This window comes from Eriocheir sinensis, chromosome 21, assembly GCF_024679095.1.
Source record: "Eriocheir sinensis breed Jianghai 21 chromosome 21, ASM2467909v1, whole genome shotgun sequence".
In the NCBI taxonomy this organism is placed as follows: Eukaryota; Metazoa; Arthropoda; class Malacostraca; order Decapoda; family Varunidae; genus Eriocheir; species Eriocheir sinensis.
Window position 1 is genome coordinate 18,808,382 of NC_066529.1, and position 144,179 is coordinate 18,952,560.

Consider the following 144,179-nt stretch of genomic DNA (forward strand, 5'->3'; position numbering starts at 1 on the left):
GGCATCTATTTATATAGACAGATAGATAGATATAGTTCTAGATTTTAGGCTTACGAGGTCAAGGTCAAGGAATGGGTTTCCCCTTGATATTTAGCCCAGAACATTTATCTAAAGTTACATGACATTTGCTGACTCCTCAGCCAGCCACTGTAGAACATGGAATCACTAGTGTTAATGATGACTAATTGCTTTCTCAGACTATTGCTTTTGTTCCTTCTAAATTGAGCAGAGATGGGGGAAAAGGAGTGAGGCACCACAGATTTGACAAGGCTTTCATAGGAGTTGTGGGCATTTCCAGGGATAGTTTTTGACCATATAGGTAGTATGACTTTTTCTGTACCATTTACTTGATGTACCACTCATTAGAACCCGACTGATCTCCTTTTCGGCCTTTAAAAATAGATAATGTCAGAGGCGGAGGTGTCTGATTTTCTTTATTTTTTATTTTTAAGGTGCTGCCTATAGTGCAGGTAGGCTGTCGAGCCCCTCAAGACCCTAGCCCATTAGTGACGCAGGTGAATTTGATTTAACAGTCTTTATATGGAGGCAGCTCAAAGGCAAAATGGAGGAAAATAAACCTGCAATGCTTGTTAGTCCTCTCCTGATTGGCTGGATTCACACACACACTATCCTAAATTTCAATCCAAAGCTGGATGTTGCGCCCACGTGCGCAACATCACTTGCTCTCGTGCCCACGACCTTGACTCTTCTGAATTTTCCACCATCTGGCTAAGACTTCATTGTAATTCTATTACTAAATACATCTGTGCTGTTTATCTCTCACCTAACTACTAACTATGTAAAATTCTTTGACTATTTGAACTCTAAAGTGGAGCACATCTTGACTCACTCTCCCTTCACTGAAATCTCCATCTTGGGAGATTTCAATGTTCACCACCAGCTTTGGCTTTCATCCTCTTTCACTGACCAGCCTGGTGAACAAGCCTACAACTTTGCTCTCCTCAACGATCTAGAGCAGTTGGTTTAGCACCCTACACATATTCCCGACTGTCTTGGAGACAGGCCCAACATTCTAGACCTCTTCCTTACCTCTAATCCTTCTGCTTACTCTGTCAAACTGTTCTCTCCGTTGGGCTCCTCTGATCACAACCTTATTTCTGTATCCTGTCCTATCGCTCCTGTTCATCCTCTGGACCCACCGAAGAGGCGATGCTTCTGGCATTTTGCCTCAGCTCGGTGGGATGACCTGAGGATGTACTTTTCTGATTTCCCGTGGAATGGTTACTGCTTCCAGGAGAGAGACCCCTCTGTGTGTGCCCAGCGCATCACAGAGGTGATTGTCTTTGGAATGGAGGCATACATTCCGCGTTCTTTCTCTACTCCTCATGCTAAAAAGTCTTGGTTTAATCATGCTTATTCTCGTGCTATTAAAGATAGAGAGGCAGCTCACAAAAGGTGCCAGAGCCTTCGCACTCCTACTAATCATGAACTTTACATTTCAGCCCAGAATCGTGCCAAATCTATTCTCCGACTTACCAAAATCTCTTTCATCAACAGAAAATGTCAACACCTTGCTTTTTCTAATTCTTCCCATGACTTCTGGCACCTAGCCAAAAATATCTCCACCACTTCCTCTTTCCCTCCTCTCCTTAACCTTGATGGTAGCACTGCTGTCTCATCTATCTCTAAGGCTGAACTTTTCGCTCAAACTTTCTGTAAGAACTCCACCCTGTACGATTCTGGGCATATTCCTCTTACTCATCCCCCCTCTGACTCCTTTATGCCTGTTATTAAGATTCTTCATAATGATTCTTTGGCCTCAACTCTTAAAAGGTTTATGGACCTGATGGAGTGCCTCCTATTGTCCTTAAAAACTGTGCTTCTGTGCTGACACCCTGCCTGGTCAAACTCTTTCGTCTCTGCCTATCAACATCTACCTTTCCTTCCTGCTGGAAGTATGCCTTTGTACAGCCTGTGCCTTAGAAGGGTGACCGCTCCAATCCCTCAAACTACCGCCCCATAGCTTTACTTTCCTGTCTATCGAAAGCTTTTGAATCAATCCTTAACCGGAAGATTTGAAAGCACCTTTTCACTTCTAACCTTCTATCTGATCGCCAGTATCGGTTCCGCAAGGGGCGTTCTACTGGCGATCTTCTTGCTCTCTTAACTGACTCTTGGTCATTCTCTCTTAGCCGTTTCGGTGAAACTTTCTCAGTTGCGCTAGACATATCGAAAGCCTTCGATAGAGTCTGGCACAAGTCTTTGCTTTCTAAACTGCCCTCTTTCGGATTCTATCCCTCTCTCTGTTCCTTTATCTCCAGTTTCCTTTCCGGCCGTTCAATCTCTGCGGTGGTAGACTGTCACTGTTCTTCCCCTAAACCTATCAACAGTGGTGTTCCACAGGGCTCTGTCCTATCACCCACTCTCTTCCTGTTATTCATCAATGATCTTCTTTCCATAACAAACTGTCCTGTCCACTCATACGCCGATGACTCCACTTTGCATTATTCAACTTCTTTCAATAGAAGGCCATCCCAACAGGAAGTACATGACTCCAGACTGGAGGCTGCAGAACGCTTAACCTCAGACCTTGCTAGTATTTCCGATTGGGGTAGAAGGAACCTTGTGTCCTTCAATGCCTCAAAAACTCAATTTTTCTACCTATCAACTCGACACAATCTTCCAAACACTTATCCCCTATTCTTCGACAACACTCAGCTGTCACCTTCTTCAACACTAGATATCCTTGGTCTATCCTTAACTCAAAATCTCAACTGGAAACTTCATATCTCCTCTCTCGCTAAATCAGCTTCCTCGAGGTTGGGCGTTCTGTATCGTCTCCGCCAGTTCTTCTCCCCCTCACAGTTACTATCCATATACAGGGGCCTTGTTTGCCCTCGTGTGGAGTATGCATCTTACGTGTGGGGGGGCTCCACTCACACAGCTCTTCTGGACAGAGTGGAGTCTAAGGCCCGTACCAAGAGTCATGAAGGTCGAGCCGCGTACCTTCCCTTCGACAATGTAGGCACGGCCTCAGACCCGTGCCTTCAATCCTTACCACAAGTCGTTCGGGAAGGTAAATGCACATACACACACTGCAGCCTACTTTTCACCGACCAGATCTAATGCACGCACACACATACAAACACACCGTGCTATTCATGGAGGTATAATACCTCCATGGTGCTATTACAGCCATAATATTGTCCGTTTCATTTCGTCTGTCCACTCGTGAACGAAGATGTGGCACCTGCGCATTGTGAGTTTGTGATTGCGTGAAGATCATGTGAATGTTTGTGTATTCAAAAAATCCTCAAACCATCGTATATGAACCGCAAACAGAAGATTTGCATCGATAATATACCATACAAGGACACAAAGAAACAACTTTGTATATCAAACAGTATAGTTTGATCATATTCGAATGATCTATAGCCTTTCAGATACTCATATTTCATCTCATTAAGGAATATAAAGTGACATACGACTCTGCAAGTGTCTATACATAAGGAATTTTGATGTTGCATGTATAAATAACATGGGTAGCCTAATATATTCAAAATAGCCTGGCTAGCATCACATTCAACAGTTATTATTTATTATTTCATGGGGTTTTTTCCATTATTAATCGTTATTTGCATGCAGTAAATTATTAAGATGCCCTTTGTTTGCACTTGCAGAGCCAGATGTCTTAACTGAAATGAGAAAGAATTTGAAAACCCATAGATCATTGGAGAATGTGAGCCACGAAGGTTCCCGCCTGGATGGTACCTCTGTGCTTTGAAGGCGCGTGCTGTTGTTGTAAACAAGACAAACATATTCGCTGCAACTATAATATACGACTTTCCAATTAGGGAAAATATTTTCTCAGGTTGTTTTAACTGAACTGCAACTATTTGTCACGCCAAATTTGGAAAATAAACATTTTTCCTTGAAGGTCTGAGGGAAGACACGGGTTGGACCTTGCCTTCCCTTCGTCTCTCCCGCAGACCTTCGTTCCAAAAATGCTTGTGACTATAGGTACGCACCATCCTTCCCTTCGATCTTCGTCGCTAAACCTTCGTGACTCTTGGTACGGGCCTAAGGCTCTTCATCTCATCAGCTCTCCTCCTCCTACTGATATTCTACCTCTTAAATTCCATCGCGATGTTACCTCTCTTTCTATCTTCTATCGCTATTTTCATGCTGATTGTTCTTTTGAACTTGCTAACTGCATGCCTTCCCCCCTCCCGCGGCCCCGCTGCATATGACTTTCTACTCATCCTCATCCCTATACTGTCCAAACCCCTTATGCAAGAGTTAACCAGCATCTTCACTCTTTCATCCCTCACGCTGGTAAACTCTGGAATAGCCTTCCTTCATCTGTATTTCCTCCTGCCTATGACTTGAACTCTTTCAAGAGGAGGGTATCAGGACACCTCCTCCCAAAATTGACCTCTCTTTCGGCCACCTCTTTTGATTCTTTTTTAGGAGCAGCAAGTAGCGGGCTTTTTTTTATTATTGTTTCCTTTTTTTTGTGCCCTTGAGCTTTCTCTGTTGTAAAAATAAAAAATAAAAACCACACACACACTCGCAGACCTCCGCTGGGTGTAGACGTGGGAACATTGGGCTCCCGAAGGATTTTATTAATTTTGCCTAGCAACTGTGACAAACAGTGGAGGGGCATTGCTGGCGCTGTTCCCAGTTGGAAGTTGGGATAAGGGGTGCGGAATACTGGAGAAAAGAGTATTAGTGGATTAAGGAAGGCGAAAATGGAGAACCATACCGAGAATGAGACGGGTGAGGCGCGGTGTTTGTTTATGCCACCATCATGACAACGGGAGCATGTGGCGGATTTTTCTGTTACTGTTACCATTACTGTTGATGAGGTTTCAGGCCCTGCTCCGCCGCTGATGCAACGCTCTCAAGTCTCAAGGGCCGTCAACAATTATTGCAATGTTAGCCTCAACAATAATCTTCGATGCCCTTATTCTCAAACATCATAGTGAGGGAGTGAGTGTCTTAATTGCTTTCACAAATAATATTGCAAATATCCATTTGTTCTGTTTTCATGTCTGATATTATCATTATAGTATCACAATTAAATATCCAATGATTATTTCCAACACACTGAACATTCATCACACATAATTTATCTTTGAGTACAGACATATAATTAATAGCCATGATCGGTCATGTTACGAATTCTCTCAATTTCAGTCTGGAGAACTACACAACGCTGGTCATTCGCTGAGTGGTTGATTTCGGACTTCTTGTACCTCACACAATTTATGCATTTCTTCTCAGCCATGGAGTAGTCCTTCGATTTATGATCGCCAGAGCATTTGAAACATTTTTGAGCTTACCCATTTCTCTTAGCAGTGCAGTTGGCCTCAAGATGGCTATATCTCTAACAGTGATAACATATAATTGCATGGTATCTATCTCTCACTGTGTATATTCCCCATCATAATTTTAACTTGTCATGATTCTTGTGAATCAGCTCTCTCACAGTTGGGTCACACCTCAATATGTAGTGCATCGTGCCGCCAGCTGCAGGCTTACTAAAAATCAGCTCAATCTTATTCTCAACACCCTCAATTGTGTGTAAGAACTCATTGCAGTCTAAGATGGTCTTTATTTTTTCCTTGGTCTCCTCTTTATGCACATTGCATCTTTGGTTTCATCTTACCAACACTCTTGGTACTAATTTGCTAACAGACTCCAATTTTTGGGCTGCCTCATTCCTCATGTTCTCATCATCAAAGTTCATTATAATATTACCTCCATTAGTGAATCTTGAATCAGTAATCTGAATGCCTTGTAATGCCTGGGAGACTTCACTTTTTAACTCAGTAGCCTTTTTATCTTGCTCAGAGGCCTTAACAACAAGTAGATTCTTCTTAATTTTTCTCCTGCATTTGGTGACATTAGCCCAGCTTGCGCCCGCTGACTCTGCATAATCAGCGCTCTGCAACACCTCGGCAACCTCCCCAAGCCCTTCTTTCACACTCACAGCCTGAGACTCAACTTCTTCCTTTACCCCTGATATTTTCTAAGATAATTCTTGCTTGAATTCATCCACTTTCTCCACAATTTTGGTAGCCAGAGAAGTTTTATGAAGGCATGGGCTGCAAACCCAATTAATTTTAGTTATATTCTTCTCAATTCCAGACATATGGGCACATTTCACATGACACCATCTAGGACACAAACAGCAGCCAATCCACTTCCTGCCTGTGAAATCCTCACAAACGTAACACAAATCCTGCTTAGAAGTATTAGATACTATTAATATAGAAACAGGGATCATTAGGAAGTACATTATAGAATTAAATGTTAGGAAAGCAAGTGGTCCTGATGAGATACATGCTAGGGTGCTAGGGAGGGTGTAGATAGTGTTACTGAAGCACTTAGTTTAATTTTTAATAGATCACTGAGGTACGTAGAGATACCTCAGAACTGGAAGTTAGCTAATGTTACACCAATTTTTAAGAAAGGTAGGAGAGAGGATGTTAGTAATTATAGGCCAGTCAGTTTGACTGTTATAGTGTGTAAGATTCTGGAGAAAATTATTAAGGGCAGTATTTGGGAGCATTTAGATCAATATATGTAGACTAATTAGGGACTCTCAGCATGGGTTTAGATCAAGTAGTTTGTGTCTTACAAATTTACTAGAGTTCTTAGAATACATTACAAAGCAGTTAGATGAGGGAAACAGTATACATGTAATTTATCTAGATTTTAGTAAAGCTTTTGATAAGGTACCACATAGGAGGCTGCATGAGATAGATTTTAGCAAAGCTTTTGATAAGGTACCACATAGGAGGTTGCATGAGATAGGGGGTACAGTAGTGGAGTGGATAGGTGAATGGCTCAGGGGTAGAAAACAGAGAGTAGTATTAAATGGGGCCAAGTCTGACTGGAGGGAAGTGGTTAGTGGGGTACTTCAGGGATCAGTGCTAGTGCCACTTTTGTTCTTAGTATATGTTAATGATTTAGATATAGGGATTAGTTGTAAAATATCAAAGTTTGCAGATGATACCAAGATAGCTAGTACAGTAGGCTACAGGGGGCTCAGGATAATTATAGGATGCAAAGGGACTTGGATATGATGGTAGCATGGGCAGATAGGTGGCAGATGGAGTTTAACTCCCAGAAGTGTAAGGTTATGCATATAGATAAAGATAATAGGAATTTTAGCTGTGAGATGGAAGGAGTTTGGTTAAAGGCAGTTGAGAATTAAAAGGATTTAGGTGTAATGATAGATAAGACTATGAAATTCTCAAAGCAGTGTTAACAAGCTAGAAATAGGGCAAATAGGATCCTAGGGTTTATAAATAGAAATATTAGTTATAAAAGCAAGGAGGTACATAATACGTAGTTTATATAATGCATATATTAGACCTCATTTAGAGTATTGTATACAAGCTTGGTCACCACACTTTAGGCAGGATGTAAATTTGTTAGAAGCAGTTCAGAGAAGAGCAACAGTTATTAGGATGATACCAGCAATGAGGTGCCTGGAGTATAGGAAGAGGTTAAGAGCTAAATATGTTTTCATTTGAGAGATGTCTAAGGGGAGATATGATAGAGGTACATAAAATGTTTTCAGATTGCGATTACTTAGTTGTGGATAGTTTCTTTACACTAAAGGAGGGAAACAGGACTAGGGGACATGATAGGAAAATTAGGAAACAAGGGTGTAGGTTGGATTTGCAAAAATATTTCTTTAGCCATAGGGTGGTAGATTTCTGGAATGCATTGCCAGGGGAGGTAGTATACAGCAGTAGTTTAAATGTGTTCAAAAAGAGGTTAGATAAGTATATGCATGAAAAGATTTGGTAGGAAGTAGTAGGTGGGATACAGGGTAGATGATGAGTGGAATGGGCTGGGTGGCCGTGTGGTAGCTGGATGGGGCAGGATTACTGCATTCAGGAGATTAGATGGGCTTGGGGAGGCAGATGATAGGAGCTGCACTGCCACTTGTGGTAGGTGGACAGGGGCTGCCAAGTATAGGTCAGTGGGCTTCTTGCAGACCCCTTGCATTCATATGTTCATATGTACAAATCCCTCACACCCCTGGCTCTAGTGGCTGCAGCCATGCTGACACAGCACTCCCAGCATGGAGCCAGACAAGACATGTCCGCTCAGCTCCACAACTATGCTTCGAGCATAACAACAGTGAGCTGCAGGATAGATTATTGCAGAGAAGAGTGAAAGGGTTGGAGTGGTGATGAAGATGGTGAGTGAATTGAGAAGGGAGAGAAAGGAGGACAAGAGAAAGATAAGTGATTTAGAAGCGAGCGTAGGGGAGCTCAGGGATCAGCTGATTAAGTGCACTGAGGGGGTGAAGGTGAGTGTGGATTGGGTGGAAAAGTTAAACAAAGAGCAGAGTAAGTGGGAGGAGAAGTGAAATGATGAAAAAGTGGAAGTGGAGCAAAGAGTTAAGAAGTTGGAACAGAAAGTTGACAGTGGTATAGAGATGATGTAAGGGGGGAGTGTGCACTGTGCAGACCTTTAAGGGGGTGTTGTAAAATTTCAAATCCCATGTTAAATGCCTTATGTTCTAAGTGTAGCCTATCTCCTCCCTTATTTATGGGCCGATTTCTTTAATTTAAAAAGCATTTTAATCGGGAAGGATAGGAAATTAAAGGCTACTCTCTTGGTTTTACACAATAATAAATAAAAAAAATTTAAGTTCGATGAAATAATACAAAATTTTTTTGACATATTTCTCAAAAATCAAAATCAACTTTAAACAATAGTTTCGATAGTAGCCCCTGTTCCTTACACATACTTTCATAAGCTGCAGTAGAAAATATGTGTATAACAAGAAGTGCAAAGGAGGAGATATTTTTTAAAGTGCAAAATCGTGGTTTTGAGAAATCAAGCGATGAAGATTAAATATATATATATATATATATATATATATATATATATATATATATATATATATATATATATATATATATATATATATATATATATATATATATATATATATATATTTCTTTTATGTCGCGGCCTATTGCGCCGGTAGGCTTCTTCCCGGTGGGGCCTGATGGTCGGCCCAAGGCTTCTTCCTGGTGGGGCCAGATGGTCGGCCCAGCCCGTTCTGACGCAAGCGAGTGTTTATAATGGCGCCATCTTGTGTTGGCTCATGCTGCCCCCCGGAACTCATCTTTGAGCCTCTCTTTAATTGGAGAGGTTATCTAGAGCCCAGGTTGATGGGTGGTCTTCAGGCCAGCATGTAGGTAGTCTTAGGCCACTCGGCGGTGACTGAAAAACCTCAGCTGTGCGGCGGCCAGGATTCGAACCCGCGTACGTCCCTCCTGGAGCTCCTGAACGCGGGGCCGTTACGCTAACCACTCAGCCACCGCCTCCCGTAATTTTACCTATTCCACCTAGGGACTTGATATCCACAGGATATATACATTAGGATATGAAGAAAAAAGCAATGGTTTCCCTTACTTAATTTCATTGATTGTGTAAACAGGTTTTGTTTACCCAAGGTTAGCCTACATCATTTTTACAGGGTCATAAATCCATGTACTCAAATTTTACCATATTTTGCCATATTTCAAAGTAAAAACCAGTGTTCTGTGTAAAATCAATAAAATATAATGAAAAAAGACATCTGAGGCAGATACATAAAGTATTTTGTTGGATTTATGAAAAAAAATATTAATGTGGATAAATATAAAAATATAACAGTAAGTGCTAAAATTTTACATTTTTTTTTTTTTTTTTTAGCCAGTGATGAGAGAGAACCTAAGAGTTTCATGACAGGCCAAGTAAAAAAATCCTATAATTAAAAATGGGAGAGAACATGGATTGTAGCCCATAGCGCCGCGTGGAAACTCATTGCAACACGTTGCATTGCATGTTGCATACTACTGTATTATTTTTTCATCAGATTCATTCATATACCAAAAGAAAGATAAAAATTCACAGAATTTTATAAGCCAAAAATAACAAAAATGATTTTTATCAGCCCGACCATTTACAATGTACCCCACCTTAAGGAAATTATGGAGAAGCAGCTGGAAGAGAAGATGGCTGAGAAGGTGATGAAAGTGATCAAAGAAAATGAGGCGCTGGTAAGAGACACGGTTGACAAGAAGAAGAGCGCCACTCTGTTCGGAGTTAAGGAGGAGAAGACCCCTAGTAAAGCGGTGAGGGAGAACAACTTGAGAGATGCAGTGAAGATGGTTGTGCAAAGGGTACAAGAAGAGGGAAGTGACCTAGTGAAAAAAAAATAAACGACTGTCATAGGACTGGAAAATTCAATGGAGAAAGAGAAAGACCAATTAGAATATGATTTAAGCACAGAGTGAAGCAGAAGAGGCCCTGGCAGGAGCTTGGAAGCTGGCGGGAGAAGAAGACACCAAAATGATGTTGCTGAGAAAAGATCTGAATGAACAAGAGAGTTAATTTGAATGAACTTAGAGGTGATGTTCGTGATTTAAATGAAAAGAAATTGGAAGAAGAGAAGAGGGAGTTTTTTTGGAGAGTAATGGATATGAAAGTGAGAAAGTGGTTCATAGGGATGAGAGGAAGGAGGGAAAGAATCTAAAAGAAAAGGAGAAAGGGTGGAAAGTGACATACACAAACATTAATGGAATAGTTTCATCATGGCTAGAGTTTAACGACTATTTGAGAGACAAAGAACCTGATATTGTGGGCTGATGGAAACTAAGTTGTGTGACCCAATTGAGGTGGTGGGGATTGGAGAAGATGCATACAACATATGGAGAAGAGACAGAAAGAGAAAACAGGAAGGAGGTGTGATATTGATGGTCAAAAAAGGCATTAGGATGGAGGAGGTGATTGAGGGTGAAGGCTTGGCAGAGGTGTTGAAAGTGAAAATTGTGGGAGCTGAAGGAAGAAGGAGGCATTATGTAGTAGGGTATGTGCCACCAAGAACAAGTGCATGGGAGTTGCTAGAATATGAAAAAATGATACAAGATACAGTGAGTAGCCTGGATGGAATGTTGAAGGAGTGTGAGAGAATAATTATAATGGGTGATTTCAACTGCAAAGACATGGAATGGGAGGATTGGAAGATGCAGGGAGCAAACGAGTCATGATGAGGAAGACTCATGCAACTGGCAATGGAACATGTGCTGACTCGGTGAATTAAGGAACATACCAGATTCGGGAATGAAGGAGAGGCATCAAGACTAGACCTGGTATTTAGTAAGGAGCCGGAAATAATAGAAAATCTTTAAATAGATTGTCCAATAGTGAAAAGTGACCATGCGGTTGTGGGATATGAAGTATCAGAAAAGAGAACAATTGACTGAAAAGAGGATCACAAAATTGGGAGAAGCAACTACTGTAAGGCAGACTTTGTTAGCATGAGAACTTTTTTTGAAAATGCAGATTGGAGTGGGCTGTACAAAGCCAAGAGAACACAGGATAAGTGGGAGGAGGTTTTGAAGCTATACAAGGAAGCCGAAAATAGATATGTCCCCAAGGTAATCAAAAGGGATGTTGATAAAAAGGAGTGGTTTAACAAAAGATGCGAGGCAGCTAGAAAGAGAAAAGAGGAAGCTTGGAAAGGATGGACTCGTGGAACGATTTCAAACAAGCAAGGAATGAATAAACAAAGATTAGAAGAAAAGAAAAAAGGAAATATGAAAAAGATATAACTGACAAGTGCAAAGACCAACCCAAACTATTCTATAGACATGTGAACAACAAATTAATGAATAGAGAAACAATCGATAAACTGAAAATGGATGAAACTACATATGAGGACCCAGCAGAGATGGCAGAGGTGATGAATAACAGCTTCCATAGAGTTTTCACAAAAGAAGGAGATTTTGTACAACCCCTGGGCCAGGAAAGAGGAAGTGTTATGCAGGAGGTCAAGGAAAGTTTGAACAAGCTGGATGTAAGAAAGGCAACGGGGCCGGATGGAGTATCAGGGTGGATCTTGAAAGAATGTAGAGAGCAACTTGCAGAGAAACTGTACTCCATAATGAGCACCTCCCTGAGTGAAGGAAAGGAACCACAAGATTGTAAGAGAGCAAACATAGTACTGATTTTTAAGGGAGGCAAGAGAGAGGACCCATTAAAATACAGACCGGTATCACTCACTAGTGAGGTTGTGAAGATATGTGAGAGAATGGTTAAAAACAGGTGGTCTGATTTCTTAGAAAGTGAGAAAATTATCTTGGATTGCCAGTTCGGATTCACGAGAGGGAGATCTTGTGTCACCAACTTGTTGTGTTACTACTCAAGGGTGACAGATTTAATACAAGAGAGAGAAGCCTGGGTGGATGGAGTGTACCTGGATTTGAAAAAGGCATTTGACAAAGTTCTGCACAGAAGACTAATTTGTAAAATAAAAAATAGGGGTGGAGTGGGTGATGGACTGATTAAGTGGCTGGAGGACTTCCTAACTAACATGGAAATGAGGACAATAATCAGGGACAGGGTTTCCAACTGGTGCCCTGTGATGAGTGGAATCCCGCAAGGTTCGGTGTTGGCACCAATAATGTTTGCTGTTTATATAAATGATATGGTGGATGGAGTGTCCAGCTATGTGAGTTTGTTTGCAGATGATGCAAAGCTATTGAGACGAGTGAAAAATGTGAAGAACTATGAGGCATTGCAAAGAGACCTGGATAGAATATGGGAGTGGACTGGTACATGGCAGATGGAGTTCAACCTTGGGAAATGTAAAAAAATGGAGTTTGGTAGGAGTGGTAGAAGATGTGAATATGATTATAGGATGGGAAGTGAGATAATGTTTTCTGTTTTGGTATGTTATCTACCTTCAAGTTGAGTAGTTTAAAATGAATTTATTCGTCAAATTAAAAAAGTGATTGAAGTAAAAACACCCGAATAGTTCAAGTAGAGTAGTTTAAAAAGAATTTATTCGTCAAATTAAAAAAAGTGATTGAAGTAAAAACACCCGAATAGTTCAAGTAGAGTAGTTTAAAATGAATATAGTCGTCAAATTAAAAAGTAAAAATGGAGAATGAAGTAAAAACAGCTGAATAGTACAACATGAGGAAATTCACAGCCACTCATTGAAAGACAGTCCTTATATCATGCAGAAATGCCACAAAAAGGTCATCAGCATCATGACGGAGTATTCGCCAGGAGCACTCGTCCAAATGCGCCTGTAGTACTAGGTGTCTCAGGGTGCCACGCATGGTTTTCATAATTTTGGTCTTCATGTCGAGCCACAGTCTTTCAAGGTATAGAAGATATCCACAAGATATCCACCTGACTGACACCAACGCAAAAAAAAAAAAAAAAAAAAAAAAAAAACTCGCCACATTTTAATTACTCGTCTCGTGATGGACCACAAATACTCTTAGGGATGCGCCCACCACATTTGCATTACTCGGCGGCTCCCGTGATGGAAAAGGGAACACGTGCCCCGCCCCCTCAGATCCGCTTTATAGGATGAGCAAAGCAAACACCTTGTATAGGATGGACAATGCAAACACGTGCCCCGCCCCCTCAGATCCGCTTTATAGGATGAGCAAAGCAAACACCTTGTATAGGATGGACAATGCAAACACGTGTCCCGCTCCCTCAGATCCGCTTTATAGGATGAGCAATGCAAACACCTTGTATAGGATGGACAATGCAAACACGTGCCCTGCCCCCTCAGATCCGCTTTATAGGATTGGCAATGCAAACACCTTGTATAGGATGGACAATGCAAACACCTTGTATAGGATGGACAATGCAAACACCTTGTATAGGATGGACAATGCAAACACGTGCCCTGCCCCCTCAGATCCGCTTTATAGGATGGGCAATGCAAACACCTTGTTTAGGATGGACAATGCAAACTCGTGCCCTGCCCCCTCAGATCCGCTTTATAGGATGGGCAATGCAAACACCTTGTTTAGGATGGACAATGCAAACTCGTGCCCTGCCCCCTCAGATCCGCTTTATAGGATGGGCAATGCGAACACCTTATATATAGGATGGGCAATGCGAACACCTTATATATAGGATGGGCAATGCGAACACCTTATATATAGGATGGGCAATGCGAACACCTTATATATAGGATGGACAATGCGAACACCTTATATGTAGGATGGACAATGCAAACACCTTATATATAGTACGGACAATGTGAACACCTTATTTATAGGATGGGCAATGCGAACACCTTGTATATAGGATGGGCAATGCGAACACCTTATATATAGGATGGGCAATGCGAACACCTTATATATAGGATGGGCAATGCGAACACCTTATATGTAGGATGGGCAATGCGAACACCTTATATGTAGGATGGGCAATGCGAACACCTTATATATAGGATGGGCAATGCGAACACCTTATATGTAGGATGGGCAATGCAACACGTCCCCCGGCCGCCCCCTCAGACCCGCTTATAGGATGGGCAATGCAAACACCTCCCATGCAGTTATAGGAAGGGCAATGCAAACACGTACGTGCCCCACCCCCTCAGATCCGCTTTATAGGATGGTCAATATGCGAACACTTTATAAGAAGGGCAATGCAAACGTGCCCTGCCCCCTCAGATCCGCTTTATAGGATGGTCAATATGCGAACACTTTATAAGAAGGGCAATGCAAACACGTGCCCTGCCCCCTCAGATCCGCTTTATAGGATTGTCAATATCCGAACACTTTATAAGATTGGCAATGCAAACACGTGCCCTGCCCCATCAGATCCGCTTTATAGGATGGGTAATGCAAACACCTTATAAGATGGGCAATTAATGCAGACACGTGCCCTGCCCCCTCAGATCCGCTTTATAGGATGGGCAAAACAAACACGTGCCCGTGTCCCGCCCCCTCAGATTATGGGGTGGGGAATGTGATCGAACACCTTATAGGATGGGCAATGCAAACACGTCCCCCACCCCCTCAGATCCGCTTTATAGGATGGTCAATGCGAACATTTTATGGGATGGGCTATGCAAACACGTTAATTCCGACCCCGCCCCCTTGATCAGATCCGCTGCAGTGTAAAGGATGGGCAATGCAAACACCATGTAGGATATGGGCAAGGCAACACGTGCCCCGCCCCCTCAAATCCGCTCTATAGGTTGGGCAATGCAAACACCATGTAGGATATGGGCAAGGCAACACGTGCCCCACCCCCTTAAATCCGCTTTCTATAGGATGGGCAATGCGAACACCTCGTAGGATGGGCAAGGCAACGCGTGCCCCGCCCCCTCAAATCCGCTTTCTATAGGATGGGCAATGCGAACACGTACCTCGTAGGATGGGCAAGGCAACACGTGCCCCACCCCCTCAAATCCGCTCTATAGGATGGGCAATGCGAACACCTCGTAGGATGGGCAGGGCAACACGTGCCCCACCCCCTCAAATCCGCTTTCTATAGGATGGGCAATGCGAACACCTCGTAGGATATGGGCAGGGCAACACGTGCCCCGCCCCCTCAAATCTTTCAGTGATACTTCTCCTTTGTTGTTTTACTTGCAACAATAAACTATCAATCAATCAATCGTATAACGCTCGAGTGCCATAACATATCAGAGCCGATCGTTCAGTAGTACTCATCATTTTATTTTGTTATAAACATGTGCATGAGTTACACAATCACTGCTAAGTCCAATATGGAGCCCATCATATAATTGTCCATATATTTGTCCCCTATACCATTGTATCTTTTTAGTTTCCTGGTGCTACTTCCACATGTATCCTTAGTTGTATAATCACACTCTGTACTGCCTGGGGGTTGGGATGGCATGCTCCTCCCTTCTCCTTTGTTGTTTACTTGCAACAATAAACTATCAATCAATCAATCAATCAATCATATATTTTGTATAAGAGGTGGTACGTGATTTCTTGGGTGAATGACACACATACACACACACACATACACACATGATATTAATTAAGAGAGCTAGTACGGTAGACAACTAGACATGATAAAAGAAAGTTTGAAAAGCGGCGATCGCCCAGCCCAAGGCCAAGAGTGGCTGTCAACAAAACACACCACGTCAATGGGGGAGGAGCAGCACTATTCCTAGCCGCCGCCACTCACTGCACGGGTACACAATGGAAGCACACCACCTCGGGCAAGATTTCATAAAGACAGACCAAATCACTGATCTCTGGTCATTCCTACAGACGGTGAGTTCCAGACAAACGTTTGTATGACAGTTTGAGTGTGTTGAGTGTGAGGCTGTTGGGCGGGACTGTAGTCGGGAAATTATACAGTTACCGGCGTGTGTCTCCACCCCCTGATGTCCCGGGTGTGTGCTGGGGCATACGGTCATTTCGCCCACAAGACTTTTCGCCCACATGTAAGAGTCAGTTCGCCCACATGTAAGGGTCAATTCGCCAACATGTAATAGTCAGTTCGCCCACATGTAAGGGTCAATTCGCCTGCACGTTCTATGCCACGTCCACATTGTTGGGGTAGTCATATACTATGTAAGTGGTGTGTAGTTCGAGAGGCCACCACCAATTTACGATAACTGAATATATGGTAATTTTAGGGGTGAGTATTCTAGTTGGAAGAGTGTAGCAAGTGGAGTTCCACAGGGCAGTGTGCAGGGACCAGTCCTTTTCGTCCTGTTCATCAACGACTTGCCTACGAACATCAAGTCAAGTATTTTCTTATTTGCTGATGACACCAAGGTTTTTAGAAGGATTGACTCACAGCAGGACCAGTCAGCACTGCAAGAGGACCTCGGAAATCTTTTGATGTGGTCTGAGGAAAATCTGCTTCCATTTCATCCTGACAAGTGTAGTCACCTCAAGATACACAGCAGTCACCGAGCACCAGAGGAGACAGTATACTACATTCTTGAAGAGGGATCAGATAGAACAGAAATAAGAAGGTTACAAGAGAGAAAGATCTGTGAATTTTGACTGATGGGCTTTTGACATTCGAAGCACACATATTTGAAAAAGTTAATAAGGCCAACCAAATAATGGGTATGATACGTTGTACATTTACTACTCTTGATGTACATACATTTAGATGTCTCTTCAAGACCATGGTAAGACCTCATCTTGAGTATGTTCAGTCAGTATGGTCCCCCTACCAGAAGAAGGATATAAGGATTGTGGAAAATGTCCTGAGAAGAGCATCCAAGAGGATTCAAGAACCTCACATATCCAGAACGACTGAAACAATTGGAGATACCAACAATGGCTTACAGAAGGCTAAGGGGAGACATGATTGAGGTATATAAAATCCTCAAAGGTAAATAGGATGAGGATGTGAACATCCATCTTGAGAGACATACAGGGCTCACACGTGGACACAAATTGAAGCTATGGAAAATGAGGTCTAGGACGCAAAAGAGGCAGATGTTCTTCAATTCAAGAGTCGTTGATGCCTGGAATAGCCTTCCCAAGGATGTAGTAGAGGCGGTGAGCGTGATATCATTTGAGAAACGTTTAGATAAGTTTTGGTCAAACCAACAAATTAAATATAATTTTGAAGAAAAATTGGTAACCACCCCGGCACACCACCTGAGTATCAGCTCTGACAGCGACAATGATCTGGACATAGAGGCCTAGCTTTGGCCTGCGTCCAGTAACACCATAAGGTTCCGTAAGGTAAGGTTACGATAACTGAAGGAATAGTTCAGGGGATAATTAACCCATAAACTGCACAATTAAGATTTGGGAATAGCTCCTGGGTGCGCAATAAATGGCAAAACAATAACCTGGTGGAAAACAATTTTTAGTATTACAACACCCAAGGGAGACATGTTGAGCACCAAATAGTGCAAAAAAAATAATAATAATTCTCTTAATGTGGCAATAATGGCGGGATAAAGGTTGCAGATATGAGGCGACCTTGGGAGCGCTGGTAGTGACGGGGTAGATAGGACGGTGGCAGAGGGAAGATGACACACGGCACAGTCACGTCTGAACATTCTCTTGCCACTAATCATTCATTCCAGTTACAACAAACAAAATATATCACAGGAAACACCACTTTGTCAATTTCGATAATCAACCTCTTGCGCATCATTATCAAGAGGCCAGTCATTTATCACACCAGCAATATTCTTGTCTAAGTTATGAATGTCTGGCACAAAATCTGATCCATCAGACCAGACGAATAGAGTACGCATTGTCTCGCGTCTCTGAGGCTCCTGTTCTCCCACTGCCTCCACCTCCTCTCCCACACCACCTGACACCCCTCCCTCACTCAGTTCATTAGCTGAGTCTTCTCTTATACCCCCACTGTCGTTTCCCTCATCTTTCTGCCACTCTGAATCATCAGACAGTGATGATGGTGTCTGTCAGGGAGGACGCCTGCCAATCCCGGCTCGCGCCACCAAGCAGCCGCCGAGCCAAAAGTATTCAAAAAACTAACCCAAATCACCTGACACATATCAACCCGGACCACCACCTATCAATCAAGGATCAGAAAATGAGCTGGCAGCATGAGCCAGAGCATGATGCAGATGAGCTACAATACTAAACTAACCAGCGGCTTGGCCTGGCCGACGCATCCACCGCCAGGAATGACCGAATGAAGCCTTGGACACCATCAGGAAGGGAAGAAGAAAGACACCCGCTAACAGGCAGCAAAAAAAAAAAAGTGAGTGACTAGGCTAGCTAGTAACTTTCCGCACTGTTGGAGAGGCAGCGTGTCTGTGACCTTGAGCGTCAGAAGCATGCTCACGGTTGCCACGCTTCCTCAGACCAGCTGAATCTGATGGTTGAATGTAATCTGAATCACTTTCTCTTTCAAATTTGTCTACTACAATCTTTCTCTTTACCAATACTTTCTTTTTACCCCCTCCTATGCCTCCCCCTCGGTCACGATCGCAGGAGCTATATGAGACTGGTTGGCATCAGTAGATGACATAATTCTACTCTCCATGGCTGCTAAAGAGCAACTAATATGATGATGGTGACTACATGGTGCGAAAGAGGGATGATGTTGCCACACGAGGTTCATTGGAATATACTTTGGCAACGCGGGAAATCTAAATATTCACCTTGGAACATGTGTCATCTTAAGATGTCTGGCGCAGTCTAACTCATAGCATCTTGAGATGTCTGGTGCAGTTTACGGGTTAACGAAACCTTGGCCACCTCTGGCAAAGTTAAGGTAAAATTCTAGTGTTTGCCCATACTTTCCCCTCACCCCCAAAACAAGCTTGGGGACCTGTGGGAATGCGGGGTTTCGGATGGGGAACACTAAATCCGTCACAATTGCGTATTTTTTAGTGGGGGGGGGGGGGGTAAAAATTCCCTAGATCTAGCGAAATTCCCTACATTTAGGGATTTTTCCTCCCACCGCCACTATAATGAGTGTTTGCGACGAGTTTAGTGTCCCCCATACGGAAACCATGCATTCTCACTGGATCCCCAAGCTTGTTTTGGGAGAGAAGTGTAGTAAACCCACCAAACGATGCTCACCTCACCGTCTGGTGTGGCGCCGGAGGCTATTTGCGCCCACATAAACCGCCTACACCACACTGATGTCCTCTCTCTAGCACTGGTGTCAGTAGGTTGTCACCTCATCGCAAGGCTTCTGTCCTGCTAGTAGAGTCCGTGGCACTAAACAAAGTGTATCTTCATTGTTTATCACTGACACAAGCAGAACCTCCGGCTAGCCGTGATCCGTCCAGCGCCACGCCTTAACCCTCTTGCATACCGTAAGTTTCCAATAAGTTTCTGTTCCACTCACCATGAATTTCTCAGGCCCAATCAGCCTTTTTTTTGCTGCTGCGATACTCTACATTTCCGGACGCATTTTATCCTCACAGATATGTCGTACCCCAATAAATTTGGTATCAGTGGCTTCATAAAGACTTGTACTAGAACATGCGCAAATAAGAATAGAGGAAAATAAACAATACAAACTTGTTTCAAGTCTCCGTATAGAGTACTGGAGACAATAAATCCTAAGTACCAACTCTTCCCCACTCGCTAGCTTGAAATTTTGTGGGCCAACTTTTTAGCCAAATATATGTTTCAAAGCGGAATTTAGTGAAGATTCTTATGGTATCCTCAAAATCCTCATACGCCTATTAGTTCCCGAGTTACACCAAGAAAACTGTATTTTTTTCCTCTCCCGTCAGAGTAGAGTAACTACTAAAAATCACTCCACGCTCATCTTCGCTCCTCAGAAAGGTTGCCAAGTGTTACCATTAAGAAACTTATCCTAACAAATGATGCTCCCAAATTTGATGCACTTTCACCGAAAACTTAATTTTTAATAAATTTTTAAAACTTTTAAGACGTGTTTCGCGTCATCGTGCGCCAGGACCTTTTTACCCTTGATGACGCGAAACGCGTCATCGTGCGCGAGAGGGTTAAACAGTACTGCGGGTTTTAGAGCAAGTGCAGGCTCTCGAACCTCCTGCCCGAGCTGTTCGAACACGTGAATCATGACTGACCGCATTTTGAATCTGCTTCACGGGTTCGTGTTCTCAGTATACAAGTGATTGTGGATATTGACTCCGCGCCTCCAGAATACGATAATACGCCTCCATATATCACAGTTAAAAAACAAAATACATGTCCCTCAACCATAATATGAAGGAAGCGCCAGTAGGGGATCCAGATCCAGCCCCTTCCCCCGATGTTCTTGGGGAACCTGCGGGAAGTCGGGGTATTTGGGTGGGGGAGCATATTTAAACTGTTCCAGCCGAACTTTACGACCTGCTAACAGGGGGCTTTGCCCCCCTTGACCCCCCTGCGCCCCATAACTCAAAAACTATGCATTTGCGACGCATTTAATTTTTACCACCGCATTTCCCGAAGTCTCAGTGGCCCTCTTGCCAATTTTGGTTGCGAGGGGTGAGTATGGGCAAACACTAGAATAATACCAAAGGTAATACTTATATAATTCATGGATTTCTTTTTGGTCCCTGAATGCAGTGCAATAACATGTGACTTCCGGAAAGGAGAAAGAATCCAATTCAGGGATTATTTATTGTTGAAAATAGGGGATAATAATACTCGAAAGCGTTGCCTCCTCTGGCGGCGGCCGCGGCGACGGTCAAATTTCTCTACGCACGCTTTTCCCTGCAATAAATCGATCTTATTCCTAATACTTCTACTGTTTGTATAGTACACATTCTGACCTACCCCCTGCTTTACCCTGCAGCTGCTATCATTATTATTACATTTTATGTTCCCACTAGGTATTGCCATCTTAGGGCCCCTCTCTGTTTATGTCCAATCAGTCGGAGGTCAGCGTCAATGATGAGTACTATGTTATGGTCACTAACTCCTGGAACAACCTGAGTGTTTGTTGTGTTAAGAATGTTGTTGGTGAGAAAAAGGTGTCAAGTGTGTGTGCTGTGGTCAAAGGGCCACCGTGGCCAGCGGGGCGTGTTACAGTATGTGTTCATGTTGGCTTGGGTACTGGTTGTGAGTGAAAATGTATATATGATGTCAATGAATGTGTCGTGTAGTTGGCGTCTGTTTGTGTGGGGAATAATGGGGTTTGGGGTGTCAGCATCGGGAGGGTCAAATGGGGATATTGCAGTTCAGTCAATGTCAGGGAGGTCGAAATCACCTGTGATCCAGATGTGTTTGTCTGCCTGTATGCGTGAAAGAGAAATTTGAAGATTGTGTAAATAGTCTGTATTAGTAGAAGGCAGTCTGTAGAAAGCAGCAAGAAGAAGAGATTTACAGTTGAAGGTGATTTCCCAGTCTGTGTCAAGGTCACAGGCCTCTGCTTAACACAGAGACCTGGCCTGGTGGCTATGATAACACCGCCACCTTTGCCGAGGTCTGTCGGTCGGTTCTTATGAAAAACTGTCATACTAAAGGGGGGAGGGAAAAGCTCACTACTGTCAACTAGGGTTTGTTTCCCGGGATCCCGGGATCGGTTTAATAATCCGGGATATTATGAAAAATCATGAAATTAAGTATAAAAAAAAAAAAAAAAAAAAGACAAATTTGACTGCAGGATAGTTGTGAACTTGTGAACTTGTGCTTCTATTTATATGTATATACAGGGTTATAGGTTAAAGCCCTAAAATCTGAAATGAGGAAACCAGTTTAGTTTTTATGAAGGAGGAATGCAAATATTTCCTTAATTAATTTTGCTAAATTTTGTCAGTTATTATTCTCATTTATGGAAAACTTCTGTATACATTTTTTCCTTCATTTATTTGACCGGAAGAGTTGGATTTTTTTTTTTTCGCCTGAAATAAATTATGAAAACAAGAAACCAGTTTAGCTTATGTGAAGGAAAAATGTAAATACTTTCAAGACCGGAAGGGCTTTTTTTCTTTTTTTTCTTTAGGGATTGAATAGCTAATCAGGGTTATAGGTTAAAGCCCTAAAATCTGAAATCAGGAAACCAGTTTAGTTTATATGAAGGAGGAATGCAAATATTTCATCAATTCATTTTGTTAAATTATGTCAATTATTATTTTCATGTATGGAAAATTTCAGTATACATTTTCTTTTCCTTATATATCTGACAATTTTTTTGTCATTTACATTTAATCATTACTGTTTAGATTGAAAACATATTGTGTGTTGAATTTGTGTTTAAATTTTTTTTTGAAATCCATAGATGCTATATGAATGCAGAATATAATTTTCCTTTTGATTAATTCATTTAATTTAATTTTATGTCATTAATTATTGTTTTATTTTATGGAAAATTGTTGTTATTTATGATCTTATTATCAAAATTGATTGCTTATTAATCATTTTAGTTTACAGAGTATTGCTGTACATTTATGTTTTATTTTTTATTCATTCATTTGATTAAACTTACTGTCATTTATTGCTTTCATTTTATGGAAATTTGCTTGTGTTAAATAAGATCTTATTCTATGAGATACTTCTTAATCATTTAGTTCATATTATAAATAAAGAATGCATACGTTTAATTTTCTTCATTTATTTTCATTAAATTTTCTGTCATAAACAAATGTTTTTTCATATACTAGCTCTTATTCTTATTCCTGAAACAAAGAATTAAATATTAAGTGGAATTAATAAGAGGTCAATCTAGTAAAATTTTTTTGCATATCTATAATGTTAAGCACATCAAAATCTGGCGATGAAACTAGGTATAATGTGCAATTTAGACAATCAATCCCTACTGTCAACGGAGGGGTCAACCAAGTCTCAGTCATCATTATTGTCAGGATTGTGTGGTAATTAAGTGGTGCAATTGGGCTACTATTTTATTTTTTATGCTACGAAAGTTTATTGTTAGTAACACTGGGCAACAAAATTCAACTTTTTTCTTGTTACAGACACGTGAAATACTGATTCCTACTAAACTGATGATGCTGATTTTATATCTGGTATCTAAATTTATCTCACGTCCAGATTTTCTGTAACCGAAAAACACTATTTCTCATTTGTTTTCTCGTCCGCTTATATTACGAAAGCAGTCTAGGCTACTTTTCCGTGCGAAGCTTTATTTAGGCATAATTATATGAATAGTTATGTTAACTTGGGTGTCTTTCCTAGCTTTGTTAGAGTCAATGAACAGCCTCCATTCTGGATCATAACGAAAGCCAATCTCTTGCATCATACCATTGACATCATGGCAGAAATGAATGTTGTCTTCCTGTGAGTAAAACGTTGAAAACTGCAGATGGCGATGGCGAAAATTGGAAATTTTGGTGTTTGGCTGGAGAATATTCTATTCCTGAAATCTGGAACCAAGCAACTTTGCTTTTTCTTTTGGTAATTCCAAATCATGCACTAAGTCATTTGGCTCCTCTTGACTTAGCAGATATGAGGAACTATCTGCATCTGGAACATATATGTCATCTTTCTCTGTTTCCATATCACTTATAGAGTCTTCAGAAGAACTGCTGTCTGTTACCGTTGCTGGTGGAACTGGTGGTGGATTTGCTTCATCATGTGGGACTGGTATCATTGCTGATTCACAGTTTGGGTACATGATCTTTGATTTATTTTTCTTTGAGAAACTAGCAATCTTTGTCAAGCAAAAATAACAATCATTGATGTGATTTATTGGCTCACGCCAAACCATGGGGACTGAGAACGGCATAGCTTTTCTTTTGCCATCCAACCAAGCTATTAACATTGTATTGCATGGTGCACAACAAATATGTGGTGCCCAGTCCTTGTCTTGGTCTCCTAACTTACAGTCAAAATAATACTTATAGGCAATCTTAATCTTTGTTGTTATGTTTCTCTGTTGTTGCTTAGGTGTATATCGTCCACAGACATAGCAGAAGTTGTCTGGGTGATTTATACAGGCACGTCTACTTGATGCCATTTGAATTACCATACACTATCTGAAAGAAAGAAAAAAGCGTTTGGCTGTGGAAAATAAGAAAGAAATAATTCCAGTTGATTACTTGCTTAACAACAGAGAGCTTCTACGTATACACCTCATACTTGACTGTCAGGTAGCGACTAGCGACTACTGAAAGTCGTTATGATCATTGGTATGTTAGTACGAGCTCGACTCAATGTTGCCAACTAGAGATAAATTTTATATATGAAAATCATTACATGTGGATGATGATGAGGAGGATACTAAAGGTGGGATGTTAGTTTAAGTTAGGTTTTGAAGAGCATGAGCTGAAGGTCAATTTACTAAGTGACTACACAAAATCTAGACATGGTAAAACAAATTGAAATTTAGATTTGAATTCAGCACACCAAAATTAGCAAGAAACAACTATTTGCTCCTCTGTAACAAAATCTTTGTTGCCTAGTGTAATTGGAGGGAAGTGTGGTTATGACGTGGTGGAGGTGGAAGTGAAGGGAGAGGTAAGGATGGTGAAGATAAAGAAGAAACGGGAGGGGGTGAAGAAGTAGAGGAGGGAGGTGATGAACAAAGGGAAGAAAAGGAAATAGGGACTGGGGAAAGTGAAAGGGTAGGATCGGGGGAGAGTGATTGGGCAGACCTGGTTGTGTTAGTAGCTGTGGTGAGAGGTGAGTGATGGGTCGAGTCTGGGGTATGGAGGGAACGCACCTGTCTGTGGGTGTTGATGGGACTAGGTGTGAAAAATGGAGCTGGGTTATGAGTAGTGAGAGGTGTTGAATGTTTGGGGTTCAAGAGAGGAAGGTGTTGTGTGCCAGGGTTGGCCATAGTGCCTGTGTCACCACATAAAAGCAGCAAGAGAAGGATGATGTGTCATTTGTGTACCTTTGTATTGTAACGTCTTTTTTTTTCAAGGCAACGCTACATTCCTCCTGACGGCCACTGATTAGATGGTAAAGTGGTAGCGGGGTAGTCGTCTGGCTATTTCTGAGTGGTTGTCAATAATGTTGAGACAAGCCTCAGGACAAGTGAACACTCGTTCTGGGTTGTGATGGTTATCTTTAGTGCGGTAATGATGGAAGGTGGGTGGATTCCCGTGTGAACCACTCTGAGACAATGTTTAGTTAAGGGGGAAGTGGTGATAGTTCACTAATGTGCGTGTGTGGGTGTGTGTTCAGTAATGCCCAAATGGCAGGTTGACAGGCTTGAAATTATAACACTTACAGTAACTTAATAACTTTTCTTGTGTATGATTATAGTTACAGCCCCTAGGCGGTTAGTGGAGTGACAATTTTAAATGAATACATGCATAACTGAATATTATTGAACCTAACTAACTCTATCAGGGAGACTGGGGAACATTTGAATGCTTATCTGTGTTGAAGACCCTTGAAGTGCTGACTGGTGCAGGATGGAGGAGGGCACTGGGGCGATTGAGGCGCCGGCGAGGGGTAGACTGCCAGGGCCGGTAACTGTAGCAGCGTTGTTGACGAGGCATGGTTGTGTTGTTTAAGATCTGAGGCGTGGTTGAAGAGGCTGTGGTTGTGTTGTTTAAGATCTGAGGCGTGGTTGAAGAGGCTGTGGTTGTGTTGTTTACGAGCTGAGGCGTGGTTGAAGAAGCCGTGGAGGTGGTTATGACGGCAAGGCTGGTTAAGGCGTTGTTGAAGAGGCTGCTTCTGCCGGCCTTTGTTTCGCCTTGCCTTGCTGTGCTCTGCTGTGCCTTGCCTCGCCTCTGCCGTGCTTGTGGTGGTGTTCACAGGGCTGTGATGGACGGTCACGCCAACTTCTCAACGTGCGTCCTCACCGCTCGTTGGTCTCGCTCTCTGCCTCTCACTGTCTGCCTGTATCTCAGGGTTTCTGTCTCCTCCCTGGCTGCCCTCCTTGCTTCCTGCTGCTCGTCTCCTGACTCTCCCGTGCTTCTCCCTGCCTTGCCTTCTCACCTTTGCTCCTCGCTAAGCTCCTCCCCCTTCTTCACGTGACTCCCTCTCTGCATTACAACTAGATAATCTATCGCTAGCTAACTAATAATCATTCTAGGGTTCGAGATTGGAGATGAGGGATTTCAGAACCGTCTTTCATCCATTCACGCCAATCACTACTTATCACACACACTCGTTCACCCGTCCACACATCGCTCGTTTGTTGTAATATATAATCATTCACTCACTTGCATTCCATACTCGTTCACTCATTACACATTTGGACCGTTACAGTATCATTGTTGGTGTGCTGTTTGAAACATTGAACCACGGTGTGCAAAAACAATTGTGTATGAGTGCTTGTTTGTGACTGATGTGGGTTTGTTGTGTGTATCCTTGAATGTGTTAATGAGTGTAGTATAAGTGCTATGTGTATAAATGTGGTGATCAGGAAGGCACTGTGTATGGTGGAATAACATTTTTCGTGTCTTACCTTCCGTGAGTGTGTACGATGTTGTGTTGTCGGCAGTTTAGTAGTGTCATTGTGCTGGTTCGTGGACTGGAACAGCCTAGTTCGGCACTTAAGAGTAGTGGCCATTACCAATTAAAAGGTTAAAATAATAAAAGGTAAAAACTATATTAAAACTATTAAAAACCTGAAAACAAATTAAAACAGTATTTATGTAAATAAAAAAAGTGTTATGTATATATAAGTGAAAACACATAATCATGGAGTATTGGTGGCATAACTTTGTGTCAAATTGGCAGTTACCCTGGGAGACTAAATAGAGGTCTATTACCTTAACAGTCCATGAACATCAACACCATCTGAATGGCCATGTGGCACGATACCCGGCAGTTGACCCTGCTCACTGGGTTGTAGTTGTGAGACACAATCCTAAGTAAAGGAGACCAAGGGGGCACCCACAAAGCTTGTGGCTGGGTCAAGTTGATGGGTCCTGCTGATAGGTGCTCAGTAAGGGAGAGGTACCTGCAGGGAGTCTTACTTGGAGGAACATCCTGGGGAAGGCATTCTGGGATGGGTGAAATGATGCACCCTCAGACATATTACTCTATTGATTGATTGATCCTCCCCTTTTTTTCCACTCCTCTTACATTACTGTCACTGTCTCTTTTATTTTTCATATCTGTGTCTGGTATTTTAGGGGACCCTGTTTGGTATATTTTTTTTTATTTTCCCTTGATGCCCTTTCATTGACCACAGTAATAATAATAATAATAATAATAATAATAATAATAATAATAATAATAATATCAGTAATAATATTCCTCCAGTTTTTTTTTTTAACGTAAAGGAAACGGTTCAAGGGTAAAAAAGGAAACAATAATGAAAAAAAGCCCACCACTCACTGCTCCTATTGAAAAGAGTTTAGAGGAGTGGCTGAAAGAGAGGTCAATTTCGGGAGGAGAGGTGTCCTGATCCTCTCCTCTTGAAAGAGTTCATGTTGTAGGCAGGAGGATATACAGATGAAGGAAGATTGTTCCAGAGTTTACCAATGTGAGGGATGAAAGAGTGAAGATGCTGGTTAACTTGTGTGTAAGGGATTTGAACTGTAAAGGGATGAGCTTGAGTAGAAATTAGTGTGCAGTGAGGCTGCGGGAGTGGAGGAGGCATGCAGTTAGCAAGTTCAGAAGAGCAGTCAGTGTGAAAATATCGATAGAAGATAGAAAGAGAGGTAACATGGCGGTGAAATTTAAGAGGTAGAAGAGTACAGGTAACTCGATGTATGCGAGTTTGGTTTACGCGTTTTTAAATAACGCAGGGTCCAAAATCCAAGTAAATGTTTAATTTACACGTTTTTTCCACTTATACGCGATATTTTATGGAGTGGCCACCATGTCTCACGCAACTGGACTCACACGGCGCCGCGGCCACACAGCTGAGTTCATTTCTTCCCGCGCGCCACCTGAACAACAATACATTACCCACGCTGCCACGCTACTCAACAATAGGGGTGGGCAGGTACCGGTACCAGTACTGGTACTAACGGTACCAGCTATATGGTACGGTACCGGTACCAATACTAGCCAGTCGCTCATGGTGTCCCTCATTTCTTCCTCAGACGAGTGAGGTTGAAACTGAGTGCCTGAGTGGATATCTCGGTGATATGGATATTCTCTCTCTCTCTCTCTCTCCACTGAATGAAGTGAATATTTATTTTTCGACAGAAACCTACCTCTTGTTTGATTTACATTGTTTTTGATTTACGCGACCTCTTCAAGGACGCAATACTCGCGTAAATCGAGAGTTACCTGTATCAGTAGGAGGAGGGGAGTTGATGAGACGAAGAACCTTAGACTCTACTCTGTCCAAGAGAACTGAGTGTGTGGAGCCCCCCCACACATGAGATGCATACTCCATACGAGGGCGGACAAGGCCCCTGTATAGGGATAGTAACTGTGCGGGGGAAAATAACTGGTGGAAACGATACAGAACGCCCAACCTTGAGGAAGCTGATTTAGTGAGAGAAGAGATGTGAAGTTTCCAGTTAAGATTTTGAATTAAGGATAGACCGAGGATGTTTAGTGTTGAAGAAGGTGACAGCTGAGTGTTGTCGAAGAATAGGGGATAGGTGTTTGGAAGATTGTATCGAGTTGATAGATGGAGAAATTGAGTTTTTGAGGCATTGAAGAACACCAGGTTCCTTGTGCCCCAGCTGGAAATAATAGCAAGGTCAGAGGTTAAGGGTTCTGCAGCCTCCTGTCTAAAGTCTTGCAATTCCTGTTGAGAGGGTCTTCTGTTGAAAGAAGTTGAATAATGCAAAGTAGAGTTGTCGGCGTATGAGTGGATAGGACAGTTTGTTGTGGAAAGAAGATCATTGATGAATATCAGAAAGAGAGTGGGAGACAGGACAGAGCCCTGCGGGACACCACTGTTGATAGGTTTAGGGGAAAAACAGTGACCGTCTACCACAGCAGAGACAAAATGACTGGTAAGGAAACTGGAGGTAAAAGAACAGGCAAGGGGCCATAAGTTGTAACTCAAGAACTACCTGTAAATGCATCATACCCCATGAAATCTGGCAATTTTTTTATCTTGCATCTAGTCACTATTCATTAGGACTTCAGCATTGATTTTTTTGCTGCCTGAAACCTATTTACTTGAAACCTTGACTTTCAGTACAATTTTAATTTTTTCCTTACACCCCCGTGTCCCTCATCAGATTGACTGGAGTGAAGGCTGGCTGGTTGGTCTTGTGCTGTTCCATGTCCTCCTCACCACCGTCACCGTGATGACCCGCAACCACCACACCACCCAGGCCATCCTCTTCTTCCTGCTGCTGCTCAGCGTGCGCTCCTCAGAGACAATCAACCAATATGCTGCAAAGAACTGGCAGTCCTTCAGCCGACAGCAGTATTTTGACTCCCAGGGCCTTTTCATAAGTGTAGTGTTCTCCATGCCTGTCCTCTTCAACTGCATGATGATGGTGGTAAGTGCTGTGCTTCATTGCTTTTTTTTTTATGTGCTGCCTGTTGCATCAGTTGGCCTTCTTGAGGCGCCATATGGATGGCCCCAGCCCGTTAGTCTCGCAGGCTAATTTTATTTATAGTGATTGCCATGATGTATAACTCTACCGCAGCCCATGCTGTCCCTCAGTGCTCCCCTTGAAAGAAGTTGCTGAAGTTAAGGTTGATTGAAGATCCGGGCAGCATGTGTGTAATCTTCTGCCACTCAACAATGACTTGAAAAATCAGCGTGTTTCGGTGGGACTCAAACCTAGTCCACGCTAGGTTCTCAGGCTTGCCACTTTAACCACTTGGCCACCACTTCCCCACAGGGAGAAAGGGTATAGACAACATATTGGCACCTTCTTCGACAAATGGCCTGTCATTTTTCCTACTTTGGGAAATTGACAAAAACTCTTATTTTCTCATTTGGGTGGTGATATAAGAAGAAATGTTAAGGATCGAGGAGGCTCATTTTTTCCTGAGTGTTACATGCATTATAGGAATTATGCAGATAACTTTCAATATAGAATTACAGTCATCCCCCGCCGTTCGCGGGTATTTCGTTCCCGGACTTTGGCGCGATGCGCGAAACCGCGAACGGCGGGACTATAACCCTATGGGAAAATATGCATTTGGGGAAGTCACCTCTGACACGTCATATAAAACATGTTTTTTTCGTTCTTTTTAATGACTGAAATGAGACAAGACCTTGTTAGACAACAATATGTAATCAACAATTTGCGGTAAGTAGCCCAATCTGGCAACACTGCAGTGTGGCGGCGCGTGAATTTTTTTTTTTTAGGATAATGTTGCTATGAGAAAATCTCGACCAATAGCAGTCGTCCCTGAGTGAGCTGCTGGCCAATAGGAAAGCATGACGTCACAGTCTAACCGTGACGTCACTCAGGAGAAACCTAAGGTCCGTTGCCCGCCTCCTCCTCTCTCCTTCCCCTCCTCTCTCTCCTCCCTCCTCCTCCTCTGCCTTCCTCCCTCCTCTCCCTTCCCCCTCCTCTCTGCCGCCCGCCCTCCTCTCTGCCTTCCTCTTTAGCATCAATGCATACGCGTATACGAGAAACTGGTGCCGCGTATAAGCGGGTGGGGGGTCACAATTATTTGGCATGAACACGCTAAACGCGATGGGTGAGACCATGACGGCGGGGGTGACTGTATATAAAAAAATAAAATTTTAAAAGATAATACAGGTAGGTGCAAGATGGCGCCACTATAAACACTCGCCTGCGCCAAAACGGGCTGGGCCGACCATCAGGCCCCACCTGGAAGAAGCCTTGGGCCATCCATCAGGCCCCACCAGGAAGATGCCTACCGGCGCAACAGGCAGCGACGTAAAAAAAAAAAAAAAAAAAAAAAAAAAGTCCTATAGTTACGACAGCGTTCAGGACCGACAGGCTATCCATAAGTTGAATTGGTTGTTAGTTGGAATTTACATTAAAAATCAAATCAAATTCTATTCATATGTCCCGCTGAGGATAGAGCATCATTCCCGCACCTCCTTCCCTCCCCCTCTAGCCCGCCTCTGTCCTCATGAGCTTACGTCATCCCAGCCTCTCGTTTTGATGACCCATTAGCCATGCAATGTTGTGCAACATTACGAAATTGAGCTATCAAGCTTTGCTAAGATGGCGGCATTAACCTTGGTCTTGGTGTAGGTCCCCACCACCAAGTCGTTGTACAGGGGGTTGTGTTGTTCAGGGGAACAATGTAAACAAAGGACACATTGTAATTATGTGAGTGGCCAGTGTCACCTCTGCAGCATCTTCTTACCTTCTGTGAATGTTTTGTTCAACCATGATTGCTATTTCCAGTAAACGTTGCCTATGGAAGCTGCTGCAGGAAGATTGAGAGGGGGCTGTTGTGGGATGACATTTTGCTAGCCAACTGGTGTCTGCTAGATCTAATGGGAAAGCTTGTATAGCTAACTTTAGGCCTATGAACTGATAGAGTAGCGACTAGTGACACGAGTATGAGTAGTCCCTACAACCTGAATTCCAAAGGTAACTGAGGGGGCCAGCTCACCTACCCTTCCCCTCTCCTGCCTTACCCCAGCCTGTCTGGGGTGGGGCCAGCATGTGAGGATGGTGGTGGGTTGGGGAGGTTGGGGGGAAGCATGGGATTGCTACGTAAACAAACTGCTGCTCTACTTGCAACGGGATGTATGAAATTTTACTAATATTATTGGCCTGGTCGTAAGTGCAAGGGGTCATAAGGTGCATAAGTTGTAACTCAAGAACTAATTGTAAATGCATTATACTCCATGAAATCTAGCATTTTTTCATCTGGCATCTAGTCATTATTCATAAGGCCTTATGCATTGTAATTGTTTTGTAAAAAGTATTGGGCATCATTATAACTGTCTTGCTAATTAATTGGAGTAGGTGCAATGGTTATCTGCTGCACTTACAAAAGTACCCTTCTGGAGTTTCCTCCTTCTGATAACATAAAGCCTTCCATAAATGATGGTCCTCTGACTGATCTAAATTTACAACATAATTTAAAAGAAAAATGTTCACTTTAAAATTGTAAAAAAAGTCAGGATGAAGTTGGAAAGGATAGGGCAGCTGTGTGGGAGCTTGCTTACTCAGAGAGTGAGTTAAGCAATGCACCCCCAGGCATATGCTTCTTGTTAGTTAGTAGTTAGTTATCTATGTTGAACAGGTTACACTTGTGTGACATGTCTTCAGATGAACTGGCTGTGGCTGAGCAGCAGCATGATGGTGACATGGAAGAAGGCAGAGCTGGAGGCCAGGATGCACCGGCAGAGTGAAAGGGAAAGGTTGACTCAGCCAACACAGTCATCAACAGAGGCCAAGAAGACCAAATGACTCATCTTCAGGATGGTTTGATGCCTTATGCCCAGGAGTCGGAGGTTAGACATTAACTACTATATGTTTATAAAGATCCCTGGGCTGACTTTTATTCCCTGCTTGCTTTGCTGGAATCTTTATATATCTTTTGATTTATAGTGAAAGCTATTGTGTCATGTAGTTTTTACGTATGTATATTGGGGGTTTAGGGCAAACAGGTACAGCAGCCACAGGAAGCTCATAGGTGTTGCAGCAGAGGAAGGAAATGAAGGGGAAAGGGAAGGCTGGTCTATAAAGTAGGTGATAAAAATTCATATTTGTTCAGATATTAAGTCAAATTTCCATTTTTTATGTATAATTATGTAACCAGACATAAGTAATCTAGCTGAGAAAAAGCATAATTATCACTGTTAAGACTGTTATTTCTGGTGCAGATTTATCATTAATTTTGGGTAATTCCAACACTGTCACTGACTGACGATTTAGTGGTCAGCAGATGACTCGCTGCACACACAGTCTTGACCTGCCTGGGCTGCTTGTCAAATGTTCCCATTTTGTATAGTCTGTATAAATCTCTTTCTGCATTGTTCCCAAGTAGATTAGTTATTCAGTGGCCAAGAATTCCAAAACAGTCACTAGAAGTCTTTAAGGCACTGCTTAGCTAATAGCATACAACATGCTTCCACATGTGTCCTAAAACATCACTGCAGGGAGGCAGGAATCCACTATCAGGGCAACACTGCTCGTGGTGTACTTTTCATATGCCCTAATTTCACTTACCAAGCTGGGTTGTACAAGAGGCTAAGCTGATATGTAGAGGATCAGGTCAAGTGATCAATAAGCTTTGTAGCTACAAGTGTCGTGGTCCTCTTGAGTGTCAGCTGTGGACGTTCTGCGTTGGGAAGTGAGGTAAGGACAGATGCCACTTGAGTCCATTACATGCACCACCAAGGATGACACTCTTCATATCTCCACACCTTTTGTGCCAATATTTCTCTCAGTTTGTACACCCACTTTAAACAATGCAAGCACAGGTATTTGCTGTTCCTCATCAGTGTACTCTTTATATATTTTTATTTTACAACAGTGTGTATTTTGTCAACAATGCTGCCACTATTACTACTAAACTACTATTACTACTACTACTACTACTACTACTACTACTACTACTACTACTACTACTACAAAAGTTTACCTTATGGTCAAAAACTAGCACACACTTATATGTCAGCAAGTCACTGGAATGTATCAGTTTCCGTCATGGATTTGATGAAAGTGTCTTTGAGCATAATATAACAATTGAACTTCATCCTCAGAATCTCTTATCAGTAATTCTCTCTCTCTCTCTCTCTCTCTCTCTCTCTCTCTCTCTCTCTCTCTCTCTCTCTCTCTCTCTCTCTCAACCCCTTATTTTATCCTCTTTTTCTCTCCAACCTTTCTTTCACTTTTCTGTCTTTTTCCTCTCCTATCTACCCTTCTTTTTCTTCTCTTTCTCTGCCCTACCCCTCTTTGTCCCTCTCATTTCCTTTTCCTCTCTTGTATCTTCCCCTCCTTCTTTCTTCCTCTTTCTCTCTTCTGTCCCTTTTTGTTCTTCTTTCTCTTTCCTCTCCTATCCATCTACTCCTTTCTCTTCTCTTTCTTATTTCTACCTCATTCTTGTTCTTCCTTCTCCTTTCTCTCGTATCTATCTACTCTGTCTCTACTTTCCCTCTTTTACCTCTCTTCATTTTTTTCCTTCTCTTTCCTCTCAACTCCTTTTTCTCTCTCCTATCCTTCTTTACCCTTCTTCGTTTTTTTATCCACTCCTGTCTATCTTCCTCACTTTCTCTCCGCTTTCTCTTTTCTACCTCTTTTTTTTCCTTTTCTTTCCTCTCTTTACTATCCACTCCTCTTCTCCACTCTTTCTCTCTTCTACCTCTCTTTGTTCATTTTCTCCTCTTTCTCATTTCTGCCTCTCTTTCTTCCTACTCTTTCCTGTCTTTTCTATCTATTCCTCTTCCTCTTTACTTTCTTCCTTCTGTTTCCTCTCTGATCTCTCAACTCTTCTGTCTCTCCTATCCTTCTTTGCCCTTCTTCCTTTTCTTTCCTAACCTGTCTACCTTCACTTCACGCTCTCCTCTTTCTCCTACTCCTAGCTTAATGTTAGTCTAAAGGTTTCATCATATGCATATAAACCTCAGCCTTCCATAGTAATATCACAGGTGTATTGAGGGGTGGTGAAAACTTGCTGGACTTTTGCATAGATATTGCCACTTTCATAAACAAGCTGCCTAGTAAGTCATTTTTCCTATTTCTCTTTTTATTCTATTATTTTTGCTATTATTCCTCCAGTGTTTACTTCTTCCTCCTTCGCCTCCTCCTTTTCTTCATGTTCCATCATCTTATTCAACTTCATTTCCCCCTCCTTGCTCCTCCTCCACATTATTGTTCTTTTTGTCAATTTCTCATTTGTCTTATGCTACAGGCAGAAATGTTGAAAGGCAGATTTTAGAACACTCACACCCTGGATGACAAAGGCAGCTTTACCTAAATGTGCAGCACAAAATGAAAAGTTGATCGTGCCAAAACATCTGGAAATCGCTGAAAGGTGACCTACGCTGTTTGTTTACGAGGGTGGTGATATCTTAACACCAATCAGACAGAGTGGCTCTTTGTGAACCCCTCAGCCTGAGCACGGCCAAATGGGTCAGGTGTGAATGAGGGGCTGTTGACCTCCAAGCATTGAAATGATATATAAAAGTAATGATTTTGTTGTGTGAGGAAAAGTAATTTGTAATTTAGGTTTAATATATTTTTTGTGTCAACTTCAAATCTTATTAAAAAATTATATCAATAATAATGAAAACAACAGCAACAACAACAATAATAATAAAGTATGTAATTTGCTGACAAATCCTAATAGTAATTACCATCCTCAATTACCTTGTCTTACTTACCATTGTTGTAATAGCAAATGTTTTAATGGTATGTAATTTAGAAGGTGAGATCAATTATGATAAGGTATTATATGATTATTTTATTAGTATTATTATATATAATTATGTAATTAGTGTTGTATATCAAACCTTAAATTCCTGCCTTTCATATCTCTCTCTCTCTCTCTCTCTCTCTCTCTCTCTCTCTCTCTCTCTCTCTCTCTCTCTCTTTATAAAGTTCTACATATATAATTTTGAATCACATTATAGATATATATATAGTTTTCAATCCCTCTATAAATATTTGTGCACATTATATTTGGTCCCTTTCAGCTTTTTTTTTTACAGCTAAGGAGACAGTTCAAGGGAAAAGAAAAAAAAAGGAAACAATAATGAAGAAAAAGCCCACTACTCACTGCTCCTAAAAAGAGTCCAGAGGAGTGGCCGAAAGATAGGTCAGTTTCGGGAGGAGAGGTGTCCTGATACCATCCTCTTCAAAGAGTTCAAGTCATAGGCAGGAGGAAATACAGATGAAGGAAGATTGTTCCAGAGTTTACCAGCATGAGGGATGAAAGAGTGAAAATGCTGGTTAACTTGTATGTAAGGGGTTTGGACAGTAAAGGGATGAGCTTGAGTAGAAAGTTGTGTGTGGCGAGGCCGCGGGAGGGGGGGGAGGCATGCAGTTAGCAAGTTCAGAAGAGAAATTAGCGTGAAAATATTGATAGAAGATAAGAGAGGCAACATGGCAGCGGAATTTAAGAGGCAGAAGACTATCAGTAAAAGGAGAGCTGATGAGACAAAGAGCCTTAGACTCCACTCTGTCCGAAAGAGCTGTGTGAGTGGAGCCCCCCCACACGTGAAATGCATACTCCATACGAGGGCGGACAAGACCCCTGTATATGGATAGCAACTGTGCAGGGGAGAAGAACTAGCGGAGATGATATCGAACGCCCAACCTCGAGGAAGCTGATTTAGTGAGAGAGGAGATATGAAGTTTCCAGTTAAGATTTTTAGTTAAGGATAGACCGAGGATGTTTAGTGTTGAAGAAGGTGATAGCTGAGTGTTTTTGAAGAATAGGGGATAGGTGTTACTTGGATTATATATAACATTACTTTTACCATGATTTTTGTGTGCTATTACTTACTATATTTGCCCTCTCCCTCACCTTGAATGTTACTGTCTGCCTTTTAATTATCCTTATAATCCTTCCTCACCTCCTCCTAGCCTCCCCTCTTCCTTGTTTCTAAATATGATATGTATGATGAAAAGTAAAGTTTGAAAATAAAATGTACACGTGTTCTTAATATCTTGTGTCCATATTCCCTTGTCCTGATGGTAACAGGGTAGGGGCAGGTCTATCTGGATGAGGAAGGCAGCATCCTCAACCCCCCCGAGCTGTCTGTCTTTCTCTTTCTCCTTCCAGTTCATGCTTCTTTCTTTGGGTAGCCTTGATATTCCTTCATTGTTACCTGCAGCATCTTCCTCCTCTTCACCTTTAATATTATTTATAACTTGACAGACTGATATATTGCTTCTCCTCTTCCTTATTCTATTTTTTTGCTGTTATTCCTCAAGTGTTTACATCTTCCTCCTCCCTTTCTTCTTGTTCCACCATCTTATTCAACTTCATTTCCCCCTCTTTCTTGCTCCTCCTCATTATTCTATTCTTTTCACTATTATTATCCAGTGTTTATTTCTTCTTCCTCCTCCTCCTCCCTCTTCTTGTTCCACCATCTTATTCAACTTCATTTCCCCTCCTCCTCATTATTCTATTTTTTTTGCTATTATTCCTCCAGTGTTTACTTCTTCCTCTTCCTCCTTTTCTTCTTGTTCCACCATCTTATTCAACTTCACTTCTGTCTCTTTCACTGACAATGTAAGAACAAATGTTTCTGTACCTGTTCCTAATGGGGTATATTCAGAGTTACCACCCAGTGGGTGTCACCACCGACTACGTCTTTGGGCCCACGAACCTTGAACTTTTTTTTCAATTATTGTAAATTATTTGTTTTCTCTGGGACTTGTAACAACTGCATCCCAATACAATAAAAAACACTATTGTTGATAAAATATGTAGTTGATCATTCTCACTGTTTTATATATTGGTAAACAAGAGAAAATAAATGACTATTGGAAGCATTTCCTCATTAAAAATCTTTCTTTTATGAAAGTCCTCCAAAATCAAGTAGAATTGAACTTTCTAAATTTTTTTATTTATATCACAATATATACTGAGTATCTGCTTTGTGTGTTTCCATCTTGCCTTTGATGAAATTTATCAAGAAACACTTTAGGGTGTCAATTAACTCGACAGAAATCATCACAACACATGAATGCTATACTCCGCCCTCAACTGAGTGCTGCTTGTTGTGTGGGGTGGACCAAGACCTTGGGTGAACGTCTGCCACTACCAGGCATAGCTGGGCGTTATCGCGATAAGTTATCGTGATACTTTATCGCTGATAACAAAATCGGGTCATCGGCCATCCGCTACCTATTTAAATATATATAGGTATCTTCGTTACTTTTGTAACCAAACTAGCGATAATCGCTACTTTTTTCCGCCTCTCAGAAAAAAAAAAACGTTGTCTCCTCCCTGCTGTGCATGCGTGGCCAGATGAAAATATTTCGGGGTATGAAATATCTTTGGCGAAGATATTTCGTACTTAGATCATCAACATTAAAACACTCGGTTATTTTTTTATGTTACTCAAAAATCAATATATCAGAGAAAAATCATTTAACTTTGCCCCAAAAATGATTATTCACTGCTTCAAATTTGATATTCGATATTCGTTTGTGAGCATTCCATGGTATTGAAGGCACCCGGTGTTGTGTTATTTGATGTCCCATTGTCAAAAGCTGGCGCTTTTGTATACACACACGTACTGGTCTCTTGTGAACTACGCATGCTCAGACCAGTAAACGAAGACCTGTACAGTCTCACAAAGCCTTTTAACACATTAAGAATTGCTGGAAGGCTGAATCAGACATACAGTACCACCATCCTCGCTGTTTCTAGAACGACACTCTGTGCATATAAATACAACTCGTACAGATCGAGTGTTGGTCTAGAAACAGCGAGGATGGTGGTAGTGGTACTGTATGTCTGATTCAGCCTTCCAGCAACTCTTAGTTATGGTTAAAAAGCTTTGTGAGACTGTATACACAGGTCTACGCTTGCTGGTCTGAGCATACGCAGTTCACGAGAGACTAGTGTTCTGGCGCTTTTGACGATGGGGACGCCAAATAACACAACACCGGTTCAGGCGTTTCTAGTACAGGTAACTCTCGATTTACGCGAGTATTGCGTTCTTGGAGAGGTCGCGTAAATCAAAAACAATGTAAATCAAACAAGAGGTAGGTTTCTGTCAAAAAATAAAAACCGTATTTTTCAGCCTATAGCGCGCACCTTTTTCAAATAAAAAATGCCTGAAAGTTTAGCCCTGCGCGTTATACGCTGAATGTACAAATTTTTAATGATTTTTTTCTTCTTTGGGGTGTTTTTAAGGGTCTTTTTTGTCTTATCCAATAACAACGGCAAACTTTCCTTTATCATTGTATATAATCCTTCATAGTCCATAGCTGTCTCATAATATGTTACCATAGAATACAGGGTGATCTAATAACTACTATACAAAATTGAAATCGATGGAGGATTGCCCATGCCTTGTTGTTATCCCGTTTTTCCGTCGGGCGCCATTTGTATGATCTTGATCTTGATGTCACAGGTGGCTTGATTGTATGACTAAGGAGCAGTACAAGCTACATAAAAAATCATATTGGAAAAAAATATCCATGTGTTCATTATTAATTATTAATATTAGTGAGAATAATGGGGTAAATATGATATCAGAAACTGTACATCATGAGTCTTGTACGAGGAGATATTTCGCGCAATACCAGCCAGGCCGCCATTTGCATTGTTTACAAACCACACAACCACACCCATACAACAAACAGCTGCATGGCGTGTGTCACCAGAAACGTGTGAATTGTGTCTTGCCTAGTTCTCTGTCATAACATACGAGTTATGGTGTGAATAATATGATTATTCACTTCATTCAGTGGAGAGAGAGAGAGAGAGAGAGAGAGAGAGAGAGAGAGAGAGAGAGAGAGAGAGAGAGAATATCCATATCACCGAGATATCCACTCAGGCACTCAGTCTCAGCCTCACTCGTGTGAGGAAGAAATGAGGGACACCATGAGTGGCTAGCTAGTATTGGTACCGGTACCGAGCAGTCTGGTACCGGTACTGTACCATACAGCTAGTACCGTTAGTACCGGTACCTGCCCACCCCTATTGTTGAGTAGCGTGGCAGCGTGGGTACTGTATTGTTGTTCAAGTGGCGCGCGGGAAGAACTGAGCTCTGCTGTGTGGCCGCGGCGCTATGTGAGTCCAGTTGCGTGAGACATCTGGTGGCCACTCCATAAAATATCGCGTATAAGTGGAAAAAACGTGTAAATAATTTTTTTTATTTTTTATTTTGGACCCCGCGTTATTTCAAAAACGCGTAAACCAAACTCGCGTAAATCGAGAGTTACCTGTAATACCGTCCATAGGTATGTGTCAACGTGTGGTTCTCAGGTTTTGTAGGTTTTCTAAAATATAGATAATGAAAATTTGAATTCATCTATGTTTTCTATCTGAAATATCAATATAGTATCGTTTTCGCCTATCGGACTTATCGCTAGCTAGTATCGGAGTTGTGGATTTATATCGGTATCGGTTATCGCCTATATTTGTGTCTCCAGTTAGCGAATATCGGTTATCACCGATTAGGTTTTTCTTTATCAGTTATCGGTTATCGGGAATAAGGTTTTCTGTTATCGTGCCCAACTATGCTACCAGGAGTGTGGGCAGGTCAAAGGTGATGACGTTTAAGGTCAGGAGGGTCAAAGGGCAATTGAGGGTGGCACTATGGGAGTGGAAGCCAGTGTCAGCCATGGAGATTGAATTTTATGTTGAGTTGCTTGATGCCCTAATGTTTTTGATAGATTTCATTGAAAGCAAGACTAATACACACAAAGCAGGTACTCAGCAAATATTGTAATATAAATTGAATTTTTTAAGGTGTCCAATTCTGCTTGAATTTGCAGGGCTTTCATGCAAAAGAGATTTTCAATGAGAAGCTTCCCACGGTCATTATTTTCTCTCGTTTACCAATAAATAAAACAACGAGAATGATCAACTACATTTTTATTAGCAATAGTGTCTTTTATTGTATTGGAGTGTAATCGTTACAAGTCCCAGAGAAAAGCAGATAATTTTCGATAATTGAAAAAAAGTTCAAGTTTCGTGGTCCCAAAGACATAGTTGGTAGTGACGCCTGGTCAGTATAAATATACCCCATTAACCCTTAGATTACGGCGATCGTATATATAAGTGCACTACCACACGCCCCACCCATACGGGGATCATATATATAATCATCACACTCTACACTCCCTACGTTTCAAATATACTGCCAGTTCTTGACTCAGAAGAATGGTGGAAGCATCTGGCATCCGTACACACTCTCATTCGTCTCCAGCGCACAGCCTACCGAAGGCCACAGATCATTTTCCACTTTTGTTCGGAATACATCTGTCATGTCTTGTGACGCGTCAAGCAGTTCCTCTGTTCCGGGCAGAAGTAGAGTGCGGCCGAATTAAAGTGACAGTGACTTTGATGACTGCTATGGTAGTGACATTGACAGAGGAGGAAGGGGCAAGTAGGTAGGGAGAGAGAGAGAGAGAGAGAAAGAGAGAGTGTGGGGTGCTTCCACGCGACGCATCACGGCCACGAGAAAATGCGCAATATTTTCAGCCGTCATAACTTTTTTATTATTATTATTAGGAGAGAAGTTTTATTACACCACCATATATACTACATGAATATACAGTTATTGCAAAGAAGAAAGACACCATTTCCACCTCTTTTAAATGCCTAAATTTTCCCCATGCACAGCATCCAGAGATATATATCACCACCCGTACTCCAAGGGTTAATCTGACCAATGTTGTGACCTTGCCAAAGTGAATCCAGCTCAGTCAAGGTTTTCATTCACTATGGGTATGTGCTATATATTTTTTTCAGTAATATCTTCTGAAGAAAAGAAAGCATCAGATAAGGATGATAATTTGGCAGAATATGTTTCAGACCTTGTCCAAATTTCATCTGTGTGATTCATGAACAAGAGGATAACAGCATTTATAGGAGATATGATAAAACCCAGCAGATGAAGTGGTTCCTGACATGAGGCTTGCAACGCTGCTGTGGAGGCAGAATTGTGCGCTTGTGCTGGTGGCCAACAAGATGTCAGTTCATTCCCTCATGGCAGCACTGAGCCCAGCCACATCTGTTTTATTTTCTCATTTCCATTATGAGAAGAGTTAAGAAAACCTACCTTCCTTCCTACTTACCTCTCCAGTCACCTAATCAGCCTGTCCGCTTGCCAATAGACCCAACACCTCTCATTAATCAGCAGTTCTGTTATCACTCTCTACTTCCTCCATGTTGTTGCTACCTGTACTCTTACTGCTCCCTCCTTTCCACCTTTGCTCTTTAACATATTGCCAAGATAGCAAAATTTTCATTTCTATTATACCACCATCCACTTCAATAGTTTCTGCCTCTTCCACTTCTAGTGGTTCCCCTACAGTGATTCATTTTACACACACTGGACAGGAGAAACCCACCACTCTATTTAGATCTATCAGTTTCAGACATCTTTTATGGCACCATTTGTCACACTTCATGCAAAAAAGAGAATTCACTCCCACTCCACCACCACACATTCCACAGGGAAACCTTCTCATTTGTATATTTTGCTTAATTTTCTTATCTGTTACCATTACCTTTGTTATAGCCATATTCACCCTTAACCCCTTCAACATGAGGACGCGTATACTGCGTCCTTGTGTGCCCCGTACCATATCCGAGGACACGCATACTGCGTCCTAGCTCGCTTTAGCCAATATACAAGTTATTTTATCTATATTTATGCTTACATTTCAAAATTATCAAATAATTTATGTTTCTTTATGTGCACCATTTAATTCTGCATGTTTTTATATATAATACATGATAATTATGTTGAGTTTATGGCTGAAAACTTTTTATATTCAATATCGACATTTCAAATTTAGCGTGCGCGATGATCCCGGATACGGCGCAGGGCACTGTTTCGGCCCGGCCGTAGTGAAGGGGTTAAACCTCTTCTCCAGTGCTTGCTTCCTACCGCCAAATTTTCTCTCAACTTCCTCCTTTATCTCAGCTGTTAATGTTAAAACATTTGCATACAGCAACTCTCCAGTACTACAATAAACAAAAGAGGATTGAGGGCTAAGCCCTGATTCACCCTCACACCTATCTCAAAAGTATCTGTGGTTCCTCCAGCTACTCTCACCCGTGATCTTTAGCCTTCGTACAGTGCTGTCACTAATCTTACAAGCCTCTGTGGGACCTTCTGTCTTCGTAATGCTCATCAAATTGCTCTTCTTGGAATCCTTCCAGTGCCTTTTCCGGATCCATAAACACATGATACAGCCTCTTCTTTACCTAACATTTTTTTCCACCCATTATAATTTTCCCCATTGGTTTATGATTTCACATCATACAAATTCACACCTAACAGGTGTTTTTTGGTACCTTTTATTCATTAGACGCTAGGTCTTACTGTACTCTTAGTGACTTTTGATTTAAAAGTTGTCAGCTTTCAAGTGACAATGTTTATTACATGTATGCTGAGCACATCAGACTCATCAGACATTAATGATGTAAAACAATATCTCACTTTGATTGTTTGCCTGAATGCTTTATTTTGGTAATAAGCTGTTTAAGTGAGGTTATGTGTGAGGGCAACTACCAACTTAGCAGGCGAATGACCGGGGCACTCCTGGCGCCAGTCCGCATCATGCCGTTCGACACCGCGAACAACTACTGAGGCGCTGCAACGACTTGCTACACCCCCGCTGCTCGTTCACATGAAGCCGTTCGATGCCTTATTCGTACGAACCACCGAGGCTTCTCAACCCGCTGTAGGAGGTGACTTGGTGGGCGGGCAGCGCCTTCATCTCCAGACAGCAGCCGGGCCTCGCCTCTGAACACTTGATTTTGCTTCCGCTCCAGCTCTGCTCTCACTCGGGTTTCCTCAGAACGGTGGGCTGGTTCTGGGTGCCTTACCTCTCTCCTCTCCACGCATTGGACTCCCATCACTGCCGTGAACCTGATGCCCCTTCTCCTCCTGCACCTCCCTCGTCTACACCACTTCAAGGATGAAGCTGTGCTGCCTCGTCATTGCCACTCAGAGGAAGAAGCCGTGCAAAGGATCATTACTGAGTCCGGCGTGCTGAAACCTTCGTGTTGGAGACTTCAGTTCTTTTGTGAGGCTGTTGTGGGTTTCTCTACTTTATTTAAAGTAAATTGGTGTCTAACCATTTATCTTGTTTGTTATCCCCTTCCGATTACAGCACCCAACTCTGGAACCTTGACATGTGGCGACCTCGCCAGGATTGGGTCAACTGCTAATCGGAAGGGTTGGCTTGTTAAGTCGCCTTTGCGCGCCACTTGCTGTCTGCGGCCCGGAAGTGAGTGTTCCATCCTTCACCGTTCTTTTGTGGCTGTTGTATGCCCACGGTGGGATTTGTTGGTGCTGCCATAGCACTTTTTCAGCCCTTGTGCTGACCTTGTTTACCCCAATCACTCGTTGAGTATTGGGTGGGCTTCTACGCCCCTTATTACCCTTTTTGCAGGGTTTTGCTAATCTTTCTTCATTGTTTTCCCTATTGTGTTTTGGTTCTTCCTGTTTGTTTGAGTTCAGTGGTGAATTTTCTTGGTCTTTTTTTTTTGTGTGTGTGTGTTCTTTGTCTGGTTTATTGTGCTGCTAATTGGTATTAATATTTATTGGGTGCTTATTGGTCATTGCCTTTGTTGGAATTATTTTTGCTTTGTTCTCTTACTCTAATCATGTCCAGCTTCGAGGTGTTTAGAGCTCAGGCTGTAGCCTTGGAGCTGGAGGGTCAGGAACTCGGCCGCTACATTGTCCAGCAGCAAGCCATCGAGAGGGACGAGCGGCTGGCTGAGAGAGAAGAGAAGCGTCTCCTGGCCAAAAGGGAGAAAGAATAGCGAGCTGCCGAGAGAAAGAAAGAAGAGAAGTGTCTCCCGGCCAAGAGGGAGAAAGAAGAGTGGGCTGCTGAAAGGGAGTTCCAACTCACCAAGCTGCAAGTAGAGAAAGAAATTGAACTTGCCCGTGTCGTCACCTAAGGAAAAGCGGTTTCTCCTTCCTGTGCAAACGTCATAGGACCTAAGTTGCCTACCTACCAGGAGGGACAAGACATCAATAACTACCACGCCCGGTTTGAAAGGGTGGCTGAACTATTGCGGATCGACAAGAGCATCCTCATCTTCAAAGTTGCCGCAAGGGACTTCTACTCGTGTTCCGACACCCCCTGCAGCCATCCGGGTACACACAGCTACCACCCGTGCTGGTAGGATGAAGAGACTTCATCCGCTTGTCCTTCTGGAACTTCTACCTACTTCAGTAACCCCTCAAGACTTCGCCTAGCTTCAAGCGCCTCCTTAGCAGCGATATGTCAGAAAGCAGCTTCTGGACAAGTCAACAGAGCCAGGAACAGGTCAACCTTCAAGTACCTGTACCTCCATGAGCTTCTCTACAAGAAATGCCTCACATCCCAGTTTTCCAGCAAGGTAGGCCAACATTGTCTAGTTGTGCCAAGTGTTTCCCGTCAGATCATCCTCTCCGCAGCCCATGAGAGTCCCTTGGCCGGACATTTCTCTTGCCGTAAGATGGAGATGAAGATCTTTCAACATTTCTTCTGGCCAGGTATAGGAGCAGACACCCGTGCTTACCGTCGCTCCTGTGATAAGTGCCAATGGATGTCAAGGAGAGGTTGTGTAAGTCCTATATCCCTCCAACCCTTACTTGTCGTTCCAGAACCACTTTCCCGAGTCACCATCGACCTCATTGGACCCTTGTCTCCACCAGGTACGGAAGGACCTCTTGTCAGCCTCGTTCCTGTTGTGGAGGAGCCATCACCTGACGCCAGCTCCACTGAACTTCCCATGGATGAACCACTTATGGACTACTGGGACGTATTTTCCACCCCGCCTAGCTGTACATCAACGATTCAGCAGGACATTGTCCGGGTGTTGAGATGGGCCTTGGGTCTACCGGCCTACAGGTGCTGGGTCGTCCATATGGCAGGGAAAGATAATGTGGGGCTGTGAGCAGACTGCCTACATAAGTCACTCCTCCTGCGTCTCCTTGCCAGTTTCCCCCGTTTTAGTTTTTGGCTTATGTTCTTTTTCTTTTCCATTTTGGTAGTTGTTTGTTGAATCTACCTGGAGTAGATTCTTGTATGAGGGTGCCTGTGTAAGGGCAACTACCAACTTAGCAGGCGAACGACCGGGGCACTTCTGCTGCCAGTCCGCATCATGCAGTTCGACGCCGTGAACAACTACCGAGGCGCCGCGACGACCTGCTACACTCCCGCTGCCCGTTCGCATGAAGCCGTTTGACGCCTCATTTGTACGAACCGCCGAGACTTCTCAACCCGCTGTGGGAGGCGACTTGGTGGGCGGGCAGCGCCTTCATCTCCAGACAGCAGTCGGGCCTCGCTCTGAACACATGATTCTGCTCTGGCTCCAGCTCTGCTCTTACGTGGGTTTCCTCAGAACTGTGGGCTGGTTCTGGGTGCCTCACCTCTCTCCTTTCCATGCACTGGACTCCCGTTACTTACGCGAACCTGACGCTCCTTCTCCTCCTGCGCTTTCCTCGTGTACCACGTCTACACCACTTCAAGGACGAAGCTGTGCTGCTCCGTCATTGCCACTCAGAGGACAGGACGCCCAGAAGAGGAAGAAGCCGTGCAAAGGATCATTGCTGAGTCCGGCATGCTGAAGCCTTTGTGTTGGAGACCAGTTCTTTTGTGAAGCTGTTGTGGGTTTCTCTACTTTATCGGCAAGATTTGGGAGGCTGCTTCATGGCGCTGTTCGAGACTTTAGAGCAAAAAACGAGTCACGCGTTCACACCCTGTCCACTTAAATACAAATAGTTGTCATGTGGCCACCACTTCACTAAATCGTAAAACAACTAACAACTCCGTTTCTCGAGTTATAACAAAAGACAATTTAAGGGTTCCTAGCTTTAACGCACGAAGGTTAAGAAATTAGATCGATGAATTGCAGTGCCTAAATAAAGCAGAAAACTTTGATGTAATTGCCGTAACTGAAACATTTATTGGCACCGCTAATAATGACTTAATTTCTGAATATAATATAGATGACTTTATATTTTTCAATAAAGACCGAGTTAATTATAGAGGTGGAGGAGTGGCTCTTTACATCAAAGGTAACTTACAGCCCGTTGATAAAACACCAGAGGACAGTACTGTAGAACACTTGAGTGTGAGTACAAATACCGATCAATTAAAAATCAACATATCCATCACTTGTAGGCCTCCAGGCCAATCACGCGAGGATGATGAAATAATATATAGCGTTATGCAAAGAACTCTCCGAAACAGTAATTCATTGATTTTGGGCAATTTTAATCTACCGCATATAGACTGGCAGACACTCACAGGATCCGAGGGGGAATCGCACAGGATATTAGACTTCATTGAAAATAACTGCCTTAGCCAAATGGTTAGTGAACCAACGTGCGATAATAATATTCTTGATCTTGTATTTGTAACCCAAGAGAACTTAGTTGCCAATGGTAGTGTTGGTGAACACCTTGGATCATGCAATCATAGACTGGTGCATCTCGACATTAGAGCTCGAACAGGATTGCAGAGAATAAGGTATTGGTTCCCAATTTTAAAAGAGCGTATTTTGAAAGAATAAGACAGTCATTAACGAACTTTCAATTAGTATCCAACATTGTTGTCGAAGAATCTTGGCAAGACTTTTAAAGCTCGATTATTAACTGAACAAAATAAATCTATGCAATTTTGTGAAAAGCGCTGATAAGTTAAAAATCCTTCATGGTTTAATAATGAAATCAAACTTGCTCTCCAAAAGAGGAACTTGTTATATAGGCAAAAGAAAACCGATAACTTTACTGAAAATAGCACACGGTACTACGAAGCAAGACGACAAGTCAGAAGTTTAATCAAACAGGCGAAACGGAGGTAGGACGAAGTAAACATTGCGGTAAATTGCAAGTCAGATCCTAAATTTTTTTTTAGATATATAAACAACAAAAAAAAGATTCGAAGTGGGATTGTCCCATTAACAGATAATTTGGGCAATATCGTGACAGACAGCCAACGCATAGCGAACACATTAAATTCTTATTTCACCTCGGTTTTTAATAGTAACTCTACTGATACTGCTGCTGTTCCTAACACAATTGGAAATCCCAGTCATACCCTCCCTGACTTTGAAATCAGTGCAGATGAGGTTCTCATAGCGCTGCAGTCACTTAAAACTAACAAAAAAAAGTCCAGGACCTGCTAAATATATCCAAAATTACTTAAACAAAGCAGTCACCTTGTATCCACGTGGCGTCATCTGCTAAAGTAAGGGCTGTCACAGCTTGTGCAGCTGTTACCCAAGTTATGGACTTGTTGCTGCAGTTAAATGAAAGGAAGAAGCGGTTGTGGGCAGGTTTATGGGTTCAAAGACGGGAGGGCAGGAGAGTTTCCCCAAACGTCGTCAAAGAACTGGGTAAATTTCCTGAACATCACCCGTGGGACATTGTTGGATGAACCTATTTATTTTGGTAGTTTTCGGTGTGTTATCAAATAATCTGCTGACAGTTTCTGTTGCAAATCATTACATCACTCATAAAATGATAGACATTTCAATGCCTGTTGTACGTGCACCCGCCACTGCCCGCTGCCGCAGCCGCAAAATAGCTCGCAGGGAGGTTCAACTTGCTTACAGTTTCCATATTTCACTCAGCGCTCACAAAGATCACAAGTGGACATACTAAAACAAAACAAGGCAAATTAATGTTTTTACCTGCTGTGTATTCCCCCAGCGCGCATGTGTGGTGGATAGCAGAACGTCTTATTTCAGCGAGGAGATATTTCTTGCAACACCGGCCAGCGTAGTGGACCGCTGCCGTCATGTCTTATCAATCAATTAGTAAACAAAGCAGCTCTGCCAATCCACTTTATGAGTCTCTTGGGGACCATTTTCCACTGCTCCTCACTCCTGAGCCACTGCTGTCGTCTGTTTACATACAACCGTGCGGTACCAATGTACCCACACTTGTACCCACAACCTTTTTCATTCGTACGGACAACCGACAACTCGCTCCCGGTTGGATGAAAACGGCCAGTGTGACACTGCCTTTTAAGGCCAACAGTAGGTAAACGTGACCCGCATAGCTGGGCATGATAACAGAAAACCTTATTCCCTATACCCGATAACTGATAATGGAAAACCTTATCAGTGATAACCGATATTCGTTAACTGGAGACACAAATATAGGCGATAACTGATACCCGATATAAATCCACAACTCCGATACTAGCTAGCGATAAGTCCGATAGGCGGAAACGATACTATATGCTATTTCAAATAAAAAACAGATGAATTCAAATTTTCTTTATCTGTATTTTAGAAAACTTACAAAACCTGAAAACCACACGTTGACACGTACATATGGACGGTAATACTAAAAACGCCTGAACCGGTGTTGTGTTATTTGGCGTCCCCACTGTCAAAACACTGGTCTCTCGTGAACTGGCCCATCACTATACTTATTCAGTTATTCTTACTTATCACCATCAACACTTTAACACTACTTATTCAGTTATTCTTACTTATCACCATTAACACTTTAACAGTCACTTCAGTAAAGAAGCACTGGGAATTGGAACACTGGCACTCACTCCATCGCTCGAGCCACAGCTGAGAGGCCACGCACCACGCTGCCACGTGATAATTTAATGATCGAGATTTTCGAATCTTTTTCTATTACTTTCTCGGTCCCACACGTCCACACTTCCTCTGCGTGTATCGAAACACACAAGAAATTAATCACAACAAGGAGAGGGTATTTCCTGGCTGACTGGGATCGAACCTGTGACCAGCATGACGGGAGAGCCACTCCTTACAGAGTCGGCCAAAGAGGCACCCCATTCAGTGAATGGGTTATAGGAAGCTTGCTCGTCAGGCCGTTGCCGCACTACACGGCTTTCCCCCCTATGTAGATTAATTTCTGTGTGTTGAGACCTTTAGACAGTGACCCATTTTGGTGCACTATTTCACAATGTCCCCGTAGAGACATACCTCCAACACTTCCCGTTTTCTATCAACCTCAGAGAGCATGGACCATCACTCTACCTGTTATACCTCTTCGGGGAAACTCAACAGAATCGCAGGAGAGGATGCCCACTGTATGCCACCAGTTGAATGATCGAGCTTTTCTATTCTCTCTTTCTATTACTTTCTTGGTCCGACACGTCCACACTTCCCCTGCATGTATCGAAACACAGGAGAAATTAATCACAACAAGGAGAGGGTATTCCCCAGCTGCCTGGGACTGAACATGCGACCAGCGTGACGGGAGAGCCACTCCTTACCGAGTCAGCCATAGAGGTACCCCATTCGCTGAATGGGTTATGGGAGGCTCGCTCGTCAGGTCATCGCCGCACTAGTAGTAGTAGTAGTCGGTCGGGAGTTTTGCCTTTGTAACGGCACTCCCTGATGTGTCTACTGTCTGGGTCTATTGTTTTCCTTTTTCTTTCACTTTTTTCTCTTATTGTCCAAAACTTGTGTACTGTTGTTTTCGTTTGTTCGGTGTGTTCATTTTCAAATAAAAAATTTCCAATGGTGTCGTCCTCTTCTTCCTCGTAAGGCTGTTGCAGCCTCACGCACTTTATTCTTTCCTCTGCATAGGCCGGGCACCAAGAGTAGGAAGTGTCGCAGGTCTTCGTGTTCAGCTTCACACATGTCACACTTGGTTTCCTCTTGCCGGTGTCTGTTTCTGTCTTTTAGTTGCATGTTGTTTGTCCTGCATCTGAATAGCACTTCTGAGGCTTGGTTGTTGGTGTATACCTCCTCTTGTCCTCCCAACTCCTGTCTCCATTTTCTATATATCTTAAGGCTTGCTTTCTCATTCATTTGCCTCTTCCACTCTCTTGTATCCACCTCTCTCATTCTCTGCTTTATACTCTCCTTTGTCTCATTCCTCACACTCACACTCAGTCCCTCTGTTTCAGTTCATTCAACAAATCTTTCACCCACCTACTTTGTCTCTTCTCTATCATCACTACAATAACACAAGCTGCTGGTATCTGTGTGAGCTCTTTACAACGGGATCACAAATTTCAGGCAGTGAATAATAATTTTTGGGGCAAAGTTAAATAATTTTTCTCTGTGATTTTTGAGTTTAACATAAAAAAATAACCAAGTGTTTTATTTTTTTATTTTTTTATTTTTTTATTTTTTTTACATTGTGGCCTATTGCGCCGGTAGGCTTCTTCCCGGTGGGGCCTGATGGTCGGCCCAAATCGTCTTCGCGGTGGGGCCTGATGGTCGGCCCAGCCCGTTCTGGCGCAGGCGAGTGTTTATAGTGGCGCCATCTTGTATTGGCTCATGCTGCCCCCCGGAACTCGTTCTTGATTCGCTTAGACGGCTTCCTCTAGAGTCCGGGTTGATGGGTGGTCTTCAGGACAGCATGTGGGTAGGTTTAAGCCACTCGGCAGTGACTGAAAAATCCGAGGTGGTAGCGTGGGGATGATCTAAGTATGAAATCTCTTCACGAAAGATATTTCATACCCCTAAGTTTTTTCATACAACACCGGGTGCCCGGGCCACGCATGCGCAGTTGGGAGACAACGTTTTTTTTCTGAGGCGGAAAAAAGTAGCGATTATCGCTAGTTTGGTTACAAAAGTAATGAAGATGCCGATATATATATATATATATATATATATATATATATATATATATATATATAGATATATATATAGTACCTCTCGAGTTTCGCGCTTGCTTCGTTCCAAAGGTATAGCGCTAAACTCGAGGATCGCGAAACTTGAGGTATTGAAAACACTGAAAAAGTGCTTATTTATCCCGACCCGTGGAATTTTTTTTTACGTGGCCTATGGCGCCGGTAGACTATCCATCTGGGCCTGATGGTCTGTCATGGTAAGGGAACTGTTTATAGTGGTGCCATTATAATTGGCTCATGCTGCCCCCCGGAGCTCACTTTTTTTTCTCCTTTACTTCCTTGTTATCTCAAAATATGTACCTTGGAAAAGGGAAGAAAACAGGAAGAGAGAACAAGTCGTTTTAAAGCAACAGATGAAGCTCTGAAAACAAGGTTGATTCGCTGGGAGTCCGATGACGTCATTGCCGATGCCCACCCAATCAGCGGCCTCACTGCCTTAAGTGGCAGTCTTCCTCTAACCGTTGTGGCTACTCGCAACGCCCGTACGCCCATCCGGGAGCGAGTTGTCTGTTGTCTGTAAGGTGGTGTCACACTGGCCCTTTTTCTTCCCACCACTTTGGCAGCAGCTTGGGCAATTGGCAACTTTTCCGGGTGTGTGTCACACACATAAGGGGAAATTAGAAGGGTGTAGGGGGGGACGGGCAGAAGGGAGAGTCAGGTCATGTCATGACACACACACACACACACACACACACACACACACACACACAGAGAAAAGGAAATCAAAAGGGTGGGGGAGGGAGGGGCAGAAGGGAGAGTCAGGTCATGTTTTGACCAAAGCCCTGACTGACTCTACTTTCTGCCCCATCCCCCCCACATCCTTCTCATTTCACCTGTGTGTGTGTGACAGGTATGGAGATGACCTGACCTGAGTCAGGTCATGTCCTGACCTGACTCCTTTCTGACCCTCCCTCCCCACACCCTTCTCCTTTCTCCTTGTTTTCATCTTTTCTATCTCACCTTTCATGAGAGGGGGTCATAACCAGAGTGAAGCTACACACCTCCTCTCGAGGTGGGGGCTCGCCTGGTATTGAGGCCGCGCCGAGTTGAACCAAACGCGACAGGAATTTCAAACACGGTTAATGTGTTAACAAGTCTCTCTCTCTCTCTCTCTCTCTCTCTCTTGCCATAGCCACAATGTTTGGAGGAAAATGTCGAGTGTGATTATATCTTTTAAGGTAGCGTGCGTGATGCCGATGATAAGTAGATGAGACCTGTACACGTCAAAGCAGCACGAAACTCGGGGTGATAATACGCGAAAGTTGGGATGGTAAGAATTTAAGACTAACCGCGAAACTCGAGGATCGCAAAACTCGAATAGCGCGAAAGTCGAGAGGGTACTGTATATATATATATATATATATATATATATATATATATATATATATATATATATATATATATATATATATATATATATATATATATATATATATATATATATATATATATATATATATATATATATATATATATATATATATATATATATATATATATATATATATATATATATATATATATATATATATATATATATATATATATATATATATATATATATATATATATATATATATATATATATATATATATATATATATATATATATATATATATATATACAGTATATTGTGTCCTTGAAGAGGTCGTGTAAATCAAAAACAATGTAAATCAAACAAGAGTCGAAAAATAAATATTCACTTCATTCAGTGGAGAGAGAGAGAGAGAGAGAGAGAGAGAGAGAGAGAGAGAGAGAGAGAGAGTATCCATATCACCGAGATATCCACTCAGGCACTCAGCCTCACTCATGTGAGGAAGAAATGAGGGACACCATGAGCGACTGGCTAGTATTGGTACTGGTACCGGTACTGAGCTGTCTGGTACCGGTACCGTACCATATAACTGGTACTGTTAGTACTGGTACTGGTACAGTCGACGATAGAGAGTAGTGTCACGGTTTTCAGAATGTTTAGCCTGGTGGCGGTAAATGGCAACTATACCACGGTGGCGCATTCACTGGCGATGTTAGTGACGCGTTTCAGTGTGTACAGTGTGTGTGTGACTGTAAAATTATAATGTTGTATAATATTATATTATAATATAATGTGGTTAGAAATATACCATATTACATGAATTCAATTTAGAAATGCGATAACGAATGTCTTCTACATGATGATGATGATGATGACGAGGTAAAACATCACGAACAGTCTGAAACACTTTTTCTTATTAAACTTTGAAAATACCGCGTGCAATGCTGTCCTTCACAGAGGCAGGCAGTGACTAATGCTCCTTACCATCAAACAGCAAATAGGCTTGAGGGTCTGTTTAACTCGCAGCCTTAATTCCCGTCATTATAAAGCCTCAAAGACAATTCAGATCATCAAAAATCTAAAATCATTTCTCCGTGAAGATTACGTAATATCTAAGTATAAATACGTGTGTGTGTGTGTGTGTGTGTGTGTGTGTTGAGTGCGAGGGCAGAAAAGCCCGCGGTCGACGACGCCATCATGTGAACGTTTATAGCCTATTATTACGTATATATTTTTTTTAATAAAGAACAAGATCTTGGCTGTCAGGGATTTATTTTTTAAGTCAAAAGGCATAACAATCTCCCTTAATAAGTGTAGTATATTTTTAAATGTATCATAGTTTGATAAACAACTTAGAGTTGCTCTTGACTAAATTTGAACGAAACTAAAAGCTCGTGTCAAAATGTAGCGACAGAGCCTAAATAAAAAATATTTATTAAGCGTTAGCGACGGGCACTTTTGATAAATATCTATCTTAAAATTATGTAGAGTGCATCTGTGACCACCAATCACCACAACAGTAAGATTTCGATAGGATATAATAATTTTCATGTCTCGTGGAGGGGTTGCCAGATGTCGCTTTCTGAACGAAACTTACTGGATAGTGTGTCACTACTCTCTATAGCCGACTGTACCTGCCCACCCCTATTGTTGAGTAGCAGGGCAGCGTGGGTACTGTATTGTTGTTCATGTGGTGCATGGGAAGAACTGAGCTCAGCTGTGTGGCCACGGCGCCGTGTGAGTCCAGTTGCATGAGACATCTAGTGGCCACTCCATAAAATATTGTGTATAAGTGAAAAAATGTGTAAATTAAACATTTATTTGGATTTTGGACCCCATGTTATTTCAAAAACACGTAAACCAAACGCGTATATCGAGTTACCTTATATATATATATATATATATATATATATATATATATATATATATATATATATATATATATATATATATATATATATATATATATATATATACACACAGAGTCGTCCCTCAAATAGTGCGGGGGTTAGGGACCCAGGACCCCCGTACTATTCGAAAATCTGTATAAAATTAGTGCCCCCCCTAGAAACACTCCTGGCTCAGCTGTTACCGACGGGCCCAAGTTGCCAGTTATGCATTTTCTGCTGCAGTCACAGTGGTGTTACCACGCTGGGGGGTGGGGTCGAGAGGGGCAAAGCCCCCCATTAGAGATCAGGTTATTTAAAGTTCGGTTGGAGTACTTTAAATATGCGTCCCTTAACTATATAATATGGAGGCGTAATGTCGTATTTTGGAGGCGCGGAGTCAATCTCCATAATTACCATTTCATATCTTATTTCAAGTATGATTTAGAGACCAACAGAAACTGGTAGAGAGTAAGAGAGTGTGAGTGTATGACATGGCTCGCTCGCTGACATTGTGGAAGGGAGCGTTGCCAGGATGGCTCGATGGTGAGAATTTAGGACTAAGCACGAAACTCGAGAGGGTATTGTAGATAAAAAATGCATATCTGCAAATAACCTTTACACAGAACAACTTGCAGAATACATATTTTAAAGGAATGGGTTGAAAAAACATCAATAGTAATCATTACATGATGCTTTGGTACGAGAGTGTTACAATGGTAACCAATTTGAAAGTTTGCCTAATTTGCATAATTTATGCAAAATACATTACAATGTTAAAACAAAACTGTACACTAATATATAGTTAATCTGATAAAATTATAATATTTTTAGCTGATAATATCATGCTTTTGTCTGGTAAGAAGAAAATTCTAAACGTATCATGAATTTTTATTGAAATTTAAGGTAATATATGCAGATTAGGGTAGGGGGGCAGCATGAGCCAATGCAAGATGGCGCCACTATAAACACTTGCCTAAGCCAGAACGGGCTGGGCTGACCATCAGGCCCCACCTGGAAGAAGCCTTGGGCCGACCATTAGGCCCCACCGGGAAGATGCCTACCGGCGAAAAAAAAAAAAAAAAAAAAACAAAAAGTGCAAATGATCTCATTACTATGTATGATACAAAAATGGCCCAGGCAAAAATCAATTCTATGGAAAAAACTACCAAAGAAACAACTGAGAATCCTTTGGTAGAGAAATTTATCAAATTGTTATAGGATTGTCCCTGTCTAGTAAGGGAAAGAGCCGTGAAGGGCTGAGGTGTAATAGTTACACTGTAAAGAATTATGAAGTGAAGATATATGAGCATGGGGCTATAAAAAGGATATACAATATATCTATTCTCCCAATTCTGTGATATTCATCACAGACATAGTTATAGTAAGTAGCACAGCAAACCTGTATATGTGCAGTGGAAATGAGCTATATAAGAGAAGAATGTAAAGTATCAAGATAAGAAGGAGAGATAAAAGAATGTTAATGAGATTTTGGAACAGATGAAGAGATGAACTTTAGTATTCTTGAAATGGTTTGGACATGTGATAAGAGCAAATGAGAATGAGTTTGTGAAGGGAAAAGATATCAAGAGAAGACCACCACTAAAATGGATCAAGAGACTGAATGAGTAATGGAGAGAGAGCTGGCAGGTGATGGGCCAAATGTGTAGAGAGGGAGTGTTAGCACAAGGAAAATTAGAGTTCTGCCTTCATGAAGTTCCTGTGAGGGGACATGGCATAGGAAATATTGATAGAGGTACATAGTCTGTACAACACTGGCCTAACACATGACATCACAAAAGAACATTATCATAATCTTCATCAAATTCTTCACTTTCAGAATCAGAGTCTGATGGGAGGAAGGGAAACTCTGATTCCCAGTTCAAAGATATGTCTAAGTAGTGAGAGTCCTCTATGTCACAATTACCTGATTTAGTAACTTCTATAAGGTTATTAGTTATTATTGACTTGAGCCCCTTTAAGAAATTGTGTGCAGTTAGGTGACCACCTTCCTCATACTCATCCCTCAATTTGACAAAAATACTTTTTAAACAATCATGATTCAGTTGGCTGGTGAGAAGGCACTTGACATTATAGGTGCTGAGTTCCTGACAAATGGCCTGCAGTGATGCCAAGTTGATAAGCCATCCATCCACACAGTGAGTTTGTACATCTGGTGGGGCACAGACCTCAAGGGATGTTAGGTAAGTAGTTATGTCACTAATCAACTGCCTGTGTCTTGATTTTGAACTGGCTCCTCCAACAACTTCCTCGAGTTGAAGTATGTGTGAATTGTTTAATTGAAAAAACAGGCTGTGCACCTGCTGTACAAACTCTGCAGTGTGGACGGCTTCCTGTGGGAGCATGCCTGAAACACTGTGTGTGAAGATTCCTGCTGCCACAATATGACTCATCACTTGGGTTGCAGTACTCACCCCTATCTCTGAATTGCTGTCACCACATACATGGTCACTGGTCAGTTTTGGTGCAAGTCTGATCTTTTGCTTCTGATCTCTTTCAATGAACTGTTTAATGTGATTCCATGAAATCACATCACCTCCAATTTTCATATCATACTTGAGAAGGGTGTTGGTGAGGCCTTGCAAGAGATAAGGTGAATCATAAAAGAAGTGAATCCTCTCACCTTTCAGTTCAAAGGAAGGATTTTCTCTCGTCATGTCAAGAGTTTGAAACAGGGAGTGATGCATCTCTTCCTCTGGATCACAAACAGTGAAGATGACTCTATGCCCAGTACTCTGAACCTTTCTTATTGATGCCTCATATAGCTCTTTCAGTTTACAAGTGCTAATCAATCCTGCATAGAAAAAACACCCCAAAACCAATGTCCATTTGTCAACCAATCCTTTAACCATGAATAGAAGCACACGATTAGCCTGTTTCAAACTCCCGCCATGTTCCCCCAAATCCTCCCCTCCAATAATTGAATTAGTGACCTTGTCAAAATGAAGGCCTTCTTTAATACCCATACTACTAAATACAATCCCACAAAGAGTGTCTTCTTTTGGTGAAGCACTTGCTCTGTTCTTTAATACAGATATAGCATGTTTGCTCCAACCAACATTTACAGAAACTGTTCTAAGATAAGAATGTAATGTTTGAACTGGAGGCAGATGGAACATTGAGCTGAGAAATTTGTAAGTCTTGGGGCTCTGGTAATATAAAGCTAAAGCAAAGCTCCTTTCTTCAATCCCATATTTTCTCTCCGATTCATTCTCCACAGAATGTAAGACCTGCCATTTAAAGAAATCGAGCATCCTTGGATCCAAGTAGTGTGATGCCTTTGTGAGCAATTGCTTCGGTGTCTTGATGTTATGCAGCTCCATTTGCTTTATACGCCTTTTTAGCCGGTTAACTGTTTTTTGGAGTAGCTGGATTTGTGGTGTTCCTGAAAACAAACAAATTACTTGTGCACTCACACTTACAGATCACTCATCTGATGAATCAGAACAACTGTGTACATACATGTTTGCAATGCTTTACTCTGTATATGAAAAAGTGAATCTTTTGCAATTTAAAATCATCACACAATATATAGTTCCTTGTTTATAGTTTCAGTATAGGCAACTCCTACTATTCAATAGTAGGAGTTCCATAGAAAATGGTTAACAAAATTGTCTAATAATGAAAATAATTTGATCATAGAACAGGGGTAAGTAACCTGTGGCTTTTTTCAGGATACTTGTGCAGTTCCAGAATCTTGATAATTATTAACCTTTTCAAAACAGGGGCATCATACACTATGACACTATTCAAGGTACCATTAAGTTGTTATATTTAACTTTCAGAAGACTTTGAGGTATCAACTGACAAATATAGCATTGGCACTCACTCAAAACTCAATTTTATCCATGAAACATAAAAAAAATGGCTGATTTAGTATTATGGTTTGCCAGCCCCTGCCACAGGATTATAAATAAACAGAGTTAGGTTCCTAACAACCATCTGAACCCAAGAAAAATTCAACATATCAGGAAAATATACAGTAATTCCTGTTGTATCCAAACAGACATTATCTGAACCTCACAATTATATGAACTGGCCTCTGATTAATTAAACTGCTGATTTACATATTTTGAATTGCCCACACTAAAGCCAATTCATGTGCTTGCCGCTTTGTGGCGGGCATGGCGCTCAGAAGGATGAAGGTGGATATAGTGAGACTTTGAGATGAGAAGGACTGGCAGTGGCAAGATCAGTAGTGGGGGGTACACCTATTACTGGCTCTGTATGAGTAACAGTGCCCATCTTTATGGAGTACAGTAATCCCTCCTTATACATGAATGTTATGTTCCAGATTAAACCATGCAAAAGTCAAAATTGTGTCTAACATTTCAAGTACATTATACACCAGTTAATGGCAGACAATTAAAGTTTACCATCTTTTACTCAACCTACCTAGTTTTCTTTTGTCCTACTATGTGCCTGTTTTCCACTGACACTTAATTTTAAATGAAAACATTATCATTTAGCCAAAGCACTCATTAAACCAGTGTTTCATTAATTCATGACAGACCCAACTCAAAATGAATGAAACAGAAGTCCGACCAAACATAAGATTCCATTCCCTGATCAATGTCCACGACACCCACTAAGAGTCCACATGCACAATAGACTGATTTGTTTACTGTTGCCTCATGCTGTTGGCAACTGCACTGTGATCTTACATTTGTAGATAAATACAGTTTGTACTGGAGTCAAGAACATGTAAAATTCATGGTAGTATAATACTTTTGCCTATCCGATAAGTTGAAAACAAAATGTCGAACGCTGCTGCCATCTTTCTCTACAAGCCAGCTTCACAGCTGCATGTAGTTATGAATCAGTTTTTACTACCATTTGATATTTTCATTCACTTGTTATATTTATATATTAAAATATGCTCTTCACAGAACAGTTCTCTGATGAGGTTTGGATAAACACTCCTGTCCTCTTGTCTTTGAAGCCATGATCGTGCCCACAACCGCTTCTTCCTTCCATTTAACTGCAACAAGTCCATAACTTGGATAACAGCAGCACAAGTTACTTTAGCAGATGGTGCCATGTCAATACAGGGTAACTGCTTTGTTTATGGTGTGGATATGGGCAACCGACCTTGGTCGTGTGTGTGACACACACCCGGAAAAGTTGGAGTTGCTGGTTGCTCCTACTGCCAACGTGATTGGAGGAAAAAGGCCCAGTGTTACACCAGCTTTAATAAGTGGAAGGTGGTGAGGAAGGGAAAGGGAAGAGATGTTATTATTTGGAACAAGAGTCCCCTTCCATATTGTGTATTTAGCGAAAGCTACACAGCAACTAATGCTCTCCTGCTGATACTCCTGGATTGTCACCCCACGATGTTGTCGGCTTGCATGTTCATGGCTCAAGACACCATTCGTCACCTGAGACGTTTTTTTATTCGGAAAATTTATTCGTGAACTGATTTGTTCATGATGAGAGGCATTCGTAACCTGAGATTTCACTGTAATTATTACTTTAGTTGCACCCTGGTGTTCAAGGGGTTAAATAACTTACCACACTTCAAACTCATATAGCATAGTTATTCAAAACAATTTTCTAAAGGTGACAAACCACAGAAAATGCATAGCTGTCTTTATGGTAAACCAATTAAAATATCAATATACAGCTTAATATATGTAAGGTAATTATAACATAAGCCGGCTTACGACCAGATCAACTTACGACCAGTTGGTCATAACCAATTGAGGTTGTAAGTTGACGACCACCTGTATATAAGCTCCAGTACAACACTCAATGTAGCATAAACAAACATTGTCTATGGCCCACAAGCACCTGCAGGGAACTAAACCAACCGACTCATCCATCTCCACTACGCTTCGCCTACTCCAAAGCTAACGAGTAATTGTAATGGTTTCCTGTGTGGTATTAGGATGATTAATATATCACTGAAATCTCTGTATATATTACGGATCCGTGGTGTAGGGAATTGGTCTTTGTAACGCTCCACGCTGGTTCTAAGCCTACATCTAGACCACACGAGTACATTTATTTAGTGGTAATTGGAGTTAGGGAGTGTTTATTCATCTTTGAAGCATGTCATCATTTACATTCACTTCCAACTTGGCAGACTCAGTGGGGCATTTGACGCCATCTTGGCAAGACTTGTTAGCTTGGTTAGTTGACCAACAGGTCAACTGAACTCAGGGAGCAGGTGCTCACCCTTCCCACGCAACTCCTTGCACAACGTCCCCTTGAGCCATCTTGACACAATTTCCCCTCTCATTCCTCCCAGCCAATGGGAATATTTTTGTTAGTTCCGAGGCTTTGATCATTAGATATGAATCTTGGGACTGTTCCAATCCTATCTTTAGAACTTGAAATTGCTAATTAGAAAAACACTAGTTGAGGGGTACCACTGTAAGTTAAATGTACCAAAGCCCAAACAAGCTGTACTTGTGAGACTATTTCCAAATTGACTGCACTACACAATGACCCAGATAGTGTGCAAAACTACAAACTTAAATGGTAACCTCCACAGGGTCTATCTGCTGACTAAACACCCCACTCATGTGACCAAGGGTTTCGCCTATAGATGAAGCTTAACCCTTAAAGCGCGGGTGTCGACAATAGTCGACAGCTGGTGCCTGGGCTCAAATTGCGGGTGTCAACAATAGTCGACAAGGCATTTTTTGACTTAGCGTGCCGTGAAATTTATTTTGTTTATGTTTTAGTAAGGTAAGCATGTCATTTTCTTTCAAATAATACCCAACCATGCTCTCTTGACTAATTATTGGTCAGTGTATGACTTGTGTAAGCTTTGACATGATGTCCGCTAAACATCCCATCCCTTCTCACTTTCCAGTGAATTTCATTCACAAGATGGTGGCCCTTTGACCTCAATACCTATCAAGGTCATCAAAAAGGCCTAGAAGTTAAGTTATTTTGGGGTGTGGTTCACATAAACTGTATAAAAGTTATGCTTCTTATTAGAAGGGAAGTCCACTCAGGGTGGAAAACTGTCTATAAAAATGTGTTCTCAGTGATCCTACTTCAATATTTTGTATGCGCTCTACCAAAGGTCATATAGTATTTAACTTAATGTCAATAAACAGTTAAGGGTATGTACTTTACAATGGTACTTCATTCAGATACGTGAGTTAAGTAGAAGTGAAGGTGTGAAAGGCTGAAATGAGGTATGTTTTTGCCTGAATATGCCTGTGTGGGAGGACAGGCATGCAAAATAAGCCTGTGCTTTGAGGGTTAAAGAGTGAAGCAATGTGCCTCTGGGCATATGCTCCTCGTTAGTTGGTTAGCTATTTCCTGTGTTTCAGAAAAGCATGTAGATTAGGTAACCATGCTTTAAAGAAATTATAGAATTAAAAATGGCTGAGATGAAATAGATGGGAAAGAAGGAGACAGCTGATAGAGCATAAGGCCAGTTAGATCAACCATTTGGTGGCCAGGTAAAAGTCTGGCACACTATGAAAGCAAATGTCAAAATGACTAATATTGCATGTTGAAACAAGGAAATAGGGTATGAAGATACAAATGTCAAGAGAATGAATTGTCAAATAATGAATGATTGAATAATGGGGGGTTTCTGTATCAGGAACAATCTACACATAACACACTGCAGAGACATAGCTGAGGAAATATTATTCTTACGATTTTTTTGCAGTTTTGATGGTGGAGCAGTCTGATGGTTAACAGGAGTCTCAGGCAAAGCACTGGGGGCATCATGCTGACCAGAGGTGGCATCAGGCAGATCATAAGTGGCCTCAGGCAGATCACAGGAGGCCTCCGGCAGATCATATGGGGAGTCAGGCAGATCACATGCAGAGTCAGGCAGATCACAGGAGGCCTCAGGCAGATCACAAGGGAACTCTGTCAAAATTACAAAAATTAAACCCATAAAAGGTTATTGACACAAGTATGGGAATAGCAAGTTCTGAGGTGAATCTGCTGCCACCAAATCTTGAAAATTATCAAGGAAAATTTTTATCTTTAATGCTAGTGCAAGTTTCTAATAGTCCTTTATGTGTCCAAAAGACAGGAATAATTTTCCTTAAAATGGTTATTTGAACTTTTGTAGATGAACAGTCAGCCCACCTTATCCCTGGGTTTGGCAACTGTGGTTAAAAAATAAAGACGGTACTTTAAAAAAATTACATAAGGTTCTCTGAAAAATTCAACTCACATGCACAGTGTTGCATGCAAAATACTCCTTAGGAACAACATACTTTGACAGTTGCTGCTAAGTCATGGGGTACCAAAATCTAGCCAACCCTCAGTCCTATGGTATCAATGGACATTAGCCTATTCATGGACTGCCACCAGCCCACACGCCACCTGAAGGTTAAATGTTTGAAGGTGCGGCTGGCTGGTTGGTTTTATGATGACATGTAGTTTGGCATTTTCTTCCAAGACGAGCTTGATTCATTGCAATTAAAGACTTGCTCTGGAATATACTCCCCTTCTTCAATGTTGCCTTTGGGTGATCTGGGAATAGTTATGCTTCTTTAGCATCAACTGCTGCAGATTCCCTAATAATCTCAAATTTTACAGTTTGTAATGCATCCCAGACCAATGAAACACACCTTTGCTAGCTTTAAAGTATTTTCTCTTGTCCTCTTCAAAAGCTGAGAAGCATTCATAAAAACCACACGCTCTTACCCAAAGGAGCAATCTTACACACACAACCACAAAACCACTTTTCTTTTCCCTCCTTCCTCTGTGGAGCAGTGGTTAGCATGCCTAGCTACAACTCTACAGGTCCAGGTTTGAATCCCAGCTCGTGCAGTCAGTGTGCAGCGACTGCTCTGGCGGGAAAGCATTTCTTTATACAACACTGAACGTGTGAACACTGTACTTCTATCGCTGATTCTACCTGATTCTGATGTAATCATGTCCACTGTTATTGCAATTGGTGATATACCAAGTAGACCAGGTGGTAGCAGGGACAGTGATAAAAGGCATAAATCAGAGAATTTTTGGGGGGTAATGAAGCTGAAGCATGACTGATAAAATGGGATCAAGTGGGGCGAATGAGGTGAAAAATTTGAATTTTCCCTTAGAATTACCTTTTTCTGTTTTTTGTCTTTTGAGAGAAAGTTGGGGTCTGGGATAACTGTGTTTAAATATCACGTACTGAAGTATGACAGCCGTATTTGGGCAAGAATTTACCTATGACCCTCCCACACGTGGAAATGGCATGTGACTGCTCAGTCAATCCATTTCATCCCTTTTACATGAAGGATATATGCTTTTTTTGCTGTTTCCTCACTAATTTGTTAATTATAAGTGGTCCATGAAGGATGACAGAGGTAGCCTAAGCGTCAGATGATTCATTTGAGAGATAGTGACTCAGAGCACACTTCTACATCTGTCTCACCTGCATTCAAACTTTTTCCTTGTTTTTACAGTGCACAACACTTACCGTATTTTCTGCCATATAAGACGCACTGGCTTATAAGATGCACCTATAATTTGGCAAGATATATTTATTATCGGTATATACTGCGCAGGGGTAACTTTTTGGCATTTTGAATGAAAAAAAGTGCATGTTACATGCCGCTAAATAAGGTATATTTCATTCTGTGGACGTCTGGGAACTATTGTGTCAAATGGAGGTGTTTTGGGTGATGGTTTCGTACCAGTAACAATAACCCCTAGACCTACCAAAACCTAACCATCAGCGTATAAGACGCAGGGTGATTTTTCGAATCATGTTTTTTGAAAAAAAGTGCGTCTTATTAATGGGAAATCGGTAACTAAATTTGTATGTCACTGCCATGAGATGCAGCTTGTCAAAGACTCTAGCAAATACAATAATCATTATATTTTCAGCCTATATAGGAATCCAGATGCTAATAATGACTTGGATGATTGCCTTTTAACTGCTATGGCTTCAATACAGTCAGCTGATGTCAAAGCATCTTTTATATTTGTTGGAGACTTGAATGGCCATCACCAAGAATGGTTGGTTTCTGTATCTCCAACCAATAGTAATGGTCTTGCTGCTCTGGATTTCTCTAATCTGTCTGGTTGTGAGTAGCTGATTCATGGACCTACACACAGTTCTGGGAACTGCCTGGATTTGGCTTTAACTGACATTCCTGGTGTTGAAATGGCTTGCCCTTGCTCCCATAGGTACTTCTGACCATAATGCCATTCATTGTAAGATCTGTTTTGATTTCACCGTGCCTGATATCACCATTTCCCGTCAGGTCTATCTTAAATCTCGAGTCAATTGAGACAATGTTTGTTCTGAAATTGATAATATTCAGTGGCATACTATTTTTCAATCCAATGACCCATTCTCTGCTCTTAACCCTAACTCTGCGCACGGCGAGGGAGGCGACTATCCCCCCAGGCGCACTCAGGCAGCCCAGCGGGGGGAGAGGGGGACTCTTTTAACCACTGTATCTCAAAAACTATTCATCACAGCTAAAAAACAAAAACACCATTGGAAAGAAGAGAAGATGGCGCCACTATAAACACTTGCCTGCACCATGATGGGCTGGGGGCGACTACCATCCAGGCCCCTCAAGCAAGCCTACCAGCGCTATAGGGGGGGGGGGGAATCTAAAGGATTCAGTTATGCATGCCTCTCCTGCAAACGTACAGGCACGTTCAGGGGGTGTTGTCTGTGAACACTTACGTCACTACGTGTGTGACGGTCAGCCATGTTGAGACAACTGTGGAGATCTCTTCATGTATTGCTGGCAAGGTAGTATTGCCAACTGCAAAATTTTCAACTATTTGGTCAAAGAATCAGTCAGGTGATAGGTGAAGCTATGCAAAAATGCTGCTATATTGAACAAGAACATCCATCAGTTACTCGTTCGTAGATTTTCCGCATTAGTCTGATATGATTTTCCACCAAATTTAGTGGAAAACCCACTGAATTGGCAATGCTGTGGGGTGAGAAATATTGTTGGAACACTCTCATACGCGGGAAATCTGAGTGCGACGGGAACTCACAGTGAGGATTTAGCACCAGCAAGTTACGGTAGTCCTCGCTGCGAGTATTTAGCACCGAAAGGGTTAATACTTGTCTATTAGATATTTTACGCAGAAGAATGTAAGCAGGCCTATGATGATAAGCGGGCTGTTTATCACCTATGCAGACAGAATCGATGCCAGTTGCTATGTGATAATTATGTTGCTCTTAAAGCTGATGCTCAGAGAATCTATAATGCAGCTGAAGCTGCGTATAATTCTCATATACAGGAGGTTCTAGCAGGAACTACTCAACCACACAAATGGTGGGCTTCTCTTAAATCCTCCTTGTTTGGTGTCGATTCTAGCATGCCTCCATTACGTGAGTCTGATGGTTCAAAGTCCTTTGATCCTTTAAGAAATGCTAATGTACTTTCTGATATTTTTATTAACAAACAGTGTGATGATGAATTATCCCTATCTTTGACTTGTTTCCCCTTTCCAAAACTTAGCTCAGTTGCATTTAGATCCAGTGAATTGAAAAAGTACCTTCTAGATCTTGATATATATGATGGGACAGACCCAGATATTTTTTTTTCTCTATTCTTTAAAAGATTGCTACGTTCTAAGCACCAAAACCTGCTGTAGTATTTAGGTTACTGCTGAAGTCTGATAGTTTTCCTTCTTGTTGGCACAAGGCCAACATCACCCCCATCCTGAGGGGAGCCTCAGCTTCAACTTTTTCTACTGAGTACCGCCCAATTTCTATTACTCCTATCCTCTCTAATATCTTTTAGAGGCTCTTCGCTAAACGGCTTTCCATATACTGTGATAAATTCAATCAGTTACCTGATTCTCAGTTCGGATTTGGTAAGGGTTTGGGAACATGTGACACTCTCTTGACTCTGTCTCATGACCTGCAGTCTTCTTTGGATCGTGGGCATGAGTCTCGAGTTGTTGCTATAAATTTTAGTTCTGCTTTTGAAGTTGTGAATCATAGGGCTCTAATTTATAAACTACAACTCCACAGTATTAGTGGAAGTCTTCTCAATATTTTTAAAGAATTTTTATATTGGTGGAAGTCTTCTCAGTATTTTTAAAGAATTTTTAACTAATCGATTAGTGTGGTTGTTGATGGTGCCTGCTCTGTTCCTCGGCCTGTTGTCTCTGGTGTTCCTCAGGGCAGTGTCCTTCAACCTTTATTTTTTAACATTTTTATTTCTGACTTGGGCATTAACCTCGAAAATAAGCTTATTTCATATGCTGATGACAGCTCTATAGTCCTCTGTTCACTCTCCTAGCAACAGAGGTGAAGTTGCTGCATCTCTGAATAGGGACTTGGCAATGATCACCGCTTGGTGTCGACTTTGGGGCATGAAGCTTAATGCTAATAAAACGCATTCCATTACCATCAGTAGATCCCGTACCTTGAATCCACCCCATCCTTGTTTGCATATTTTTGGTGAACAGATTAAGGATGTTTCTAGTATTCATTTGTTGTGTCACTCGTGATTCTAAACTGACATTTGAGAAGCACATCCATTCCATGTCTTCCACTATTGCACAGAAGACAGGCTTACTTCGTAAGTGTTTCAAAGTATTTGCTTGTGACTCAACTGTAATCAAATCTTTTTATGCATTCATTTTGCCCCACTCTGAGTATTGTGCTCCTGTTTGGATGTCTGCTGTCAATTGCCATTTAAAATTACTTGACAGAGCTATCAATTCAATTAAATTTATTTCTCTGGCACTTGTTCTTGATCATCGACATCAAAATGGTGCCCTTAGCATTTTATTTATTAAAGTTTTTAAGAGTAATCGGCATCCCTTACACAATGCTTTGCCTGATCCTTTTACTCCTGCCCGGGTCACAAGGTTTGCTCTTAGTCAAAACGATCTTGCTTTTAATCCTATGAATTTTTGAATGTCACAATTCTCACAATGTTTTCTTCCGTCGTTGACAACTTTATGGAATCAGTTAACAATGAGATTGTCCTTTCTGCAGACATTTCTACATTTAAGCCTCATGTGAATGTCTTTTTGAAACTAATTTTATTTTTCCTCCTTTTGGCTTTGACTGGCCAGTTTCTTAACCGTAGAGGCATTTCATTCATGTGGGAAAAAAAAATACTAAAACGTCATATGACGTGGTTGACCAGAGGGAATAACAACATTAACACGTCAGGTGACGTGGTTGACCACGAACGGGTTAAGAAGTGCAACTACGACAATGAGATGAAACTGAAAATTCTTGCTGAATGGACACAAATGTTCATAATGCTGACATCCAGTGGCTGTATGACGCGCAGATCTACCCACCACCGCACTACAAGCATGTGGTGGCCTCTGCCTCCTCCCCCCACACGTCTGCCCAACCATGCCCTGCCCCCCCAGCAGACACAGACACAGTCACTGAACCTCAATACCCAGAAGAACGTAGCTGCCACCACTGCCTCCCCCACCAAGTGCCACATAGCCACGCTCTCACCATTGGACGTAAAGTAGGTGTGCCATAACCCAGCAGTTGTGGCTGCCATTGTTGTCTGGGGTGTCGAAGCACATCCTGCTTTACCCCATGGCGGCCACAACCATCACACTGCAGAAAACCCCATGGTCCTGGTGAACAGCCTGGCCCACAGTGGCAGTTTTGAACATTCACTTAGCCCCAACCATTGGCACACCACCACCACCAGCCACCAGTGTCACTGCTGCTGAGCCAGAGAAGAATATGAATCTAGGGCTGGTCGGTGGATATGTCCACAAATTTAAGAGACATGGCTGCAACAGCATGAGCCATGATGTTACTCCTGGGGTAGACACTGCTAGAATGTCCATGCCACCCCCCAACCATGGGCACCACCAGCCCCCCCACCCCCCACCCCCACAAGGCCTCTTTTTTTATTTTATTTTATTTTTATTTTTATTTTTTACCAGTAAGGAAGGCAGCTCAAGGACAGAAAACAAAAACAGGACCAAAACGACCCACTAGACATTGCTCCAACAAAAGGAAACAGAATGAGAGGTCAAAAGTGAGGTAAATTTTGGGTGGAGAGGTGTCTTGATATTCTCCTCTACAAATAATTTAAGTGGTAGGCAGGAGGAAACACAGACGAAGGAAGGCTGCTCGAGACTTTACCAGTGGAAGGGATAAAAGAATGAAGATGCTGGTTAACTCTTGCATAAGGGATTTCGACAGAACAGGGATGAGCAAGAGTGCAAAGTCATGCGCAGTGGGGCCACGGGAGGGGGGGAGGCATGCAGTTAGCAAGTTCAGAAGAGCAGTCAGCATGAAAATATTAATAGAATATAGAAAGAGATGCAATATTGCAGTGGAATTTAAGAGGTAGAAGACTGCTAATAAGACAAGGGGAGTTGATGAGACAAACAGCCTTTGACTTCACTCTGTCCAAGAGAGCTGTGTGTGTGGAGTCCCCCCACACAAGTTACATACACCATACGAGGGCAGACAAGACCCCTTTATATGAACAGCATCTGAGAGGGGGAAAAAAACTGGCAGAGATGATACAGAACGGCCAACCTCAAGGAAGCTGATTTAGTGAGAGAGGCGATATAAGTTTCCAGTTAAGATTTGGAGTTAAGGACAGACCAAAGATGTTTATTGTAGAAGGTGACAGGTGTGTGTTGTTAATGAAGAGGAGATAGGTGTTTGGAAGATTGTGTCAAGTTGACAAGTGGAAAAACTGAGTTTTTGAGGCACTGAAGGACACCAAGTTCCTTCTGCCCCATCCAGAAATGATAGCAAGATCTGAGGTTAAGCATTCTGCAGGGTCCATCCTAATATCATGTAATTCCTGTAGGGTGAGTCCTCTGTTAAAAGATGATGAGTAATGCAGAGTAGTCATCAGGGTAGGAGTGGATAGTGCAGTTTGTTTTGGAAGGAAGATTATCAGTGAACAGCAAAGAGTGGGAGATAGGAAAGCCCTGTGGAACACCACTGTTTATAGATTTAAGGGAAGAGCAGTGACCATGTAACACAGCTTAGATAGTTCAGCCAGAAAGGAAACTGGAGATAAAAAGCAAAGATTTGTGCCTGACTCTGTCAAAAGCTTTCGAGATGTCTAGGGCAACAGCAAAAGTTTCACCGAAACAGCTAAGAGAGGATGACCAGGAGTCAGTTGGGAAAGCAAGATCACCAGTAGGACACCCTTTGCGGAACCCATACTGGCAATCAGATAGGTCAGAGGCTGACTGATGGTTAAGACTTTTCCCATTATGGATTGATTCAAAAGCTTCAAGAAGACAGGAAAGTAAACGTATAGGCCAGTAGTTAGAGGAATTGGAACGGTCATCCTTCTTAGGCACAAGTATTATATAGGAATACTTCCAGCAGGAAGGAAAGGTAGACGCTGAAAGGCAGAGACAAGAGTTTGACCAGGCAGAGTGTAAGCACAGAAGCACAGTTTTAAGGAAAATAGGAGGCCTCCATTGGGTCCATAAGCCTTCTGAGGATTGAGGGCAGAGAGGGCAGAGAAAATATTGCTCTTAACCCTTTCCATCCGTGACGCAGACGTCGGTGTCACAATATGGAAAGGGTCAAGAGGAAATGGAAGAGGATTAATCCTCCTCTTAAGAGGTTTAGAAGAGGATTAAGAGGAAATGGAAGAGGATTAAAAGGTTTAGAAGAGGACTAACCCTTTCCATACGGTGACACCGTCGGACACCAACGTCAGCGTCGCCGGAGTGAAGGGGTTAAGAATTTTAATAACAGGCATAGTGGAATCAGAGGGGGGATGAGTGGGAGCAATATGCACTGAATTGTTCAAAGTGAGATAAGAGTCAGATGTGACAGCAGTGCTGCTGTCAAGACTAAGAAGAGGTGGGAAAGATGAAGTAGTAAAATTGTTAGAGATATTTTTGGCTAGGTGCCAGAAGTCTCTGGTGGAAGAATTTGAGAAAGCAAGGTTTTGACATTTTCTATTGACGAAAGAGTTTTTGGTTAGTCGGAGAATAGATCTGACACAATTTCAGGCAGAAATGTAAAGATAATGATTAGCAGGTGTACGAAGGCTCTAGTACCTTTTGTGAGCTGCCTCTCTAGCTTTGATAGCACGAGAACAAGCGTGACTGAACCAAGGCATTTTAGCATGAGGGGTAGAGAAAGAACATGGAATGCGTGCCTCCATTCCAGAGACAATCACCTCTGTGATGCACTGGGCACACACAGAGAGGTCTCTCTCCTGGAAGCAGTAATCAATCCCCGGGAAATCGAAATGTACATCCTCAGGTCGTCCCACCAAGCTGCAGCAACATGCCAGAAGCACCGCCTCTTCGGTGGGTCCAGAGGCTGTACAGGAGCGATAGGACAGAATAGAAAAATAAAGTTGTGATCGGAGGAGCCCAACAGAGAGAACAGTTTAACAGAGTAAGTCAAAGGGTTGGGGGTTAGGAAGAGGTCTACAGTACTTCCATTTGAAACTAACCGGTGGGGTGTTGGCCGATGCGGGGTCAGCCACGCCCCGCACCTTGCCACACACCCTCAACTCCCTTCGCTTCCTCTCATATGTCGGCTATTTATTTAATTTTTTTTTTACAGCAAAGGAGACAGCAACAAGGGCGCACACACACACACACACACACACACACACACACACACACACACACACACAAAAAAAAAAAAAAAAAAAAAAAGGAAAATAAAAAAAGCCTGCTACTCGCTGCTCCTGTAAAGAATCCGAAGAGGTGGCCGAAAGAGCAGTCAATTACGTGTGAAGAGGTCTCCTGATACCCTCCTCTTGAATGAGTTCAAGTCGTAGGCAGGAGGAAATACAGATGAAGGAAGATCGTTCCAGAGATTACGAGCGTGAGGGATGAAGGAGTGAAAATGCTGGTTAACTCGTGCGTAAGGGATTTGGACAGTAAAGGGATGAGCTTGAGTAAAAAGTCGTGTGCGGCGGGGCCACATGAGGGAGGGGAGGCATGCAGTTAGCAAATTCAGAAGAGCAGTCAGCGTGAAAATATTGATAGAAGATAGAAAGGGAGGCAACATGGCTGTGGAATTTGAGAGGCAGAAGACGATCAGTAAGAGGAGGAGAGCTGATGAGACGAAGAGCCTTAGACTCCACTCTGTCCAGAAGAGCTGTGTGAGTGGAGCCCCCCCACACGTGAAATGCATACTCCATATGAGGGCGGACAAGACCCCTGTACATGGATAGCAACTGTGCAGGGGAGAAGAACTGGTGGAGATGATACAGAATGCCCAACCTTGAGGAAGCTGATTTAGTAAGAGAGGAGATGTGAAGTTTCCAGTTAAGATTTTGAGTTAAGGATAGACCGAGGATATTTAGTGTTGAAGAAGGAGACAGCTGGGTGTTGTCGAAGAATAGGGGATAGGTGTTTGGAAGATTGTGTCGAGTTGATAGGTGGAGAAATTGAGTTTTTGAGGCACTGAAGGACACAAGATTCCTTCTACCCCAATCAGAAATGATAGCAAGGTCTCAGGTTAAGAGTTCTGCAGCCTCCAGCCTGGATTAATGTAATTCCTGTTGAGAGGGTCTTCTGTCAAAAGAAGTTGAATAATGCAGAGTGGAGTCATCAGCGTATGAATGGATAGGACAGTTTGTTATAGAAAGAAGATCACTGATGAATAATAGGAAGAGAGTGGGTGATAGAACAGAGCCTTGTGGAACACCACTGTTGATAGGTTTAGGAGAAGTGACCATCTACCACAGCAGAGATAGAACGGCCGGAGAGGAAACTGGAGATAAAGGAACAGAGAGAGGGATAGAATCCGAAAGAGGGCAGTTTAGAAAGCAAAGACTTGTGCCAGACTCTACCGAAGGCTTTCGATATGTCTAGCGCAACTGAGAAAGTTTCACCGAAACCGCTAAGAGAGGATGACCAAGAGTCAGTTAAGAGCGCAAGAAGATCGCCAGTAGAACGCCCCTTGCGGAATCCATACTGGCGATCAGATAGAAGGTTAGAAGTGGAAAGATAATTTTGAATCTTCTGCTTAAGGATTGATTCAAAAGCTTTAGATAGACAAGAAAGTAAAGCTATAGGGCGGTAATTTAAGGGATTGGAACGGTCACCCTTCTTGGGCACAGGCTGTATGAAGGCGTACTTCCAGCAGGAAGGAAAGGTAGATATTGATAGGCAGAGACGAAAGAGTTTGACCAGGCAGGGTGTCAGCACGGAAGCACAGATTTTAAGGACAATAGGAGGCACTCCATCAGGTCCATAAGCCTTTTAAGAGTTGAGGCCAGAGAGGGCATAAAAGACATCACTCTTAAGAATCTTAATAACAGGCATGAAAGAGTCAGAGGGGGGATGAGTAGGAGGAATATGCCCAGAATTGTCCAGAGTGGAGTTGTTACAGAAAGTTTGAGAGACGAGTTCAGCCTTAGAGATAGATGAGATGGCAGTGCTGCCGTCAGGGTTAAGAAGAGTAGGGAAGGAGGAAGAAGTGAAATTGGAGGAGATATTTTTGACTAGATGCCAGAAATCTCAGGAAGAATTAGAGAAAGCAAGGTGTTGACATTTTTTATGGATGAAGGAGTTTTTGGTAAGTCGGAGAATAGATATGACACGATTCCGGGCGGAAATGAACAAATCATGGTTAGTGGGAGTTCGAAGGTTTTGGAACCTTTTGTGAGCTGCCTCTCTATCTTTGATAGCACGAGAACAAGCGTGATTAAACCAAGGCTTTTTAGCATGGGGAGTAGAGAAAGTACGTGGAATGTATGCCTCCATTCCAGAGACAATCACCTCTGTGATGCGCTGGGCACACACAGAGGGGTCTCTCTCCTGGAAGCAGTAATCATTCCACGGAAAATCAGAAAAGTATATCCTCAGGTCGTCCCACCGAGCTGCAGAAGCATCGCCTCTTCGATGGGTCCAGAGGGTGTACACGAGCGATAGGACAGGATACAGAAATAAGGTTGTTATCGGAGGAGCCCAACAGAGAGAACAGTTTGACAGAGTAAGTAGAAGGGGTAGTATTTACTACCTTTAAATAAATTTAATTAATTAATTGGATCCAATAAGGTCATATAGTGTTAGGATTGCTTCGTTTTTAGGATAATAACAAAGATTTTGTATAAAAACCACAACACTTGACAATGTTGTATTCCAATGTTGTCAAGTGTTGTGGTATTTATACAAAATCTTTGTTATCATCCTAAAAACGAAACAACCTTAACACTATGTGACCTTATTGGATTATCCAATTATTTAATCAAATTCACTTAAAGGTAGTAAATAGCTGACATAAGAGAGGAAGCAAGAGTTGTTGAGGATGTGTGGCAAGGTGCGGGGCAGGGCTGACCCTGCAGCGGCCAACACCCCACCGGCCAATTTAAAATGTAAATACAATAGAATGTTGGGCGTGTTTCCAAGGTGGTCAGGGATACATGTAGGGTGCTGAACCAACTGCTCTATTTCATTGAGGAGAGCAAAGTTATAGGCTTGTTCACCAGGCTGGTCAGTGAAAGACGACGAAAGCCAAAGCTGGTAGTGAACACTGAAATCTCTTAGTGAAGGGAGAGCAAGTCAAGATGTGCTCCACTTTGGAATTCAAATAGTCAAAGAAGTTTACAAAGTTGGTAGAGTTAGGTGAGACATAAACAGAGCAGAGGTCATGGTTGTGGGCACGAGAGCAGGACTAAGTGATGTCATTGCGTACATAGACGCAACATCCAGCTTTGGATTTAAATTTAGGATAGAGATAGTAGGAGGGAACAGAGTTGAGATTACTGTCATTAGCCTCTGAGACCTGGGTTTTGGTAAGGAAGAGAAAGTGAGGTTTAAAGGAGGAGAAAAGGTGTTCCACAGAATGGAAATTAGTGTGATTTTCTGGGACATTTTTTTAAAACAAGTGCATTTTACAAGTCATTAAATAAAGTTCATTATAATATCATGAATTCAAGTACAAGTATAATTACTCAGTTTTAAAGCTTAACTTGAGTCCAAGTGTGAATACTTTTGTAATTTGATCAAATATAAGTACAAGAACTTTTTACTAATTTTACTTTTTATTTTAGGTGCTTCCTATTATAGCACCAGTAGGCTGTCTTGAGCCTCTGGGCGACCCCAGCCTGTTATTTATAATGGCTGCTTTTAACAATTGGCAAACTGCCAATCCCTCTTTGCCCTGAGTCACCTCACATGACCTCAGTGTCACCTCAGCCCAGGGCCCAGGCCACCTGGCCTCCTCAAGGCCCAAGCACAGGACACGCCTTTGTTAATCCCTGACCCTGACCTCACTTCCACCCATACAGGTTGTCAAACACCACATCAGCCACAGGTTTACATTTTCTGGTTGTACTCGAATGTATACTTGGAAGGATTTGGAAAATTGTTGAGCACTTGGACTACAAATACCAGTACAGTACCCTCTCGAGTTTCGTGCTCACTTCGGTCCAAAGGTATAGCGCTAAACTCGAGGATCGGAAAACTTGAGGTATTGAAAACACTTAAAAAGCGCTTATTTGTTCCGACCCATGGATTTTTTTTTTTTTACATGTGGCCTATGGCACCAGTAGATTATCTATCTAGGCCTGATGGTCAGCCCTGAGCCCGTCATGATGCAGGCAACTGTTTATAGTGGCACCATTATAATTGGCTCATGGTGCCCCCCGGAGCTCACTTTTTTTTGTCCTTAACTCCTTGTTATCTCAAAATACGTACCTTGGAAAAAGGAAGAAAACAGGAAGTGAGAACGGGTCGTTGTAAAGGCACAGATGAAGCCTTACGATTGTCTGAGCTCTGAAAACACGCTTGTGATTAGCTGGGGGTCCGATGACGTCATCGCCGGCGCTAACCCAGTCAGCGGCCTCACTGCCTTAAGGCAGTGTCACACTGGCCGTTTTCCTCTAACCGTTGTGGCTACTGGCAATGCCCGTACGCCCATCCAGGAGTGAGCTGTCGGTTGTCTGTAAGCTGGTGTCACACTAGGCCTTTTTCTTCCCACTGCGTTGGCTTGGCCTCCTCTTTCCAATAATGTTTTTGTTTTTTAGCTGTGGCGAATAGTTTTTGAGATACAGCGGTTAAAAGAGCGAGCACTAGCGTCACTTGCTGGTGGTGCTAAGAGCTCGCTGCAAGCACCAGTTGCACTCAGAGCAAAAAACACCCCTGAATGTGCCTGTACATTTCCAGGAGAGGCTTACATAACCGAATCTTATAGATCTTGGCCTCTTCTTTCCAAGGGTGTTTTTGTTTTGTATCTATGATGAATAGTTTTTGAGATACAGCACTTAAAAGAGATCCCCTTCCCTCTCTGGGGTGCCTGAGCGCGCCTGGGGGGGGATAGTCTTGTTGCGAGCGCTTAGCAATGAAAGGGTTAACACTTGCACAGACAGCATCCTCACCACATGACGCGGGCGCTCTTCCTTCCATGCTGTGTGAAAAGATGCCCGCAAATATCTGCGCATATCTAGATGGGCGTGCAGTACGGGGCGGGGTCACGCAGTCAGCATACACAACGGATTTAGGTAATAACTTGCCTCCTACTTGCGTAGTATGGGTTTGATTCATGCACTCTGAGTTTTTGGGTTGTATTTCCAGGTCCTTGCGTAGTAGGTGTTTTGCGTAGTGTGAAGACGCGTAGAAGGTGTGCCTGCTGTAACTTGAATGTTATCCGACTTATACCGACGCTTAGAAAGCATTTGAGATATCATTAGTTCAACTTATAGCAATCAAACCTAGGAAGGGTTTACTGTACTGCCTACTGACTAAGGAACATACTGAATCGAGGTTGTGTGTGGAGTTGATGGGTGCCCCTTTTAGAACAATCCCCAGGCTCTGCTTCCTCAGTTAAGGTCCCAAAGTAATAAGAATCTGAAAAATCCAAGGGAAGGTTAGTAATATTTACATCAGTTCACAAAAGTTGAGCTTATATGTAATGTCTACTGTGTCAATTTTTTTTCTTTTTCATAATCAATTACAATAGAACCTTGTTTATCCGGCATCCAAAACAATGGCACGTATTTGATCTGCTGTTGTTTTGTTTACACCAGGGCTGCCAAAGCAGAGTTGGCAACTATGCAGCATCGCCGACGCGTTTACCTGCCACAGACCAGAGTGTTGTGCTGCTGTATCGAGACCTGCCTATCACTGCTATTACTGAACCACTGGGCCTAATATTCGGTAGCAACATGCTTAAGGGGATGAGGAAGCACAAGGTGCTTACCTTGAAGCAGAAGTTGGAAATCTGCCATAGACTTGAGAAACACGAGTCCTGCCATAGTCTGATGGAGGAATTCGGCTGTTCATCCTCCACTATCTATGAGTTTTGGCACTTCTATAGGAGTAAGTCTCAAAACAACAGCAAAATGGGTTATCCAACATGAGCTTTCCCCTGTTTGTGCTGGATAAACAAGGTTCTACTGTACTTGAATCAAAATTAACAGTTTTTACAAACCATAGTGAGGCAGGTCCACCTGTGTACGTGTACAATCCTGGACCGTCTGAGGTAGGTCAATGGGCACCTCTTGGCCACTGACTGTTGCTGTTTCTGCTACTGAGTAAATACCAAGATGAAATAGAGGTAGGAATAAAATGGAGAAGCCAAGTCATCTGGTGAATTTTCAATATGATGAATAAAATTCTGTGTGATGCTAGAAAATATTTTAAATGCATCTTTTTATGCTTTAAGAAGCCATAGGTGGTGCAACATCACAGTAATATACTTACTTAACAATGCATTTGGAATCTGCTCTCCAGTTCTATCTGAAAAAAGATTGAGTATTATATATATATACAGCAGTCCCTACATATGCACATTTTTTATACATGATTTTGGTTATCCCTGGTTCAGCCACTGATCTGTAAAATAACTGGATTGGTTACCTCCATGCAAATCCTGAAGCCCACAGCCACCATCTTTAAATTCCCAAGGGCAGAGGTATTTAAATAAAAAAATTGGCATCATTGCTTGCTGAGTGGCAGCAGGACATGATAAAGCACTTTCTTATGAATGTATTGAATTTTTCAATGCCCTAACTACTAGCTTTTCATTCATTTATGTAAAAACAAACACTCATTACCTGTTTCCATAATATGGAAACAGGTAATGAGCACAAAACAACACTTTTTCGTGTTATCTGACTGTTACATCTTCTATGTAGCATGAATGTGTTTTGTTTCAAAGAACTATTTCATTGGATTGGGAAAGAACAAATGCTAGAGGTTACGAAAAAAGACCCCAAAATATTGTTTGTGTGTAACATTTTTTTGTGTACCCATTAAAAAGATTATCAATATTCTAAATCTAAGATTTAAAAGAGAAAATGAATCCATTTAACTAAAGCACATGTAGTTGATATTAATTTAAATGAAACAACCACAGTGTTGGCTACGTAGAGATCTTTGTGTGAATGTTAAATGCAGTTGATAGGCATGCGCCACACTTGTGGTTCGAGTCCAATCTATCTATCTATATCTCTGATGCCCTGTTCCCTCACAGGAACTTCCTTCCATGGGGTGGCCACGGCAGATGTGTCTCCATCTCTTCCTGTTCTGGCACTCCCACTCAGCACACTCAATCCTGCTACTTCCAACTCTCTCATTCCAATATTTGCTCACCCTGATCCATTTCCCAGGTTGTCTTCCCCTCACACCCCCTCCCAAACACTCTCTTCACAAATTCATTCTCCCCCATCTCATCACGTGTTCAAACTATCTCAGCGCACCACGCTGCACCCACTTGACCACTCCAAAATCCACTCCTTTCACTGTCACACCCATACCAAGCCTTTCATACAAGCTTCCATCACACTCTCCATCCCATCCTGAAACACCACATGCACCACATTTCCACTGCATGTGTTCTCGATTGCTGTGCTGCGTTTCCATGTCCACGTCTCTTATGCATACTTCCTTATTCCCCTCTTTATCTTCATGCTCACACTTCTTCCTTTTAAAACTCTCTCCAATGCACCTACTACCTGTCTTCCCTTCACTGCTCTTTCCCTCACCTGACCTTCCATACTTCCATGCTTATATAACACTGTCCCTAAAAAAATGTTTAAACTCAGTCACCTCCTCCCCCTGCCTTATCCTACACTTTGTTGTGCTCTCTGCTCTAACTCTGTGCGGCATTGCAAAATCAATGACCTGCTCTCTTGCCCTCTCTCTAGCATTCACTCTCAACTTTCTCCTCTTAGGACACTGTCAAACTCATCCACTATCCTCTGCAGCATCCCCTTCATCTCTGCCAACATTGCAAAATGCCTGCCACCAATGACTCCTCTGTACCTCTCACTTTTAGCCTTGGACCTAGCTCCCCCACTCTGGCTTTCCACTCCCTCATACAACTGTCCATGTGTAGTGCGGCGACTATGCCTGATGAACGAGCCTCCCATAACCCACTTAGCCAGTGGGGTACCTCTTTGACTGACTCAGTAAGGAGTGGCTCTCCCGTCACACTGGTCGTGGGTTCAATCCCAGGCAGCCGGCGAATACCCTGATCTTGATTAATTTCTTGTGTGTTGCGATACACGCAGAGGGCGTGTTGGAAAATAGAGGAAATAAAAAAATAAACGCCCAGGACATGACACATGTACACATTAAAAAGCCATGGTGACACCACACACCCCTGTCTTACACCCACACCAACACCAAAACTCACACTCAACTCACCATTCACTTGTACAGAGGCGCTTACATCCTTATAGAATGATCTGATTCCCTCCAGCAAATGCCCTCCCACACCATATATCCTTAGAACATTCCATAAACTCTTCCTGTCAACCCAGTCATATGCCTTCTCTAGGTCCATGAAAACACTAAACAGCTTCCTATCCTTCTCTAGGTATTTTTCAACTAACATTTTCAAAGCAAATATTTGGTCTACACAACCCCTCCCTCTCCTAAAACCCCCTTGTTCATCACCTACACTTTTCTCAAGTTATTTTCTTCGTCTTCTCATATAAAACCCTTCCATACACTTTTCCTGCCACAATGAGTAGACTTATTCCCCTGTAACCTCTGCTTCCTTTCCCTTTGTACAGCAGCACAACAATAGCCTGTCTCCAATCCTCTAGCACCTCACCATGTTCCCATGCTGGGTTACATATCCATAACATCCATTCCACAACTACACATCCTCCATACTTCAACATTTCTACTGTTATGCCGTCAGCTCCAGGGGCCTTTCCTAATTTTAACTTTTTCATTGCCTCCTCTATCTCACCTCTCTCCACCTTCCCCTGTGGATCTGGCTGCCTTACATTGATCTTTATTCCTACACCAGTCACTTCTGCTCTCCCTCCCAAACTCATCCATTACAGTTTCAAAGTGCTGCTTCCATATCTCCCTTATCTCCTCATTCCCTCTCACAAGCACCCCATCTCTCCTCTTCATGCTACAAATGTCACTCTTTCTCTTTTAACTTCTTTCCAGAAGTTTTTTGTTCTCCTGGTATTTTGGTATTTTCTGACCAAAATCCTCATCCACACTCTCTTTACATTCCCTAACCAGCCTCTTTACCAACATCTTGCTCTCCTTGTACTTTCTCTCCCATCTCTCTCTGTAATATTTTCTTGTACTTCCTTCTTTTCTCCTCAACTGCCTCTTTTATCTCATCCATCCACAATGCACTCTTTTGCTTTCCTTTTCCACACGACCTATATCCAACTACAGTACCCTCCCGAGTTTCACACCGTCTTAGTTTTGCAATCCTTGAGTTTCGCACTTAGTTCTAAATTCTTACCATCCTAACTTTCGCGCAAAATTACCCCGAGTTTCATGATGCTTTGACATGTACGGGTAATGTCTACCTACCGTCAGCGTCACGTGTGCTGCCTTAAAAGGCGGTATCACACTAGCCGTTTTCCTTCAACCTTTGGGGCTACGGGTAACTGCGGTTGCCCATATGTCCAACGGGGAGCGAGTTGTCGGTATGGATAGAAAACGGTGGTGGGTAGGAGCAACAACGCGGCTGTATGTAAACAAACAGACGACGGCTCGGCAGTGAGTGAGGAGCAGTGGAAGATGGCCCACCAAGAGACTTGTGAAGTGGACTGCAGAGCTGCTTTGTTTACTATTTAATTGACTAGATAAGAGAACACCCCGTGCTGTGGGGCCAGTTCAAAACCCTTTTTCTCCAGTCTATGAAAATTGTAGAAGGACTCACGGTGTAGCGTCGAGTCTCATACCCTTGTTTTATCCATCCAATCCTGATCTGCGCATGTGCGGGCTTTGTTTACAAACGCACAGGGGTGGATGAATTTCACAATGGTACCGTGTCTATTGTCAACTGCTTGTCATACAAGGGGTGCAGGTTACCTCATTTATCACATTTACCGACATACAAGGGGTGTAGCGCAGGTTATCTCATTTATCACATTAGCCGACATACAAGGGGTGCAGGAACAAACTTTCATATTTCAAGCATTTTTCAAATTCAAAACATATTATCATTTACTTTTATAAAAATAAAAATAAACTTGGGTGGGACAATGTCGGTATATGTGATAAAGGAGATATATAACCTGCACCCCTTGTATGACAAGCAGTCAACAACAGTCACGGTACCGAGCTGATGGCTATAGTGAGCTCTACAACATATTTTACATCACAGTCTATTGTGCCGTTAGGCTTCCTCACTGGTGAGTCCTGATGGTCGCCCCAGCCCGTTGTGGCGCAGGTGAGTGTTTATAGCGGCGCCATCTTGCACTGGCTCATACTGCCCCCCGGAGCTCATCTTTAAGCCTCTTCATGGAGAGGCTATCTACAGTCCGGTTTGATAGTGGTCTTCAGGGCAGCATGTGGGTAGTCTTAGGCCACTCAGCGGTAACTGAAAAATCCCAGCTGTGTACCGTCCAGGATTCGAACCGACGTCCCTCCTGGACCTCCCGAATGTGATGCCGGCACGCTACCACTCAGCCACCGCCTCCCCAACTTGACTATATATTGGTATCTTCGTTACCTTTGTAACCAAACTAGTGATAATCGTTACTTTTTTTCCCCCTCTCAGAAAAGAAATGTTGTCTCCTCCCTACTGCGCATACGTGGCCCGGGCGCCCGGTGTTGTATGAAAAAACTTCAGGGTATGAAATATCTTCGGTGAAGAGATTTCATACTTAGATCATCAACATTAAAACACTAGGTTATTTTTTTATGTTAGACTCAAAAATCACTATATCAAAGAGAAAAAATCATTTGACTATGCCAAAAAAATTATTATTCACTGCCTGAAATTTGTGATCCCGTTGTAAAGAATGCAAACAGAGACCAGCGGCTTGTGTTATTACGTGGCGGCGTGGCGCATGGCCTCTCAGCTGTCTCGAGTGACGGAGTGAGTGCCAGTGTTCTGGTTCCCAGTGCTTCTTTACTGAAGTGACTGTTAAAGTGTTAATGGTGATAAGTAAGAATAACTGAATAAGTAGTGATGGGCCAGTTTACGAGAGACCAGTGTTTGTAAACAAAAGTGCCAGCTTTTGATGGTGGGGATGCCAAATAAAACGACACCGGTTCAGGCGTTTCTAGTATTATCGTCCATATGTACATGTCAACGTGTGCTTTTCAGGTTTTGTAAGTTTTCTCAAATACAGATAAGGAAAATTTGAATTCATCTATGTTTTTTATTTGAAATATCAATATAGTATCGTTTTCGCTTATCAGACTTATCGCTAGCTAGTATCGGAATTGTGGATTTACATTGGGTATCGGTTATCGCCTATATTTGTGTCTCCAATTAACGATAATCGGTTATCACTGATAAGGTTTTCCATTATCAGTTATCGGGTATCAGGAATAAGGTTTTCTGTTATCGTGCCCTGCTATGCTGAAATTCATCCACCCTATGCATGTAAACAAAGCCCACACATATGCAAATCAGGATCATATGGACTAAAACAAGGATATGAGACTCAACGCCACACCGGTGTTGTGTTCCTGGCTGTCCTCCCATGAACTATGCATGCTTAGAAGTGAATGTAAACAAACAAAGACTTGTTGATAAACAGCTGTTCTAACACATCCCCTGACAGTGATTAAGATGTTAATGTTCGCATTAAAAGTTTTTAATTTTTGAAGGTATACTGAGCTAAATGGTGGTTTGGGAACTTATTTCATTGTCTGCTTCACATTTCCATCAAGGTAACGCTGCTTTTCGACGTCTTGTTATCTACAAATATACTTAAGGGGAAGAAAATGAAGATAAGGAGGAGGTTGAGGTAGAAAGAAAGGAAAGAAATATGTGGGGCAGATGCAGACAGAAACGAAGGATGGAGGAAGGAATGAGGTAAAGTTTTGTTATCTACGAATATACTTCAGGGGAAGAAAATGAAGATAAGGAGGAGATTGAGGCAGGAAGAAAGGAAAGAAATTTATTGTTACGCAGAGTGACGAAAGAGCTTTGTGAATGCATGCGGTAGTGCGGTGAACAACATGCAGTAGCTAGCGCGCCTCGTGATGTCATCAATGTTTTGTGAATGCACATGTTAAGATGGCTAATAACTTGCAGTTGCCACTGTGGAGCTTTGTGAACCGCACCTTGTTATTGAGGCATAAAACTACCCACTAAATGCTTTGTGAATCCGGCCCTGGGAGATGTTGGAGTTGCTGGTTGCCGGCATAAAGGCATAAAGGATAAAGGCCCAGTGTAACACCAGCTGCATGGACAACCGACAGCTCACTCCCAGTTGGGCATATGGGTGTTGCCTGTAGCCCCAACAATTGAAGGAAAACAGCCAGTGTAACAGTGCCTTAAGGCAGCGAGGCCTTTCATTGGGTGAGCACTGTTGATGACATCATCGGCCTCACAGCAAATCACAAGTGTGTTTTCAAAACTGTCAGCCAATCGTATGACAGCCACCTTCAGCTGTGGCTTCAAAACGACCTGTTCTCACTTCCAATTTTCTTTCTTTTTCAAAGGTACGTCTTTTGAGATAACAAGGGTGTAAAGTGGAAATAAAAAGTCAGCTTCTCCATGGGCTGGAACAAATACAGTACCATCCCGAGTTTTACGCTTGCTTCATTCCATAGGTATAGCGCTAAACTCGAGGATTGCGAAACTCGGGATAATGAAAACACAAAAAAGCGCTTATTTGTTCCGGCCCGTGGAAAAACTGATTTTTTTTTTCCCCCTTTACTCCCTTGTTATCTCAAAATACGTACCTTGGTAAAAGGAAGAAAATTTTCTTCCAACCGTTGGGGCTAAACAGGCCTGTATGCCCAACTGGGAGCGAGTTGTCGTTTGTCTGTAAGCTGGTGTCACACTGGGCCTTTTTCTTCCCACCACGCTGACGGTAGGAGCACTCGACAACTCCAACCTTTCCGGGTGTGCATCACAGTTGGCCAAGGTAGATTGCCCGTATCCAGGTCCACAACATAAACAAAGCAGTCGCCCTGTATCGACATCTGCTAAAGAAAGGGCTGCCGCGGCTTATGCTGTTGTTACCCAATTTATAGACTTGTTGCTGCACTTAAATGGGAGGAAGAAAAGGTTGTGGGTGTAGCGTGCCTGTGGTTCCTCCGTGCCATAAGTTCTCATAGTCACCATTGCGTGTGCGTGGCCAACCCACCCATCTAGACTTCGCCCACATAAACACGTGGATTGAGTAACAACAAACACACACACACACACACACACACACACACCAGACTCATCAGGAACCATGGCAGATGTTTCTGACAAACAGAAATGGCTTTGCCATTTCCTAGTGTGTTAGAATTTACCGTATTTTGCAGCGTATAACGCGCACCAGCGTATAACGCACACCAAACTTTAAGACAACAATTTTGGAAAAAAAAAGTTCTTAAAATTCTCAGAAATATATATATGGGTTAAAGAACATTGACAATGTACAGTTTTCCAAAATTTATATATTTTTGGTGTAATCTGTACTGCTTGAATTGACAAGTGTCCTTGAGTAAAGCAATGAAAATGGCAGCTGGGCTGGTGTTGTGAGAAATACATCCCCATACATACTGATGATGCATAGCTTCTGAGATCATAATAAGCATATTATTCCCACCATCACTCGTAGGTTATGACAGACAACTAGGCAAGACACAATTCACACGGTTCTGGTGACACATGGCATGCAGCTGTTTGTTGTATGGGTGTGGTTGTGTGATTTTCATAGAGTGCAAATGGCGGCCGGGCTGGTGATGTGAGAAATATCTCCTCGTACATACTGATTATATACAGCTTCTGAGATCATAATTAGCATATTATTCTCACCATCACTTGTAGGTTATGACAGACAACTAGGCAAGACACAATTCACGCGGTTCTGGTGACACATGGCATGCAGTTGTTTGTTGTATGGGACCTATGGGTGTGGTTGTGTGGTTTTCAAACAAATCAAATGGCGGCTGGACTGGTATTGCGCGAAATAACTCCTCGTAAAAGACTCATGATGTTCAATTTCTGATATCATATCTACCCCATTATTCTCACTAATATTAATAGTTAATAATGCAAAAATGCCGCTATATTGGTCAACAACATCCACCAGTTGCTCATCCATAGATTTTCCGCGCTTTTCGGTGCTAGGCTGATATGATTTTCCACCAAATTTCGTGGAAAACCCACTGAATTGGCAATGCTGTGGGGTGAGAGATAGTGTTGGAACACTCTCATATGCGGGAAATTTGACTGGGACTGGAGCTCGCAGCGAGCGTTTAGCACCACCAGCAAGTTACACTAGTGCTCGCTGGTGAGTGTTTAGCAACGAAAGGGTTAAAGATGACTGCTCTCTTCTTGCCAAGAGTTAGGTTTGGTTCGTGTGAGCCACTCACCAATTGCGTCCTAACATGCTTAAAGATTATAGTGAAATTGTTTCTGCTTGTCAGAAACATCTGCCATGGTTCCTGATGAGTTTGGTGTGGGCATGTGTGTGTGTGTGTGTGTGTGTGTGTGTGTATGTGTGTTTGTTGTTACTCGATCCACATGTTTATGTTGGCAGAGTCAAGATGGGTGGATTGGCTGCACACGCACTGTGGTGACAATGAGAACTGGCACAGAGGAACCAAAGGCACACCGCCACGTGAGCACGATTATGGCTTCAAAGATGGGAGTGTTGTAACCCGTAATCCGGGTCACACAGGGGAGACGACACACTGTTTGTACTAGTGACACTTGACTTAAAATTCTGGTACTTTAGGAGTATTTAAAGGAGTTCATAAATGGGGTGATGAATTTCTTTATGTATTTTATTCTACCTTAATACTACTTAATATTACAGAGGGTAAAAATATTGTTTAAACCAGCGACTGGCTTACTAGACTCAATGAGTTTTCAGGTTTTCTTTCACTATTGGTTACTGACGTTAACACTGGTATAATATTGAGTAAAAACTCACACAATAAAGTATCATAGAAATATAATCCTAAGTAAAACTAAGATAATAGAACACAATAGATATGTTAGATACGCTTTCCTCTATGGTACCACATTACTCCATACTCACAGTAGCAACGATGAATGTTCTACCCATGTTGTCTAGGGAAGGACAACTGAGTGTCCAGCCACGAACAGAGTGCTGGTTAATCTGAGGTCAAGCCTGGAGAAAATGTTTTATATAGGCAGATATCGCGAGGGTGAGTCATACATCAAACTCACACCGAGCTCATACAATAATCTACCTAACCGACATGCTTAATTCACGGGTGACGCAGCTTTGTTTTCATAACATTTTGTTCTTGATCGTGTTTTAGGCGCGGTGATTGTGTTTTGGCTTAGAGATAAGCGGCGTTAATGGGCAATTACAATTGTGTATAGGTTGGTAAATGAACAGTGGGGACAATCATGTGTTGGAGTCCGTGTTGTGTTTTAGCGGTCGATACCGCTGTTGTCATCGGAAAATATTGCCGGTGAAGATGATGATGACACGAGTGGTGTCGCAGCCCTCGGGCACCATACCCCCGTTAAAATCACGCCACGTCGGCTGGCACAAAAAAGCGTTCCGCCCGGCGGACGACCATGGAGGGCCCAGACGGGATGGCGGGATCGTGGGGAGGAGTCCGTAGAGACGGGACCGAAGAGACAGAAGAAGAGGAGGAGCAGCCACCACCAAGGGAGGAAGGGGTCAAGGCGGGGACCGGAGACGGATTCCTGGAGCGCGTGAAGTGCTGGAGGAGGTCCAGCGGGGGCCAGAGAGTCTTGGCCAGGAGCGATGAGACCACGCCACGTCCGATGTGGAAGGGGCGCGATGAACCGTCAGCGGGCGTCACCGTCCATAGTAGCAGAGGCAGGGAGGCTGAAGGCCAGCCCATACCGAGGCTGAGGAGACCGCTGATGGTCTGCCTGTATTTGGAGACCGGGCTGTCCGGGCAGACCATGGTGACCATCTGGGAGTATAGCGAAGACCCAGCCCGCAGGAGACGGATGAAGACTGGGGAAGACTCTGAGGAGAGACTTAGAACACAGCGAGAGGGCGTCTGGGCGATCGAGAAAGAGAGCGATCTCGCGCTGGACAGAAGTCAGCAGACAGGGGCGACAGGGGGACATACATAGAGCAGGTGGTGTTTAGTACAGCGGTCCAAGGAGTCCAAGAGCATATAGTGAGTGCGGTCTTCAGAAACCGCAAGGTAGTGGAAAGCGTGTCGGTGTGCAGAAAATATGGTGCCATCAAGATGAAAAGGCAACGCGCCCATTTTAAACACATCGAACACGTCAGAGGATCCTTTCATGGGGATTTGTAAGTAGAAGTGAAGGGTTCCTGAGGAAAGCGCATCTTTAGAAATAACCCTAGAGACATCTCTATACAATGCTAAATATTCATGTGCTGCAGGGAAAAGTAAGCCTGGGTAATGGGTGACGCATTGCTGAGCACACGAAATAGTACATCATTTGGAAGGAGGAGAGGAAACCTGCGTTTGGGACAGCTGCTGAAGGCCAAGCTTGAGATTCAGAGTATCATGATTTAGGTCACTAAGTGCCAACTGAATGAGAAGGATAGTCTCCAAAATACGCATTTCCTTCAATTTGCAAAGTTTTTAGTGAGAACTGACGGATAATAGCTGAGGCCAAAGCCGAGGCGGACTCTAGACGTGAGATGGCAGAATGAATATGACGGAGGTCCCGAACTGTGGCGTTGAGGACTTCCTGATGGAGGTTAAGTTGACGTCTCTCTTCTGTGGACAGAGTGTAGAGCTGGGAGAGCTTCCGTGTATCACATCTATTTGGGCCTGAGTGGCCGAAAAGGAGGTTTGCACCGAGCCAAGGAAATCCACGGCTCCTCGCTTCTGGCGAGTCGAAACGGGCTTCCATCTCTACCACTCATAGCCGACAGAAAGCTGTTAAGATCTTTGAATAACTTCTCAAACTCAATGTGAAAAGAGTCTAGAGTGCCTGAGCAGACCAACAGTGGGGAACGATTGATTCATATGTTCAATCGACCATGAAACTTCCGCTGTTAGATTTGCCACGTTGATGAGAGGACGTTGGATGTCGTCCGTCTTGATGACGAGGGACAACATAGTACCGTCCTGTCAACAGCATCTTAAAGACTGGGGAGAAGACGAGGAATGGGTTGCTCGGGAGGATCAAGGAAGACAAGGAGGGCAACACCCAGGATCTGTAATTATAGGGGCATCAGTTCGTTGGTCGTTGGCGATACTCAAGAGGGCGTTCCATCACATTGGGGAGAGAAGGGGTACCGTATTGGATCGTAATGAGCGACTGACACAGGGCTCTGAAGGAGCTGAGGGAACCAATGAGGGGACCTCTGAAGCATCTGAGGAGACAGGAGCCGGTGAGGAGAGCTCGGAAGGAGCTGGAAAGGACAATGGCAGCGGCTCCTCGGGGAATAAGTCATGGGGAGTGGGTCCACTTCTACTACTTGATCAGGGAGAGGGTATGCACGCCTGACATTAGGAGAGTCATGGAAGCCAAGAGAGTCCTCGTGAACGACCTGAACATTATTTGTGTGAACTGTCTTGATCTTACCACCTCTAACATGACGCAGTCGTAAGACTACAGGGCTTATTTTTCTAGCACCCTAAAGGTCCATTGAACAAGGGCTGGAGCTTGGTTCGCCCTTTGTACAAACATGCCTTAAGTAGACCCGATCTCCTACTACCACCTGTTTGGGTTTGGATTTCCTAAACATTCTTTCTGACTCCTGCCATCCTATATCTATATTGGTCTGACATAGTTTATAGGTCATGACACTAGAAGTAAATGCTTTATAGCTGTCAACATCATAACAAGGTTGGAGTTTATTCTCAAGCACTTCAAAAGGAACATTTGGGTCCCGAGAGAAAAGCAAGAAAAATGGTGAATCTTTCAGAACACGATGGTAGGCAGTGTTGTAGGCGTGTGTTGCAACCGGAAGCATTTGGTCCCAGATACCGCGATTGTCCTCGCACAAAGTTCTCAAGATATTTATTAAGGTGCCATTAGGCCTTTCTATCACACCGCTTGCAGACGGGTGATAAGGAGTTGTCCTTAGATGATCAATCTGCAACAACTGAGTCAACTCGTAAGAGAGTGTTGACGAACTCCTTTCCTTGATCCGTGACTAGAATCGGCGGGATGCTGTGTACACAGACTACGTTCTTGTAGAACGCAGCTGCCACTTCCTTGGCTGCCTTGCGAAGGGGGTTGCTACCAAGAAGCGTGACAGGACGTCTATCACTGTCAGTACATACCTATAGCCTCGTCTGAAACAGACAAAGGTCCGACAATATCCATATGGACTCTGTCAAACGGTTGGCCAACCTCTGGATACCTCATAAGTGGAGCTGGCGGGGATCCCTCTTCTTAAACCGACAACAGACAGGACAAGATCTGACATATTGCTCCACGTCCGCCTTCATTCCCGGCCAGTACGCAAACTTGCGACAGCCAGCGTAACCTTAGTGCCTCCATGCCCTGCAGGTAGCATGGAATGCGCCAAAACTAACGCGTTAGGAATGTAGCTTGGTGGAACGACAACCAGGCATTTCTGCGAGTTGCACTCATCGCAAACATCGCTGTTGAGAATGCCGTTCTCTACACACACTTCACTAAGAGGCAGTTTTTTGAAGTGCCTCTTAGCTGCATTTAACGTTACATTGCTCCTCTCTGCAACCTTTCTCTCATCTCTCCGGTCATAATGCGTTACCACGGTGGTTTGTTCAAAAGCATGCTTCAATTCTCTCAGTTCAGGATCGCGATCCTGGTGCTCCATGAGTCCAGCAAGACTCAATGGAGAAACTTATCCTGTTTGTCATGTCCCTCCGGAGAGGCGACAGACATGTCCTGTCCACGTAAGGGTGACAGACATAATTCGAGCATCAATTCGCCTTCTATCACGTCACTCTCTTGATTCCTAATCCTTGACAAAAATCTGCTACCATGTTGCTGGAGCCTGGGAGATAATCAATACTAAAGTCAAATTCTCCTAGAAGTGTCTGCCAGCGTGCAATCCTGCTGCTAGGTACTGTGCTTTTAACAGCCAAGTCAGTGGTCTATGGTCCGACAGGATGTGTATCCTATAACCCAAGATAAGGGGGTCGGTTAGTACTGAGGCCATAGATGACTGCTAAAGCTTCTCTCTCTACCGCTGAGTAGTTACGTTCTGCTCCATTCAGGGTTCTACTAAAATATGCTATGGGACGTAAACTACCATTTTCATCCTTTTGTTGCAACACACCACCTATTGCCTTATCTGACGCATCTGTGGTGAGATTGAAGGGCTTCGAAAACCGAAAGGCTAAAACAATGTCAGTCGTTAGACTGTTCTTTAGTGTGCTAAATGCATGCAATGCCTCTTCATTCCACTCCAGATGTGTCTTATCATTCTTGGTTACTTTCCTCCCTTTGAGTAAATTATTAAGTGGGGATGCTATCTTGGCAAAGTCTTTAATGAATTTCCTATAAAAGTTAACCAATCCCAGGAAACCTTGAAGTTCTTTGACTGTTTTCGGAGGAGTGAGTTGTTGCACCGCCTGTACCTTTGAGGGCTGAGGCTTCAAGCCAGAAGCACTAACAATGTGACCCAGATAATCTACTTGCTCTTTGAAAAAGGAACACTTATCTAGTCTTAAGGACAGGTGAGCCTTCTGCAGTCTGTCCAAGACGGCATGGAGGTTCTTTAGGTGATGGTCCATGTCTTTCCCTTGTACTATCAAATCATCAAGGTATACATGTACAATTCTTCCTGTCAGACCTATGAGAACTTGATTCATGATCCGTTGATAGGCTGCAGGTGCTGTTTTTAATCCAAAGGGGACTGTAGTGAATTCATAGAGGCCATAAGGTGTCGTGAAGGCTGTCAAGTGTTTAGATTCCTCTGCCAATGGGACTTGGTGGTAGCCCTGGCGCAAATCAAGGGAGGTGAATACTTTACTTTCCCCTAACTGTTGCAAAATGAGGTTAATGTTAGGGAGTGGATGTTTGTCATCAATCAATTCATCGTTCAGAGCGCGGAAGTCGAGACAAAGTCTGACTCCACCATCCTTTTAGCAACAGGGACTAGAGGTGCGCTGTAGGGTGAGCTAGGGGCGTATAATACCCTGGGCCTCAAGGTCCTTGAGCTGAATCTCTATTTCTTTATGATATTTTACTGGTATTGGGTATGGCTTTTTATATATAGGCTTGTCATTTTTAGCCTTAAAGTGTGAACATAATAGGGGTAATAGTGAGTGGCTCGTTTTTAGAGCAAACACATCAGGATACTTATGGTTAAGCCCTTCAGACAGCAATTTTCCTGTTGTGAGGGTAAAATAGCTCGTCTATCAGCTTATCGAGTACCATCTGCTTACTTGACTGGGTGACAGGCGGCTTTGTAGCTGTTTTGTGACAGCCGCTACACATTCATTAGTCGATGATTGATAGTATTCTGAGTGACAAGAATAAATGTGTCCCATCACTTCACCTGTTGGCATCTCAATAGTTTCTTCAGTTGGGTTAGCATAGGGAATGATGAATTTACCTTTGGTTTGTTTGACGTTAGGAGTTAAGGTAACTAACCCGGGAAATAAAAATGAAGAAGGGATATCATTGGACCTTGGGAGAAATAAGGCTTGCTGGGCTCTGCCAATCTCTGCCTCCAGAGTGACATACCCTGCCGTGCCTGGTAGCAAGGACGCCACGTTAATAGCGTATGCTTTCACTGGTACTTCCTCCATCTCGTCTAAAGTAGGTTTATGATCTTCTGGACGGGCTCATATCGTCCGCAGCCAGGAATGTACTTCCACTGGGTAGCCCCCACCATTACACTAAACTGCCCAGGTGTGTCCAGCGGTGCAGCTACCACAATTTGTCTCCACATAAATTCTAGGCCCAACAAACCTGCTGTTGGTAACACTATACCTTGTGATATTACTACAAACTTTTCTTTAATTTCTCCGTGCCCAAAGTCTACTACTACTGGCTATTCCTTTATTAGGGATTGAGTCCGATCTACCCCTTGTATGGAGAGAGGTTCTGTAACTATCATCTTCCGCCTACCTTCCTAAATAAATCTTCTTCTATTAGGGACGCTCCTGCTCCTGTGTCTAGCATTGCGTAAACCATCTCCTTTTGTGCATTAGCGCCACGCACAATCTCAACGTGAGGGTTGGTAGGGCCGTGGACTGCCGCAGCTACTCTGGGGTCGTTTTTTTTTGTTCTTCTCGTGGTCAGGGTTAACCCAGGAGCTACGGGGTGAGGGACTGTACTCCGGGCGCCAGGCAGCGAGACAGGCTGACGCCTGTTTCGAGTGGGCTGGTACTGAGGGTACCGAGCCGTTGGTGGGTGGTAGGCACCCCTATACTGCCTTCCATATGTGCAATCGCGAGCCATGTGTCCTACATACCCACAAGCATAACATGTAGGTGGCGGGGGCGTTCCCATATGGGCGTGTAGGTGGCGTCGCGTCCTCCCCTTTGGGGTATCGGGTAACGTGACTGGCCTGGAGGGCGTGGAGGACGGGCTTGTGAGACATGTTTGGGTCCGGATGCCTGGGTGGAACAGACGTTCAGCACTTTTATTTCTTTGGCGATATCGGCATCGGATAGCCGACTCTGGATAAGCTTTAATATACTCATACCCTTTCTTTAATACCTTCTGTGGGTCCCCTTTTCTTCCTCCGTTAGGATGAGTAAGAGGGCCGGAGGAAAGCCTCTCTGAGCCAGAAGCGGTTATCTCATTTAGCAAACTGGCATTGTCAGGCTTGAGAGCGATCAACTCGACCCTCAATGTCTCCAGGCGGATGAGGAAGGTGCGGATGTTTTCTCCTGTCCGCCGTTTTGCCTCTCCCAATTCTTTCTGGAGGACCGAAAAGGTCCGTACTGTGGGAAACACACGTAGGAAGTCTTCCTTTACTTTTCCCAATCCTGTCCACATCTAGTGATACAACCGAGGAGATGATCGCGCTGCTCCCAGGGCATATTGTTAGGCTAACTCAATCTGTCCGGTAGTGTCCCAATTTGCCTGTGTCCGGCTGTCCATATCCTCTATCCATTTCTTTGCTATCTTATGGCAGGGGAGGTTTGGTGCTTTGCTACTTTTTCTTCTCCACCACAAAAATATAAGAGTCCCTGCACTCTACTAAAATCATTCAAGGTATGACAAGATCATCATGGGCAAGGGTGATCGATTTTCCATCTTCTTTTTGGGGGAGGGTTCTTGCCTCGTCTGGCATTTTTAACTCTAAAGTCTTATTCCGTAATTCCAAGAATAACTGTCTTCTCCCTCGCTTTCGGATGTGGACATACACCAGTACAATACCAATATAAACCAATATAAATCGCAAGTTTCACCACAAGTTTCATCACATGTTTCACCACATGTTTCACCACATGTTTCACCACCCCACACCTGACACCAATGTTGTAACCCGTAATCCGGGTCACACAGGGGAGACGACACACTGTTTGTACTAGTGACACTTGACTTAAAATTCTGGTACTTTAGGAGTATTTAAAGGAGTTCATAAATGGGGTGATGAAACGGTGTCGCCTTTCTTTATGTATTTTATTCTACCTTAATACTACTTAATATTACAGAGGGTAAAAATATTGTTTAAACCAGCGACTGGCTTACTAGACTCAATGAGTTTTCAGGTTTTCTTTCACTATTGGTTACTGACGTTAACACTGGTATAATATTGAGTAAAAACTCACACAATAAAGTATCATAGAAATATAATCCTAAGTAAAACTAAGATAATAGAACACAATAGATATGTTAGATACGCTTTCCTCTATGGTACCACATTACTCCATACTCACAGTAGCAACGATGAATGTTCTACCCATGTTGTCTAGGGAAGGACAACTGAGTGTCCAGCCACGAACAGAGTGCTGGTTAATCTGAGGTCAAGCCTGGAGAAAATGCTTCTTATATAGGCAGATATCGCGAGCGTCAGGCGTGTGAGTCATACATCAAACTCACACCGAGCTCATACAATAATCTACCTAACCGACATGCTTAATTCACGCAGCTTTGTTTTCATAACATTTTGTTCTTGATCGTGTTTTAGGTGATTGTGTTTTGGCTTAGAGATAAGCGGGTGCGTTAATGGGCAATTACAATTGTGTATAGGTTGGTAAATGAACAGTGGGGACAATCATGTGTTGGAGTCCGTGTTGTGTTTTAGCGGTCGATACCGCTGTTGTCATCGGAAAATATTGCCGGTGAAGATGATGATGACACGAGTGGTGTCGCAGCCCTCGGGGCACCACAGGAGGACAGGAGTGTTTACCAAAACCTCATCAGAGAACTGTGTTGTGAAGACCAGTGTTGTGTTCCTGAGCCAATAAACAGCCTTCATGCAGTGATTCATGGGTAAATTTACAGGAAATAATATCTTGATAAAAAAAAAAAAAAAAAAAGAATAAAAAAAAATAAAAAAATAAAAAGGCTTGATGTGCATATGCAGGCCCATAATTTTGGCAGATTATTTTTTTATTTTTTTTGGGGGGGGGGCTAGAGGGCATCATAGGTTCATGAAATGGGGGGAGTTAGCAAGCGAAGTGAGCATAGCCATGCTGTCTGGGAATGGGTGAGAATAGGTCTGTTTATCAATAAGTCTTTGTTTGATTACATTAACTTCTGAGCATGCATAGTTTGCAGGAGGACAGCCAGGAACACAACACCAGTCCTTCTAAAATTTTTAAAGACTGGAGAAAAAAAAAGGTTTTTGGACAGTGGTCCCACAGCATGGGGTGTTTTCTTATCTTGTCAATTACAGAGTAAACAATGCAGCTCTGCCAGTCCACATAAACATGAGTCTTGGTGGGCCATCTTCCACTGCTCCTCACTCCTCAGCCACTGCCGTCGTCTATTTGTTTACATACAGCCGTGTGGTTGCTCGTACCCACAACCGTTTTCCATCTGTACGGAAAACTGACAACTCGCTCCCAGTTAGACATACGGGCAACTGCGGTTGCCCGTAGCCCCAATGGTTGGAGGAAAATAGCCAGTGTAACACCGCCTTTTAAGGCAGCACATGTGATGCCGATGGTAGGTAGACATGACCCGTACATGTCAAAGGAGTGCGAAACTTGGGACGATAATGCGTGAATGTCGGGATGGTAAGAGTTTAGGACTAAGCGCGAAACTCGAGGATTGCAAAACTCGGGAGAGTACTGTAGGCACTTTTTCAGTGTTTTTAATACCCTGAGTTTTGCGATCCTCAAGTTTAGCGCTATACGTTCAGAACAAAGCAAGCGCAATACTCGGGAGAGTACTGTATTTTCTCAGTTACCCTGACCACTGGACTCAAAAACACCTCATAAACCTCATTCACTTCTGCACTGTGTTCCATTCCTATTCTTGCTTTTATAAGTATTTCCTCCACTTTCCTCCTATACATCTCCTTGTGGCCACTGGAGCACAATTTCTCATTTGCTAGTTCCCTCCTTCCCTTTTCCCTCTTTCCACTCCCTCTGAAATCCCATTTCTCTTTCATCCTAATTTTGGCTACTACCGTAAAGTGATCAGATCCATCAAACATTCCTCTCACAACTTTAGCATCTACTACATCCTGTCACAATCTCATTGTAGTATTATTATAGTTGTTGGCAACACTGATTACCACTACCGTTTTCGTTTTGGTAACACTACACTCACTGTTTACACTGTTGTGGTAGGTCCTAGCTATTACACTATTTCTTACTGTTAATGTGCTAGTATTTCTTTATGTTGTTTTGTTTATTGTTATGATTTTCTAATGTTAATGTTTTGTAGCATGATTGTTATGTTATGTGCTTGTGTTCATGTATGCATGAATGTTGTTAGTTATTGTTGTCTGTCTTTCTGTTACAGATGTGGTAGTTTGGTAATGTGTTGAATAAAGCTTGGAATCTGTCACCAAGTGTTTACTTTCATTACAATCTATTCAACACATTACCCATTATGGCCAAGCTGCTGAAGCCGTCCAGACTGGACACAGATCCCAGCTCACCCACTGCAGCCAAAGAGTGGAAGCACTGGTATAAAACATTCACTAACTTCATAGAAGAAAGTGGAGATGCTGCACCAAACAAGTTTAGGGCGTTAGTGAATTGTGTGTCCCCAAGTGTGTATGAACTCATTGAGGACTGTGGAACTTTTGAGAGTGCAATCACCAAACTGGAGAGTGCTTATGTCAAGTTGCCGAATGAAGTTTTTGCCAGGCATGTTTTGGCGACACGACAGCAGTCAGGGGAATCCCTTGACGAATTTCTGAGGGAGCTACATAAGCTAAGCAAGGATTGCAACTTCCAGGCAGTCACAGCTGAGCAATATCGGCAGGAGCTAGTACGTGATGCGTTTATCAATGGTATTGCCTCAGCATTTATTCGTCAGCGCCTTTTAGAAAATAAGTCACTGAACCTGGAGGCTGCATACAGTCAAGCCTGTACATTGGATCTTGCCCAGCGTAGTGCCGACGCCAGATACATCTGCACCAATTCCTCATACTGCTGCTTTAGTTCCGGAGCAGCAGGCACAGCCCAGTGGTGACCAGCAGCAGCAGCCAACAAAAGAGGAAGCAGAAAGAAGTTCACCTGGAGATTCAGCTGTTGCTGCTGCTTACCTATCTAAGAGGAAATGCTATTTTTGTGGTAATGCACTCCACAGAACAGGTAGAGTGAGTTGTCCTGCACGCACTGATACATGTAACAAATGTGGTAAAACAGGTCATTTTGCTAAAGTCTGTAAATCAAAGGCTTCAGGTAGTACTACTGCTGCATTGTATAACCCCACTTTGCTTACAATAGCTGCCACTTATCCGAAGAATCTTTCACATGCAGCAACAAACATCACTGTAAATGGCCACTCATTGAAGGCACTAATTGATTCTTGTAGCTCAGATAATTTTATACGTGAGGAAGTAGCACAGAAACTAAATTTGACAATAGTTCCTGTAGGTGCAGCAGTCTCAATGGCTTCAAAATCTTTAAATGCTAGTTCCCCTGGGTTTGTTACAGCAGACTTAGTGCATCTTGATCAAAGATATCCTTGTATCCAGCTAGGGGTCCTGAAGGATTTATGTTGTGATGTTATCTTAGGTTATGACTTTCAAAAGCAACACCGGAGCGTAACTTTTCAATATGGAGGGAATAAACCAAGTTTAAAGATATCTGGTGCCAAACCTGTCTGTGTATTAGCAACAGCTGATATCGATGAACCGTCATTGTTTCCGAACTTGCCTCGACAGTGTAAACCCGTTGCAGTCAAATCAAGACGCTATAGCCAAGATGACCAGCTGTTTGTAAAAGACCAGATATCACATTTACTATCTGAAGGTATCATTGAGCCAAGTATATCCCCTTGAGAGCACAGGTTGTAGTAGTCAAAGACCCACTTGCCAGGCACAAAAAGAGACTTTGCATTGATTATTCCCAGACCATTAACCAATACACAGAACTAGATGCATACCCCCTCCCAAAGATAGAGGATATGGTGCATGACCTTGCAAAATATAAGGTTTACTCCACATTTGACTTGAAGAGTGCATATCACCAAATCAGCATTAAAGACAGTGAGAGAAAGTACACTGCTTTTGAGGGTGCAGAGAGATTGTTTCAGTTTTGTAGGATTCCATTTGGTGTCACGAATGGTGTAGCTGCATTCCAAAGAGCTATGGACAAACTAGTTGAAGATGAGAACCTCAAAGATACTTTTCCATATCTAGATAACATTACTGTAGGTGGATCAACTCAGGCTGAACATGATGAAAACGTTCAAAACTTCTTGGAGGTGGTTCAGAAACGGAAGCTTACCCTCAATGAATCGAAATCGGTTGTGTCTGTTCCTACTATCAATGTTCTAGGGTATTGTGTCGGTAATAATGTGATAAGGCCTGACCCTGACAGATTACGTCCTCTTCAAGAATTACCGCCTCCCACAAACATGGGGTCTCTACGAAGAGCTCAAGGGTTGTTTGCATATTATGCCAAATGGATCCCTGGTTTTTCTGATATGATTCATCCCTTAGTGAACACAAAAACTTTTCCACTGAGTGAGCCAGCACTAGCTGCTTTTAACTCCTTAAAAAAACAACTTATGGATGTTTCACTACGGTCTGTGGATGAGAGCCTTCCCTTTGTTGTGGAGTGTGATGGCTCGGAAGTTGCTGTCTCGGCAGTCTTAAACCAGGGTGGCCGGTAGCTTTCATGTCGAGAACGCCCAGGGTAGTGAGTTACATTATCCAGCAGTGGAAAAGGAGGCTACAGCTATTATCGAAGCTGTTCGCAAGTGGAGCCATTTCTTAGACGACATTTTACTCTGATTACTGATCAGCGATCTGTGATGTTTATGTTAGACAGCAGGAAGAGAACTAAAATAAAGAATAACAAGATACAAGAGTGGAGGTTGGAGCTGGCGTCGTACAGCTATACCATACAGTATCGCCCTGGGAAACAGAATATTGCACCGGACACCCTGACTCGTGCCCATTGTTGTTCTATTTCTGTAATGTCAAATCTCGCTGACATCCATGAGAACCTCTGCCATCCTGGGGTCACTCGCCTTTTGCACTTTGTGCGATCCAAAACCTCCCCTTTTCAACATATGACGTGAAAAGAGTGTGTTATTCTTGTAAAATATGTGCACAACAAAAGCCACAATTCCATCGTCCAGGAAAAGGTGTCCTCATAAAGGCCACCCAGCCAATGGAACGTCTTAGTATTGATTTCAAGGGGCCTCTGCCCTCTACCACGAACAATAAGTACATTCTTACGGTTATTGACGAGTATTCACATTTCCCCTTTGTGTTTCCCTGTCCAAACATGCATTCAAAAACAGTGATCAAATGTCTTGAATCTATATTTAGTCTTTGTGGAATGCCTAGTTTTATTCATTCAGATCAAGGTCCTTCTTTCATGTCCCAGGAACTGAAAACATACCTTTCTCAGAAAGGGGTTGCAACAAGCAGAACAACATCTTATCATCCAATGGGGAACAGCCAGGTTGAGAGATACAACGGTATTATTTGGAAATCTATTTGTTTAATACTTGAAACTCGAGACTTGAAGACTCAACACTGGGAGATAGTACTTCCTGAGGTTTTGCATTCAAGTTAGGTCGCTCTTATGTACAGCAACCAATGAGACCCCTCATGAATGTTTCTTTAGGTTTCGGCGACGCTCTGGTCTTGGAAATACATTACCATCATGGCTTTTGACTCCTGGACCCATACTATTGCGACGACATGTTAGGTCTAGCAAGCATGAACCGTTAACTGATCAGGTTCAACTCACGAATGCAAACCCATTGTATGCAAATGTCAAATTTCCAGACGGAAGAGAATCAACTGTGTCTACTCGAGACTTAGCTCCAAGTCCCAAGGGTGCGACGATTCCTGTGCACCAGGTTGAATCGTTAAGAGAGATGGAGTCCCCAAACACACCTGGAGTGCAGGATACACAAACTCTTGTTGCACCTGAATTGCAGGACGCACAAACTCATGATAGTTCGCAGACTCATGATAGCCATGATTCTCATGTGCCCATTGAGCCCACTGAGCTAAGAAGATCCACTCGTGTGTCAAGGCCTCCTGATCGCTACGGATGGGATTAAATCGTTTGTTTTGTTTAACGTTGAATTTTTCTAGGAGGGGAGAATGTAGTATTATTAGTTGTTGGCAACACTGATTACCACTACTGTTTTCGTTTTGGTAACACTACACTCACTGTTTACACTGTTGTGGTAGGTCCTAGCTATTACACTATTTCTTACTGTTAATGTGCTAGTATTTCTTTATGTTGTTTTGTTTATTGTTATGATTTTCTAATGTTAATGTTTTGTAGCATGATTGTTATGTTATGTGCTTGTGTTCATGTATGCATGAATGTTGTTAGTTATTGTTGTCTGTCTTTCTGTTACAGATGTGGTAGTTTGGTAATGTGTTGAATAAAGCTTGGAATCTGTCACCAAGTGTTTACTTTCATTACACTCATATCTACAGCTATATAATCTATCACACTCCTCGTGTCTCTGCTTGCCCTTGTATACCTATGGATTAGCTTGTGCTGGAGTATAATCTGGGGTATAATCAACATGTCTTTCTTTGGCCTTAATTTCAGCGTTAAACTTAATGAACAAGTTGATCAAGACCTCTCTAAAGAAGGTGACGTCAGTCAGGACCTCCTTCATTCCACAGGTGGAACTAAAACACTTTCACTTTCCATAATAATAAGTGATATGGTGCGCTTCTGTTGCTGACAGTGACACACTGTAACAGGACAATATTATTACTTTACCAAACTCAGAACTGCAGATTTACACAATAATGATTACCTGCAGCAGCATTAACCAATCCCATCTTGTCACACTTACTCCTACTCAACCAATAACATGCCTGACTAACTATAGGAGACAAGGCTATAACAAAAAGGAACAACATGTATGAATTTTGTTAGATGATTTAAGAGTTAGTGAAACTAGCTAATTGGTAAGAACAGTTTCCACAGTCAGTGGAGATGCTAATCCACTAACAAAAAAGTTAGCTTCACCAATTAGCTGTTAATGGATTGCATGCAGTGCCTACTGAGAATAGCTCTACTGTGTTAACACAAATAACATAATTGTTGTTATAGATGGCACCATATACATAAATACAAAAAGACTAAATACAGTGTTTCCTTACTTATGGGACGAGGAACCGCTGTACGCATCAGATAACCCTTGGTACCGAAGTATATATGATCAAAATGATCATCACAGACGACTTGGTCAGCTTTTAAGAAGTTTACATTCAGGTTTTCAAGCCACTGCAAACGTCTGAAAAAAAGAAAATAATAATAATTTGAAAAGGTGCAAGAATTATTTGAAAGCACAGCATTGGGAGGACATTACTTTTACATATTTCCTTTTCAAATAAATTGCTATTAATAGTTATAACATCAAATTATTAAAAAAAAATATTAGCAAATATAAGGTAATAATATTACCCTCCATGATACAATGAAAACTATCCTGGGCCTGAAAGTGCTGTGAAGTGTGTGGGGGGTTTGTCCAGCTTCTTTCCCGTGAATGCAAGCGAGGCATTGCTTTGTCCTTGCCCCATCACTTTTCAACACTGGTATGAACTGAGTACTAGGCAGAGTTGTGGACCAGAGTCATCGTGGACTAGGGATGTACCGATGTATCGGTATTGGTATCGGTGGTGTCGGCACATTTTAACAGTATCGGTATCGGTATCGGCTGATTTTCTGCCGATACTACCGATACTTGAATTAGTTTTGTACATCGTATGTCACTCTTAAATAATTTTGTTCAATAGAAGTTGGATTTTCTAAATTGTTGAAAAAATATTAGAAAAGTATAATTATTTAGTATCATGATACTACATAGTTTGGAATTTCCAGCGATTTAATTTTCATCACCTTAAACGATAATATTCATATTACTTTGAATAAAAGGTATATAATACTTAGTATACAGTATAGCCTTTGGTACCGCGGACGCGTACAATACAGGTTCAGCACTAGTAGCTTCGGCGCGGGATTGGTGGAGACCCTCCACTCGCCTCATTGCTTGGTGAGGGAAATGAGTCGAATGACGTCACGAGAGGAGCCAGCCTGTCAAGGTCAGGCAGGATCAGCTGACTCTTGTTGCTGTTGTGCCTCCAGTCTAAACCCAAACAAGGCACTGTCACCTTTTGTTCTAGTATAGGCGGGGAGGGTCAGGGGCCCAGGAGGCACACCTTCACAATAAGACAGCATGCACATGAACAATTATAATGTACTGCCATGATTCTGTCCCTTATACGTGATGCTAATCTTTCCGCTAAAGCAAGTAAGTCACCTCTGAATTACTCTGTGCCGGCTGCTTGGTGGACGGGATTTACATTACCGAGTGTTCAGGGGGAAGGTTGTCAGTGGTGCATGGCAAGATGCATGTTATATGTGTGTATAGGCATGATTCACTTCACAGAGCACTCTCTCTCTCTCTCTCTCTCTCTCTCTCTCTCTCTCTCTCTCCTGCATGCTGTCCTGTTATGGCAATAATGATGATTTTACATAGATGTAGAGACCATATACATAGACCCTTTGCAGTGACATAGCTAACATTCTCTCCTGTATACTACCTACACTATGTACTGCCTGGGGGAAGGGATGGCATGCTCCTCCCTTCTCCTTTGTGGTGAAAATCAACAATAAACATATCAATCAATCAATCAATCAATCAGCTAGGTATTTATCAATGGGGGGGGGGGAGGGGGAAGCACTGATGAATATGAGGGGGACTAGGTAAATGGAGCTCAGGACCATTCTGATGCTACATGGAAGGTTACTGGGACATTTTCTGAAATCAGATCAGAGGTGGGTATGAGGTTATGGCTAGTGGAGGGGTACATGCCCCCCTGGTCACTAGTGTCCACACCCTGTTGAAATGCCAGAATTTGCTCTTTACTACACTTCCACACAACCACAGCATGTAACGAAACATATGAGAAATTAATCCAGACAAGGAAAGGTTTTGCCGGCGCCGGGGATTGAACCCGCGACCAGCGAGACAGGAGAGCCACTCCTTAACCAGTTGGCCAAGGACGTACCCCCTCGCAGAGGGTGTTATGGGAGGCTCGCCCATCAGGCTTAGTCGCCGCACTACACGGCTCCCCATTCCTATGTAGATTAATTTCTGTGTGTTGAGTTCCCATTTTCTATGAACATCGGAGAGCATGGGCCATCACTCTACCTGTTACCCACTCGGGGTGACACAACAGAATCACAGGAGAGGATGCCACCGCCTTGCCACCAGTGAAATGCCAGAATTTTGCTCTTCACTATGCTCCAACATGACCACCGCGTGTAACGATACACGAGAAATTAACCCAGACAAGGAAAGGTTTTGCTGGTGCTGGGGATCGAACCCGCGACCAGCGAGACGGGAGAGCCACTCCTTAACCAGTCGGCCAAAGAGGTACCCCCTCGCAGAGGGAGTTATGGGAGGCTCGCCCATCAGGCTTAGTCGCCACACTACACTGTGACTCCAAGTTTAACCTGGTAGCTGCAGGGATCATGTTTCTTAAAGGCGAGAAAAATGAGAAAAAATCATCACTCAAGCAAACCGTTTTATAATATATATCAACACATTTAGGGTAGGTGGTGGCCGAAGTGATAGCGTACTGGATCCACATTCGCCGCGTGATGGACGACGCGGGTTCGAATCCTCACGCTACCACTCAGATTTTTCAGTCACCGCCGAGTGGCTTAAAACTATCCACATGCTGTCCTGAAGACCACCCATCAACCCGGACTCTAGAGGAAGCCGTCCAAGCGAATCAAGAACGAGTTCCAGGGGGCAGCATGAGCCAATGCAAGATGGCGCCACTATAAACACTCGCCTGCGCCAGAACGGGCTGGGCCGACCATCAGGCCCCACCTGGAAGAAACCTTGGGCCGACCATCAGGCCCCACCGGGGCCATGTTGGAGCATAGTGAAGAGCAAAATTCTAGCATTTCACTGGTGGCAAGGCAGTGGCATCCTCTCCTCTCCATGTTGTCATGTGGCAATCCACCATACAAGATCCAGGTTATAAACTAATCAATTTAGTTTACCCTCTTTATGTCTCTCCCCTAATTTGTGTGATGGTGAAGATAACTAATAATGAAATGTAGACGGATTTCTTATTTTCATGTAAAGAAGAAATCCATCATACATTACATTAACCTGGTAGAAGCGACGGGCCAAATATTTGCCATGATTTAAACCCCCCAAAATAGATGCTGCATAAACTGATCACAAATGCGTTGATATATATTATGAAATGGTTTGTGTGAGTGATGATTTTTTCTTATTATTCTCGCTTAGAGGGGCCTTTAAGAAACATGATCCCCGCAGCTACAGGGCTAATAATATATGACGGATTTCGACATCAAATTCTTCCTTATTCTTGAAAAGCGTCAAGGCTGGGTAGCAGCTGTCACAGGTTTATTTTGTAACCAAAACCATCCTGTAACAATGATATCTGAGTGAAAACAATATTACTATCAACTGCATAGTTATGTGAGGGGCATGCTAATATACAGTCCATGCAGATAGTCACATATTTGTTCAACATTTAGCCATTTCTCAACCACTCGTAGCTTCAAGCTAGCCGAAGTAAATGAGTTAAACTGCACATTTCATAATCAAACTATTTATGTTTAGTTACGCCTTAAAGAGCTAGTGAGAAGGAGTTTGCCTGAGGAACTTTTTGATATTGGCGGCTTTTCGTGATTTTTTAACACGTTAACCGCGTTTGGCAACTCAGCGGTCTCGCCCCCCACGCGGAACCTTCAAGCTGCCGCCACATCAGTGTCCGTTGGACTTTCGCAGAGAGAGGAGGTACGTGTCTTCCTGAGAGCTTTGTCTGCTGTATGGAGCGTTAAAATCCATGGTACATATATGTACCGAATCGCAGACCACTAATATTGTTTTTTCTCTCTTGCGTATTGGTACATCAGTGTACCAGGCACATATTCCAGTTCATGATGCACTGATGATAATTATTTTCTTGTTCCGCTTTTTGCTGTAGTTTTTATGATGCCTGTATGAGTTAGAATCGATACAATATCCTACATATTGATCAGCTATACATAAAACTATTAATGCTTTTCCTTCTTCTTTTCAACAGACATGAATGCAGATTTATTTTATGGAGGACGACCAGATACCTCATCTGAAGATTCAGATGATTCAGATTTCTCAGTCAGTTCAGATGACCCAGGTGATGATCTCTGATGAAAGTGAGGAGTCCGAAACAGGTGAAGATCAGGATGGACAAGATGAAACGCCAGATGGAAATGATTCATCAGGAAGAAATGGAAACAACACTCGACCTGAATGGTTACCTGTATCTTCAAAACAACGCATGCATGCCTTTACTGGGAAGGAAGAAATGAGTGTCACTGTAAATAATGCAGATGATGAAACTGAGGTGCTGCCTATAGATCTATATGCTCTCTTTGTATCTGATACCATCATTGATATGATTGTTCTTGAAACTAATAGGTATGCACAACAAGAAATTGATGCTGCAAGAGTAACACGTAGGTCAAGATTAGTGTCGTGGAAACCTACTGACAGAGAAGAAATGAAGAGATTTTTGAATTGTGATTTACATGGGATTAGTTGTAAAGCCAGAAATTCAACTCTACTGGTCTAAAAGTACCTTATATGATGACCCCTTTGTACCAAAGCTGATGTCAAGGGAAAGATTTGAAATTCTCTATAGATGTCTGCATTTTGTAGACAACACAGCTCATCTAAATTCTCAAGATAAATTGTACAAGGTCAGACCACTGATTGACTTACTGGTTAATAATTTTCAGTCTGTGTACAAACCTGGCTCCAAACTTGTTGTTGATGAAAGCATGGTGCCATTCAGAGGGAGATTAGGCATCAAACAGTACATACCAGGTAAAGCTCACAAATATGGAATGAAGGTGTACAAAGCTTGCACACCTGAAGGATATACATGGAATTTGGAGGTTCATGTAGGGAAGGGTGATAATACTGCTGGCCTAAATTCAACAGAATCACGTGTGGTAAACTTATGTAATGAAATGTTAGGTAAAGGATGCACTATTTACAGTGATAATTATTACACCTCAGTCATCCTGGCAGAGTACTTGTTGGTCAAGAAAACTTACATTTGTGGAACTGTCAGGCCAGGTAGGAAATATTTGTGCAAAGAAGTAGTGAAAGCAAAGTTGAAGAAGGGAGAAATGAAGGCAGCTGAAAACAGACAAGGAGTAAAGTTATACAAATGGAAAGATAAGAGAGATGTCTTGACACTATCAACAGTGCCTGAGCATGGTAATGGCTTACTTCCAAGTGGAAAGAAGAACAGAAAAGGAGAAGAGATTGTAAAACCTGAAAGTGTCATTGAGTACAATAAGGCAAAAAAAGGTGTTGATGTTGCTGATCAACTCAGTTCCTATTACTCGCCACTACGAAAATCACGGAAGTGGTACAGGAAGCTGGCTCTGGAAATGATTGCTGGGATTTCAGTAACAAATGCTCAAATTCTATTCAATAAATATTGTTCAGCAAAACAAGTAGGTGTGAGAGCCTTCACAGAGTCTGTAGTTCTGTCTCTTACTAAAAACATTCATGAAGAAATTACAAGATCAGGGAAGAGGACTTCTGATATATCGGGTGCAAGAAAAGAGCACACTCTTCAGGAAGCAGATGGACAAAAGAAGAACACAAGGAAGCGATGCAGATGATGCTATGAAAAGATATCACAGAGTGAGGGATACAAGGTGGCCACAAACAAGGCTAGGAGAGTGTCAACCTTTTGTAATGAATGTGATGGCCAGCCACACCTTTGCATTCCATGTTTCAATGAAAAACATGATGCATAATATGTAAAACACACACTGAAAAATCAAACATTAGGATAATCTATTTATTCCAAACATAATCTTTTCTGTTATGAAATCATATATTTTTCTTACTTTTTTGCTACGTGGAATTTTCTTTACACCAGTAAAATGTAGAGTTAAACATTTGGATATTCCAAGGAATGAGTAGAGTTCAGGAACATTATTTTTCATATTGTTATGAGGGGACAATTTTTCTTTAATTATAAATCTTAATAAAATTTACTTTTTAACATTACTTGCCATAAAAGGCACATTGGATCTTATAATTTGAAAGTAAAATGTCACAAAACTTTATTTATTTTTCAAGTCTGTTTTCTTTTAATTTTGCATTTATACTTATTACCTCATCATTTTTAATTTATTACCTGGTACCATTACAAGGCATCTGCAATTATAATAAATACAAATTTACATACAAATTGTTTTTATACCCCTTTTTGCAAAGGTTTACAGAAAGTGTGTTTCGGGCCACATATGTACCAATACGCAACAAGTGAAACATCTGCTCGGTACACCGGTGGCCCAATACGCGGTTAACGTGTTAATAATGTTATGTATGCCTACACTAAGGTTTTAACTCTGTTTCAAGTAATTTGGTGCCTTCTTCCCCAGAAAAAAATAAAAATAAATAAATATTAATGCTGAATAAATAACTGAATTTCTATTTCTCCTCAACAGCCACAAACAGACCCTCTGCATTATTGGGGTGGTGATCTCTAAGGATTCAACGTAGCAACATACTAGGAGTTAAGGCACGGAACACTTCAGAACAAGCTAGAATGATGAAAGACAGCCTACACCTTTCCTGCAGAACTGAAGAAGCAGCATTTATTTTTAACAGCATCCACATCTATCAGTTCCTTCAGCAAGACCCACCACTTCACAAACGACAATGTCACTAAAACCCTCCCCTGGTGGAATAGGAGACGAGGATCGCAGGGTGTTCAGACTCATCAAGATATTGGCTAGTGAAGGTCGTCATGCCCTTCACTTTGTATTCAAGTGGGGATGCAAGAAAAAATCCACAGAGTCAATAGGAGACTACTTAAAAAATGAGAAAAAAATGACCAATAAGGATTACAAAAATAGATTTGACACTATGATGCAGAAAACAATCAATAAGGATCCTTCTGGAGAGTCTTATGATGTTAGCCTTATTTTTGCTTGCATCAAGTGGGGTTGTGATCAGCTTGCAGAAGCAAATGTTAAATGGCTGGAAGGGCAAGAAAACTTGGAATCCCTCTGCACAAAAGTTAAAAATATGAGGAATCGACTGTTTCATGGGGAGGAAGTACCTAATGATGCTGTTATGAATGAAAAGTGCAAAGACATTACAGAAGTATTAAAGAATGTAGTTAACAAAGCTGGGAGTAAGTATGGAGTGTCTGATGATGAAGTTAAAAGTACTCTCAAGGAAATAAATACCCAGGTCTGTCATATTATGACCGCACGCCTAGGAGACAAAGATATTAATGCACTGTTAAAATTTAGAGAAGAACGGAAGAAATCCATTCTTAAAATTGGAAGAGAGGAGTTGTCAGAGCAATATAAAGATAGATCAAAGATTGATCCAGCATCCTTTGTGACAGGGAAGGAACGGCTGGATGTTAAAAATGTGTTTACTAAGCTTGAAGTCATATGTGAGAACAAGCAAGAAACTCATGAAATGGGATACAAGGAGCTGCTTGAGGTGAAGACTGAACTTGAGGAGAAGCCAACAGTCATAATAGTGGAAGGTGATGCAGGAGCTGGCAAAACCACTTTAACAAAACTGATCCTGTCAGACTGGGCTGCTGAAAAATCCACCATTTTTAAAGGTCTTGAAGACTATGACTTGGTTTTCCGGGCTGAAGGAAAAAAAAGGATCTCCTCTTACTTAGGGCTAATTCAGGGCCTCCTGCCAACAGCTTCATACAAATTTGATGATGCTGACCTAGTTAGGTCTGTACTTCAGCTGAAGGTCTTGCTTGTCATGGATGGCTTTGATGAACTAAATACAGACTCTGAGAAGCTTATCAAAGAACTATTAGACCAACAAATACCAAGTAGCAAAGGTCACTTGCAACTCCTGATCACCACAAGGCCCAGCAAGCTCTCTGACCTTTGCAATGTTCTTGGTGCACACACTAAGAAGATTCAAACAAAGCTAAAAGGAATATCTTTGGAAAACAGAGTGGAATTTGTATCAAAATTACACGATGAAATGATCAAATGACCTCTTGAAACAGTCCCAGGCCCGCCTTGGTGAGCACTATCGAATGCCTCTCAACCTCACACTTCTCACCTACCTCTGGGCCTCTGACCCCACCAAAGTGAATCCTGAAACAACCTCAACTGGCCTCTACATTGCCTTCCTGGAGCTGATTGAGTCTCGCTTGCAGACACGACTCCAGGAAAGGTTAAGTTGTGTGGATCTGCCCAAAGGTAGAAGTCAAGAAGTAGTAAGGGAGTTTCAGAAAGATTTGTACAGAGTTTGCATGGACACGCTTCTATCAGACTCAATGCAGCTCTCTACTGAATCAAAAGATGTACTGGAAAAGAAATGCAAAGACTTAAAAGTCCCTTTCAATGAAATAATTGAAGCCTTTCTTGTAGTTGAAAAGGAGTGGACAAGCAGTGGCTACAAGACTGAACTGACTGTGCCTCACAAAAGCATTTTAGAATTTTATGCTGCAAATCAATTCATTAATAAACTAAGGAATGATAAACCAGAGGATATTGTATCTTTGTTGATGAAGAATTATGGCAAAACAAGGGATGAAATAGAAAATTTCCTTGGGAGCCCTAAACCAGAAGATGTAAAGTTGCTGAAAAAGACTTGCAATGATCTTCTAAAAACAGACCAAAACCTGGCCAAGTATGATAACATGCTCTTACACCTGACAGGTCTGTTGACTCATCAGTGCCCTGACATGTTACATAGGTATGCTGAGGAGCTTGTTGATATACTGAAGGAAGCCGAATTCAAGGGAACCAAATGGCTTGACATACTTGTGGAAGCCAAATGTGATGACACGCTGGCCACCCTCCTAGCTCCACTAAATGACCTCGTGAGTAGTTATGAACTCAAGCCATGTCTTATTACTTAGATGCAATGGAAACACTACCATTACACTCAAACAACACTTCTGCATATGTGCACAGGCAAAGGATGGGAGGAGGGCGACATGTCTCTTAAGTCTCTGACGCTTTACGGCAGTGGTTCCCAACCTTTTCTAGTTTGCGGCACCCTTGGCAAGCCTTTCAAAACTTCCCGGCACCCTTATAAGGAAATACATATTTAAAATCTCCGTTGTTTTTTTATTATATATATTTTTTTCATTTCGACATTTTGCATCGATGTAACAACACCTTGATGAACAAACGACTCACGAACTCAGCTAGTTAGCAATACATACCAGGTATGTATTGCTAACGAGCTGAGGGAGGAGGATATGTCATACCTTCTGCTTCCTTTGCGTCACCAATCAGTACTGAGACATTCTGGGCTCTGGCCAGTGGCGACTGTCAGCGCCTGCCCTGTACGTGTGTCATACGCGTCAGTCTACAACCCTCACTCCCCTCCCGCCAAGCTGTTCTCTCCAGTGTCCGTACAATTATTACACAGCAAAATCATATAATTAGTATTGTTCTCCTGGATTGTAATTTTCCATAAGTACAAATTATTATACAAATTCAATGAAAAGTAGCTAAGTTGAAAATTCGATCGCTAAATTGTGCAGCAGCAGCAGAAGCAGAGAGAGTGAAGTTAATGCAATTTTTTCCCCTGAATTTTGGCGGCACCCTCAAAAGATCTCACGGCACCCCTTGGTGCCGCGGCACACCGGTTGGGAATCACTGCTTTACGGGTTAACAGCTATAGTCACACAACTGTCAACAAACCTTTTAGTACTCATTAATGGTATATTGTTCTTATTGAGTGCTGTAATTTTCCACTTAATCTGTTTGACATTCATGCTATGGCAACAAGTGGAGAATTATGGCCTGTTTAGTGTGGACAAATGTCACCAATACCCTCTACTCCATCTTGCCGATCTTTTTATGACACCATAATTATGAGTGTACAACTGGCAACTTGAGGGAAGCAGGAAGCTGATTTGACCCATGAAAGAATTCAGATCTTTACAAAAGCATGGCCAACTTTGTTGTACCACTCCAAATTTAGACACAAGCTCCTCCCACTTATAATAAAATCGATTGCTGTCATATTTATTAATCATGATTGTAAGAGCCTCTGGTGCAGTGGTTAGCATTCCTGACTATGACTCTGCTGGCCTGGGTTCGAATCCCAGCCTTGGCAGTCTGCTTGCAGTCCACTCATCTGTTCATCCTTCCTTTTGGGATGGTCAGTAAATGGGTACTTGGGGAAGGTAAACTGTGGTAACCCGGATGTTGCACTGGCCGTATGTCGGGTTAAGGGTTCTCCCCCACCACCGGGTCAAAGAGCCAAAAGGATGGAGATGAGCAGTGTCGCCACGTGCAGCTATAGCGTATGCTCCCAACTCTACTTCTATAATTGTAATTGTAATCTGGAGTTTGCCAAGTAATCATATTTGAATATAATAGCCGTGTAATCTCCCCAGGCTTGCCATCAACTCACAATGCAGGAAACATTGAAACATCTTGATCAGCCTCTGTCATGAACACAGATTAACATGTTTTGTTCTGCCCTCAGTGCCTCATAGTCCACGATGGCCATATGGGAGCTGCCCTTGCACTGTTCAAGCACCTGGACACCAAAATCTCTGTGCAGGTTACTCTGGAGAATGAAGTGACCTACATTCCACGTCTAGATGATATGTTGTGCCAGCTCTCGCAGAGGGACTGTGCAGTGGAAATTTTCTTCCAACACCAATGGAAGAATAAGGAATGTGGCTCTTCTGATGAATACCTAGGCAAGCTGCAGCCTGGGGGTTGCAGGAGTCATGGGTACGGAAACTGGAAATACTTGGGGGAATATTGAGGCAGTGTCTTAATGAATTCTTCCAAAGCACAGAACACTCCCTTCATAACATGCTACATTTGTTTCTGCAGGTGCAGAGTGACTAAATTCACAGGCCATCTGGGCACACTTTCCTGCCTGCCAGAGACCACAACAAAGCTGAAGATTGCCTTTGCCAACACTGAACATGCCAAGCAACTTCTGGTGGAACTGAATGACTTGAACAAAAGATGTGATATCACATATATAGGTGAGAAGATGGCCAGGCACTTTATAAAGTGGTCTATGATACCTTCTCTTGAAACTTATTTCAGGAAACATAATATATTTTTCAAATGCAACTTTTATGGTTAACTTTATAGTGTTTTCTGAATATTAAAACTACCCTCTTGATTTGGCAGGAATCCACGTGATGTCAGAGGTGAGGCCTGATGGCCTGACGCCTCTGCCTGTTCCAAAACCCCTTGAGGAAAAAGAGATTGGCAGTCTTTGGCTCTCTGGGGTAGATAAAGACTGGGAGATGAAGTGTGGAGTGATTCGTGCACTCCTTCCTGATGAGTGGTAAGTCAAATCTTACACTTGTGCTGGGAAAAATGGCAATTACATTAGTTTTAACACATCTCTCCCTTTGATATGGAATTTTATTTCTCATGGACTCTGATTTTATCAAAAAAAAATTATGAATTTCCTTCACTGATTATTTTTTTATATCAAATACTAATAAGTAGATTGCACTTTATTGACTTGATAGAACATCTGGCACCAAATGGACATCAAATTTAGCAGCAAACATGTTATTCAAGTGTTCCACAGCCAGAGTACTTCACTGTAATGATCAGCAAAACCAATGGTCTTGCAGGATGTTCAACTCCATTAGGTTCCCTCAATGCAACTTTACTGCCGAGCGTTGCACTGACATCCTTAAGTGCCTGAAGGAGCTAGGAGTAAAGGTGAATGAGTAAGGAGGCATTCGCTTCTTCTCCACTTTCGAGAAAAATGAACTATCGGATCTTAAGAAGTTTGCCAGGCAAAGTCTTGGCTGTGCCCTGTACTGGTAAGGCCTAATTCAAGTATTATGAATCCTCTCATGCATACAGTGGGGAAAAAGGGAATTAGGAGAGTTACTTCACTAAAAGAAATTAATAAAGTGTCAAACATAAATAAAAGAACTTATAAGAACACTAATTGTAACTATTTAGAGCTAAACTGTAAGATGTGATGCCAAACTCCATTTTTATTGGTACTGGACAAGCTAAAGCAATGTGGGTTAGTCCAAGTTATTTGGAAGACCTTGTGAACAGTACTGGAAGAGCAAGGTTCAGGAATAAAAAAGTAGGACAATTAAAGTCAACAATGGAATAAAAGTTGAGCTGAATACTTTAAAATGACCCACAAAATGTGGTGTTTATAAACAAAAAATTTTCCCACAGCTCTGATGAGTCCAGCGTGTGGTACCCTGACTGGTGAGACAGGAAGCCTTCATGTGGCGACACATTGCAGAGTTAATGAATGGCCCAGGCCAAGATGGGGCGTGGGATTCAGCGTCTCCCATGCAGAGGCCCTTTGTGATTTGAGGCTGTCAAGTACTGGGCTTTCATTCATTAAAGTAAGTAAAGGTTAAGTTTGGGGCATATTCTACAGTGGCTACATTGGCCCTCATCTTCACCCTCCCAGCCCTGGAGCCTGTGGTGGGTAAGGAGCTGAGAACCCACAACCCAGGGCCACAGGGCCAGTGTGATGGTTTAAGGGCAACAAAGAGTGGAAAATAAAAAAGAAGCCCGCTGCTCACCGCTCCCATAGGTTACCACAGTTTACATTTAATGAAGTGGAGATAAGCACTGAGGCCACATGCAGCGACAGCATATGTCCCCAACTTTACCTTTGAAGGGGAGGATGAACAGCTGGGTGGGCTACATGCCAACTGCCCAGGCTGGGACTGAACCCCAGCCCGTAGATTCATAGACAGGTGTGCTAACTGCCACACCATGGAGGTGCTTTACTAAGTTGCAGTGAAATATGTTTTAGTATTTTCCTAGTGTGATGCCCAGTCACCTTCAAGGGTTTTGGTGTACACATTGCTGTTATGCATTCTTTTTTTTTTTTTTTTTTTTTTTTTTTTACGTTGTTGCCTATTGCGCCGGTAGGCATCTTCCCGGTGGGGCCTGATGGTCGGCCCAAGGCTTCTTCCAGGTGGGGCCTGATGGTCGGCCCAGCCCGTTCTGGCGCAGGCGAGTGTTTTATAGTTGGTTTGCTCATTGGCTAATGAGCATAAAAAGATTATAAAACTCTTTACTCCAAACCAGGCTTGGATTCAAGTACAACTGATTATACCTGAGTACAAGTACAAGTACATCATAATACATATTACATATCCAAGTGTGAACAGGTCTCATTACTCTAGTTGAACTAGAGTACAAACACAAGTGCTTGAATCCAAGTACTGATATCAGTTAGCAGAGGTGGGAAAGTGTGGTACTTAATTAATACGTAGTGCAGTAGTATATATGTACCGCATCACCAAAAAAGTACCACACTACCACAAACTTTCTGAAAATACTGCACTACTGCGGACCACACTAAAAAATCCTGCGGTACTTTTTGCGGTACTTAGAAAAGCATCAAAGACACTTGCAGTGCAGCATGCTCACAGATTTTTTTATTTTATTTTTTTTTTTTTACAGTGAACCAGACTCAACCAGTCAATCGGGATCACTCATCAGAATCAGTGATTTAATCATTCTGACTTTTCAGTTATTGTTCAAAATTAAATACTAAATGAATAACTCAGAGTAAATCTGTTCGTTACTCAACCCAAGGCGGCGCGCCACGACTGCCTCTGACAATGACTGTACATGGCAGTGTACAACAGTACAAGCAAGCACTAACATGATCGCCGCTCAATCTCATGTCCCGTATTAATTTTTCTTTGATGCATAACATATACCATAGTACATATACTATATCTGTTTTTTAACTTCATTGTAACTTTATTTTCTCTCTCTCTCTCTCTCTCTCTTTGTCGGGTGACAGCCCATGAGTTTAGGTTCAGATATGGCAAGACAGTCTTAACGTTCCCTCGTTCCTTCCGTTCGTCCTTGGTTCCTGTCTGCCTCGATATTTTGTGCCATATTATTATTAATTTGCCTTCTTCCTGCCTCAATCTCATCCTTATCTTATTTTTCTTCCCCTTAGGTAAGCATGTTTTTAGATAACAAGACATCAAACAGCAGAGTTACCTTGACGTTAATGTGCAGCAAACGACGAAATAATTAAGTTCATAAATTACGATTTAGTACAGTTTGCCTTAAAAAGATGAAAATGGGTCATTTTGAAGCAGCAGCCGGAGGGGCCTCCCTATGATTGGCTGATGCTTCTGTAAACATATTCACTGCAAGGCCAATGACATCATCAACCAATCAGCGGCTTCACTGACTTAGCGCGCCTCTAACTACCATCTAAGGTTTGCTTCGTGGATCTGACATTAACATTGGTCGCTAAATCAATACTAGTGCGTAGTTATAATAGTTCATAGTTAGTGAGTATGTTTGTGGATGCCTGCCCAAAAGTGGTACAATAGAAGTTAATGGAAGGGTAATTGTGGAGATTCACTACGCGCCTCCAAAATACAATATTACGCCTCCATATTATACTTAGGGGACGAAATACATGTCCCTTAACCATAATATGAAGGCAGAAAAACTTAAAAGTAAAGAAAGAAAGAAAGTGAAAAGGCATATTACACATGTGCGCGCTGTTTGTTGTCGTCGGTGGCAGTGTTGTCAACGATCCGGTTAGTGATGGTACGCTAGGTTAGCGATGGTATGTTTAGTTAGCAGAGCTGGGACTACCGATTGACATTTGGGATCGGTACTACCGGCGGTAGATTACTGCTACCGATACCGATCATTCGGTATTTTGAAGAAACTACCGAATACCGCTACCGATCGCATGATTGGCAGTCAATCGGTATCGGTAGATTGAAAACGCGGCGGGACTTTTTGTTAAGACTTAAGAGAAGACGACCCCGGCAAAATGAAACGGACAAGTTTCAACACGTTCGAGCGCATCTATGGGAAGCAGTTAGCAGGAAATTCCAGGTATTACTTTGACGTCATCACGCTTAGCCAATCACCGGCCGTTCTGGGCGTTCTCAGCCAATCAGAGGCAGCCACGACCTAGCAGATTCTCGCTCCCGCCAAAAGTTTTGGGGGGAGCCCCACTCTTGTTTGGCCTGCCGACGCGAGTAGCCTACACCTACGCTCTAGCTCCTACGCTCTCGACAACGTGCTCAGCCTCATCGCCTAGTGTTTTTTAAGTGGCAGCGTTTTAAGTCCACCCGCCGCGGCAGCAGCACTTAATCGTTTTGTGCTTTTAACTTTTCAAGTGATTTTCCTTTTTTAAACTTTATTTTACATTAAAAAAGTTTTGATCAAGTCAGTGAACTATTTAATCATATTGTTACGAACCAGAGGTTAGGATATGCTGTGTGTTGAGTGAGTGTTTTGTATGTGGCGCGGCGGGGCCCGTGTGTAGGAGTGTGTGAACCCTGTAAGAGGGACGCGGCAGAGTGAGGCTAGTCACGTAAGCCAGTGTCACGTGTGAGGCAGCGTGGGGGAGAGGTGAGGTGTGGAGGCAGCGTCTCCTTCCCCCTGTGGACTTGAGGACGTGTCCTGGGCAGAGGCCATGGGAGTGAGGCTCTGTTAGGTTAGGCTCCAAATTGATGACACAAACTTAACGTGCTTTGTAAACTCATTGCTTACTGACTACTTCTATGGCTGTTGTCTTGTATGGCTGTTCTATGGAAGTTGTCAGGGAGTTGGTCGACATCGTCAGTCCAACCCCTACGCGGGAGGCAGCTGCTGATCAGGGTGGCAATCAGTACTTCTGCTATGGGCCTTCTACTTCCACCACCCCAGCCAACAAATCTACGCTGGAGGAGGCCATCAAGCTGGAGGTCATCAACTGGGCCAGGACCAGGGACCACGTCGTCAGGAAGGAGCAGTTTCCTGCCGGCCACCGCGACGCCTGGGTGAAGTTGTTTGTCAAATACAACACCTCCCTGCCCAGTTCCGCTGCCGCTGAGAGGTTGTTCAGCACCGCCGGCAACATCCTCCGCCCCAAGAGGTCCTCCCTGACTGCCAACAACTTTGAGCAGTTGGTGATGTTGAAGGGCAACAGCGAGCAGTTCAAGACATTCCTCAAGGAGGACCTCAAGAAGGGCGCCGACACCGACCTGGAGTAGGAGGCTCAAGACTGCTTCAGTTGTAATTTTTTTTTGTGTTGGGAAGAAATTTATTTTGTGAAAGTTAATAAATAATGCTGTATTGTCTAGTTTGTTTAAATTTAATTTTTTTTCAGTTTGATGTTTATTTTTTGAGGGAGAAATTCATTTATTAAATAAGTTATGTATTTTTGAACTTAAAAAAGGTATTAAAAGACTCTAATTTACTTCTATTCTTAAGTTAACCGAAATAAGAGAGAAATAACTTAAAAAGTGTGTTATGGGCCTTTAAAAGCATTTTTTTATTATATAATTATAGAGTTTTTTAATCTACCGATACCGAATCTATACCGATCGGTAGATTTCTGAAAAATCTACCGATCTACCGATACCGATTGGACGCGGCTCGCTACCGACTACCGATACCGGTGGTAGATTTTTTCTACAGAATCCCAGCTTTGTTAGTTAGCAATTAGCCCATGCATGTGAGACCAGGTCCACCACACATGGTTATTTATTTTTTTAGAACATGCACCTTTACCCAAACGGTTTTGTGAAGGTTTGGGCTGGGTATAGTATTAAGTAAAGGTGCGTGTTCTAAAAAAAAAAAAAAAATAACCATGCGTGGTGGACCTGGTCGCACATGTGTGGGCTAATCACTAACTAAACGTACCATCGCTAACCTAGCGTACCATCACTAACCAGATCGTTGGCAACACTGCTCACCTGCCGCCACTGCCGCCAACAAACAGCGTGTGTATGTATAATAAGCCTTTTCACTACCTTTACCACTTTTTCTTTACTTCTAAGTTTTTCTGCCTTCATATTATGGTTAAGGGACATGTATTTTGTCCCTTAAGTATAATATGGAGGCGTAATATCGTATTTTGGAGGCGTGTAGTGAATCTCCACAATTACCATTGTTGAGTGCAGTGCTTATAGAAAAGATTGAGAAGAGTTAGACAGACAAGTAGCTGAGAGCAAAGGAAGAGATGAGTGGGCGAAAAGGACGGAGAATGACATGGGCATTAGAACGGTGCTTGGACTGGCAGGAGACATGGACATGGACAGATCGATAGTGACACAAAAACTTTTTTGGTCAAGTGCTGGATTAAAAGAATTTTACCCAAGAATAGAAGTTGGAGAGACCCAAGCAGCGCTCCAAAGCTGAAAGGGAATCAATAAAGAAGACAAAAACACTATCCACTTTCTTACCGTTTGGCATCTTTGGGGAAACAATGTAGGCGAATTCCAAGCTCTCGTTTCTTGCCGCAAGCACAGCAAACATTCCTTTGTACTCTAGGGGACATGACAGTGTTCCGCCGGGGGCTGCAAGTAATGGCATGGGCTTCTAAGAGGGAGGAAGATCACGAAGGGCTCTCTCTGATAAACAAAACATTCACCACCACCTACAAAACTCCCTCGCGGCAGCTTTGTGTTTGAGTATCGTTGAGAGGACGGAGCTTGATCTTAATGTCATAGGCATGATGATGATGACATAGACTTGCTCTTGCTCTTGCTGTACAGCTGACCCGTTGGAGAGTCATATTATATGATCATGATATGCAATGTGTATAAAGGCGGACACACACTATGTGATGCGGCCTGTCCGGCGGCCGAAAGTGGGCTGAGACTCGTCGGCCGGATGAAGCATACACACTGTGAGGCGGCCTCACGGAATACCGGGCGGCGGCCGTCACTCTGAGCTCCACCGCCGCAGCGACAACAACAATTATTAACACAATTTATGTTTTATGTCCACAAACATGGACGGCCCTTGTACAGATCAATAAAACAGATCCAAAAGTCTTTATTTATCCAGACATCAGACATCGTGGAGCGTAAATAATGTGTACACCACGGCTGTCAGCGTCGCTCTGAGATAATTCCCGCCTCAAGGCTGCGCCGCAACGTCAATATTACGTCATACACACTGTGAGGCCGCGGGCCGCGTCGGACGGAATTTCAAACATAAACAGAAGGCCATCCGGCCGCTTCGTGAGGCCGCACCGCACAAATTACACCCGTACACACTGCCTTAAAGGCCTCTAGCTCCGCCCACTTTTCGGCCGCCGGACAGGCCGCATCGCATAGTGTGTGTCCGCCTTAAGAGAGCTGATTCACAAGAATCACAAGCTAAAATTAGAATGGGGAATATACACAATGAGAGACAGATACCATGCAATTATATGCTATCATTGTCAGAGATATGGCCATCTTGAGGCCAACTGTACTGCCAAGACCAATGGAGATGCCCCAAATTGTTTCAAATGCGCTGGCAATCATAAATCACAGGAGTACACCATGGCTGAGAAGAAATGCATAAATTGTGTGAGATACAAGAAGCCTGAAATCAACCACTCAGCGAGTGACCAGTGTTGTGTAGTTCTCCAGGCTGAAATTGAGAGAATTCGTAACATGACCGATCATGGCTATTAATTATATGTCGATCTGTACTCAAAGATAAATTGTGTGTGATGAATGTTCAGTGTGCTGGAAATAATTGTTGAATATTTAATTGTGATACTATAATGAAAATAGCGGACATGAACACTGAACTAGTTGTTATATGTGATATTATTCGTAAAAGAAATTAAGACACTCACTCACTCACTACAATGTTTGAGAATAAGTGCATTGAAGACTATTATAGCTAACGTTGAAATTGTTGACGGTCCTCGTAGAGCGCTGCATCAGCGGCGGAGCAGGGCCTGAAACCTCATCAACGGTAAACGGTAATCGGTTAGGCTAGAGTCCCTTCACCCCTTGACAGAGAATCCCGACATAGGCGGCCCTGTGTATACGGCTGCTGGGCGCCATTATTGGCCGCGCCGACTTCAAAGCACGGTGCCTCGCGGGTCATTTTTTCTTATTTTTGAGGTGGTGCCTAGCCTTCGGGCGTAGCAACATGCCACAGAGAGGCGACAAAAAGTGTATAATTTAACTACAAGGCCGGTGAGAAGACAGAGGTGTGGTAACAGTCAGTCGTCTTGGGAGGCACCATCGGTTATGACAGCAAGACACACACACTGCCAGTGTGTGTGTCTTGCTGTCATAACCGCCCTCCCTTTGTACTGTCTATGGAAATCATTGTGAGAGAGGCACAAGCACAACTACAAGGACTGGAACAATCGTGCACCTCAGGTCCAGACATCGAAGCTGATGAGGGAAGCTGTGGCCCTTTTGGCTAAAATTATTGGATGTGATCTCTTCCACAGGGCTCTAGCTGTTATTACAGACTCACAATGAATATTTAAGCTCCAGCTTAAAAGGAGCCGCGCGCCATCTACTTACCATTCTCACCTCAACACCAGATCTCTCTACTAGCTGCTGATGAAGGGTTAAGTACCCGAAATCCGGATCCAGCCAAATGACTAGCTACGGCGAAGTCATACAACTCCTATCAAAAGAGAATAGAACACTACTAAGACAAAAAGAAAGTACATTGAAAAAAATAATAAACGCCGACCTAGCCATCACTTTTAACAAAACATGTATCAGAAAAAATCTGCCCATAAAAAAAAAAAATGTGTATATATATATATATATATATATATATATATATATATATATATATATATATATATATATATATATATATATATATTTTTTTTTTTTACGTCGCGGCCTATTGCGCCGGTAGGCTTCTTCCCGGTGGCAGGATGGTTTGCCCCAGGGCCGAGAGAATACAGGGTCCACGCACGCGCACCTTAAGCCGATGAGGGCGGGGCTAGAGCTGTGACGTCACAGAGTGCGGGTTGCTCTCTCCCCTACCCCCTCCCCCTCTCTCAGGCTTCTCTCTCTCTCTCTCTCTCTCTCTCTCGCTGCAGCCCACAGGGTGCAGGTTGCTCTCTCCCTACCCCTACCCCTCTCAGGCTTCTCTCTCTCACCTGCAGCATATTACCACACTAATATTGTATGTAATCCAATTCTGACTGACTTTGAGGCTTATGTATTGCGGGTGGCTCTCTCCCCCCCCCCCGTCCCCGCCCGCAGGCGGGGGTCGCTCTCTCTCTCACCTGCAGCATAATACCACACTAATATTGTATGTAATCCAGTTCTTGCTAACGACTTTGAGGCTTATGTGTTGCGGGTGGCTCTTTCCCCACCCCCTTCCCCTCTCTATGGCTTCTCTCTCTCTCTCTCTCTCTCTCTCTCTCTCTCTCTCTCTCTCTCTCTCTCTCTCTCTCTCTCTCTCTAAGCAGCAGCATATTACCACACTAATATTGTAAGTAATAAAATTCTTATTGATGACCTTGATACTTTTTTACAGTATATATTATGAGAATATGCTGTCAGTTGACATTCTCACTGCACAAAGGATATGAAAGTGGTAGGGGACTAGGGGTCACATTTAATGATACCACTATCAAAAGTAACAAAACACTGGTGCATACTTCGGAAAAGGCATAATAATATGTTATGAGGCATCACTAAACGATGCGGGCGGCCTGAACCGGCAGCTGACCATGCAGTAGCGCACACCCCACCACGGTTGAACCCAGACTGGCCGCGGCAGCCACCTCGGACTCTTCCCTGCACGCACCCTGTGACGTCACGACCTGCGCGGCCCGGTGGAGTTTTTGGTGGCTCCTTGCGTGGACCCTGTATTCTCTCGGCCCTGCCTGAACGGGTGGCCGTCACGTATATATACAGTAATCCCTCGTTTATCGTGGGGGTTAGGTTCCAGAACCCCCCGTGATAGGCGAAATTCCGCGAAGTAGCGACCTTATATTTATTTTATTATTTATATAATTTATATATTATATTTTATGTTATTTATATAAGCACGCATATCTCTGTGAATCTTGCCTCAGCCCGTATGAACGAGGTCACCCAACCACTAGTTTCTCGAGAGATTCAAAGTCGGCTACATTTCACGGGAAACTCATCGAAATTCTTGTCAGAAACTCAATCACCAACATGTCGGTTACTTGTGTGGTCGGTAGGTTGTGGTCACAAGAAGAAGAAGAGCGGATCAGCTGTTCGGTTCAGTATATCTCCACGTGTTTATTCCAGTACCGCAAAGAGTTCCACGAAAATAAATAATCTTGGAGTAATCATTTTGAGCAAGTTTAAGACTTTCGTCTTGTTCAAGTGAAGTCATTGCCTCATCCTGTCTGGGTCCTCACTGCCAACTTCTCGAGCATTTAACGGTAGCAAGCTGTAACACACTCTCCATTTGTCTCCGAGCTAACCACTGACGAACCAACAAATGCTACGGTCGCTGAGCCAATCAGCGCCCAGGATACAGAACACAGTGCTCTGATTGGTCGCCTCCCATCCATCAGCCAATAGTATGCCGTGTACGATCACACGTGGGCAAACTAGCTCAAGCGGAAGCGGCCGTAGCTGCGTTTTACATACGTGCGAGTCTTTGTCTACTCATCTGCTGTGCGCTACGTATTTTATTTCAATTTAATCTTATTTTAATATGTTCTTATTAATACTTTCTTAATTTTTTTTATTGTTTAAATTTTTTTTTAGGCTAGAAAATGCTTCTTTTACTGCAAAATAAGTAAAATAATAAATATATTAAAATACCTCTATACCGCAAAATCCCGCGATATAGCGAAAAATCCGCGATACGAAACTAAATATTTACAATTTTAAAATCCGCGATACAGCGAGACCGCGATAAGTGAACCGCGATATGGCGAGGGATTACTGTATATATATATATATATATATATATATATATATATATATATATATATATATATATATATATTATATATATATATATATATTATATATATATTATATATATATATATATATATATATATATATATATATATATATAAATATATATATATATATATATATATATATATATATATATATATATATATATATATATATATATATATATATATATATATATATATATATATATATATATATGCAGAGACACGCCAGTCCTCATCGACAGACCGACTTGGTCGGCTAGATTTCGATCGCCGATAGAGTCGGTCTGTCGGCACCCTGCTACGAGCCGCCTTTGGCAAAGGCTCGTGCTCCCTCGTGCAGGGAGGGAGCTATCTTTTCCCTCTTCGGACAAGGGCCCGTTCCCCTAGTGATACTAGGGGTAAATCCATAGCTGGGCACGATAACATAAAACCTTATTCCCGATAACCGATAACTGATAATGGAAAACCTTATCGGTGATAACCGATATTCGTTAACTGGAGACACAAATATAGGCGATAACCGATAACCGATACCCGATAGAAATCTACAATTCCGATACTAGATAGCGATAAGTCCGGTAGGATAAAACGATACTATATTGATATTTCAAATAAAAAACATAGATGAATTCAAATTTTCATTATCTGTATTTTTGAAAACTTACAAAACCTGAAAACCACACGTTGACACGTACCTATGGACGGTAATACTAGAAACGCCTGAACCGGTGTTGTGTTATTTGGCGTCCCCACATTCAAAAGCTGGCGCTTTTTTTTACAGACACTGGTCTCTCGTGAACTGCGCATGCTCAGACCAGCAAGCGTAGACCTGTACAGTCTCACAAAGCTTTTTAACCGTAATTAAGAGTTGCTGGAAGGCTGAATCAGACATACAATACCACTACCACCATCCCCGCTGTTTCTAGAACGACACTCTGTAAGAGTTGTATTTATATGTACAGAGTGTCGTTCTAGAAACAGAGAGGATGGTGGTACTGTATGTCTGATTCAACCTTCCAGCAACTCTTAATGTGATAAAAAGCTTTGTGAGACTGTACAGGGCTACACTTACTGGTCTGAACATGCAGTTCTGAAGATCAGTGTTTGTAAACAAAAGCGCCAGCTTTTGACGATTAGACACCAAATAACATAACACCGGATGCCTTCAATACCATGGCATGCTAAAAAACGAATATAGAATATCAAATTTGAGGCAGTGAATAATCATTTTTTGGGGCAAAGTTGGATGATTCTTCTCTTTGATATATTGATTTTTGAGTAACATAAAAAATAACCAAGTGTTTTAATGTTGATGATCCAAGTATGAAATCTCTTCACCAAAGACATTTCATACCCCGAAGTTTTTTCATACAACACCGGGCGCCCGGGCCACGCATGCGAAGTAGAGAGAAGACAACGGGTTTTTTTCCAGAAAGGCGGAAAAAAGTAGCGATTATCGCTAGTTTGGTTACAAAAGTAACGAAGATACCGATATATATTTAAATAAGTAGCGGATGGCCGATAACCCGATTTTGTTATCAGCGATAAAGTATCCCGATAACTTATCGCGATAACGCCCAGCTATGGGTAAATCTTTAACAACAACAACAACAATATATAAAAATAAATATATATATATATATAAATATATATATATATATATATATATATATATATATAGATATATATATATATATATATATATATATATATATCCTGCTGAGTGGTTTGAAAGTCTGCATAGGTTACTTTAAGTTTAAGTTTAATGATTAATTCATCTCAGTGTTTAGTTCCTACTCATAAATTTATAATAATGTAGGATTCCTTTTTTTTTGGGGGGGGAGGGGGTATATACCTTGAAGAAAATAAATGAATCATTGCACATGAATGGGTTGTTTTACTTTACCATCTTTAGAGCACATCATTTAACTTATGAAATAATTTTAACAACGAAATACCTTAAAAAAAATAATGATTTTTTAGTAAAAAATCGATGATGTAATCATTTGATTAAATCAATTTGATTTAATCATTGCCAACCCTGGTGCTGAGGCGAGAGTGGAGACACATACGAGTATGTCACAGGAATCAGCAGACTCGCCCGGTACATCACGTGTCGTTGTGTACGTCTTCGATGAAATCATCTAGCAGTTTATCTCATTAGCTGATTAATATTGCACATTTCCACAAAAAAATCCATATTAAATCTGAAACATCTTCCTACAAGAGCTCCCATAAAAACTCATAAAAACATGAGTAAAAATTTCTCATATGTGGCAACACTGTTCTAGCAGTGCAGCCAAGTACTTAATATAAGAATTGATTACGTAAAGGAGTCAGAGTCAGAGATATTTTGACTGACTCCGACTCCGACTCCGGTCAATAATAGCCAATTCTGGGTGACCCCTGGGTTGCTATGAACTCTGTTTTGCAATTTTCAGTTTTGTCTGGTACATATATACTAGGTAGGTTTTTGCCACCCTTTCACTGTCCTATACATATTTCTGTTATGTACTTTTTGTTATAAAATATTCAGTGTTGTGCGCACTACCTGCTAAAAGTAGGTAGGTAGTGCACTACCGCTACTACTGCCGCTACCACTGCTTGTGAACAATAATATATAAGTACTGAATAACATAATTCTCTTTTATACATATTGTTACGTTCCACGTCCTTGATAGAGTACTGAGTAAGTCACTTTACACTTCCTGTAGTACGTGAGGCTAGAAGATTCACTCACCTCCCTCTGCTGTGCTAGTTGACTCACCCAGTTTTTACCAGTTTCCAAGGCTTCGCGAGCCGTGATCAGGAATATCCACGAGTGACTTATCACTTACTGATACCTTAGATGGTGTGTCCATGGCAGGGAAAGGTTATTGTTGTTTGATAAATTTATTCCGCAATAGCGTCAGATAAAACAAGTTTTAGCGAATCCAACTGGTTTAACTAGAGACAATGGACACACACACACACACACACACACACACACACACACACACACTAATACAGGAAGCAAGTTTATGTAATATACAGATAAGTCAGAAAAATTTAGAGGGACAAGTGCCGCGTAGGGCACATAACATTAGGAGAGTCCACGAAAACGAGGGTGGCGCACCAGGATTGTATCGAGGAAGTCGTGGTGCAAGAGGTGGCGGCAGACAGCATCCAACGGCTGTCCCTGGGGTAGCAAACCACGAACAGTGGGGCAGGCCAGGCAGTAGTGTTCGATGGTGTTTGACAGCGGTGAACGGCACAGGCGACATTCCGTGAATACAGGCTCCCCCTCCACCCCGGCGACCTGCCACGGTGGACGGTAGCCCAGCCGCAGACGTGCGGAAACAACATTGTCTCCGAACCATGAGGCCCCGGCGTCGGTAGGAGTATTTGTGGCGGCAACAAAGGTGGGCACGATTACAGAAAACCTTATTGCCGATACCCGATAACTGGTAATGGAAAACCTTATCGGTGATAATCGATATTCGTTAACTGGAGGCACAAATATAGGCGATAACCGATAGCCGATACCCGATATAAATCCACAATTCCGTTACTAGCTAGCGATAAGTCCGATAGGTGAAAACGATGCTATATTGATATTTCAAATAAAAAACATAGATGAATTCAAATTTTCATTATCTATATTTTTGAAAACTTACAAAACATGAAAACCACACGTTTAACGTACATATGGACAATAACACTAGAAACGCCTGAACCGGTGTTGTGTTGTTTGCCGTTCCCACCGTCAAAAGCTGGAGTTTTTGTTTACAAACACTGGTCTCTCGTGAACTGGCCCATCACTACTTATTCAATTATTCTTACTTATCACCATTAACACTTTAACAGTCACTTTAGTAAAGAAGCACTGAAGCACTGGGAACCGGAACACTGGCAATCACTCCGTCACTCGAGACCCAGCTGAGAGGCCACACGCCACGCCGCCACGTGAAAACACAAGCCGCTTGTCTCTGTTTGCGCTCTTTACAACGGGATCACAAATTTCAGGCAGTGAATAATATTTTTTTTGGCAAAGTTAAATGATTTTTCTCTCTGATATAGTCGTTTTTGATTCTAACAAAAAAAAAAAAAAATGACTTAGTGTTTTAATATTGTGATCTAAGTATGAAATCTCTTCACCGAACATATTTCATACCCCGAAGTTTTTTTCATACAACACCGGGCGCCCGGGCCACGCATGCGCAATAGGGAGGAGACAACGTTTTTTTTTCTTCTGAAAGGCGGAAAAAAGTAGCGATTATCGCTTGTTTGGTTACAAAAGTAATGAAGATACCGATATTTATATAAATGAGTAGCGGATGGCCGATAACCCGATTTTGTTATTAGCGATAAAGTATCGCGATAACTTATCTCGATAACGCCCAGCTATGGGCGGCAGACGGACTCGTAGTGGTTAATGGTGACGCTGTGAGGCCTCTCTGCGTCCCTGCGGCGCCGTGCAGGAAGAAAGGCGGCGGAGCGAACTCTGGAGAGATAGCAGGGCAGGGAGAGAGGGCGTTCATCACCACGAGGAGGTAGACGGCAGGCTTCCTTCGCTAGGCGTTCAGCTGTGGCATTGTGGCATAAACCCACATGAGATGGCACCCAAAGAAATTTGACACACAACTTACGAGCATTCATTAAAGATAAAAAGGCCAGGATCTGTTGAACGACTTGAGGGTGGGTGTGCTGAAGAGCAGACGGACTGAAGAGCAGGCTTTGAATCACTAATAATGGCAGCATTTACTTCCCTTTGACAAATGAGGCTGACAGCATCTAGTATGGCATATAGCTCACACAATGTGGAGCTGGAGTGGTCACGGAGGCGACGGCCAACCCAACCCCCAGGAGGAGGCTCCAAGTCAGGCGAGAAGACTGCGCAACCAGCCGCACCGTCCGATTGCTGTGATCCGTCAGTGTAAAGGCAGTGTGGAGCTGTGATGGAGGACATCACTGTTGCTACGTGTTCCAGGGCCAACTGCAGCTGTAAGGGAGGCGGGTCAGACTTGGATGCAGGAGTTAGGCTTACCTCTGGCGTTGGCAACAACCACGGGGGCGGGCCTGGGTCACGTCAACAGCAGGACTATCCAAATCAAGACTGCGCATCAAGGAAGAGACAGACCGAATGAGGGCGCGACCAGCGGGCAATACAGGAGGAACAGGTCGAACGGGTCCAAGCGACATACTGATCAGCTGCGAGTAGTGGGGCGAGAGATGTGGGAAATGGAGTCCAGTGAATTGTGCATCCAAGAAATGTGATTGTAGAAGTCAACTAGCACCATGCTGTGTCTTTTGCAAATGTCAGTCTGACAGTTCCCAATGCATGAATCCAATGAACTGTGAAAAGGCCAAAATAAAGATAGGCATAGCTTGTGACATGAGAGGACTGTGTCACCATACAAACTTTTAAAATTTCAAAATTCAAAATCTTTATTGTCATGAATACAATTATATACATAATTACTCAGTTTCAATTAATTCATTAACAGATAGTGTAAGCAAACACTGAGAAGGGTCCTGTGTGTACTTGTAGGTCACACAAGTTACTCAAAAGCCCTGCCAAGTTGACGGCACCTATATTTTTGCTGTGGCATACGATGTTTTTTTTACATTTTTGCAGCCATTTTGAAAATCCAGGATGGCTGCTACGACTACTCAAACATGAAATACCATATTCTCCAGGCCCCAAAGCCAATGTATAGACACCTTGATCATTTTTGTACATGTGTTAGATGTCATATAATGGTCTATTATTTTGCCCTCGGCAGCTGCATTAGGGGTATATATACAATAATGATTTCCGAAGTTGCCCCCACGATCCAGCATGTCTACCCAAGGTTTTTACTCCTGAAGTGGTCTCTTGCATCGAACTTTTGAGTAACTTAGTGGACCTACAAGTGCACACAGGACCCCCCTCAGCAAGAGGACTATCTACAGAGAGAGAGAGAGAGAGAGAGAGAGAGAGAGAGAGAGAGAGAGAGAGAGAGAGAGAGAGAGAGAGAGAGAGAGAGAGAGAGAGATTCCCCTACTATGGAATGGATATCAAGATAGAATCTGTATAGAGGAGGATGACAAAGATGATTCAGGGTATGAGAAACTTGCCTTATGAAGACAGGCTGAAGCAGCTAAATTTACACTCGTTAGAAAGGCGAAGGTTGCGAGGAGACTTGATCGAAGTCTATAAATGGATGAAGGGACTTAATAAAGGGGATGTCAATAAGATTTTGATAGTAAAAGAGCCGGGTAGGACGCGTAGCAATGGTTTTAAGTTAGATAAATTCAGATTTAACAAAGACATAGGCAATAATTGGTTAACCAATAGAGTGGTGGACAAATGGAACAGGCTTGGTGGCCATGTTGTGGGTGCCAATACCGTAGATACATTCAAGAAGAGGTTAGATAAAGCCATGGATGATGAGGTAAGGTGAATTTGAGTGTACAGGAGCTGCCTTGTATAGGCCAACCGGCCTCTTGCAGACTCCTTACGTTCTTATGTACATATATTTACATAGAAATTCAGACCATACAGACCCTGGTCCAGACTAGGTGATCTGTCCTTAAACCTAAGTGATTCGAGAGAGAGAGAGAGAGAGAGAGAGAGAGAGAGAGAGAGAGAGAGAGAGAGAGAGAGAGAGAGTGTGCATGTGTTTCCTAACCAGGGTGGGATGGTTTAAGGGCCTATCTCGACATGACATCAAGCAACCCATGCGACCATTGTTGTCAAGTCAGCAGACTGTGGCTTCGAAGTATCGAACACATGGTCAGATGGAGGAAGGGTGCATGTTTTAACTTCGCAAGGAGTATTACTCGCCATCTTGGGAGGAAGCCATCGTTCCAGAATAAGTGGACGAGGGAGGTGAAAGTTAATCTCTGAGACGCAACTTACTACCAGTAGCAGGGTCACCAATAATGAGAGTCCCTTGCTTTACCTTGACACTCGCCCCCGCAACTCCACCAACTCTGTACCTTTGCCTCTTCCTCACGCCGCACAAGACCTTGGCCGTCGTCGAGGTTTTGCAAGAGGTTTACGCTGTCTTGAGGGTATGGTGGGCACTGTTTTTACGAGATAAGTTTCACAATGGTCCTTGGTTTTCGCGGTCAGATTATTAAAAAAAAACATCAGGTATTTCACGACGAAACTTCACATTCCATCGCTACCACCACAACCACCACGACTACCGCCGCCGCCGCTGCATACAGAAACCATCTGTTTATTTACCTCACTATTGCAGGCCGACCAACCGACGTTTTCCCGAAGCAGGAAGAATACACATAAATATATATATATATATATATATATATATATATATATATAGAGAGAGAGAGAGAGAGAGAGAGAGAGAGAGAGAGAGAGAGAGAGAGAGAGAGAGAGAGAGAGAGAGAGAGAATGATCAATAAATAAATAGATGGGTAAAGAGAAAGATATAGAGACAGTAAATAGAAATGTAGAAAAATATGGATTGGTACTGAGTCACACTGCCACTCAGCTGATAATAATGACAGGCTAAGACTTCATTGTCATTCTATTACTAAATACATTTGTGCTGTCTATCTCTCACCTAACTCTACTAACTATGTAAAATTCTTTGACTACCTGCCTGCCAGGCCAGGATTCACTAACGAGTTACGACGTTCGTAAGTCACAAAAAATGTCTTAAGGCAACTTTCGGCTGCTTTGGGCTATTCACTAAACAGTTACGACATTCTTCCGGCACCGTAACTTTACGGCAGCTCCAGACATGGCGTAAGGTATCGTGACCCGTACGTAGGGCAGATTTTCTCCACAACACAAGGAGGAATGAAGAAGAAGAGGAAGACCCGCTGCCAAAATAATGAACAAAACGTCACTGTGCTATCAAAACATTGCTTTATAAGGACGTGTCAACCGTATATAATACCATTCACTGAATATGTAGTGACTGTGAACTCCTACACTACTGAATCAAATATCCTGCCGTAAACACTCGTGATAATATATATGGAGGGCTTGAAATGCTCGCAGGAGATCCACCAGGGGGTAATGTGGGTACTCATACATGCTCGGTGAATAATTTAGTCTTAATTTGTAGTTTGTAATACCTTAGACCACTAGCACAACCAATGATGGGCCGGGCTCCACCCGTTTACCGTTGATGAGGTTTCAGGCTCTGCACCCCCAAAGTTTATCTTGTCTTTTTCTCTGCCCTCCAATCTCCCTGAACATATTTCTGGGTGTTCCCTTGCCATTGTTTAGCAGATTTTAGCGACCTATTTTAGAGACACAAACTATTCATTACTGGGTAAATTATCATGTCTTTTTTTGTGGAGTTAGTTATCACCAGGAAGCAATTATGAAAGTACTAGAGTTGATTTGGTGAGTCTCATACTTGGGTTGACAGTTTACTCTCCTCTGTAACGATAGGCTGCTATCCCCAGCAATTATAGGTTACAATTTTAGCAGAGTTAGGTTACCATCCACTAGGTTAAAATGAGTCTGTAAGTTTGTAAATAGATTTGGGAGTGAAGACGGCTGGACAATATATGCATAGAGCTTGTTATAGTGAATTCTGGGGTAAATTTGCTGTAGCACTTTCATAGCTGAATTATTGTGGTAATAAACAGAGCCCCATTAAAAAGCATCATAACATATCACAGGAAATAAGTAATTTGCATCTCAAATAGACTGCTCCTGCTAAGCAATTACCCATTCTTTTGCAACATGCATTATATGTTTGTTGGATATTTTGAATTGAGTCATCCCATGGCTCATTCTTGTCTCAATGATATTTACTGTATTAAGGTATTACATTTACTATTTAGTATGCTAGTTTTACTGGGTGTTATAGATGATGTGTCTAGTAAGGGTAGGGTGAAGTTGGGGGCATACGCATAGCTGTGTGTGGCCTCGGTGCTCATCTCCATCACATGGTAACCTATTGCTGGTAAATTAGCAACCTAGCAACACCTGTCAAGGTTTGATTCATCACCCAGTTTTATTCCCACTCATAGTTTAATAGCTACTATAATTGAAAAAGTATTTTATGATTTTAGGTTGAGGCAAAATATTTATATATATTGATATTTATTTCATGTTAAGTGAAAAATATATAATTACTTCATTTTCTACTTATAGCACAACATTAAAACCAGAAAATAAAGGTTCTTTGTCCATAGACTATAAAAAAAATCTTTCTCCTTGAAATTCAAGTTATTTTTTGGGTATTGACAAGAAAATAATGTTTCTGTTTTTAACTCAAATATGCACTTTTTTCACTTATGTAACCTAACCTTACTAAAGTACTGACTCATATGTTGCTGGCACGAGTTGAGAACATAATGAAAAAGTGGGCATTGATATATACATTATTAAATATTTAAATGTGTTAAATAGTGTACTGGCAATAAAATAAAGGAAATCATCGAGCAAATTGGTGTATGGGTGTGTTTCGTTAAGAACTCGGTAGAGTTCTTCAAAGACAATGGCACTGCCCACTGTCAAAACACATTCCACTATACCTAGAAAATTTCCACGATGACTGTTGGCTCTCAAGATATAGCTGGAAGCCAGACTCTTTCTCGAGTCATCAGAGTTTTGAAAGAAGTCTTGGGCTTTCCAGGATGTGACACACACACGCACTCACATACACACAAACACACAATTATATACTTTGAGAGTAAGAGTAGTAAAGTTGGGGGGATACGTAGTAGCAGCGCATGGCCTCGGTGCTCATCTCCGTAACATTGACCCTTGAGACTGTGGTGGAAGGAGCCCCATTACCTTGGGACACAGGGCCAGTGTAATATCTGGGTTACCACAGATTACCTTCCCCAGATTTCCCCAGGTATCCATTTATCGACCAGCCCAAGAGGGAGGATGAACAGCTGGGTGAGCTGCACGCAGACTGCCTGGGCCGGGATTCGAACCCGGGCCTGCGGAGTAGAAGCCAGGCACGCTAACCAGTAGACCACGGAGGCGTATAACTTTGAGAGTGACACAGGCTAAATGGACTTAATTATATTGCTTTTGAAAGTCACTTAATCTGACTTCATATATATAATAAAAACTTCTTTACTAATATAATTAAAGAAAGAACTGCTGGTATACATGAACACAATCACAACTTAAATTGTAAAAAAAGGGGAGAAATTATCTGACTAAAAATTAACTGCAGGACAATATGGCTGAGCTTATTATACACTTAATAAAATGTAAAGCATATAGCACCGTGGACCGTGGTGTGTACTATTTGGAGCAATTCTTCACAGCTTGCTATTAAACATCTTTTTATATGTTATTTCCAACAGAAAACAATTAAATAAATTGCAAATACAAAACATGTTTGAAGAAATCAAAAGAGACCTTTAGTGATGCATTAGAAATACAGAATTTCATGCCCTGCAATATTCAACAAAGTCCTGTAAAGGTCCAGCTATTGCAGTCATTCTGGTTGAGACGATTCAAGGAAATCTACACATTTCTGCAAACTATCCAGTAATATATGCTTGGTCTTGCTTCTTCAGAATCTTTTATCTTGTGTCTCCTGCCTGGAAGTTTAAGGGTCCGACGCTGCACCACTGCTGGGACATATGGGCTGCTAGGTGTTGTAGCACCCACTACACTTACAGGTTACACTCAGTCTCCTATAAAAGGAAAATTATTTGCTTGGTCATCATAACCCGGATCATAAGAGAGAGACGTTAAAGTGACTTGCTAGAAGTTAAAGGTTAAGAAGCAATGAAGTAGAAAGTTTACATAGTTAATAAACTTAATCTGTGGAAATGAAGAAAACAAAGAAATACAATACTTTCCAAAGAGCAGCTCGCTGTATTATGGCTTAAAACACTGTCGCACTACTATAAATGCAATAACAATAAGTAAAAAGCTCTTTCATAGTGCTTGAGATAAACTAACTTCCTTTTAAAACATGGATACTTTAAATTCACTATTATAAGAATGTAAAGTATCTATGTGTTAATAGGAAGGTAGTTTATCTCAAGCACTATGAAACTTTTACTTATTGTTATTACAATGTTTACCATAATACAAGCTGCTCTTTGAAAGTATGCTGTTTTATCTACTTCCCAATATCTGAGCAGCTGACAATGCCTGAGCTCCACTCCTAATCCTAGCCACATTGCTGGGCAGTGCCCTGGTGGCAAATCTTAATGACTGATATGTTTGCTAAGCTCTGCTGCTCAGTAAATGGCCTCACCTCTATGAATATACTGAAATGACACCACGTACTGAAGTGTGTGTGCACCCACATCCCTTCCCCTCTCCATGGTGAGATAACTTGGTGCATGCAAGTATATTACAGTTTTACCTACAGAGGAGGTCAAAACAGGGTAATGAGACTGATCATGGACAACTTGGAGGACAAAGTCATGGCTAAAAACTGACAGAAAGGCACGTTTATAACGTTACCTAAAGGATACCTTCATGCAGGTTAACAAAAATGTTTCACTCACTAGCACGTTTTAGCAACAATATACCAAGCTGACTCTCCACATGACAAGTGATTGGCTTACCTGAACTTCCTCACTTCATCTCCGCACTCCCGGTGGGGCAGACAACATCGTCTGCCTCTGTCACGGGCCACATGCTGCACTGGTGTTGAGCTTCCTGTGATTGGCTACTGTCTCTAGAGTACGTATGTATCGAGCGCTGCCATTGGTTGAACGAAATATGTCAACATCATACTACGCCGTCTGTCGGCGGGAGTGTGAAACAGCGTTAAGGCAGGAAAATCTAAACATGGCGGACTTAAGATTCTTTTGGGAATCGCAAGATACGACATTCTTATTTCCGCCATATTGGATCCACTTAAGATTGTCGTATCTGCGAGGCGTTAGTGAATCTGGGCCGAACTCTAAAGTGGAGCACATCTTGACCCACTCTCCCTTCGCTGAAATCTCTATCCTAGGAGATTCAATGTTCACCACCATGCAGCTTCGGCTTTCATCCTCTTTCACTGACCAGCCTGGTGATCAAGCCTACAACTTTGCTCTCCTCAGCGATCTAGAGCAGTTGGTCCAGCACCCTACACGTATTCCCGACCGTCTCGGAGACCGGCCCAACATTCTAGACCTTTTCCTTACCTCAAACCCTTCTGCTTACTGTCAAACTGTTCTTTCCGTTGGGCTCCTCCGATCACAACCTTATTTCTGTATCCTGTCCTATCACTCCTGTACATCCTCTGGACCCACCGAAGAGGCGATGCTTCTGGCATTTTGCTTCAGCTCTGTGGGACGACCTGAGGATGTACTTTTCCGATTTCCCGTGGAATGATTATTGCTTCCAGGAGCGAGACCCCTCTGTGTGTGCCCAGCGCATCACAGAGGTGATTGTCTCTGGAATGGAGGCACACATTGCACGTACTTTCTCTACTCCTCACGCTAAAAAGCCTTGGTTTAATCACGCTTGTTCTTGTGCTGTCAATAATAGAGAGGCAACTCACAAAAGGTACCAGAGCATTCGAACTAATGCTAACCATGATCTTTACATTTCTGCCCGGAATCGTGCCAAATCTATTCTCCGACTAACCAAAAGCTCTTTCATCAATAGAAAATGCCAAAACCTTGCTTTCTCTAACTCTTCCCGTGACTTTTGGCATCTAGCCAAAAACATATCCTCCAACTTCACTTCTTCATCTTTCCCTCCACTCCTCAGCCCTGACGGCAACACTGCCGTCTCATCTATCTCTAAGGCTGAACTCTTCTCTCAAACTTTTTTAAAAACTCCACTCTGGACGATTCTGGGCATATTCCTCCTCCTCATCCCCCCCTCTGACTCTTTTATGCCTGTTATAAAGATTCTTGAAAATGATGTTTTATATGCCCTCTCTGGCCTCAATCCTCAGAAGGCTTATGGACCTGATGGAGTGCCTCCTATTGTCCTTAAAAACTGTGCCTCCGTGCTGTCACCCTGCCTGGTCAAACTCTTTCGCCTCTGCCTGTCAACATCTACCTTTCCTTCCTACTGGAAGTATGCCTTCATACAGCCTGTGCCTAAGAAGGGTGACCGTTCCAGTCTCTCAGACTACCGTCCTATAGCTTTACTTTCTTGTCTATCTAAAGCTTTTGAATCAATCCTTAACCGGAAGATTCAAAAGCACCTTTTCATTTCTGACCTTCTATCTGATCGCCAGTATGGGTTCCGCAAGGGGCGTTCTACTGGTGATCTCCTAGCCTTCCTAACTGACTCTTGGTCATCCTCTCTTAGCCGTTTCGGTGAAACCTTTGCTATTGCGCTGAACATATCAAAAGCTTTTGATAAGGGTCTGGCACAAATCTTTGCTTTCCAAAGTACCCTCTTACGGTTTCTATCCTTCTCTCTGTACCTTCATCTCCAGTTTCCTTTCTGACCGTTCTATTTCTGCTGTGGTGTGCTGTGGTGTGGTAGACGGTCACTGTTCTTCTCCTAAACCTAGTGGTGTCCCACAGGGTTCTGTCTTATCTCCCACTCTCTTTCTGTTGTTCATTGATGATCTTCTTTCCAAAACGAATTGTCCTATCCATTCCTACGCCGATGAGTCCACTCTGCATTACTCAACTTCTTTTAATAGAAGACCCACCCTACAGGAACTTAACGATTCAAGGCTGGAGACTACAGAATGCTTAGCCTCAGACCATACTATTATTTCCGATTGGGGCAAGAGGAACCTGGTGTCCTTCAACGCCTCAAAAACACAGTTTCTCCACCTATCCACTCGACACAATCTTCCAAACAACTATCCCCTATTCTTTGACAACACTCAGCTATCACCTTCTTCAACACTAAACATCCTCAGTCTATCCTTAACTCAAAATCTCAACTATAAACTTCATATCTCATCTCTTATTAAATCAGCTTCCTCGAGGCTGGGCGTTCTGTACCGTCTCCGCCAGTTCTTCTCCCCCGCACAGTTGCTATCCATATACAGGGGCCTTGTCCGCCCTCGTATGGAGTATGCATCTCATGTGTGTGGGGGGGGGGGGGCTCCACTCACACAGCTCTCCTTGACAGAGTGGAATCAAAGGCTCTTCGTCTCATCAGCTCTCCTCCTCCTACTGATAGTCTTCTACCTCTCAAATTCTGCCGCCATGTTGCCTCTCTTTCTATCTTCTATCGATATTTTCATGCTGACTGCTCTTCTGAACTTTCTAACTGCATGCCTCCCCCCCTCCCGTGGCCCCGCTGCACACAACTTTCTACTCATGCTCATCCCTATACTGTCCAAACCCCTTATGCAAGAGTCAACCACCATCTTCACTCTTTCATCCCTCACGCTGGTAAACTCTGGAACAATCTTCCTTCTTCTGTATTTCCTCCTACCTACGACTTGAACTCTTTCAAGAGGAGGGTATCAGGACACCTCTCCTCTCGAAATTGACCTCTCTTTTTGGACACTCCTTTGACCTCTATTCAGGAGCAGTAACTAGTGGGCTTTTTTTTAATATTTTTCTTTACGCCCTTGAACTGTCTCCTTAGCTGTAAAAAAAAAAAAAGTCCTGCGCGTGAGTCCAGGTGTCGGAAATATTTAGATAGTGGGCGATTACAGTGCAGTTGACATCATTATCTCAGCCATAACTAGTCCACTATAGAACCAAGGCCTTTCCCAGTGTTCTCCACCTCTCTATTTGATGTTGGTGTACTTCATCCTGCTCCGGCAAATGCTCTAACTTTTATCTTTCCTCCTTGTCTTCTGCCTGCCCTGATTTCTCTTACAATTTCTGGATTGCCACTTTGCTACTTTTGTTGTCCTTCTGTTCTACGCGTGACATGATCTGTCCAAGTCCATTTTTTAATTCTCAATCGTCATTTAAACATCTTCAACCCTTCTCGTCTGTCCTCTAATCCGTGATGCTCGCATTTTGTCTCTCCGTGTTATACCCAACATTTTTCTCTGCACTACTTTTTGAGCGCTTCTTAGTTTTCTCTTTAAACAGGGAAAGTGGCAGGTTGCATTCATGACATTACTGTTTTCTAAAACACTGCATCTCTGTGAAGCTCCTCCGTTATTTTTTATAGGTTTCTCTCAGACTCATTAAGTAAGATTATGACATCTTTGAATCTAAGGTTGTAAAGGTATACACTGCCTATCATGATTTTTATGTTATCTCATTCGAACTTGTGAAATATTTTCAATGAAACTGAATTATTTTGGAGGTATTGTGTCACTTTATTTAACCGTAGAGCGCTAAACCTAGGTTTAAGATATCCCACCTGCATGACGTTCCTGTGGGTTGATCGGGCCCAGATCCACAATTGAGTCCTTCACTGAGCTCGACCTGCCATCTGGTGGCCTTGCTGGAGCCCCTGCCAGAGCCAAACCTGCGGCGAGGTGGGGTACAGCGAGGCTTAATTGACGTTTTTCTGTAGCAAACTAACAAAATATCAGGGTTGTAATGGTCACTATCATGTTTACAATAAAAAATCTGAGTGCTGCACATTATTCATGTCGTTATAATGAACATTGTTGGCAAAATAAGAGCATTCATCGATATATCCTACAACAATCCATCCCGTGGTTAATAGGAATGCATCAGTGCGGCCTCGTGGGTAAATATTTCCTTCATGCAAGAAAAAAGAAGTCAAACTAGCCCGGCATAGTGTAGTGTTGGAAATTTTGCCACTGAACATTTTTCCGCTGGCACGCCGCTTCCTCACATATGATGCCTCCATCTGTCTCTCCAACCAGAGCACGGCAGGTTGTTTTTACACTGCTGCTAAACATATCGTACGCTGCCGGCAGCAAGTATTAAACTTATTTCATATATCTAATTTTAATCATAATACATACATTTTTAGCATTTTATAATATTACGTAGACTATATGGAATTTTAAAAGAACAACATATAGCATGTGACAATTGTTTATGTGGGATTTTTTATTTTATTTCCTATTTCTTGTATATCCCCGTTTCTTAAATACTACTAGTAAGTCAAGTGTCTCTATACCGTAGCTATGAGAAAAAGGTGATTTATAATACTAGCGAAAAACTATTAAGAAAAATTGTTTGGACGTACGCCGCATGCATAATTTTTTTGGTAGTTCCACCAGGGCCACCAGATGGCAGTTCGAGCTCAGTGAAGACCCAATAGATTCTGTGCATTCCGAGCCTTGACGGACGTTGGTCTTGTCGCTACGTTCTGCGTTCTGGCTTTTTCTGTGGACACAAATTAGGAACCTCGTACCCATGTTTAGTGTTAATGTGCAAAAACAAAATCGGGTAATTTGTGCCAGAGCTTGTCATAGTTCTTGGCGTTTACACCTATTTTATCAAAATCAGTTTCTACCGCAATTATAAATTATTTATATTAGTACCTAATTATTAATAGGTTTAATTAGTTGATAGTAAGTTACCTTAAACTTGAGTATATTGCAGTTTAATCTAACACATATTCATGTTTCCTTTTTTTTTCTAATCTTACTATGTAGGGTATATGATACCCTAGTTTAGTATTGGTGTTACACGAAAACAAATTTGATGTTTTAACGCCTTTCTTATTGACGCACCTAACATCGCACCACGAAGGGTACAACTTTGTATGAGGAACTTTTTTTTTTGTCTCAACCGAGGGTAGAGGGCCTAAACAGTAGCTTATTTGGATGTTTTGGTCCACAAAACATTCTAAAGATAAATCAAAGTATGGTCTTATCTTTGTATTCATTCATACAAACTCGAGTAATATTTCGAGGGTTTCTGATTCACATAACTGAGTGAAATTCTAGTGTAATAAACACTCACAAAATCTCTGTCACTAATAAAATTGAAATTAATAATGTAACTTATACCTCTATGAAATATACATAAAGAGATATATATGAAAGCTCACTAAAGTCAGAATAAGTGACATCACCTGCTTTGCGTAATATAAATACGTATGCTTATTCAATGGATCTGATACCCGTAACATGGCGCGGACTGTTGCCAGACAAGCGAAAACATCACGTGACATTGTAGCAGTCACCGCTGAAAGCCGTGCGCTCTTCCTCCCCGGTGACTAAGACAATGGAGTGCGCACCACAGATTTTATTTTGTTATCGTTGCTGTGTCTCGTCGCTGTGTCGTCTCCCTGTCTGTCGTGTCGCGTCTTCATTGTTAACTCTTCTTGTTACTTGTTTATCTTTTACTGTCTGTCCTCGTCCTGCTATACACTTCTTCTACATATTGTTTACAACACACACCAACACGCATATGTCCTCTACACTACACAGCATTCATACACACGCATATGCACTCAACCACCTCTTCTATGTGTCTTGTCCGTGTCAATGACCTATGTGATTTTTATCAAAAAAGCAACCCTGACGGATATTGCTTTTTCCTATCCGTGAACCAATTAGCGCTTAGAATACTCACTTACAACCAACAACATAACGCGGGGATTTTGAATGTGAAATGCTAAAGCGAAGAACATGCCAGCACATACATGTTCTCTTGCCGACTGCTAGTCTTATTAATAGAAGAAACTAGACAGATACCTATGTATGAATAAGCTGAAGGGCAGGGCAATACTTCCATCCCAGAAAACACAGCCATGGAGACTAAAACCATGGGATTTTGGGAAACGAACGTAAAAAGAGATTTGGGATGTAAAGGAATAAACCTTCCACGTGTCTGCTCCAAACATTTCAACTGATGGCCGTCCCTAAGCATACCTATAACCACCATACTTTGTTTACAATAACTAGGGAAGAACACCCTCATCCAGAATGCAAAATATTTTGCAAATCAGGCCTTCAGCCATTGGTATAGGACCTATAGGTAATATGGGGTGTTGTTTGGGTGCTGGCTTCCGGCGCCGGGCAGCAGTTGTTGTATAAAATATGAACATATTTTCATATTCTGATTCTGTTGTTTATTCAATGTTTTGTCCGAGAGAAAACAATACTAAAAAATCTAGTGAGTTTTTGAAATGAAGTATTTTTTACGAAACACAATAATTACATTAACTCCTACTGACTAAGAAACGTACTAAATCCACGCCTTGTGTGGAGAAGCTGGGCGAGCGTATTATAATTCTCCCTTTTCTTGTAGAGTTTGATGGTTGGTGTGCTGTCTCTCTCTATCATCCAACGCCTTTACGTATATACGGCTCATCCACGTCCTTCCTTTTGAGTGTCTGCATGACTGCCGAAGCTTTTTTTCTGCAACTTGGTTAATGCTGTGAATGTGGTCAGTTGTTTGGTATCCACTACGAAATCCAGCTTGTTTTCTTTGCTGGTATGGGTATGATGTTCACTTCCTCAATTTGTCCTGATCTTAGTGTAAAGTTAAATTACATGAAGAAGACCAATTGATCAGTCGTTCTTTGTTTTTTTATATCACCTTTTTGTGAAACATTACAATGGTGGCGTTTTTTGACTAAAGGGACTGTGATTGCAAGCATTTTGAATATATTTGAGATATTTCTTCATGTATGAAATCTGCTGAATCTTTGATTGTGTGGCCATCCTCTGCATCGCCCCTACTCACTCATTTCATTTTTTTTTTTACTTCACCCGTGGTTGCAGTAGGAGCTTCACGTTCAGCGAATCAGTCTCCTCACTACCATCCTTCTGTCCATCTTCCTCCCTATACAGTTCAGTGTAGATTTTTTTCGTACTCCTAACTACCTCCTCCATATTATTCGTGACGTTGCCATTTGCATCACTTTGAGCAAACAACTAATATCTGCCAGTGCCCAATCTTCTCTTGGCTGTTTTCATGCTTTTGCCATTCTTTAGAGTTCCTTTGATATTGTTCATGTTAAAATATCGAATATCGCTGACCACTTTGTAGACAGGTTTCCTCAGTTCTGCCAATTCTATCTCAACCTTTCAGGGTTTCATTTTCATATCTTTGTGCTTTTGTGTGGAAAATATTTGTTTTTGTTTCCTTTGATAGTTAACTTTCGCTGTCCATCGATGCTTTTCCTAATACTTTGTGTTGCTTACATAACAATTTTAGTTAATTTGTCATTTTCTTTCTCTATAATCTATATCTCCCTCAACTTTATCAAGTAGATTCGATAACTTGTTCTGAATTGTGAAACTAAATTCTTTAGCCTTCTCCCTAAACATGCCCCATTTAATAATTTACGTTCTGCTATTACCAAAACAGTCCCTTGCTAAAATCATAACAATACGTTGCCAGGATCAGTTGCGTCACACTTAGTCAGATTTGTTTCCGAATCCAGCTGGGTCATTCTGGAACAAATTCGGCAAAGAGTAACTCAGTCTTTAATTGCAAAAATATTAGGTGTTTCTTATTTATTAACGTTTCCCTATTTTTTCTTAGTGTTAAGCCTACTTTATATCTTAACAATTGGTGGTCACTTTATTTGAATTTATTTACTGTCGTATTCTTCATTATGTCCAGATTTCCAGTAAGTATAAAGACTTTTTGTTATTTATTTTTGCCCCTGAACTACTTACGTTACTGTAAAACAATAGCGCTTTTCAAGACCCATTTCCTGTTCCCTCTTTTCTTGAATAAATGTATGCATGACTTTCTTTTTGCAAAGTCGACGGATTGATTTCCTCTCCTGTTTCTTGTACCTATTCCAAAATGACAAATTGCTGTTTCACCGACATTTTTGATACCTACTTTGGCATTAAAATCTCTCATCACTATTTTTTTTTTGAGATAAGGGTATTATTTCCCATCACTGCTACTTCATCACCACGAATCTATTCTACTTCATCGTTATTGTAAGTTGAAGTTGGTGCATAAGCTTGTATAATTTGATTTTTTATCAGCTTATGGTTCCCTCTGCTCTTCCGTTGATGCTGATGAATTATTTTACGTTCCCTGGTAGATTCTTGTTAAATAAATATCCAACCCCACGATCCTTCCTATCTATAAAACATTTGTAGCACAAGATACTCGCATGTCCGTCAGGCAATGGTATGAATGCCTCACCCGTCCTTCTAACCTCAACAAAACCTGTGATGCCCCACTTAATATCTTTACGTTCTGCTATTACCAAAACAGTCCCTTGCTAAAATCATAACTATACGTTGCCAGGATCAGTGCTCTTGATGGATTAAAATTTCCTAGCATCGACGATTAAACAGAAACCCCAGATAAGCAGCATGGGTGGCAAGGATTTGGTCACTTCCTTTAATGTCCTTTGTATGAATGAATAAGTTTTACAAAAGCCCCCTTTTAGTCTAAACTCAAGGTTCATGCTAACATTCCATTTTTTTCCTCTCAGAAACAGAAAGTAAATGTAAGCATCTCGTACAAATAAGTACTTAACTCCCCCCCCCCCCACACACACACACGCACGCACGCACGCACGCATGCACACACGCACGCACGCACGCACGCACGCGCGCACACGCACACACACACACACACACACACACACACACACACACACACACACACAGTGCGACGTGTAACCACAGGTGAGAAAATTCATGTCACCCAATAACACTCATAAATAAGTCTCTCCCATGTCTCCCAAGCAGGCTGGTGGCTTAGGTGATGACCCAGAGTGTCCTTGCTTACTGAAGCCGTGTTGTTGCCGCAGTACAAGGCCAGGTGAATGTCAGAGGGATCTACCTGTAGCTAAGTATACTCCTTTTCTATATGTATACCAGTCTCTCTCTCTCTCTCTCTCTCTCTCTCTCTCTCTCTCTCTCTCTCTCTCTTCTATTTTATTCTATTCTTCTCTTCTCTTCTCTTCTCTTCTCTCTCTCTCTCTCTCTCTCTCTCTCTCTCTCTCTCTCTCTCTCTCTCTCTCTCTCTCTCTCTCTCTCTCTCTCTCTCTCTCTCTCTCTCTCTCTCTCTCTCTCTCTCTCTCTCTCTCACCCCTTACTGAGATTTTATACAATGAAAATGTATTATAGAGTGTGACAACTAAACGCTTCTGCAGCGAGACTTTAGTACCTACGTTTACCTATTTTACAATGTACTTCACATAAAAGTGATAATCAAATAATATTCACGTGTCTGATCCAGGTATTAAAACACCAAAAATTAGTGAACACACACACACACACACACACACACACACATATATATACAGACACACACACACACACACACACACACACACACACATATATATACAGACACACACACACACACACACACACACACACACACACACACACACACACACACACACATGTATTTTAAGAAGAAGAGAAAAAGGAGACCTGATAGCGATGTACAGGGTGGCGAGCGGAGTGGAGTATTTGGACAGAGAGAGCCTGTGTGTGTGGAACGAGAGAGAAACGAGAGGACATGGAAAGAAGTTGAGGGCGACCACTTGTAGGCGAGATATGAAAAAGTTTAGCTTCCCAATTAGAAGCATTGAGCTATGGAATAGGCTGGAGGAGGAGGTGGTTTGTGCAAGAACCATTCATGATTTTTAGGAAAAGTTGGACAAGAGCGAATATGGAGACGGGACACACACACACACACACTCATACACACACACACTTTTTTTTTTCAATTATACCTCCTCGTGTGACAACATAATTTTACATTGTTGAGACTGCTCATGTGGAAGTGATGATAACCAGTGCCAAGTCCAGTTTTCTGGGGACCCAGGTGGGATTTTGTTTGGAGTCCCCAAATAAACTGTAAACAGCATGGGCCGGCTCTGTACGGGACTCAATGGCAGTGTTAGAAAATGCTCGTGGTGGAAATCCACTAGCAACGAGTTTAGTGTGAAATATATTCCTTACTTTTTCAATCAATAGACGTTTGGCGGCCATTACAGATAAAGGGTTAATACACGATTGTTTCTACCACTTGGACCCAGAATCGGCCATGGTAATAATTCATGCCGCAATCCATTCACCTATTGGTATCTAGGTGCCGGATAGGGAGACGAGCGTGTCTTAACTGTCAACATGTGTGTGTGTGTGTGTGTGTGTGTGTGTGTGTGTGTGTGTGTAGAAGCAAGATTAAAGAGGATGCTGCTGCAGATGAGCTTTTAGTAGGCAAGCACACGACCCAACAGCAGCGTGCATGAGATGTGGAGGGAATTTGAAGTGACTTGTCACAGGATCGGGGTGTAGGATTAGTTATTTGATAGTTATTTATATATTCTCTCTCTCTCTCTCTCTCTCTCTCTCTCTCTCTCTCTCTCTCTCTCTCTCTCTCTCTCACACACACACACACACACACACACACACACACACACACACACACACACACACACACACACACTCAGACACACAAACACACACACACTCTTGCCGAGGTCAGAGAGGCTGTGGCAAAGTTGAGGGGTGGAAAGGCACCTGGCATCTGTAATATCAGTGTGGAGCTGCTCAAAGCTGAAGGTGAGGCCATGAACCGCGGGTTGCATGCGGCCTTGACTGTCGTATGTCAATCTGGTACCATTCCTCCTGACTGGAAGAGATGGGTGGTCGT

At 42.4% G+C, this 144,179-nt stretch overlaps 4 protein-coding genes and 1 pseudogene across 7 annotated transcripts; 4 read left to right on the forward strand and 1 right to left on the reverse strand.

Annotated features, from left to right (window-relative positions):
- The first annotated feature begins 15,890 nt into the window (after window positions 1-15,890).
- On the forward strand, window positions 15,891-36,564 carry LOC127001804 (transmembrane protein 18-like). Of its 2 annotated transcripts, XM_050867009.1 has the most exons (4): window positions 15,891-16,058; window positions 29,237-29,503; window positions 32,222-32,406; window positions 34,809-36,564. In XM_050867009.1, exons 1-3 carry the CDS (start codon window positions 15,984-15,986, stop codon window positions 32,360-32,362), a joined length of 483 nt encoding a protein of 160 aa, XP_050722966.1. In that variant the 5' UTR covers window positions 15,891-15,983; the 3' UTR covers window positions 32,363-32,406; window positions 34,809-36,564. The 2 variants fall into 2 exon arrangements, with proteins under 2 accessions (XP_050722966.1, XP_050722965.1); XM_050867008.1 differs by having other exon boundaries at window positions 32,222-36,564.
- Window positions 36,565-55,452: 18,888 nt separating this feature from the next.
- LOC127001805 (uncharacterized) lies at window positions 55,453-118,056 on the reverse strand. 3 transcript variants are annotated; one of them, XM_050867012.1, is made up of 7 exons: window positions 117,362-118,056; window positions 100,253-100,386; window positions 76,947-76,978; window positions 76,675-76,770; window positions 75,999-76,091; window positions 62,022-62,240; window positions 55,453-57,783 (listed from the first exon to the last, which is right to left on the reverse strand). In XM_050867012.1, exon 7 carries the CDS (start codon window positions 57,719-57,721, stop codon window positions 56,171-56,173), a length of 1,551 nt encoding a protein of 516 aa, XP_050722969.1. In that variant the 5' UTR covers window positions 57,722-57,783; window positions 62,022-62,240; window positions 75,999-76,091; window positions 76,675-76,770; window positions 76,947-76,978; window positions 100,253-100,386; window positions 117,362-118,056; the 3' UTR covers window positions 55,453-56,170. The 3 variants fall into 3 exon arrangements, with proteins under 3 accessions (XP_050722969.1, XP_050722968.1, XP_050722967.1); XM_050867011.1 differs by having other exon boundaries at window positions 76,675-76,773; XM_050867010.1 differs by lacking the exons at window positions 75,999-76,091; window positions 76,675-76,770; window positions 76,947-76,978; window positions 100,253-100,386; window positions 117,362-118,056 and adding an exon at window positions 67,786-68,152.
- On the forward strand, window positions 104,712-105,962 carry LOC127001808 (piggyBac transposable element-derived protein 4-like; annotated as a pseudogene).
- LOC127001807 (uncharacterized) lies at window positions 106,876-108,202 on the forward strand. The gene has a single exon (XM_050867014.1). The coding sequence runs from the start codon at window positions 106,876-106,878 to the stop codon at window positions 108,196-108,198; it is 1,323 nt and encodes a 440-aa protein (XP_050722971.1). The 3' UTR covers window positions 108,199-108,202.
- On the forward strand, window positions 108,202-113,014 carry LOC127001806 (uncharacterized). The gene is made up of 6 exons (XM_050867013.1): window positions 108,202-109,033; window positions 110,659-110,912; window positions 111,018-111,175; window positions 111,327-111,486; window positions 111,785-111,979; window positions 112,356-113,014. Exons 1-5 carry the CDS (start codon window positions 108,242-108,244, stop codon window positions 111,885-111,887), a joined length of 1,467 nt encoding a protein of 488 aa, XP_050722970.1. The 5' UTR covers window positions 108,202-108,241; the 3' UTR covers window positions 111,888-111,979; window positions 112,356-113,014.
- Window positions 118,057-144,179: the final 26,123 nt, after the last annotated feature.

What these genes read in the sequence shown, in the direction of transcription:
- LOC127001807 (XM_050867014.1), top strand. Translation starts at nt 106,876, where the DNA reads ATGTCACTAAAACCCTCCCCTGGTGGAATAGGAGACGAGGATCGCAGG.
- LOC127001806 (XM_050867013.1), top strand. Translation starts at nt 108,242, where the DNA reads ATGCCTCTCAACCTCACACTTCTCACCTACCTCTGGGCCTCTGACCCC. An exon ending in TAGCTCCACTAAATGACCTC is followed by an intron (nt 109,034 to 110,658) that starts GTGAGTAGTTAT and finishes TTCTGCCCTCAG; the next exon opens with TGCCTCATAGTCCACGATGG. An exon ending in GCACTCCTTCCTGATGAGTG is followed by an intron (nt 111,487 to 111,784) that starts GTAAGTCAAATC and finishes ATGGTCTTGCAG; the next exon opens with GATGTTCAACTCCATTAGGT.
- LOC127001805 (XM_050867010.1), bottom strand. Translation starts at nt 67,834, where the DNA reads ATGGCAGCCACAACTGCTGGGTTATGGCACACCTACTTTACGTCCAAT. An exon ending in CACCTACTTTACGTCCAATG is followed by an intron (nt 62,241 to 67,785) that starts GTGAGAGCGTGG and finishes TAATTTTGACAG; the next exon opens with AGTTCCCTTGTGATCTGCCT. An exon ending in ATCAAAACTGCAAAAAAATC is followed by an intron (nt 57,784 to 62,021) that starts GTAAGAATAATA and finishes GTTTGTTTTCAG; the next exon opens with GAACACCACAAATCCAGCTA.
- LOC127001804 (XM_050867008.1), top strand. Translation starts at nt 15,984, where the DNA reads ATGGAAGCACACCACCTCGGGCAAGATTTCATAAAGACAGACCAAATC. An exon ending in TCTGGTCATTCCTACAGACG is followed by an intron (nt 16,059 to 29,236) that starts GTGAGTTCCAGA and finishes GTCCCTCATCAG; the next exon opens with ATTGACTGGAGTGAAGGCTG. An exon ending in TCAACTGCATGATGATGGTG is followed by an intron (nt 29,504 to 32,221) that starts GTAAGTGCTGTG and finishes ACATGTCTTCAG; the next exon opens with ATGAACTGGCTGTGGCTGAG.